The sequence below is a fragment of the Carassius auratus genome, unplaced genomic scaffold (genome assembly GCF_003368295.1).
Source record: "Carassius auratus strain Wakin unplaced genomic scaffold, ASM336829v1 scaf_tig00214664, whole genome shotgun sequence".
NCBI classification, from domain to species: Eukaryota; Metazoa; Chordata; class Actinopteri; order Cypriniformes; family Cyprinidae; genus Carassius; species Carassius auratus.
The window spans coordinates 6,878-151,056 of NW_020527757.1; the positions used below are offsets into that span (position 1 = coordinate 6,878).

Sequence of the window (144,179 nt, forward strand, 5' to 3'; positions counted from 1 at the left end):
ATTTTTACATGAATATGTATTATTTGCTTATAGACTACCATTTGAAGGTTTAGAGTCAGGAAGTTTTTTCTTTTTTTACTTTTATTCAACAAGGACACATTAAAAACTGATCAAAAGTAAAGACATTTATAATGTTACAAAATATTTCGAGTTAAAATAAATATTTATCTTTTAAATTTGAAAAAAGAAAAATCCACAAATCAGACAGTATGTTTGTTTTTAGGCTGGAGTAATGGCTGCTAAAACTCATCAATGTCATCAACAGGAAGTAATGACATTAAATATAGAAATATACTAATATAGAAATATATTAAATATATATATTAAATATAGGAATATACTAAAGCAGAAAATTGTTATTTCAAATTGTAATAATATTTCACAATATTGTTTTTACTATATTTTAGATCAAATAAATGCTGCCCTGGTGAGCATTAAGAGACATAATTCGAAAACATCCAAAAAAAATCTTTGCAACAGTAGTGTATACTAATTATTTTAAATATAAATATACTAATACTTTATATCTACAATTTATTTAATTTCATTATTCTTTATGCTGTATTTAGTGGAATTGTACAGTAATTTACATCTGACAGTTACATGACAAAAAATATGTTTGGAAAATGAAACATTTTCAAGCAGAACCAGTATTTTTGCATGCCATTTATGGGATCACTAAAATTAGTGTCAAATTATGCAACACATTATTTTATAAAGAGTATGTAATGTACTAGTTGCTGTAAAAGGATAGTTCACACACGCATTTAAATTCTGTCATTATTTGCTCTCCCTCATCTTGCTTAAAACGTGTGGGGTTTTCTTTCATCTGTGGAAGACAAAAGAAGATATTTTGATAAATGTCTCTTTGTCAAACGTCTCATATGTCTCTTTCATTTGTCCATACAATTAAAAATCTAAGTTATTTTAAACAAAAACAATTGAAACATCCTTAAAATATAAATACTTTTGACAAAGTTCATTTCTGAGTGAGCTGTCCCTTAATAATCTAATTCTGTAACCAAAGGAAATACAATCCCTCCCCTAGTACCGACATCCAAAACCCAGCCTGTGCTAGTGATCATTCATGGTGCTATTTTCAGTCACACTGTTCACCTGTCACAGGTGTAGAGGACCAAATCCCAGGTGATCCTAAACCTAAAGTAATGTTCATTTCATGAAGTCTTACCACTAGCAGGAAATCAAATGAAGCACTGTCTTTTCTTCCATCTGCTGGCTTGTGACTGAACTCCAGGGATCAGATTTGCTCACCCAAAATCAATCCATTACCTCACACGTCCAGAATTTTTTCAGATATGACATGACATGCAGGAAAATGAACGACGTGTGTTAGCTTAGACCTAAAAATGGCACCTTTCTGACTGATGGATGATCTCCATTCCCCCCATCTCTAAGATTACCTCAATAATACTTGGGCACAGGAATCATTTAGCTTCCTTCAGAACTGTCAGCTGACACAACCCTGGATAAATCACTCCATTCACCCATTAACCTTTTGAGTTATTTAGAAAATGGGTTTAGCCCTTGTAGTTTTTGTTTCTGTTTCTTTTATGAACAGTAACACTTTTTTTATTCTTATTTTTTTTTTTCTTCTTTGCACACTTTTTGTTCACTTCCCTGGCACTCATTGCAGAAGTGTTTGAGCTGTGATCAACTTCATTTAAATCTCCAGATTTGCAGTTTTTTAAAGCATGTGCTACTTCAGTCGATCACCTTGAGTGAACTTCACTAGTGCTTCACCAGTCCTTTCCAGATGTAATGAAGCTAATTTAACTAGTGACATCAAAGGTATTTTTCATATTATTGGCAGTTGTGAAGATTGTGTATGTCGTTGTCTTCTCTCCATCTCTCTCTCATCTCATCTCTCTTTTGTATTTGACACAAAAGAACTCTCACCTTCACACGTTGACTGTATCGTGTGGTTAGTTAAATCATATTTTCAGAACTTTCATGCACACAACTCTCCAAAATCTAGCTTTGCCCCTGACCGCTCCAAACAGATGTGACATTAACCTGACTATTAATAATCCGCCATCAAAAGTTAATAATCCTGAGCAAACACTCCTGATATTTCACTCCAGGCACCTCGAGAGAATCACGGCTGTGTTTTCAGAAAGCAAGTAAGCAAGTAAATGAGGTTTGGGGTTTTTGTTTTTTTTCTAAACTTGTGACACCAGTAAGTTCTTCAATTGATATTATTGTAAATCCTTAATATGTATATGTATACAATTCATATATTTATATGCAAATATACTAATATACTTTTCATTTTATTATTACTATAACATTCCAAAATCCTATATAATCAAATATAACCAAAATCCAACTTCACCCCTGACCACTCCAAACAGCCGTGACATTAACCTGACTATTAATATCTGTCATAAAAAAGTCCATAATCCTGGACAAACACATTTAATAATTGAAATATACACATTTATATTTCACATCAAGTACCTGGAGAGAGTCTTAGTCGTGTTTTCTGAGGACTTGAGGGCCTTGAGAAAGCATGTCAATGAATTTTGTGCTTTCCCATCCTCTGTGTATTGAAAGATTACCCATAGTCCAAAGCTTTCCCATTCAAGTGCTTGACTGACATGTGGAGAGACTGTTCAGCACCACGGCTGGCCCCTCTTTGACACTACATTTAGTCCATTTAAAAAACACTTGAGAGCTAATGTGATATCATAACCCTTCTGATTCCTGCGTGTGTTTTCAGTATTGTCAGGGCAGGCCAGGGTGAAGTGGCCACAGTTTTCTTTTTGGCATTTAGGGTGAAAAAGACCTAGGAGAGAAAGCTTATATTGCCACAATTGTGAGTGTTCTGTTTAGTATGTGTGCATATTCACTTGCATTAGTAAGGGCCTTTGCAGAAGATTTAGAGCCATGTTTCATTTAGAAGTCTTTTGTGGACAGAGTCTGTTGTTGCAATGACTTAAAGAGGTTGTTTACTCATTGAAAATGAGCATTGTTATTTTTTTTTCATCTTCATGTAAGTCTAAACTGACTTTATTGTGAAGCACAAAATAACAAGTCTAGCAGATTGTCTCAGGGTTTTCTTTTCCCTTCATGGTAGAGAATGGGGAGAGATGCTGTTAAGCTTGACAAATGACAAAGAGAAAGATTGAAAATGAAAGGAATCATTATAGTCATTCATATAGAATATAAAGTATTTTAAGGTCATATAGCACTGCATGAAGAATAAGACAGAAATTTAAGTTGTTTATTTTATTGATAATTGTCACCTTAGCTTACACTTTCATGTATTCAAACATGATTGGTCTTGTAAAAGTTTTTGGCATGATAGGTGTCGAACATAAACATTTTTTGAATAAACACATACAGTATGCTACCATTTGGAGTCTTTCACCTAGGCTATATTTATTTAACAGAAAATACAGTCAAATTGTGAAATATTATTACAATTCAATATAACTCTGTTCTATATTAATATATTTTGTGGAAACAGTAATACTTTTTTCAGGATTCTTAGAATTAGAAAGTTCCCAAGAACATTATTGTGTAACATTATAAATGTCTTTACTGTCACTTTTGATCAGTTAATGTGTCCTTGCTGAATTTTTGATGCTATTTTATTTTATTAAGAGCTTTCGGTTTATGGAAAAAAACCTTTGGTTTCCTTTTGTTTTTCACAGCAGAAGGATATTAATACTTAAGTAGGAGCTGATGCAATTACAGAGATTTAATGGCGATTTGGTTGGGCTCTGTGGATGGTAGCAGTATACATAAAATATGTACTGATGTATGTACAAATGTGCTACCTCTACCAGAAATGAAATGTATCTTGCAATTTCACAGCAATTTCACAGGGTTCATGTATAAAAGTGCCAGTTAAATTTTAGCATACAGTCTGTGTGGATTTGATATGGCGTGAGCCTGAAAAGTCATTAAACGCATTGCAAAGACATAATATTTTAACAACACAATTAGTTAATAACACACATGCAGCAAACAGTTGTCTGGCTTTTAATCTGTCACATCTGATTCCTCTCCTCCTGCCAGTTAGTCCATTACTTCGATCCAAGTTTTTTTTTTTTTTTTTTCTCCTTCGTGTTTGTAAATCTTGGAACGACTCCAGTCAAATCTTCCAGCAGATTTCTGAATGGGTAAAGCCAAAAACAGCCTCAGTAACACATCATATGTGGAGCTGGACTAGCATTAACTAAGACTACAATGACAGATCGTGACATATGTTCAGCTACTACATGCCAAGAGCTGATCTATGTCTTCAAAAATCATCCAGCAGCTATAGGGCTACAGAAAACCTGCTGCTCAACATCCCATGAGCCTTGCAAGGCGAATGTTTGACATTGAGAAATGAAACCGGCTGAAAAAAAAAGAAAAAACCTTTGCCCCCACTTTTTTTTGCCAAGTTATTTCCAACTCAATATAAAGAAAAAGTGGAAGTGTCTTGTGCAGGATGTGCGTAGTCTGCTGTGATTAGCAGCCTTTCTTTAACCTGAGAGTGGAAGAGATTGTGCGTCTGACAGGATTCACTATGACATGATTGCTGGCCCATTGAGCTCCAACTAATCACAGAAATGTGTGTTTCTAATTGCTGACTTACAAAGTCCCTGATGGCAATCGGAGGCTGAGCTATAATTTCTGTGCCGTCTCTTTTTCTTTCTCTCTGAATCATCCACTATCATTCCACACACATTAGACACATACAGAATATGTACAAACACACACATAGTTAAATATTCACAAAAAAAGACACACACAAACCTGCACAAACAACACTTAAATTCCACAGACACCTGCATAACCTAAAATCAGGGATCTGTTGGGCTGCATTGACTTTTTTTGGCATGGGAGCTCTACTCACAGTCTAACTGAACATGAAGCATTGAGTGCATTGAATGATATTTACCAAACATATCATCAAAACTGACCCAGTTTTATTTAATTAATAAATGCTCCTTGTTTTTTGATGGTCTGCACAGCTACTCCAGCCACTTTCTATAATTTTGTACCAAAGGAGCTGCTTTGTCTATATAAGTGGTTATTTAAAAATGACATGCAGCTTTGAATCTTCCAGTGTAGACTGACACAAGCAGCACAACCATGTTTCATATATTCTAAAGTAAGCTTAAAGGCCCGTTCACACCAAGAACGATAACTATAAAGATAACTATAAAGATAACGATATTATCGTCCACACCAGCGAACGATATTGTCTGTGTATTCTAAGCGGACGTGCGTCTGCTGCTTTAAATTCTCGAGCTCATTACAGCAGGATTGATTCTGATTGGTTGGCAATGTTTTTATCGTTCATCAGAAAAGAAAAAAATCGCTCTGAAAGTGATTCCAATGATATTGTTTCTCTTTGCCTTTATCGTTATAGTTGTGGTGTGGACTCCGCTATTCTTTAATATTGAGAACGATTTTTAGAACTATATCTTTATCGTTATCTTTATAGTTATCGTGCTTGGTGTGAACGGGCCTTAACATTAACATATTTCACCCCTTCTCTTTTATCACTTGCAGATGATCAAAAATGCAGTCTAGCCCTGCATTACTTGCCACTGAATACTATGTTTTACACTGTGAATGCTTTTTTCTTTTTGTTTTTAGCTATATGTGTTGCTGAAAGATTTCACCAGACAAGTGAGAGCTTGTAAACAGAAATGTTTCTCCGAATCTCATTCTGAATTCCAGCAGCAGAAAGCTACCTCTCCGTATCTGTCCGCGGGGAACACTGCTCCATCGGTGGATGCGCGTCTTGAAGTTTATTCCCTAACAGCATTTGTAAGCATGCTTTGATTGTGACCCACTCAGACGCTGTTGTATTAATTCTTTCTCTCTGAGCCGTTTGCTGTAGCAGGAAGCTGACAGGGCACCTGAGCCCGGTTTCAGAAACAGAAGCTATTTTGAGTCGCGAGATAAAGCTAGGCCCTATCCCACGTTGTTTTTCGCGGCGGGTGGTCTCTGTTCTCACATTGTCGGGGGTTGTTTATTGAAGGAGAAGGCAGGGCCGCTGCCAAGCGCGGTCTGTCAGAGACGAGAGCGGTCTGGTTATGACACAGCCTGTCGCATGTGCATGTGCCTTGGGAGGGGCGCGTGACTGCAGCTCAAACACTACTTCTGACATTTCCATTATACACAGGGTTATGGATCTTCCTGGGCCAGGTTGGTACAGGAGAGCCATGGCAGTGTCACAGCCTGTCTGTTTTTGCTGCGAGGGACACATTACTTAACCTGCCACAGCAGCCCCGCTGACATTTGAGCCGAGACTCACAAAACAGAGCACTGAAAGAGTCCGTTTCACCACTAATGCTTTAATTGCCCTTTTCCTTTATGGATAACGAAGATACAGCATTGCCTGCATGGAGGTTTGTAGGTGTATGTTTATGTGCAATATTTACCATGGATAGGATTTCCCAAACAGGTGTTTGTGAACCCCTGAAGGTTTGTAAGGAAACTGCAGGGGATTTGTGAATTGCTGAAGAGCTCATTAAATAGTATGTATTGGACATGAGAAGCGGACAAGAATACAGAGTTCTGGCATGAAACTCTAGATGGTGCAGTCCGATAGGTCCAACTCAATCTCACCTAATTACATCACTATCACATGACACAGCTGATTGGTTTTCTCCTGTATCAGTAGCCAATGAGCTCGCTGCTCAGCATTCAAATATATGAGTAGGGCTTACCGTAGCAGTTGCAGTGTGATTCAGAAACCCTCCAGCTTCCCCAGCTCCACCTGAATAGATCTGCTATGAGGTGATTCATGGATGCTATATGTGCAGCAGTATTTCTTACATGCTCACAGCAGTATGTTGTGGATGTATTGGCAGTAGCAAGTCTCTGTACTTGCTTTGCCGCAACAGCAGCAGCAGCGTAGCAGATTTTATTCCGCCAACGCCAAATACATTAACCATGTCATGTACATTACCATGCCAATAGTTGTCATGACAGAAATGTATTTATTATTTATGTACAATCATGAATTTGTTGCCTTGATTTAGTAAGTTCTGGACATGTTGTACTAAATCATTCCCTCATTTTAATAAGACATTGCCAGAAATGTAGAATTTGTTCCCTCGTTTTAGTTAAGTGTGGACACATTGTACAAATTTGTTTCCTTAATTCAGTTATATCATGGCAGTAAATTAAGAATTGATTCCTCATTTTAGTAAACTGTGGACACACAATGTAACATCTTAATAATTCCTTCCCTCGTTTTAATAAATCTTGGCCAATTGTTACAAATTTGTTCCCTCGTTTTAGTTAAACCTTGCCCACAATCTATAAATTTGTTCTTTTGTTTTAGAATATTGGCCATGCTGTTCTAATTCATTCCTTTGTTTTATTTAAATCACGTTCACGTATTAAGAATGTGTTCCTTTTAGTAAATTGTGGACATTTTGTACTGGATTGTTTCCAAAAATTAAATCATGAGGGAACAAATTAGTACAATGTGGCAACAATTTGTTGAGCACCTCTGTCCATGCACACAATCAAGTGGACTATAATTTAAAAGGCTGTGCACATACGCTAAAAATATGTTTAAAAACTGAAGCATTATCTGGACTTAAGGGGTTCGACTGACAAAAAATGGGTTCCCTAGCAGGAAGTCACACATTCTGGTATAAATACTTCAAACATTTCTACCAGGATAGCACTCAGGTATAAGCATGCTGTTCCAGCCAGGTGTTGATAGGCACAGGAGCATTAGTCATGATAAGGTCAGACTGTCAGTTCACGACTACACTGTAATCTTCCCCGACTCGACCTTTAGACCAAAGATTAGCTCCATTAGTTCTGCTGGAGTGACGTAGTGGTGAGCAAAACTGACGGTGTGGTAATTCACCCCGATCCCGAGCTGGAGTAGAAATCCTTCTCTAGGCAGCGGTGCTTTACAGAGCTGAAGTAATTCACTGCGACTCGCCCTTCCTAAGTGGCAGGCCGGCAGGTGGGTACGTCAGAAACGTCGCAACACGATTCACATGGTACAGCGCGCGCGCGTGGGTTCCCGAGGCAAAAACATGCACCTGAGTTCATACATATCGAATCGGAGTGCAGCCCAGCATGATGAGTTGAGGCTGCACTGCGCCTTTCTGTTTTCCCCAGAGCTGCACAGCATACAAAGCCATGTGCTAATGCAACATGAGGGCCAAGATGTCAGACGGTGAGTAATTGCGGACATAAAGGTGCTTTGAGAAATTGCTTGTCAAACAATTTGGTGTTTTATTAGGAGTAGGTGCCATGCCATACAAGGGACATCTACTGGAAATGCACAAGTTTCCACGGGTGCTTAGAGGTGAGGCGGTTCCTCAGAGTTTGTGGTCCCAGGTTCCCTCAGTAATTAGCCGTGTTGGAGCTCGGTCTGCCCTGCCTGCGCGGGACTTGGGCCCAAACGACGGCGCTAATGAGTGGAGTGTTTTGCCTCTTCAACTTATTTATTTTTTTTCTGTCGGAATTGGCTTTACGGCAGTGTTTAAACTGCAATTATCGCTTGTCATCACAGTGTGTGACAATTGCCAGCCTTTGCTCTGCCCTAAAAAGTCATTTGCGAGCGAAAGTCTAACAAACTCCTTTAGGATTCCAACACGTCCTTGTCTCGCCTCCCCTCTTTATAATTTAAGGACAATTATCAACTATGTAAAGAATAAATCCGTTTTCGAGGCTGTGTGGTACATTTGTTCTCTGTGTGTGCCCTTACATGTGTGTGGATGTGTCCTTGTGGCTGTTCTGTGAGTGAATGTGGAGCCGGTGGTGAAGGGAGCAGAAACCCGTGAAGCTCTTTGAGTGTGAGGCAGCAGGATTATGGCCCCGGGCAGCTCCTCAGGCCAGAGGGGGTGGCTGAATCAGGCAGGAATGCAGGAGGCCTTGAGTTTACATTCATCCATGCCCTCGCTGTACACAGGAGCAGCTGGAGCTGGTTCTTAGCATTTCTGGAAGTCTGTATAAACACATATGCTAAACCTCTCAGTGGAAAAAACGAACAAAAAACGCTGTATTTGAAAATAAAAATGTAATAAACTGCTTGAGTGGAACGACTAATTTGCCTAGCGGTTTGCTTTATGATTTGCATATGTGGACGCTTCACAAATTACCATAATGTTGACAATTACAATTAGTAATTTAACCCTGGTCTAGTTTTGTACCCTTTTATGTTCAGATGCACCTGTTTTGATCTTATTTGTCAGAAGAGCAGTTTAATTCAGAATTCAGCGGAATTTAACTCTCAACAGAATTTGGTTTCCAGTGAAGCCTCAACGTCTGTATTTAACATAAATTGGGTACAAAATAGTGCATAAAATATGTGAATTTATTCATGTAATTATTTAATGGTGAGTGAAAGGTGGTTAATCTCAAGGGGTCGAATTAAATTTCGAGTGAATTTTAAATTCAATCTATTTTTTTGTTATTATTGTATATATTGTTATTGTGTCTGTTTTCTGTGGGGTTTTCAAACATACAGTTAACATGAAAATTAATACAATTTAAAAAGAAAATTAGGTACATTTTTGTACATTTTGCAGTTTTTGATAAAACTATTTATTTATGTATTTATTTAATAGTCGGTGCAAGATGGTGTTAATCTAAAAATAAAGATCATGTTCCATGAGGATATTTTGTAAATGTCCTACTGTAAATATATTATATATATCGATCCTTATTTATTCAGCTTTCAGAAGATGTATGAATCTCAATTTAAAAAAAAATTACTTAAATTCACTTAAAACTGGTTTTGTGGTCCAGGGTCACATATGGGATGAGGAATTTTTCTAAACAAATAAACTTCAATTAATAACAAATGGATATGGATGTATATTTCCCCTTAACATATATTTAATTTTTTTTCCTTGTACAAAAGTGAGATTGTTTACTTAGCTTTCCACCATCGTGTAAACGGTCAAAATTATGTTTCAAATTTTCAAGGAATTTGTGTTCAATACAAAATGTGGCACACATGTAAATATTGCAATCCTTGTATGATTTTAATTAAATTATTGTATGGTTTTATTTTTTAGACACTAGAAGTCTCGAAATTCATGATCTCTGAGGTGAGACAGGCAGAAATCACAATTTTAGGGGAAAATGTGAAGTGTATAAAACTAGCTATTTTTCAAATGTCCGGTTTCAAATGTACCACATTCATGGAAATTGCCTTTGTTCTTTAAAACAGTGTTTTATGTTCGTATACATGGAGCTTTTCTCAGAACGACTGGGCTTTAGATTGGTCTTTAATGGCCTCTGTGTGAATTTTTGAGAGAAGGGAATTAAGCAGTGTGACAGTATTGATAATCTTTACGACACAATCTGGTTCCCCAAAATAAGATTTCATCTTCCCTCAAATGTGACTCCAATCCAGATTGTCAATCCTTAAAGCATTTTTATTTTTCTCGGAAGAATGTGTGTGCATTGTAGATTTCTGTATTGATGGACACTTTTTGAAGCCTTCCCGTACATTGGTGCATATTTTCACTATGTAAATTGACCTAATTTAATTCAATAACAATACAAAACTTTAAAAAAAAAACATTTTCCCGGCTATGTTTGCTGATTATTGTGAACTTTCACTGAATATCCGTCTTCCTCCCAACAAGGCCACGATCAGTCTGAGCCAAACAAAAAAGATCAAGCATCTTTGGCTTCATCATTATTTTTGTCCTTTTGCGTCTCAAGGTTTTGCTATAGGGTTTGTAATCACTTTGAAGTATAGGTTAGTTAAGAAAGAAGCTTCTTTAGCAATCATAAATACTGTGCAAATTCAGGTTTATTTCACTGGGCAAATCCAAGCCATGCAACAGACAGAACAGCGATTTCTGCAGTTTCAGACCTAGGGAGTTTAACTTCTCACGTGTTTTATGGCAGAAAGATTCGGACCATGTCCATCTTTTGAAGAGCAGAGAGGTCTAGGTGGAATTTGAGGCCCTCTGATTTCTCTTGGCCAGCACTTCGGTTTTGAATTTATGAGTTTTGAAGACTCAGTTGAGAAATCAATCCTGAAATCAAAGTGATTCATGTTCCACTTCCACTTCCATTCATGTTGTACACTATGTATTTTGCTTGTAGTTGTGAGGACCAGGCCAGCCGAACCTATTTTCTGATATGGGAGAGGGTATGGGCTCCTCGAAAGCAAGTGCAATTTTGCACAGCATTTTCCAAAACTACTCCCAATCTTTAAAGGCCTTCTTAGCGGAACAAGTTGAAGTCTGATTTTTGACTGTGGTCCTGAGGACAACATATCAGCTGTGTGAAAGTGATGCTTTAGTATGATGCTTTCATGGTTTTTATGGTTTGTTGATATTTTTCACTACAGGATTAGAACAATGTGTATATGTAAAGGCTTATATATATATAGACACAAACACACACACACACACCACTGCCCTTAAAAAGTTTGGGATCTATATATATATATATATATATATATATATATATATATATATATAAGCCTCATCAAAACTACAAAAAAAACTTTGTGGAATATTTTTACAGTTTAAAATAATGGTTTTCTATTTTAATATGCTTGAAGATATTATGTATTCCTGTGATCTATAAGAATTTTCAGAATCATTACTCTGGTATTCGGCGTCACCGTTAATTTTTAATATTAATGTTATTTTGTATAAATAACGAAGCGTATTCTATATGAAATTATGAGTTCAATCCCATTGATTCAAAACTTGCTATCAAATGCCACTCTACTGGTCATTTTCTCGCACGCAGCTCAAAACAGAAATGCAGAACATTAACTGCTAACGTTTTAGGCTAACGTTATAATAAGAGCACTATTGTAAAAATAAATAAAATTGTTAATTGTTATGGTTTCGCCAACGTTAAGTGTTAGCTATCTGTTCATCAAAACATAAAACATTATTTACCCCGTTTATATCTGCAAGGTGCTCATTACACATTTTCCTTGTGTGTTAACATCAGTAATTATGTTAGTCGAATGTCTGACTTGACTCTTGTTAATGTATTTTCCCCCGCCCCCAAACATATGATTCGACAATCAGTCAAATATCGGCAAGATTCGAAAATTCTGATTCGACTATGAAAATTATTAGTCAGGGACACCCCTATAATTACTACCATACAATTAAAATACATTTCTTTAAAATGTATAGCACAGTAATGAGGCAGCAGCATATGATAGATAACGCAACAAGAAAGGCTATTCATAATCTTTCATTGCACAAAAGTATTATAACATGATGAAAAGCTCCTATGGGGAGCAGCACAAAGCGCTTATGTGCTTATGTGCATTCAGTGCACAGAATGATGCTCTTAAAGCAAAACGGAATCACAGCACATAGCGCTCTGTATAGAAAAATTCGAAGCACATAGGGAAGATAATTTTGATGTATAGTGAATTATATGTGTGATAGTTTATTGAGCCTTTTCTTTTAACAGTTTTACATTTCAGTTACTGTGCGCATGAAGAGCAATTCATAATGCTCTCTACTCCATGATCTAACAGACACCCAGTAGAATGTAGCATTTTTTGCAAAACCGCTTATCTTTATAAAGATCAAGTATTATAATATTAACATTAAATCATCTTGGTGAGAGTTTTATCGTCTTGACTGTTGTAAACGAATGCGACACGCAGATTAAATACTGAATGGAAGATAACAGAAAGCCACAGTGGAGAGAAGAGTTTACTTGTGAACTAACGGCTTAAATGTTCATCTGTACTTCACATTGAACTATAGAATGCTCTCAGAACACCTGAAATATAGTGCAAGGAAATTTTATGTTGCTTTATAATGATTTTGTGCATTTCATGGCGCTTAACAATAACACAGAATAGAATATATACGCACAATATTGGATTTAGATCGGTCTCGTCTGAACGATGCACTGATTCAACAGAAAATGCAAGTATCGGAGCGATACCGATAGTGAATATCGGATCGGCGCACTCCTAATTAAAACATTTCAAATAATCCTTCCTTTGAACCTTCTATTATTCAGTCCTGGGGGAAATGTATCATGGTTTCCAAAAAAAATAAATAATAATAATATTAAGCTGCAACAACTGTTTTCTTCATGGATATTAAGAACCAATATTATCAATTGAGCAACAACAATAGAATAAATGATAATAATTGAGCACCAATCGGCATATTAGAATGCTTTCTGGAGGATCATGCGACACTGAAAACCGGATTAATGGCTGCTGAAAATTCAGCTTTGCATAACAGAAATAAATTGCATTTTTAAATATATTCAAATAGAAAACAGTTATTTCGAATTGTAATGTTACTTTACAATATTCTTGCTTCTACTTTATTTTCGATCAAATTACGGCAGTATTGGTGAGCACTTTTTTTTTTCAAAATCATTAAAAAAGTCTTAATTATCCCCACGTAATGAGCCATTTTATCATCACACATTTTTGTGGGCCAAGAAGAAAAGCGTTTGTAATATTTCTGTTGCATGCTACATTAATCTGCCACCTGTTTCTGTACCTGGAGTAGCTGCTCACTTCGCTCATCTCACATTGATCTAAGGTACGGGAATGTTGGAAGAATAACAATAAAGTAATCTTGTTTCCTTCGGCTTTTGACCAATTTCACCATACCGTTGGAGGCTTATGACACGCAATTTCTAAACACCTCTGAAGCGCAGTGGTAAAGTAGTCCTTTGACAACAAGACAACAGAGCTGATTGCCTCTCTCACAAAAGGCTCCTCCATTTCTCCCTCTGTCTGACAATATTCTTGCTTCTACTTTATTTTCGATCAAATTACGGCAGTATTGGTGAGCACTTTTTTTTTTTCAAAATCATTAAAAAAGTCTTAATTATCCCCACGTAATGAGCCATTTTATCATCACACATTTTTTTGTGGCCAAGAAGAAAAGTTTGTAATATTTCTGTTGCATGCTACATTAATCTGCCACCTGTTTCTGTACCTGGAGTAGCTGCTCACTTCGCTCATCTCACATTGATCTAAGGCACGGGAATGTTGGAAGAATAACAATAAAGTAATCTTGTTTCCTTCGGCTTTTGACCAATTTCACCATACCGTTGGAGGCTTATGACACGCAATTTCTAAACACCTCTGAAGCGCAGTGGTAAAGTAGTCCTTTGACAACAAGACAACAGAGCTGATTGCCTCTCGCACAAAAGGCTCCTCCATTTCTCCCTCTGTCTGTCTCTCTCTCTCTCTCTCTCTCTCTCTCTCTCTGTCTTTCTCTCTGGAGGTGGTAAGGATGCTAGAGGGCCGTTTTTTTAATGAGCTGTAGCATCAGCAGCACTCAGGCATAAATTGCTGACACTGTTTACTGCAGGCGTTTTGCTCCTCTCAGCTGACCCTTTAGCTTCCACAGCCACAGTTAAATAAAGCTGCTTCTGCTCCTCCACAGGTAAGATATTCAGAAAGCACCTAAATCCACCTCATAAAATCCAGATTAGTTCACAGAGATGATTCGTCTAGGATGAGCATTAAACACAAGTGGAAATTGACTATATTTTAAAGCTGACCATGTTTACTTTTACGGTAAATGTTTCTCGTTTTATTGTGTCGAATTCATAACCACTCATTATTATTATTCATATATATGTATTTTATTGTGTGTTAATATATGTAGGCATACATATGGTATCCCCCCTCTGGTTTGTTCATATATAAATATATATAAATATATACATAACACTTCAGAGGTTTGGGTTCGGTAGGATTTTTTTTATTGTTATTATTTTTCATCTTTTTGAACAGGGTTTCTTTTGCTGACGAAATGTGTATTTATTTTATGAAAAATAATTTACAAATACAGATATCATGAAATACCATTAGAATTTAAAATAACTGTTTTCCATTTTAGTATTTTATTCCTGTGATCGCAAAAATTATTTTTTTTAGCAGCCATTACTCCTGTCTTCAGTGTCACATGATTGAGAAAATATTTTTATCATAAAAACACATCTTACTGATCCTGATGAAACTTATCAGCAGATTTACGTTTATTGCATATAATTAATTAATAGTTCATATATAAAATAACTCTGCTCTTACTGCGCATAATTCATCGTCGCCGATTATTCTAGTTATTAATATGATTCTGTTTTTTTTTATTAATTAACTTGTAAAAATATAATCGATTCATTTTTTTTTCACTATTTAGCCCAAAAAATAATAATAATAAAAGAGAAGAAAGTTGATTGGCTGTGCTCTATGGGAACAGAGCCATTTCACTTTTACAAGGCTTCTTGAAATGATTCCCAGGCAAATCAATTTCATGCAAACTAGATGTTGCATTATTACTCTGAGCTCGAGTCCTTACCAGATAAACAGTTGTTGTTGTTTTTTTTTAGGTAGCTTTTATGGTAGGTTTCAAAAGGGCAGTAATACAATAAACCCGATCAATCTTACATGTTGATCTTGTAAATAACTTCCCCGTCATCTTGCTCTCGCTTTCATTCTCGCTTGGTTTCTTTTCTCTGAGAGCATTCAATGCCCTGCCTCCATGCTGTTTTTCTCTCCCTTTGTTACGCTCAGAATTGACGTCTTCTGGGAGTGATATTTAAATCTGTGTCCAGGAAACAGAACCGCAGGAATCCAATAACAAAATTCATTTGTCTAGATTTGACTTGGGGTGCTTTGCCCACTGTGAGGGGATGCGCCAAGCCTCTGAATGTAATGATTGGATTTATTTATCTATTTGTGGCTCTCATTAGAGGTGTCCATGGATCCTAGAGCCCCTGCTGTGGATATTGGTCTGCTTTCATGAAGCACAACTGCTGGGTCTCATAAACAAAAGATGCTGTGATGCCTTGGATGGAGATGGTGAAGTGTATTTATAATTTTGCATCTGTTTGTCCAATGAAGATGATTTTCAGAATGTGCATAAAACGCCCTTAGATTCGGCCAGTCAAAAGTCACAGTCAAAAAGCAATGAATATCTTGCAAGTGACAGACCGTTGACAATGTATGTAGACTTGCCTTTCAAACAGTTAAAGAATGATGTGAATAACCACACATCTTTACAAATATCCTTAAGACAAACTTTCCCTAACTTTTTGATTAGTCTGAGTCCAACACAAAAGCTCTGAAGGCAGCGCCGTTCATTAGTTGTGATTTTCTTTGCACTATGTGGGAGAGTCTGGGCAACATCTTTGTAAAATGTTCGCATATTCAGACAGGTTGGCGGTGAAAGAGCTTTCTAAACACTGCCACTTTTGGAAGTTATTGCAGATGCATAATATTTACGTTCCCACTCCTCCCTTATGTAAACTTTTAATGAAGTTTGCTAGTTTTCATAAACTTTGCATGTATTTATTACTTTGACGCTGGAGGACTGTCTGTGACATTTCATCATTGTGCACTGTCAGTTTTCATAACTATTTGAAATGCCATGTCAACCCTGAAGATCACTCTGAATGTGTGAATTGCAGGCTGCATTCTTCTTTTGGCTCTCACTTCCATCGTTCATTGAAGTGATAGTTCATATAAATGCAGACTTTACCTACTCTCCATCATTTACACTATGTTTTACTGTTTCTGTGGAACAGAACAGGACATTTTTAGCAGAATGTTTACACTGCTCTTTCAATACAGTGAAAGTGAATGAGACAGACCATGAAAGCAGTCAATACGAGCTTCAGATAAACACAAATGAGGTTTGACAGCTTGTGGTAGAAGAAATAAGTTTTGAATGATGACTTTTGATGAAATTTCTGTTTGACTTTAGAAGCCTTGTCATTTCTGGAGTTTGAAAAAAAGGGGAGATTTTAGTAGAAATTAGAAATTGGTAGAAATTTATTAAGGGCAGATGTGTAGGTTGGAGGGAGTGAATGAACAGCGCTCTCTTCCTCTCTCAATACCCGTGGCTGACCTGCCTTGAGCAAGGCACTGAACCCCCAGTTGCTCCCTGGGCTCTGGATATATAGCTGCCCACTGCTCCAGGTGTGTGTTCACGGTGTGTTCACATCTCACTGCTGTGTGTGTGCGCACTTGGATGGGTTAAATGCAGAGCACCAATTCTGAGTATGGGTTACCGTACTTGGTAAATGTCACAACTTTAAAAAAAGGTAAAAAAAAAAAAAGTTGCCGGCTATTGGTTAGAGAGTTTGACTCCTAACCCTAAGGTTATGGGTTCGAGTCTCGGGCCGGCAATACCACGACTGAGGTGCCCTGCTCCCTGGGTGCCGCAGCATAAAAGGCTGCCCACTGCTCCGGGTGTGTGTTCACTGCTGTGTGTGTGCACTTTGGATGAGTTAAATGCAGGGCACGAATTCTGAGTATGGGTCACAATACTTGGCTGTATGTCACGTCACTGAAAGATCATATGATTCAAAGAATTCCTCATACGTATATTCAATAAGTGGAAAAAAAATATATATATATTGGTTTCACTCACAAACTATAGTGAGTATTATGTCAAAACCTTCAACAGATGAAAAAATTAAGCACAAATGCTAAAAATAATAGCAATTATTTTGCCTTTCATAAGTGCCATTAAACTACAATTGTTGAAAGAAGTCATCTAGGACGACATTTTTGTGATCAAAAATAAAGTAAAAAGAGTAATGTTGCAAAATGTTATTACACTTTAAATATATATATTTTTTTAATTCATATATTTAAAATGCTTTTTATTTCTGTGACGACAAAGCTGGATTTTCTTTAGTCTTCAGTGTCACAAGATCCTTCAGAAATCATTCTAATATGCTGATTTGCTGTTCAAGAAACACTCATCATAATCAATGTTGAAAACGGTTGTGCTTAATTAATATATATATATATATATATATATATATATATATATATATATATATATATATATATATATTAGAAACTTTGTTGAATAGAAAGTTCTGCAGAAGAGGATTAGGTCCAAGGAATAATGAAAATGTTGAGAATAAACTCATTCAATTTAGAGAATTAAGTGATAGTTTCTTGACAAAAACACATACAATTTTGAGAAGAAAAAAAGTTGAAATAAAATGTTGAGAATAAACTCATTATATTTTGAGAATAAAGTCCTGTTTTGAGAAAAAAAAATTTAGATTTTGAGAAAAAAAGTCTAAATAAAATAAGAATAAACTCATTACTCAAACTCGAGCACTGATCTTGCATTATAATGACTTTAAGATTATTTTATTTATTTTCAAATGACACGTAACTGAGAACTCCATTAAGTCTGCTGCGCTATAAACACCATTTGATAGCTTCAACATGGGTAGGCAAACAAAAGAAGTAAGTTTTAATGCTGAGCCTTAATGTTTTTTCTTTCTTTAACAGAACTTAGATCAAGCGTGCGAATTGGTGTTATCCTTAAACAGCAAAATTAAACAGCAGCGTACAGAGAGAAAAAATATGCTTGGCGCCATCCCGCAGAAATCCTGCCACATCTGTGGAAGGCCAAGCGCTATTTATGAAAGATGCACCCCGCAGAGCTGCACTTTATTGAATTTAAGACAAAAATCGACCAAAGTGGTCTCGGGAGATGCGCAGGGCTCCTCCGTTTCTCTGATGTGTCAACTGTTTTCACATTAAAAGACCAAGAAAGGTGACTGTTGAAAGGACGAGATGTTTATTTCTCTGAGAATCTTCTGTGAATATATTCTCAGAGAAATACATATTCGCGTTCTATTGACGCTCTTATCCGCTTCCCCCCCGAATGGGAAAAAATAACTCAGTCTGTCTCACTCTGCAATTTAATGAGAAAGGTAACACGTTCTTTTCACCTCCCGTATTGAAGACTGCTTACCTTCAGGGCACTTTTTCATTTGCACCTCATTCTATTAGACACCGGAGCACCACTGAGCCTGTCATCCACCACTGGTGCGGTTCGTCGCAGGGAACGTTATTTGGCCTGCTAAGCTGAGTTTCCGCGAGTGAGAGCAGAGTTTGAGGAGCTTCGAGCTGATTTATGCTGCAGATGCTGCAGTCTTGTGGATCTCAGCAGTGTCATGTTCAGCTTTCCAAACTGTGAGGCACCTAGTCGTACTTCTGTGTGTCGCTGAACTTTATTAAGGATTCCAGTGTCATAAAGTTGAAATTTATAGATTTATTCTTCAAAGTGAGTTTTGGGAGTTGGAGTAGATTTACTAGAGTCATAATAACGATCCTCAAGTAAAAGGCAGTTTTTTTGTACATCCTCTGGCAGGGGCAGCCAGCTCTGACAAATTGTATTTGATGATTTATAATTGTGACCTCCCTTGTTCATTCTTTCTCCCTCTCTTTCTCTGTTTTAGGAAGCTCTGTTGTGTTTATCCAGCAGCCTCATGACCTGGTGGTGGTGGCCGGGCAGCCTGTGACCCTGCCATGCTCCATTACTGGATATCATGGCATGGTGCTGTGGGTCAAAGATGGTCTTGCTCTGGGGGTCAACCGAGACATGTCAGGTAAGAGCTTTTGCTGCACTTGGTTTCGTATCCTAACCTGTGGTGAAATAACTCGGCCTCTCGTGGCTTGTTGCTGTTTATCAGTTGCTTACATATATGCTTGATCACGTGAAAAGTTGGTTGATTGCATAATTGCAGTTGATTTATAATGGAACATAATTACATAATTGCAATTTATGTGTACAAGTATAAGAAAGTATAATCAATGTAAACCGTTACAAATCTTTTCTCATGCTCTCTCATTGAAGAACAAAACCTTGGCCTTCAGATTTTACAAGAGATGACTTGAATCATTTAGAGCTTGATATGAAAACAATGTCTGTAATGAAGTAAAATATAAAACTCTGTTTAACTTTAAATAATTAATTTGCACTACAATTCCAAACGTTTTTTTTTTATTTATTTTTTTAAGTCTCTTATATTCTCGTCAAGATTTTCATTTATGTAACATTAAAGTATGGAGCCCCGCACATGACATGCAAGAAAAAGTAAATAAATCATGCGCATAATTTACTAATTCATTCCCTCGATGTACTAAAACGTGCACACGATTACTATTTCATTCCCTTGATTTGCTAAATCATGCGCACAATTTACTAATTAATTATATTGATTTATAAATCATGTACACAATTTAGAAAATCGAGGAAACAAATTAGTAAATCATGTGCACAATTTATGAATCCAGGGAACGAAATAGTAAATTGTTCACATGATTGAACCTACTATTTTTTTTTCTGCATGCCTTATGTGAGGCTCCGAACTAAAGCTATAAAAAACTAAAATGTATAAAAATAACCAAAACACAGCACATTTGCTAAAACTTAAACGATATAATAATAAAAACTAATTCAAAATATTAATAAAAAATATAATAGTGTCTCAGTTCTAAAAATAATATTGGCTTGCATTTATGTGATCAAAAATGCAATGAAAAAGGTAATATTGTAGTTTTTAGGACATAGCAAGAAAATAATCTAATAAAATCTGTCATGACACGGAAAGCTGGGATACTGGTTATATTTGCTACTTACCAAAATTTTATACTTGGAAAAATAGGAAAATGGTTCCTGTATATCAATAACCTAATATTCTTTTTTTAATAAATAATTTTTACATAATTTTTAGTTACTCAAAAGCCACATGCACAGAAGAATGTACCTTTTATTTGACTGGAACAACTGCAAGGTTGCAAGGGAAGCACAAGAGTCAGTTGGTTACACAGTACTCATTTTAAGTGTGTTAAATAGTAATACAGTGAACCCATCGGACATAGGGTGACCGCGCGTGTGCGCACAGCGTTTGAAGCCCAATTCATGCGTCCCACTAATTGAGACTGTGTCATGCATAATCAATGCTTGCTCTAAAAAAGTTGGCGCTCTATATCCTCGATCCCCAGGCAGCCAAACAAACATTACTAGACAGTTCAGCACGCTACTGTTGCCACACCCCTCAGTTGAACTGCTGACTAGGTTGTTATCAAATGTTTCCATTGTTGTCAAGTTCACCATCCTTTCTCCCCCTTCTCGTTCCGTGAACCTCTGGAGTTGTGAGTTTAGTCTTTTTTTAACTGTTCCTGTGGTGTTGAGCAACTACAATTCATTTTAATCCTATAATTTTATATTATAATTGATTTAAAGTGAATAAATTGTAAAGATAAATAAATAAAATTAAATAGCTAAAGTAAATCGTAAGCGGAAGTGCATCTGCCAATTCTGTCGTGAGCATACATCAGCAATTACACATGTTTAGGGGAATAGGGCATTATTAATATACCATGTATGGTGGTACAGTATGTGCTAGTAATGGGTAAACCACTATCAGTGAGTCTGCCAATGGGGTGGGGGCACCACCGCGCAAGGCATTGTCCCACAGTGTCCCTCAGAAACATACCCCTTGTCCCCCCTTGGGCTTATTAGCAGGTTGTCGCCCTAATCGAACATGAAAGTATCAAAATGTGTGCATAATAAACTTTTGTATTAAAAAATTAGCTTACGACCACGTTTATTTCCAGCATGATTTTTGAAATTGGCATTCATACGTAAAGCACTTGCTCTGCTTTGCAGTGTAAATTACAGTCAGGCTGAAACCAAAGTCAAGACATTTGCTGCTCAAAACACCTGCGTGTCTCTGCCAGATCTGTTTGTATCATTACAGAGACGCTGAATGCCTAAGACATTTCTTTTCTCCAGTAAGACACTATAATACAAGGACAACAGCCCATTCTGTCAGTTTGTGAATGCTTCCCCTGACATTTTCTTACCTAGCAGCCTTGCAGCTTTTTTTTTTCCCACCACTAACTTTTCCTGATTGTTGTGAAGGTTTTTCTGTTTGTTTCAGAAAGTGCCTGTCAAAAGTTCTGTCAGACTCAGCAAAGCAACAGTCGAGAATTAATTGCATTTCTATCATTAATTAAGGCAAGCACTTCATCATCCGCAGAACCCCAGAGAGACGTGCCGCAAGTGCAGCTGTTTTACATTCACACAACGAGGTTTACAAATTAATTTCTGGGAATGGATTGAAATGTTTTTTGAAAGCTCCTCATTTATGCAAGGACAACCTTTAGGTTTAGGTTTGCTAAATCAGTTTAGTAAATCACAAACAAATCAGATATGATTACCCGACTCGCTTTCTTCACTACGCCACATTTATTGACTGTTTTATTTGCAATGGACTGTCAGATTAAAATGCAAAATGTCGAACAAACTTTGGTCTCAATCAAATTCACTGCACATTCGTCCCTTAAGCTTCAATTTGCTGAAAGTCGCTTCCAAATTTGCTTCAGCTTGCTTGAAGTTGAACTTATTAGCCCTTTGAAATATTTATTGTGCAACGAAGCATAATTTGTTTGATTTATTTCCAAATCTAACCTAAAGGATAGCATTGAGATCCTATTTAGCTAACGTTACACATACTTGCTGGATCAAGAGGTCATTATTGCTAACAATAGTTGCTGATTGCGTTCACTTACGCACTTCAAGAAACGACCAATTAATATCTGAAGATGAGGCCTCATATAGTTCTCTCGTGAAGTGCGATTCTAAACTACAAACCAAGAAAGGATTTCCATTTTGGGCGTTGGTTTCTCCAGAAGTTAGTGATTTTTAGCCATGGCCCCAGGCAGCGTTTAGTCATGGACGGAGCTCTTTAATTGAGCCTCTCAGGGCTTGAATTTCCTTTCCACTGCGTCTTTTCTTTCTCTGAGCGTTTAGAAGTGTCCAGGGACTCCTGGATATCATTGTACCATAGTATAATCGACTTAACCGACACATGCAACTGGACAAAGTCTCGCTTCAAATTGGATGTGAAAATGTCACTTGCTAAAGTGAAAACTTATCTAGAGCGCCGACATAAACGGATATCAGTGTGTTCAAAGCTGCCCTGAGCCTACTGATTGTTCCAAATGTGAACAATTTGTGTATTTTTACAAGTTGCATCAGGTTTTTCTAAAAATCCATCTCGTGTTTTATCACCTGCAGTTTCACACCGATGAAATGACGGACCCTACGATCGATATGACATAGATATCTATATCTTTTCAGGCCTCGTGTCCTCAAAGCTTGAGAAGTTACAGATTTTGTGTCAGCGAGGCTGAAGCTAGCATAACGCTTGATTAGGATGCCCGTCCGTGTATCTCTCCCCCTTCAGCTTTCACATTCGCTCGCTCCGAGCTTTGATCTGCCTCCTTCCAGCCAAGTTTCAAGCGTGCTTCCATCCATTGGAGTGTCAGTGAGATGCCCACAGTGTGATAAATTCATGTCCCAGCTCTCTATCGCAGCTGCTATTGATCCGACATGAAGTCGAATCCATTTCGTAGGATTCATTACCTTTAATAGGGTCATTTCACATTGTTTCTTCTAATTGACAGCCATTGTCTGAAGCCGTCCAGTCAAGCATATTGGGGAATTCATCAGAGTTTATTGAGGTGCCTGTATGCCTCAATAATCCCTAATGAAAACAGCTCTTAAATAAAAGGCAAAAGAAGATCCAGTGGCAGGAAACCTGAAGGCAGTAATGACACTATCGATTCCTAATACGGGGCTTATTACCAGATAGCAGAGGACAGCCAAACACTCTTTAATATAAAGGATCACCAGGGTTTCAGAGACATGCCATGATAACTCTTTAGAAGATCATGTTCAGATTTAAACGTGCTCCAGGCTGCGATTTGTTTTGTGATATGAGTAGATTAACTAAAAATGAGACATCTGTCTTGAGTAGAGCATCATGTAGCAATTTTGCTGTTCCAAGTTTTTTTTCAAGCTACAAAGGATTCCGTTCATCATTTATTAAAGACATCATATTTTATATTTTACCTTGAAGGCCACATTTTGTATTCTTTTTATTTCAGCAATTTTATATGCATTTATTTTTCATAATTGCCATTTAAGCTTTTGGGGACAGTACAGTTTTTTATTTTTTTCTTACGAAGGCTGATCAAAAAAATCCAGTAATACTGTGACATTTTATTACAATTTAACCAACCCAGGCTCATTGGAAATACGTGCCTCTAAATACATTTCTGCAACACTATTATTACGTACTGTACCTTATTGCACGTTTTGAATCAGTTTTAAAATGAAGTCCAGTGAGTGGTGCTAAAACATGGGTTCAATACATTTTTTTTCCATTGATATGCATGTATTGCTGCGTTTTTATTAACGTTGCTTCAGGTATGTATTGCGGTGGTTCATAATTCAAATATACGGAGAATGTCACTAAAAGAAAATGCTTTATCATGTTGGAAATATCCCCTAAACTAAGCCCAACAAGAAACCCACCCGATAGTATTAACAAATGCAAATGGTATAAAAACTGATATGTTTGAACTGTTTTGTGGAACTGTAGTTTCACAGGATTCGTACCTGAGCTCTTCACCTCTCAAGTTGAACTTCATACTGCGTGAGCTATTATACTATATATTTAAACCTAACATATGAAGCTGGATCTGTGACACTGCTGTTTAAAAGTATCAGTTTTCAAATGTCAGCAGTGATTTGTATGTTTTGCAGAAATGTATTTAGAGGTTCTTATTTCCAATTAGCCCATGTTGTTTTTTGCTGATTTGCTGCTCAAAAAATATTTCTTATTATTATCAATGTTGAAAAGTTGTGCTCCTATTAATTTTTTTTATTCAGAATTTTTAAATGAATAGAATGTTCAAATGAACAGAATTTATTCGGAATAGACATTTTTGGTCATTTTTGGTCTATTTAAATCATCCCTTATAAAAAAAATTAATAATAAACAAAAAAATAAATAAATAATTGCTTAATAATTGCTAGACTTTGGGTTGGTAGTGTGTGTATATATATATATATATATATATATATATATATATATATATATATATATAAGAGGGCTGGGCAAGTTAGCGCATTAGCATGCTAATTCATTAATTAATGCATTCAACTATTTTATAATGTATTAACACAGTTTTTTATTATTATTACAGATAAAAATGTCGTTGCCCTGGCAGTGACAAATAGCTTTGGTTTTATATTTCATTTGTTTACATTAATGTTTAAGTTGAGATTCACAAGAAATATTTTAACTGCTAATATGTAAAAGGAATACTTCGTTTAAAAAAAAAAAAAAACGCCTTAGTGTTTGCAAACCAAATATTATTGCACTTTTTTTTTTTTTTTTTTTTTTTTATGAAAAAGTGCGCAATACATTCGTTTTGAATTCAATTCAAATTTTTTTGCAAAGCAATGCGATTAAATCGTTGCCCAGCTCTAAATAATAATAATAATATTTAATCATACATAGTACTCTGGAAAGACTTATGAATCTTTGTACAAAGTAATTTTATGCTTACTATGTCATGTAAGTATTTATCTTATATGTAGGTAGTGCTGACAGTATTTGTTTCTTATTTATGTTTTGTTCCGCTCGGGTTTATTTAATTATTTGTGTGTTGTTCTTTTGAAAATCTAATAAAAAGAAAATAAAAAGAATGTAATTATGCTGAATCAATAAGCAGATATGCTCTTGCTTTCAATCAAGTACCTTCTTTAAATGAACGCTTAACTATTAATCAGTCTTTTCAAATATGAATAAAGCATATTTATGATATGGTATTGTGAAGCAGTTTGATCTGAGAACATTTTATGTCAGAAGTCAAGATTCATGTTTGTGTTGTGAGATTTAAATCGAGTAATACCACAGAGTGATTAAATTCTTTCTTTCTTTCTTTCTTTCTTTCTTTCTTTCTTTCTTTCTTTCTTGTCTACAGTAAATGTGACTTGAGTTCATTCAAGACCAACTCCAAAAAGGACTTGTTCCTTATTGTGCAGTGAAATATTGTTTCAGATTTTTGCATGCAGCTTCCATAGAATTTAATAGTACTACAGCACAAAGTGTAAAATGCAACAAAACATCGCAACAACAAACATAACGATTAAACTGGATCTTTAAGATAACAAATATGACTGGGGTAACTTATTGGCTTGAGGGCAGACATTTTATTGCTTGGAAAGCAGTTTTTTTCATGGTAATATTCTGTTTATGTTTCATTTCAACCTTGTGTTTCAGGTTACCCACGCTATGATGTGATTGGGGACCACAGCAAAGGAGAATATCACCTACTGATCCAGAGGACCGAACTGATCGATGACGGCAGCTTTGAGTGTCAAGCCATCCAGGCTGGTTCCAGATCTCGACCCGCTCGGCTCACTGTTCTGGGTCAGTGTCACCTACCAGAACCTTCCATAAAAGAGATGACAAACAGACACAAATAGATGGATAGATCTGCATTTCACTGTTTCGAGTTCTATGGTTCACTTTTTGCTTCTCTTTTTTAATTGAAGCCTTTATTGCATGAGTGCGGATAGATGGATTGATGGATGAACTGACGGACATTCAGACAAATCGATACATACTTTAACTAGAATAGCACTCGAGCAGTAAAGGAGTAAAAGAAAGCTAGGCCCAGAGAATGCGAAAGCATGAAAAAGCACTGCCTCTGCAATACTATGAATGTAGACAAGAACAAAGTCAATCTCTGAGTCAGATAAATGTGTGATATTCTGAAATCAGGGCTAATCAGCTTTAATAAGACACATTAGATATGTTTGCGATCGATAGAGGCCCTGACACAAATGCATTGCGTCAGCTTAGCTCTCAGGCAGCCCGACTCTGCCTGATTATCATTATCGATTTCTTTCTTTCCTTTGTTAAATCTATGATATATTCCAGAGGAATAAGTTCATTATGCCAGCCTTGGAGTAACAGCGTTTTAAACCAGTAATCTGAGTCTAGACGCTTAAAGCCGAGCGAAGATGCCTGCGATTCTAGGTCCATTAAAATGATTAATTATAGATGAGCGGCCGCTCATTTGTTTTTATTTTTTGCTGGTCCAGTGGCAGCAGAGACAAATCATCGTGCTCCCCAGGGCAGAGCCATTAGCCTGACATGTAATCCCACACAAACTGGCTTACTTCTGAAAAGTTGCATACAAAACCGCAAGCGGCTCCTGAGCGAGGTAATGAACCTCATGTAGGGACTCCGTCACCGTCAATCCCCTGTCACTTCTCTCCCTGGGGGGACGACGGCGCGTGACCGCAATCAGATGCAACGTTTGGTTCGTTCGCTCGCTTTCTCTATCTCTCTCCTGACAGCTGAGATCCAGAGTGGTCTTTGTAACCTGATTGGATGCCTGGCCTGTGAAGTCTCAAACCTATCTTTGTCACTTTTCAGAAAAATGTCTGTGGAGGCTTTATCCCGCCTTTGACTTTAAAGCCCGGTGTTTGGGCAAGAGTTCCGGGCTCCGATGCGATGCATTAATATGCCTTGGTCTCAAATCGTGCTATGCTGGTGTGTATCAGCCACTAAATGGTGTCTCCGGTCCCCTGCAGAGCCCTCATGCAAATTCAGAGCGAGTTTACGCTTTCTTTTATTCTCTTTCAAGAGGCACGGCTTCGCAATAAGGTTCTCAAACAATCAGTCTCAGTTTCACATCTGTGCTTCTGCAATTACACAAGTGCGAACTTGGCAGCGGGAGGGCGGCTGACCTGCCAGAGTGACATTTGAACTTTGAACATCCGTAGGAGAGTTGTGGGGTAACCCAGTTTGCTTTGTGGTGGCCAGGCTGCTGAATAAGACATGAGATGGGGTTGGTACACATTGCTGAAGAAGGACCCCTGAGGCTAATTAGATCCAAGGAATTCCCCTAAAGCCAAGGCGAGGAGCTGGAGAGAGAGAGCGAGAGCCGCGGCGCAACAACTCAGTGAACCGTGGGGAGAAACCCAAGCCACTTCCAAAGGTCACCATTGTTTAAAAAGAGCTACTGCAGTGTTTCTGTTAGCTCTCAGCATTTGTTCGGCTCATTGTCTTCGGAGTTAAAGAGCTTGTGAGATTTGGCTGCTTTCAGACTTAATTAGAGGCTTTCTTTCCTTCTTGATGCGATTTGATGCGAATGAAAACATGGCTTTGTGGAATAAAAGTGCAGTTTGTTCGATGTGTCAAACTGTCTTAAAGTCAACATACAAGAAAAGTTGACCCACTCACATTTCCTAGTCTTATTAGAAACAGTCTGTTGGTTATTTCAAAGAGAAAAGTTTGAAAATGACTTGCTCTCTTTCTCTGAATTGACTTGTCGCTCTTGGGTTTCAACACCTTCTTTCCAAACACCTCCTGTCTGGTATGTAGTACAAATTTCTCACTATACAAACAATTCACGTGGATAAACATGTGACAAGACACTTTTTTTAAAAAAACACCAACCCAAACCACGTCTTTCAACAACAGTGCAGATGTGCTAAAAGCCACAATACTCTCATTTTGAATCTAACGGTGCAGTCATGCCACATTAATTAGATCTACATGTGAACTTCTCAGACTAGAAGTAGGAAAAGCTAGTGGATTAAAGCTTTGTACAAAATTATATCCTTTGCCTTAAAGGGGTTAGTTCACCCAAAAATGAAAATTAGCTTGCGTTTTACTCACCCTTGAAGCGTCCTAGGTATATATGATTTTCTTCTCTCAGATTAATCCAGGTGGAGTTAATAATAAAAATTGTTCTGGTTGTTCAAAGCTCTAGCACTGCAGTCAGCCGGTGTTACGGTTGAACAGTACGTCAAATAAAGTCGTCAAATAAAGCATGTGCATTCACAATAAACAGGTTATGTAGTGAATGCATATGTTTTTGTAAGAAAAATATCCATATTTCAAACCTAATATACACTTTTCTCTCATACGCGGAAACCGTTCCATCAGATGTCTTCGTACGTCGGCTTTGCGTTGATTAGAGACGAATGAGTAGAGAGAACAAAACAAAACGGCGGCCACGAATTAGAAGGACAAACCAAGGATTTGGAAAGAAAAATTCTGGTATAAGAATACTGGTTTTCCTTCGCTAAAGTGAGCTTATAAGTAAAATAAGTTTGCTTCTATAAATAAACTCATAAACATAAAGAAAGTCATATACACATAGGATGTTCTGAGGGTGAGTAAAACACGAACAAATTTTCATTTTTGGGTGTACTAACCCTTTAGGAGCATGTTGAACAAGTCATGTTAACCTGTCCAAGAGGGAGACAAACATCAGTCCTAATGAGAGGAGCCGCCAATTACTTGTAGTCTTTCAAAACAAAGAGGCTGTTCAGTTCCTCCTCTTGTGGATAGGGCACCAGTCAGGGATCGTAACCCGATTCTCAGAAAACTAGAATGGAAAGATGCAGGTTGTCTTTTCCTCTTTTATTATAGGTTTCTCACCCATTCACAGCAAGCTAACTCACCCAGCCCTGTCCAAATACGTTCCCCGTCTCCTCATGTTAATGTCAGCACCAGCTTTGGCCGCAAAAAGGCACATCGCAGCCAGACTGGGAACAGAGAAAGCAAACAACACTGGGATGAAATTGAAAAAGTTCACGGATACCGGTCTTGACCCAAAAAACAACCAAATGCCATTGTTCCCATTTTTTTTTTAGCTGTCTCGGTTTTAAATGCAAGAATTATCATCTCAGTCTGCAAGTGCAGTTAGTGTTATGAATTTTTAAAAATGGATTGAAGTTTGCAACAGCTGGTCCTCATTTCAAATGTTGCACTTTGTTGAATAGGCATCAGGCATGCAGCAACATCTGCATATCTGAGAAATGTGAATTCACAGACAGGTACATCATGCCATTGTGTCACAGCAGAATAAAAATTCTCACTATTGTGACATAGGTGCAAATCTTCAGCTGAGATATACTGTATGCAGTGTCTAAGATTAACTTGCATGATGCCAAGTGTGATATACAATATGCTTTGGTAAGTAAATTCATTTGCCCATTTTAAATTTACATATTTGAAAGCGACATATATTTATTTAGGGTTCACATTTGATAATTTCTAGCTTTCCCTGGATAAAACACATGACATTGGTGTTGCTAGTGCCATGTTCTACTTTTTAGTAGACAGTTAGCTTTGGTCTGTGTATTTGAGTGGTTGAGCGGTGTTTCACAATGAGACATTTCACTATTTTTATTACTTACATCACACTTTCGTCTTCTTTCTGCAAATTGAATTATTACACTTATAGGTGGAGACAGGTGACTCTACTATGAGTGATTCATTTGAATCATTCACTCAACTGATTCATTCAAAACAAATGACGGTCTTTGTGAATGAATCATACACTTATCCAATTTGTTCATGAGCACAGAACACTTCAAGTCTTTATGATTGATTAATTGATTCAGCAAATTGCTCATGAATGGTGATGAACAAGTTATTGATTAATTGCCTTTTTGAGCGTTACTGATTTAATATTAAGATGTAATTATTCCTGTGATCAAAGCTGAATTTTCAGCAACATTACTCCAGTTTTAGTGTCACGTGATCCTTCAGAAATCATTCTAATATGCTGATTTGCTGCTCAAGAAACATTTCTTATTATCATCATCAGTACTGCTTAATATTTTTGTCGAACTGTGCAGTGCACTTTGCTTTTCGGGATTCTCTGATGTATAGAAAGTTCAAAAGAACACAATTCATATCAAACACAAATATTTCTGAATGCCTTTGCTGTCACGTTTGATAATTTTTTAATGCATTTTTGCTGAATATAAATATTACTTTCTTTCCCCTGAACAGTAGCGTATTTTACATCTAGATAGTACACGCAATATCAAACATACATACTATGTCTCTGAAAAGACATATTCAACGATTAATGTTTTAAAAGTTGTCCATTCATAGATATTGTCTATCCAGATGTAAACAACTGCACAATACATATACAAAGTCAATTAAGATCACATTGATATATCATAGAGAGTAACATGAAAAGAAAAAACTGCACTGCTCCTCCTGTACTGTAGATCTCCCATGGGATGTGGAGCGAGAGACACAGTTCTGATTAGACCAGAGCGCTGTTGATCGCTGGCCTGTTCAGGCCAAAGGGCTCTCTGGTGTGGGCCACCTGTCCATGCGTGTCATCTCTGTACATGCTGTACTGTTGTTTTGGGGAATCCTCCCAAGATTACTCCTGTTTCTGAGCATCAGACATCTCAGTGACATGCCTTCCCTCCCAGAGAAGCTTTTAAGGGAACTCGAGCAGAAGGAGTTGGATAAACCGTGCACTCTCAATACAGCTCGTGTGTCAATAATGGCACCCTGTAGTTAAAGCTCATCAAGCTGACATCTATTTATTTATTTATACTCTCTATTCATGTCATAACCAAAAAGCAAACATGCTGAACCTAAAGCGTAATTGAACTTTTAATATTCATCGCCTCCTCAATAGATCGAACTCAATACATGACAGCCTGTCTTTATTTAATAATTAAGACACATTCATGTGAAATGACAATACTAGTGTTAACTGAAATTGAGAAAATCTTAATGATAGTCAATTATCTGATGGATTGGCCAGCGCTTATGGTATCAAAAGAAACAGATCAGCATCTGTGGAGACCTGGAGAGATTTTTTTTTCTACAAAAGTTTGTGTATAAACGAAACAGTGCATCTTTAAAGTCTCACTTGAGGCTGTTTCAGTCAAACAAAGTGAACTATTCGCAGTTGAAAAACAGGCCCAAGGTCGGTCAGATGCTCTCGCATTGATAAGCTGACGGGAGAATGTAAGACAATGATTTCTATTACAAAACAAACAGATAGTTCAGTGCTGTAAGGCCGTTTGGGCACTGTGCTGTGTAGTCAACATTATTCCACAAAACTGACAAAAAAAAGTGCAGCGATAATGTTGTTGATAATGTGCAATTCAAGGTTGGTTAGTGCTTTATGTAATGCAGTTTCCATTAACTGTGTTAAAAAATATAGTCCTGGATTTAACATTTCCTGCCCTTGTGTTAACATTTAAACTTTTAAAAAATGCTATTTCACCTCGTTTATTCGATTCTAATTTGTTTTCTACAGTTCATTTGAAACTAAGTGCCCCCTTTGTTAACAAACTGGCCTTCAGCAGGAACTTTCAAAAGGTGAAACAGCACGCCGTCATTATCTGATCAACACGAGCGCGGTTTCAAACAACACCGAGGAATATTTCACTTCAAATGCTTTTATTCAAATAAATGTTTGTGTCCTGGTAACAAGATCACATCTGCTCCTGTTTAAAGGGCTTTTATGGCGAACCTCCGTGAGTATTTTTAGTTAATACACCTGAAAAAATAAAAACAAAAAAGGAGGGATAATTGCTAAAGGCTGTGTGCTGCTGTGTGGTACAACAACTGAACTCAGGATGAAAGTGATTAATCCACCGTGCTACCAATTCCTGTGAGAGAAAGATGGAGAGAGGGAATGAGAAAAGGGAGAGAGAGGGACATCTCCAGATGTAAGACCAAATCCAGGTTCATTATAAAATAGGTCACATTTCCCAGAATGCCCCTTCTCTCTTGTTTCCAAAATGAAATTGCTCCATTTTTCTCCTTCCACATGCTGAATGACTCGAGGTGTCTCAAGGGCCTGGTGTATCAAGAGGGCAGAGACAGAAGTAATTCCATCCTGGCTGTTCGTTAGGCTCCGTGTGAGAGTTTCTCCCCACTCTGAACAGCAATTACGGCGGGACGATAAATCCATCGTGTTGACCGGCTCAAGGCTTGAAAGTGCCGCACCAGGGCATATTTGCAAACATGGCGGTCGCGAGAAGGTTTAACATGGTTACGCCAGTCTCTGGCACTCGCAAGGAGAACATGAACCATCTGGGATCTGTGCCACACGGAGAGTCACAGGATGCCATCCAAAGCTGCTTAGAAATGGCAGTGTGTGAATTCACACCATTATATATTGGCACTTAGCTTTCTGGAATTCTGGGACTTGAACGTTGGACTGCAGTGCCAGCTCTCTCTCTCTCTAATTCAACCCCATCAATAACTGAAACTTGAGCAGACAGACTGATTGACTTAACTGTTGTGCTCATTTGCATACACTTAGCCTCTGGTCTATCAGTCCCGGAAAACAATCCCAGCATGCAATTGTAAGCTATGTTTGTATCACTTGAAAAAAAAAAAAACGAATGAGTTTGCTCTAAACAGGCAAAGCACTTAGGCGTTAAAACAAGCCGTTAAGAATGGCTTTGATGTCCAGATGGGGAAAGGAGTATGACACTGACTTTAATTGCTCCTGGAAATGAGAGTGGATTCTGAGTGGAAGTACTTTGAATTATCTGACGCTAATTTAAATGCAGCAAAGGGGTTTCATTCCAGTTTTCTATGACTGTTTTAGTGGTAAAACAAGAACCACTATAACTTTTACTCCTTTGCAGATCTATCTATCTCAACTTGTTCATCTAGGCTGCATTTATTGGACTAAATATAGTACAAATTGAATTATTGTTACATATTATTAAACTTAAAAAAAAAACTTCAGTACATGAATATATTTGAAAATATTATTTATTTTTGTGATGGAAAACATTTATAACATTATAATTTTAAATGATACTTTCATTTTTACGTTTACTTTTTTGCATCCTTGCTGAATAAAATATTTATATTCTTAAAAAAAAAAAAATCTTACTGACCCCAAACTTTTAAACATAATTGTGTATCTATTATATACTGTATTTATTTTTTGTTTACATAATTTTGATAACCTATTTATTATATCAGAGCTGCCTGTGTGGCTGCACACAGTTAAACAGATTTACTTTTCCATCACGACAAACCAAATCAGTTTTCTACTTTTCATTTTTCCTCGTTCCTTCTTTATCTCTCTCTTTCTCAAATCTCTCCCAATCTCTCTATTTTTCTCTCTCTCCAAAACCGTGCTGACAACTAGACATGGCTGTGGCCTTTATACACAGACGCAGAAGGGAAAAACTGTTCAGTCGTTCTGAAAACCGTATGATTTTTTTCAAGCCGGAGGGAGACTTGATTGGTTCCAGGGAAGAAACACCAGCTAACAAATCGCACAGGACTACGTGCTCTGAGATCGTCGCGTAGCGCCAGGGACAAGTCTCCACGGTCTGATGTGCTACACAGAAAGATCTGAAGAGAAGATATCCGGCGTCCTCCTTCAGAGACTTTACTTTCATGAAGAAACATGGTCAAAACCTCCCCTTTGCACCTTAAACTTCGCTGTTACCAAGGCATCTTGAAGTCCCCAGTTGCTCAAACTTGTGAGTGCCATCTGATTGGCTAGAAATCTCAGCGAGAGTATAAGCTGGCAGAAGTCTAATCAGAAAGATATGAGTAATGGGGTCTCAGCTTCCCTCTTAATGAAGCCAGCATCTCTGGGACGTCCCCCAACAACAACCACCCCCCAGTTGGCCCATTCTGGCACCTTCAAATAGTCCCTCCTCTTCTCACGTCTTACTGCCCTCTCTCTTTTTCCAGTGCTCTCTCTGGAGCGCTCAGGATGTAGCAGCTGCTTGTTGCCTTTGATTTAGACTTGCCCCAGATATGCTCCCTAATGAGCTGAGTGCCCAATCAATAATTTACCTGAGTCTGAGTGAGAAGCAGGCTGATCAGAGCTGTTTTTAAAAGAGAAGTGCAATCAGTGCTATTCAAAAAAAAACTGTTTTTTTGACTCATCCTTCCATTTCTCCCTTTCCCTCTCCTTCACTATGTGCCATTGTTTGTGAAACAAGAGGATAAACTTCTCTCTGATTTTATTTCCAGTTCCTCCCGATGACCCCGTGATAATCGGAGCACCTGTGGTGAGCTTGCGTGCAGGGAACTCGCTAAACCTCACCTGCCACGCCAACAACGCCAAACCAGCTGCCTCCATAATCTGGATCCGTAACGGAGAGGTACTAAACGGTGCGGCTTACACCAAGGTACGACAGATCCATGCTGCTGGCGATTATTGTAACAACAGGACAGAATACTGAAACATGATGGAACCAGGGAGTGTGTCTCAAAATCGTTTTTAGGCATCAGAAATGTGTTGTTAAATTTTCAATTGAATGCATCTGTAATGCCCGAAATAATTTTTGTTTCAAATTATACGTTCAAATCCATCTATAATGCCCCAGAAATGCTGTTTTGAACATTTTAGATTGTTTAAAAGAATATCTGATGCCCAAAAAATGCCGCATTGAAGTGTTTGGTTTCAAACGGAATAATCAGAAGTTCCATTTGCAACAGCTGAACGCTGTAATGCCCCCCCCCCAAAAAAATATTTTCCAACATTTTGATTTAGTTCAGATATACGTGTGACATCCAAAAGATGCCTGCAACATGCAAAAAGCTTTCCTCAAATGTTTCGACTCGGTTCAAAATGTACATGTGATGCCCAAAAAAGCTGTTTTAAAAGTTTAATGCGATTCAAACAGGCACTGATGCCCGAAACACGGTTTCATTTCAAATTGAATGATCAAGTAATCAAAAGATTTGTGAGTTCAAACATTTCCCAAGAACTGTCTTGAGTGTTTCATTTCAAATTGAATCATCTATCAAGCCCAAGATGTTGTTTTGAATGATTTAGATTCAGCTTGTGCATCTAATGCTCAAAAACGTCTGGAATTGTTTTTGATTCATTTCAAACTTTAATATAACGACGAAAAATGCTGTACCGAATATATATATATATATATATATATATATATATATATATATATATATATATATATATGAAAGTGAATGATCAAGTCTGTGATGCCCAAAAAATGTGTATAAATTGTCTTATATTTAGTTTGAACATTTAGATGCTCCTATTCTAAATTTACAGTTCATTTTTCCTTCAAACATGATGATTGAACCATGACTTGAATGTGCCTATGACCAAGAATTCACATTTTAGTGTTTAAACATACATACATTCCCCAAGAATAGTGTTTAAAAATATTTCAATTCTATTTGAACATTCAACTGCCTCTACGACACCCAAAAATGCTGTCTAGGTGAATAACTGTGTAGGTTTTGAGACACAGCCTGTAATTTTTTTTTTTTTTTTTGCCTACAGTTGATATTTTCAACATTACCCCTCTTTCACGTGTCAAAAAAAAGAGTCTCTCATGAAATTCTGCACTCCCGCCTGACTGCGTGTCCTCGAAACGCTCAGCTCTGTCAAATTAATGACAAGTGAGGACTAATTTTTAATTTAATCCTTGGGGCAAAGTGAAGCTGTAATGCAGTGCTTTAAATATGTCATAATGGAAAGACATTCCAGCACTCCATTATAAATGTGTTCCTCAGCAATTTGCTCAGTTTGTCAGTTTTAGGGAGAAAATTGAGAGAGCAGGAAATGTGTTTAAAGGGCCGCTCGTACTATGATTGGAGAGCATAATCTGCTCATTTTGAGTACGCTGAACCCCTCAGTAGCCACCGGAGAGAGTCCCTTCATTAATTAACCAGATCTAATTTAGACACAAGCAAACTAGACAGGTTACCGCTTTTTTTTTTTTTTTTCCAACAGAAGTACAGCTCTCAAATCTGTTCTACACTTGGGAGACTCTTTTAATCCTTCTGAAATCAAGTGCCTTCATGAGACGGATAAAACAAAGCTATACACATCTCAAAAGTCATGCCAGTGTAAACTGGATATTTGATGTTGTTTTAATGAAAACAGGAGTCTTATAAACCACTGATTCTGTGCTGGGACAGAACATCCTGCAGAACTGAGCAGAGGAATGTACAGAGGAATTACTTTGGATTAATCTGTTAAACATGTTCAGAGGTGCTGGTTCAACCTCCTGCTTCTTCCGTTTTCACAGTAAATGTGGGTTTTTCCTTGCCGCAACTTAGTGTGTCAACACGATTAAGGATGAATTTAGATCACAGGATGGTTTCCCACTGACTTTCAGTTTTATGTATTGAATCGTCACCACAGACAGACAGAAAATCAACAGTGCTGACAAAATATCCATAATGCATTTAATCACACACTCATTCAATGAGCTGATTTGTTATTTTAGTATCACTATAGGATAATAATCAGAAATTCCATTTATTTACTTACATCTGTTAATTTGAAAAATATTTTTAGAAAAAGTCTCTTATTTGATCAAAAATCTAGTAAAATCAGTAATATTGTGAAATTTTACTACAATTTAATATAACGGTTTTATGTTTTAGTATATTACTAAAATGTAATTTCTACCTTTGGTGACAAAACTAAATTTTCTGTAGCCATTATTCCAGTTTTCAGTGTCACCATGATCCTTAAAATAAAAATTTTATATGTTAATATAGTGTTCAAGGAGCATTTATTAATATTATCACAATCAGCAATGTTCATATTTATGTATATATTTATATTTGAATATATATTTCGATCTACATGAGCATTGATTGACAGGTGGTCCGTGTCATTTTATAATACTGATAAAATGAACAGCAGTTGAAATTTGAAGAAAGTGTAAAAACACTGAAGCTTCCAACTCTAATCTGTTTCAGAGTGGAAATGTTGTTGTTTTCCCAACAAATGGCAGGTGAAAGTGTGGGAATGCTCTGTCTCATCTCTCACAAATCAGTGAACAATTCTAATGTCTGTATTTTTTGGATCAAGTTTAACTCAATTTTGTGCCCAAAACTTTGATTTATAACTGAACACAGTGAATGTCTAATGACTCAAGAGCCTCGTCTCATCATAACACAATTACCTTTTAGAAAAAATGTCAGATGATAAAAGCGCAAGAGATTAGAATTTTTCATTTTTCTCCAGGAATCGAGCTCCACTCTGAACACTCTTTATTGTGTTATTTGATTAATTCTGTGAGAGAATCTGTTATAGCTGCGAGGCTGACGGTTGTTTTAGATGAAGTCAATATCCTTCAAATATCTGTACCAATTTTTTAATAATCTTTCCTCAATAAACACCGTTCCAAACACAGAGCGCAAAAGTGCAGGTAATATCGCCGTGAATAAGCTGCTTTGTGACTGACATATGAAGTGTGTCACTTCCAATGAAAGATTGCTCAATACAGAGCTAGTCTGATAACAAAGCAAACGTTTCATGTTCATTTGGTACTCGAGACTCAAGAGTTGTTGGGTAAATGGTTTGTTCTGAGACTTCCAACAGAGAGGAGCTGATTGCATGTCCGCAATCTGTTTTTGACCTACACTTAAGAGGAATCCCAAGGATAGATAGCTTGTTTTTTATACTTCTTTTCTGTGAATATCATTAACCATCTGCAAAATGCTGCCCCATGACACTTTAAATCCTCCCAATGTTTGTGTTTTCACGCAGACACTGTTGCGCGACGGCAGACGAGAAAGCACGGTCAGCACGCTCCACATTTCTGCCTCGAACATCGAGAATGGCCAACAGATCACCTGCCGTGCTTCCAACAAAGTGGCACCCAACGGCAAGGAGGCCACGGTCACCATCGACATCCAACGTGAGTGAATCTTCCAACAACTGCACTTCTGTTCAAACACAATTAGCGCCAGACATGCTCAAGCTCACGTTCCTCTTCCAAATCCTGTGACCTGCATTCTGTTCTGAGCCTTTCTTGTGTTTTCCTGTCTGTGTGGATAAATTATTCACATGTGAGAATCCGCTATGTGCTGTCCTATTTTTCTTTATCCAAACAGCCGTTGTGTATGCTATGCATGCAATCTGATGTCTGAGCACATGTCGTACTCCGCTCCACAGACACACAAGACTTGACACAATTTTAGTTGTTCCTTGTTTTTTTGTCTTGGAGATGCAGTTGTGAAAGTGACAGTTTGTCTGTATGCTGCATACAGGGACGTTTCTAATCTTTAAGCCGGTTGTTGTGGACATAAGTGCTAATTGTTAGTTTTAAATGTCAGAAGAATTGAACAAGACCATATCCTTCTTTTGTATACAGGCGTTTCATTTATGTTTATTTATAGCAGTCATAAGCTTCGCTGTCAAAAGTGTATCTTAAAGCGCTAAAATGAAAAGCCTTAACTAATTCAGCGCGAAGATTAGCTTTTGATGAAATATTTCTGACAATGTATGCATAGGGAACAAAGGCGTTCTTTCAGCTCTCTCAAGTGTTGAAAGATATTAAGTCTGACTAATAAAGCATAAAATATATCATATTGAAAGTTCCACAAGTTCTGACAGCTCCTTTCTTCACGTCCGTAAACTCTGTTTTATTGCCCAGAAGGAATGCACCTCAGCACAATGGAGCTCAAATTCTGAATTGAAAGCATAAAACGGTAAACGTTTGTGGTTTTTTTGCTCCTCCAGACTCGGCCTAAATCGTTTTGTCATGCAAAACAATAGAAGAGTTTTACTGTAAGCTTCTTTCCTCCCTGGATTGCACATGCGCCCCTGATTGGTCGGTTTTGATGATGTTGCCACTGTGAGGGCCAGTGAAATCCTTTGTTTAATTAATCAGGATTGGAGAATGTCAAACCAGCCAGGGCTGAGTTTCCCAAAAGCTTCGTAAGCCTAAGACGTTTGTAAAAACGATCGTATGACTGATCTTAATATTAAGGTCTGTTTCCCAAAAGCATCATAACTTAAGTAGCACTTGAAAATCATCGTAGATCTACGGGTGCTCTGGAGTAATCGTGAATCCCTAAGTGCATTGTAAGAAGACAGATTTATGCAGTCCCCTGCAGAACAATCAGCAGATTACACCTTTAACTTGATTCAAGTGTAATGTGATTATAATATAAGGATTTGATTATGCTTCATTGTACACTTTATGACTCGTTTTCTTTACTTTTGTATTAATCTATAAATGAAATAATTAAAAAGGGCAGAAAAAATAGAAATACACATTTAAATGAAATGAAATAAACGAATAAAAGAAGTAATGTAGGAAAGGCTTCAAAAAATGAGGGAAAAATATAATGTAAATAAAATGTCAATGACTTGCTGAAATGAACGAAAACCAGCTTTGTATTGGACCTGGAAATAACGTCTCTCTCTCTTTCTGTCTCTCTCCCTATACTGTATATAAATAAATAAATTTAAATAAATGTATGCATTTAGCAGACACTTTTATCCAAAGGGAATCACAGTGCATTCAGGCTAACATTTTTTTTCTACCTAACATGATATATATGAATGAAGTATATAAAGTATATTTTATATTATTATGTAAAGTATAAAATTATACACTATAATATAATATAATATAATATTGTATTGTATTATAGTTATTATATCCAAGTTGTCTATCTGGAAAGCAGCATTAGGTTAATATGTCAATAAATGATCGTGTATTACAATTAAGAGCCATTCTATAACATGATATTTCAGCACTTGACAAGCGGATAGCGACTCCTAAGTAGCACTTAAAGCACAGCTACATGCAATTGATTTAAGTGCATTGTTGGGAAATGCATGAACAAACGACGATCGCAAAATTACTCGTAGAAAACGTTCTTCAGTGCTAACATCAATCGTTAGCAGGAAACTCGGCCCAGGTTGGCATTTTTATCCATTCTCCTACACTACCAGTCAAAAGTTTGGAATAATTCATATTTCTTAATGTTTTGTCTCTTCAAAAAATGGAAACAGTACAATTACAATTTAAAACATACATTTTCTGTTTTAATATATTTAAAAAATTAATTAATACAGATGATTACTCCAGTCTTCAGTGTCACATGATCCATCATAAATAATTTTAATATGCAGATTTTTTGCTCAAGAAACATTCATTATTATAAAAAAAATTGAAAACATTCATTTAAAAGTTTTGGGTAAGTATGAAAAAAATACATAAAAACAAGAAATTATTACCAAACACTAAATCAGCATATTAGAATGATTTCTGATCATGTGTCGTTCATATGACACTGAAGAATGGCTGCTGAAAATGCAGCTTTGTCATCACGGGAATAAATTTCAATTTAAAATATATTCAGATAAAAGATTACAGTTCCCCTTCTAGGGAAATCCACACTGTGCCCCCTAGGCATATTGGGGAATGCAGGCTGTATGACCAGTGTCTGAAGCACATGTGAAACAATGTCAATCTATTGGTCCACCTGGCCCATGACATCATAGACAGGGTTGCTGAATACGTCATCCTCTTAGCTGTCTTCAGGAGCCGTCTGTTGTGAGCAGTGTGTGACTATGTCTATCAACCCAGGTGAGCATTTCAAGAAGTGTGTGCCTCCATGTCCTAGGTATTTCACACCTGAGGACACACGACTTGTGCGTTTTGTGCCTGGGGGAGGAGCATGTGCATTCGGAGCTTGAGAAGCTTTTTATATGTGAAAGCTCTGATTACGTTTGTCCCTTTTTTCAGTGGAAAAGTGGCAATCCTCTGTGCCTCATGGGTCAGGTCCCGAGGCTGCCAAGGCATGATGGAAACTCGTGGAAAAGTTCAAGAAAAGTATGAATCTTTTAAAAACTTCTGCTGCGAGCTCTAGCGTGCTACAGTATCTAGACACTGTTTTATCAGGGTCATCTGATCCTGATAACACGCTGCTGGGCTCTTCTAGTCATAATGACAAAGATGAAGAGATTGATGTGGTTGGTGATGATGATGAAAATGCGAGCACTGAGTTATCATCAACCACTCCCAGCCATACATATGGTGATGTGCTTGATGTGAAGGATCGCATCATTAAGCGGCTTGATCTGGCTTGGTTGCATGAGAAGCCTAAACCGGCTCGCAGCTGACTAGATGAGCATTTTTTTGTCGGTTCTTGTTCATCCCTCCCCCAGGAGTCTTCTGTTTCTCCCAGATCTCCACTGTGAGATATCTAAATCCTGGGGGAAACCGTATTCCTTTATACTGCATCCCTTTCAACATTCTGACTATGCTAAATTTGAGGGTGTGGTCGAGTGTGGAAACGCAAGGATGCTGTTGAAGAGACGTTTGCGAGCGATCTCCCGCAGGGTAAGTCATCTTCTTTATAGACTTCTGCCTTGCCGCCAGTAGCACTTCAGACCATTTTGTGCCTGAATGGCAGTGCATATGTGGCAGCCAGTCAGGCTGGTGGTGCTTCGCACACCATGGCGGTGTTACAAGACTATCAGGCAGACTTCCTGAAGGATTTGGATTAGGGCGGAGGTTTTTCACCTGAGGCGATCGAAGAGCTGTGCCGCACCACAGATTTGGCTCTCCGTGCCACAAGCAAACTGCTGCTGCCATTGGGCATTCAATGGCGGTGATGGAGGCTACGGAGAGACATTTGTGGATCAACCTTGTGGCCATCAGGAAAAAAGAAAAATACTTTCTCCTCAATGCTCCGCTTTTGCCAACAAGGCTGTTGTGGAGAAGTTCATGGAGGCAATAGCACAATAGGCTGCTTTCCAGGAAATGTATTCCTCTGTACTCAAAATCCTCTTTTAAGGAGGATGAACATTCTAAAGTTGAGGCTTATAGACAAGATCAAAAGTTTAGTGTTGCTAACTGTGCCCAGTCTCAGGTATGTGCTATGCTGCGTTTCCACCAAAATTACCCGGAACATTTGTACCAGGAACTTTTTTTCCCTCCGGACTTGTTGCTTTCTGCGTTTCCACCACGGTGTAAAGTACCAGGAAGATTAGGCAAATAGTCTGGTGACGTAGGTCTGCGCGTGTTTCTCAATACGAAGTATGCTGATTTTGGATGTGCATCCTCAATAGAGTTCAGACTTTATGCTTTCGACTCGGGAGTGTGATGTCCATGAAGATGCAAATCCGGTAATTCTGCAAACAGCAGCGTACTTGATAACATCAGTCAGCTGACCATGGCTACTGCAATTTTCCTCTCTGTATATTTACAATAAAACAAAATAGGATATCAAATACCACTGCCTCCTTTCGTTTTCATTTAAACATAATAACAGCTGCAGAACTGTACTTAGTTCAGGGATATTTACCCTAGTTCCTGGGTAAAGTTCCTGCGGTGGAAAGGAGGCACTAGATAAGAGGGCACAGACATCTTTCGGACCCACTTTATATTAAGTGGCCTTAACTACTATGTACTTACATTTTAATTAATAATTTAGTACAACGTACTTATTGTGTACATACATGTTTTTACATTGTACTTATGTATATAAAAAAACTACATGTAATTACATCTGTATTTAATTTATGTAATTACATTTATAATTACACTGTTGACCCATACTTTACACCTTAACCCACCCTTAAACTTACCCATACCTCCAACCCTCTCCCTAACCTTACCCCTATCCCACCTCAATAGCAGCAAAAGTGTTTTACAATACAATATGAACACAATAAGTACATTGTACTTATTTATTTATGTAAATACATAGTAGTTAAGGCCACCTAATATAAAGTGGATAACAGTTATAAAGTCTTTCTCATTCCAAGGCTGGTGATTCCTGATCTTCTTTATCCCACAAACCACCCCCTTCCCCCCAAGACCATATGTTTCTGGCCACTGCTAACATCAGGCTCTGATTCCGGACTAATGATGTTTTATGTGTTCACTCTAAGCAAATAATTTACTGCAAGTCTGAGTGTCCTTCTTGTGAGTTTCCGGCCAATAACAAAATGGTTTGATAGCGTATGGGTATGACCCGGTTTGGGGAACCATGTATTATAGCCATCTGAGGATAGTTTTATTCAAGCCCTGTTGTAGCAGGATTGGTTAACATAAAATACAGCCATTCAAGGCTGGCTTTGTTTTTACCTGCAATTTACCCCTTTCCCAACCATAGCTATCTGTGGATAGCTGAAGCAGTTCAGCTTTGACATCCACTACTTGTGGCAATTGCAGTGGTCCCTTTTCCTGGAGTAAAGATAGTTAGCTAGCTCGGACCCTGCTTAGAGTTTAAGTAGCGGTCTCTTTAGTCTTTACCTCGACAGTGCTGTCTCCCCTCTTGGGTTTAAGAAGATAGCCCACTCTCTGTGTTCTGGGTAATTCGGTCGGTCCTGCTTCTGGTAGCCCCTTCCTGAGTAGCTATCTGAGGATTTCTGTTTCACACGTGCTTCAGACACTGGTCATTCAGGCTGCATTCCCCAATGTGCCTCATAGGGGGTACAGCATCTCGTTCTTTGTCGGGGGAACCATGGTTACATGCATGACCCAAGATGTATTGTACTGTATTGAAAAAAAATTAGCCTTAAGCATAAGAAACATTTTAAAAACATTGTAAAATCTAAATTATTCCACAGTTTTGATTGGTAGTGCTTGTGTAAGTCAGTGAAGTTGCCACAAATAAGCTAACTGCTACTGTCAAGATTCATTTAGTTCACGATCCATTGAGACTCACTTAAATTTCCCTTTAGCCATCTTTATCAGAATAATTTACGCTGTGTCTAACCTGAGCCTGTGCGCTCTGGCGTTTGAGATGAGATGTGGCAGGTCTAACGCAAGGAAGCAGTTCAGTGAAGTGGAGACCCCGCTGTAGGCCACACACTGGAAGAACATGTGCTGGGTAAATAAGTGATGACAGAGCAGAGAGGTGCTAGAACCTTTGGGCCACAGCGACCCAGAGGAGCTCCATCCGGCACCAGGAGCGCTTTTCTGATGCTTCAAGTCATCAATATTTATAAAAGACAGCTGTTAAGTGAGGTGCCATGAAGAAAATGCATTTTGTGGCAGAATCTGAAGAGCTGACAGAAGATATTTTCCACTGTTCACAGAGATTATTTAGTGAAAACGCTTTCATTATATCTTGCATGCTGTTTTTTTCCCATTTATCTGTGTCTGTAGGTAATTGCCCAACAACAACAGATATAAATTGCACTGTCCTGATCTAATACAGCGATGTGAAAGAGTTGCAAGAGTTCATCAGTGGAATGGGAGAATGTTTAGATTTCATTTAGTCTGAAGTTTTTGCTTTCCGCTTAAAATGTACCACTAATAAACAGCGCTAATATGTGGGTACATGAGTCACCAGTGACCTAAATAAGCGTGTTGCTTTTCACATTTCTGCTATTCTCTGGCCCTTCTCTTCATACCAAACAGAAAACATTTTCTCCTAATCATATATAAGCTCTTGGCTGTGAAAGCACTGCCCTATTTATCGGGGTTCATGCAGGAACCGCTTCATATACTGACCCTGCTGTGAAGCACAACCATTGCTCTATGACCACTTGGGTTGTTCTTATGAACAACAATGATATGGATCATAGTATCAAATAGTAAGAGTAAAAAAATAAATAAATTTGAGACGTAATTTAATATGTTAATGGTAGTAATATGATGGACAGTGCACATACAGTAATACAGTAATTATGTTTGGATTTTTATTCATTCACTGAAAACTAAAAGTTCTTTCAGGCACCAGAAATGCTCTCAGGTATTAGGTGGACTAAAAGTGCAGAAGAAATTCTTCAAGAAATCAGCTGCTCCAGCGTCAAACCAGAATAAACCAACCAGGTCCACTTTGTAAATTCAGAGTGGTTTTAGCCGATCCGTTCAGCGGGGAGCCCATTTCTTTCTCTGTGCATTTCTTTAATCAGTTTGATTCTGAGCAGATGGTCTTCCAGAGTTAAGGGCTCGTATCATTCCTCATTGATATGGGTGCTACTTTTTAATTAGTCTGACACCCTTCGAGAATTCTACTCTAGATTCCATTGATTATTTCCATGAAAGCGGATGTTTAAAAAAATGACTTGATGATGGTGAGTAATGGAAATTTTGAGAAGTTTCTTGGTGGTTCCTCTTGTCACTACACCATTCAATAGGGATCTCTGGACTCAACCAATCTTAATAGGCTAGATGCACAAATTAATCTGCAACGTGTTGACATTCACATCTCCAACACTCTCCTTTTTCCATTCACATGTTCTCTCTTTAAAGGTCATCAATGCCTCTGAACCACATTAAGTAATTAAAACTTCCCCATTAAACAACACATTTCATATTTCATAAAAGCGTTCTCAAAGCTAGCAACCCACATCAATCCGCGTCTACACTTCACTTTGTCGCATTTCGTTTTTTCTCCCTCTTACAACTCAAAAGAGATTTAATTTTATCGTAAAACTGGCTAATATTCTTCACAGCAAGTGCCGCCGATAATGTCGTCTGACCCTTTGCTCGAACGTGGTGTGAAGATCTTTTACGCCGTTAGCTCGTGGGCCTCGGCACACTGGTTCGTTTACGAATTAGCACCCAGGAGGGCGGCTCTCTGCTTCTCAAGGTAATTGCCTTGTAAATAAGAGTGGGTTTGAAACAATGCTGTTTGTTAGGAATAATTAATGACCACATGTGCACATGGAGCCGTGTCTGGGGGCCTCTCGTGAGCTTCTGTCGGGTGAACGCACTCACTCCACACAAAGGAATCTGACAAGAGGTGCTTTATCAAGCTCAAGGAAACACTCACTTGCTTCCCCCCTTGAGTCTTCCAAAATAGATGCAGGACTCTACGTTTAGAGGACGTGGAGGTTTTGAATGCATATTTGCATGTGATTCTTTTTTAGATTTACAGAAATCTGGTAAACCGATTCCTCAGTCCAGTGCAAACTTCATTTAAAATGAATAACCAGAAATAGGGTTGTAATCATATAACGGCATGACGTTTTATCACGGTTTGAACGTGCATGGTTATCATACTGTTATCAACATTTGCACATGGGCTGCTTTGGCTGCCTCACTCTGCATTCACTTGGCTGCTTACATGCACGTTCAGTTGAGAAAACTTTTCTTGCAGAAAAAAAGTTAAAATCTGCAGTATGGCAATAACGTTACTTCGTTATAATTCCAAAAATGAACGTGGGGATCCAATTTGCAAAAAATGTGGATGCAAAGGGGCTACAAAAGCAGGCAATACATCCAACATGCTCGTTCATATTCGCGGACACCATCCTTGCATGCAAATAAAGGGGGGTTAAAGTTAAGGTCGTATGATTTCCATGATGCAGAGCAAATCCCGGTGCAGTCGCGAACATGGAATTTACAGTATAATGAGGATGTCATGTAAAACACGCTGATGGATCCACATCTGATGGATGGATAAATCAAAAGTAGGTATGATAACATTGTGTCTGTAAATATTAAAGTGCAAAGAGACAGCTTTATAAATAATCTGCTTGTTTCTGCATGTCTCTGAGTGGCAGCGTTTTATCTACTAACGTTACACACTGAAGAACGCATACATAAATGATGTTTTCAGCGTCTAAGTTGAGCTGCTCTGAGAGAACAATTATATAAATATTTCCTAGTTTTATTTGAGAAAAACTATTGTCAAATACACAGGTCCGTTACAGCCCTTCATAATAAAAGTTTTTAAACAACTGACCATTACACACTATGCCAGACTTCCAAGTCATTCTGAACACAACAAATTCATGCAAAAGGCGCAGTAAGTAGAACGTGGAAGAAGTTTGTGCAAGTAGTCCATTTCTCATTTGCTAACCACTCGCACTGTATCGCTGTTATTGTTTCCCTAATACGTTCGAATGAGCTGCTTCTTCCTTTCAGTGTTTTGCAGAAAAGCTGCAGGTTAGTTTTAAATGACTAGTCCCGCGCCATAAGGCATTATGAATGAAACATCTGTCCCAGGTACAAATACGTTGGGCGAGTGACGGGAGCAGACTGCTAATGAGAAATCAGACCCAGTGTTGTGTCTGGGCTTTCCAGAGGCCTCTAATCACATTCAGGCCTGTGGGAGGTGACAGATCTGTCCACTGTGCTTTGACAGGACTGGGCCAGATTGTAGAAGCTTTTCCCATATTAAAGTTTCAGGGTTTTGGGGGGAAAAAACAGCAGGAGGAACCGCTGCTGTCTGGAATCGCTGTGATTTGTCGGCATGTCGCTGATGTTTCTACCGCTGGCCTAGTTAATGTCCAACATGCCCTGTGTCCAAACAAACACACGGCACAATCATGCTTCACAGACAGTTCCTTCGGCTCTGAAAGTGTCAGCGCCTGTCTGTCCACTGTCACTTCCTGTCTATCTGCTGTCAGTCCTGTCTGTCTGTTTGGGTTTGTGTAAGGCATGGGATCGCCTTGATCCAACCTATTCATTTCAAGCATATTTCAAACTTTCTTTTGTTTTAATTGAAACTGCTGGTTTTTAACGAGAATTCCAGCACTGCATTAACCTCAACTCAATAAATTGAAATTGTCGTCTGAAATGGCTCGATAAAAACTCAATATCGCTTTTGCTTAATGTGAATTTGGCTGGTGTTTTTTTAATTTGTGTAATCAATCTATTTGTTCGTTTCACCAAAAACTCTCTTTAATCATGCTCATTTTAAAAGTTGTATAAATTCTAATTCAGCAATTAGAAGGCAAGTTGCAGCGCCAATTAATCTTAATGCAAAGTAGCTCCCATTACCGAGAAAAACAGTAATCAAGCCGTTCCCACTTTTTAGAGTATTTTTAGTTCATTCTTTACCAATTAATCCGCAATTAATCTTTCTGGCGAGTGTTTTTTAATGAGCATTTTGCTGGAAAGATGAAGTTGACCGGCCCTCTCTGCTCCTCCAGATTTCCCACTGGTGAACCTCTCTGTGGAACCGCAGCCTGTTCTGGAAGGCAATCTGGTCAAGTTCCACTGTGCTGCTAAAGCGAATCCCCCCGTCACTCATTACAGGTGAGAGCTCTCACACGCACATAGACCTGAAACTGGTTTTCTTTCTCAGAATCTTCCAATGTTTTTCTCCTGATGCCTTCTCGGAAAAACCACATGAATTTCACATGCGAACACATGTTCATCACGTATGCATGCAAAGCAGCATGATAAATTCATGTGTTTTTGCTTAAATCGTGATCATATGGAAATAGCAACAGAGGCACGTTGTGACACATTGAGAGCTTGTGATCCAAAATCAAATGCAAATGGAGACATTTAAAATTCATGCATATTTTTACTTTTACATTGTTAAAAAACAAAAAAGGTGCTTATGAATTTTATGAATTTCTTATGATTAGCTTATTAATAATTAAATTGTGATCCAGGATTAAAATTAGCTTTTTTTATTTTATTTTGTCTATTTTTATGAAATAAATGCATGTTTTGTTACATATTCACTTGTTTCTTGAGCAAGAAATATTTGCAAATCAACAGAATCATTTGACACTGAAGACTGTAGGAATAAATACATTTTAAACTATATTAAAATAGAAAACAGTAATATTTTACAATATTACCATTTTTACTCGATAACAGACTTCTTTCAAACATAAAAAATATAATAATAATTACTGGCCACAAAGTAAAAACTTGTATAATAATTTTATATTTATATATGTATTTTAAAATAATGTAATATTATAATATATGTAATTAATATATTCAATGTAAATAATAATATTATGCATACATAAGTGCTCAATTGTTTTTGATCATTTCAGCCTGAAAACCACTATTTCAGACATAACCTGTTATTCGTTTCTTTGTTGTTGTGTTTTTACATTTTGTTTTGTGATTTCACTCAAAAGTCTTCAACACGTAGAGAGAGACAGTGTCACAAATAACATCTTTTTAATCAGCGTAGAGCGAGAGATGATCTCACCTGCCACCCCATCAGAGTTTCATACATTATTCATGGCAGAGAGGTCTAAAGAAGCACACACCAGACTCTTGCGTCTGTGCCCTCAGCCAGCTGGACAAAGAATCTCCAAAGCTCAGAGGACACTGTGTGTCTCCTGTCCCTTGACCCACTCCAGCAGTGTTCAGATGCACGCTGTGCCACAGACCGAACCCTCGGCCAAATGTAATGTCATGAAATCATCAATCAAGCATGAGGAAGCGCTCCACACGGAGACTGGCTTCTCGGAGAAACACAGCATTTGAAATCACACTGCAGGAACACAGAAGCCCAACTAATTACGAAGAAAGTCATTACTGATTGCGGGAGATTTCCTGTGGGCATTACACCGTTCCTCTGAGAGGATTAGAGCTGCCTCACTAGAAAGAGGCAGGATTATTTTCACTAGCCAATATTTTATTCATGTTCGTTTTGTTTACATAAATATGGAAATGAATTTAACTTTGTTTTGTTTTGTTTGTTTGTACTTTAGACAAAATGTAACATTTCTTATTGGATGCGTCCGGTCCAGCCGCTCGCAGAAATAAAAGCCATCACTGTTCTCCAGTGGCATTTGAAATGAGATTAGTGAAGCTGTAAATTAATTAGCAGAAATAAAGCCTTTATGTTCGGCGGTCATGATGGCCATTTAAGACCCTGAGTATTTTTCATTCATGGCTTTTCATAATTTTGCAGAGCAGTTTTTATGTCTAATGGAATCTGGCATGACGTGATCTCATACTGTAGCTCCACTAGAGATCGGCTCGTGTGGATTTTTCAGTGGCTGATGCCAATACAGTGGGGTGCAAAAGTAGCATTTTTACCAATTTTTGTTCATTAAAAATTATTTATTATATATTATTAGCTTAGTTTGAGTAGAATGGACATTAATTAGTATGTTGTATTTGAATGACTGAATTTAATTGTTGGTTGAACCTGATGATTCGAATCTTGTTAAGAAAATCTCTGACTATTTGTAAATGTCATATATTTCTTGATTTGATTGGTGACCTACAAATAGGGTAGAATAATATTTAAAAATAGTGTAAGTCACTACTTCTCCCACATTTAAATTCAGTGTTTTGAATCATATTTTCAGTGTAGATTCATACTTTTGAACTCCACTTTAAACAAGAATTTAAAAGTGATGGATATAACATTTATCCATACCCCACATATCACCACAAATTATATGGATATAAATATCCTGACATTGTAGTATTTACTATTTAAATACTATTTAATATTTATATAAATGCTATTTATTAGAAAAATTATCATAAAAAAATTGTGTTGAGTGATAATCTTAATGAGTGAGTCATTTAACCATTGAGTAAGTTAACTGTCACTCTCATTTTTGAACAATGACTTGAAAGTGCATGATCCAAACTTACATTTTAATAATTCATGACTGAAAACATTTTGTAACATGATTTTGATTTTAAAATGGGTTTCAAAGGTTGAATTTTGAGATTTTAAGTTTTCAAGTGATATATAATTTCTGATTATTTCTAAAGTTTGATAAAGAAAAAGGCTGTTATGATTTAGGTTTTTGAGGTGCACTCTTGCCATAAATTAATCTATTACTTTTCCTACATAATTTTTAACAAAAAAGATTGGTAAAATATTTATTTAAGAGTCTTAGACCTTTCCAAAGATATATAGTTTTCCATGATTTGATTAGGATTTAATTGTAATACAGTGAAGTAAACGTAGGTGTCCCGTATACTGGACTGGGTGACAGTTAACAGGTTAATAATTCAGTCCGATTCCTTCAAACACTGATTCATTCAGGATTTAAACACCTTTATAAGTGAGTGGTTAAAACATTTAATCAAACGATTCGTCCAAACAAAGAATGAAACAAGTGAATTAATCATTGAATCATTTTGAAACAATGTGTTGATCACAACGGTCAATTCGGTTGTGGCTTTGATTGGAACTAGTTTCATTTGTGCAACAAAAAATGGAAAAAGTAATGAACCTTTTGTAAATAATGTCATTATCATTTTGAAATAAATCATAATTGTCTTGCTCATATCATATGATATTGCTTAAGCATCACTATATACAATTGCTGAGAGTACTGTAACTGCCATTTGTGACACCAGTGATCTGGACTCAGTAGAGAAACTCCACATTGTCGCAGGGATGCAGTGTATATGTATGTGATTAAGAGTCTTAGACCTTTCCAAAGATATATAGTTTTCCATGATTTGATTAGGATTTAATTGTAATACAGTGAAGTAAACGTAGGTGTCCCGTATACTGGACTGGGTGACAGTTAACAGGTTAATAATTCAGTCCGATTCCTTCAAACACTGATTCATTCAGGATTTAAACATCTTTATAAGTGAGTGGTTAAAACATTTAATCAAACGATTCGTCCAAACAAAGAATGAAACAAGTGAATTAATCATTGAATCATTTTGAAACAATGTGTTGATCACAACGGTCAATTCGGTTGTGGCTTTGATTGGAACTAGTTTCATTTGTGCAACAAAAAATGGAAAAAGTAATGAACCTTTTGTAAATAATGTCATTATCATTTTGAAATAAATCATAATTGTCTTGCTCATATCATATGATATTGCTTAAGCATCACTACTAATATACAATTGCTGAGAGTACTGTAACTGCCATTTGTGACACCAGTGATCTGGACTCAGTAGAGAAAACTCCACATTGTCGCAGGGATGCAGTGTATATGTATGTGATGTAGTGCATTTGAAATCCACAGTGAAAGTGAAAACGCATAAAGACTTCCACTCTTCCTTTTCAAAGGATGTGGCCTTTCGTTCATCTTAAACCTAGACTTCTCTTCACCAAATAACACCTTGAAATGTGAAGCCGTTCAATAAAGAGTTCAATAAAAGCCACCGCGCTCCAAAATGTAGCCACAGCCTTGCTAGAGAAAAGAGCAAAAGTCTTTTAATTCGGGCCACGATTGTTTGTTTTCTTCTTGAACTCTGAGGACGGAAAAGTGGGGCGTGAATGGATGGAGTCAGGCACGTCACTTTCCTGCCTGTGAATAAAGGATGTGCTTCGTGTCCCTTCAGGGGCTTCCTGTCAGCGCTGGTGTTGGCGGCTTTGTTCTGGCGTGGGTGATTTGTCTTGTCTCATCCTCATTTGTCACCTCTGAAGTGTCTAATGGAAGACGCTCTGTTGGGCGTGTCGAACGTTTGATGTGAACATGTGGCTTTGCAGCCTAGCATCGGTGGGAATCAGCGTCCACGTGGCTGATTGCTTGTTTTGGCGGAGACGGTTCTTACCGCCCAGTGTTTTAATTCGAAATGCGGCCGATCACAGACAGCCCTCCTGTGGCATCTTAAAAAACAAACAATTGCTTTTTCCACGGGTGTTGTATCGGCTTACACCTTTAGAGGATTCTTTTTTTAGTCTAGGGTTTGTCCATATACTGCTGCTGTTGAATTATGTAAAGAAAGCAGTAAACACATGGATTTAATCTGTGTATAGTAAAGGCTTGGGAGCCAGGTTTGTCTTTCTGGCTGAGGTTTGGACAGCTTTTTCTGATGTTTTATTTGTGGTTACTTTACTGTTTTATTCTCATGTCCCTTTCCGAGATAAAGTTGTCACAGCTCTGCGTAGAATACAATGTTTTTTATCTTCGAATATGTCAAGATACAGCCCTAGTCTGAGCCAAAGAAAGTGTCTCCCTGGCAGGAGGATGCTGTAATTTCTCCTACTGCTCTGGGTCTTGATTAAATGAAAGTAAGACAGCTAATCACTTAAATGTCGAAGATCCATGGAAATTGTTCACAGTACTTTTCCTATTTTAGCACCAAATACAGGATTAAAATAATTTCATAAACAGCTTACGCTGACTACTGGCACTATTGGAATTGATGAAATTGAATTTTTCTAACAGGATGTAATAAGTCTTTTCTGGTGTTCGTTTGAATCCGTGATGAGACCTGCTGTGATCCGGAGTAATCTCTTCACGTTAGACGCTTTTGATGGTTAATCAATTGCCGCTGGATTAGCTACACATTTACATTCCCATACATTTAAATGAAAAGCACTGTGCACTTTAACTTCACAGATGCAAACAAAAGTCCATCTGCTCAGTGCTTGATCTCGTCGTCTGAAGCTGGAGCAGCAGCATTCGCTTGCGTCGTCCATGGTTTCTCACTTTCCTCTTCACATTTCACTATAATGACCGCAACATCAAAGGGTGCCAATGATAGAGGCAGCATCTAAAAACCTCTTAATGTGTTCCTGTTATTCTTCCGCCAAACAAGACACGGCCTGCCGACAGCACGGAAATGAAAAAACCCAAATAAAAACGTGGTGTCCTGAAAATTACGTTAGACACTCTGAAAGCTGCTTTTGTTGTTTCAGTACACCATGCAAATAAGACATGATCTCGGTCATTTGCCTGTGAAAAAATACCTTTCTTGTCGCCTTTGATCTTTAGATGAGATCTGGGGAAAAAAGCCTTGGCAGCGTCCATCAGGTTTGCTCATTTTCTTGCTCTGTTTTTGTCTCTGATGGATAATTAGATGGGCGAAGGGGGGAAGCATGATCACAGATGCAACGGGAGACACTTATGAGGTGCTGGTTGATCATTCCTTCTTCACCGAGCCAATATCCTGTGAGGTCACCAATGCCCTGGGCAACACCAACATCAGCCGTAACGTGGATGTTTACTGTGAGTGTAACTGCTGCATGCATGTTTCCTTTTTTCTGATGTCTTAAAGGAATAGTTTATTAAAATATGATTAATTTAAGGATGTTTTGTCATTTCAAATTCACTCGACTTTCTTTCATGAATGTTCTTTTTCATATACCAAAACTGAATGAATTTGTGTTTGTATTTTTGTTGTAGTTGGGCCCCGTCTGGCTGCTGAACCCCAGAGCCTTCAGGTAGATCGAGGATCTGATGCCGTGTTCAGTTGTGCTTGGATTGGAAACCCTTCGCTCACCATTGTCTGGATGAAAAGAGGCCATGGAGTCGTATGTACTTTTCTCTGCACTACTGCTCATAAAACTTGCAACAGGGATGTGCAAAAATTGGCTCAAGCTCATTTATTTACAATGCAGCTAAAAACAGGCCACTTCATGTCATCTCATTAAACTATCACAGGTGCAACATTTTGAACATTTAGAATTGTTAATTTTTTTCCATCTAACATTTATATTTTATATACATATATTTTAAGCTAACACAAAAAACCTTTTTGAAAGGCTGAAATATTCTGAAATATTTAACTTTTTTCAAAACGTTTAAAACAAGGACTTAAAGTTAAAAGTTTACATACACCTTGCAAAATCTGTAAAATGTTAATTATTTTACCCAAATAAGAGGGGATCATACAAAATGCATGTTGTTTAGTTTATTTAGTACTGACCTAAAAAAACTAAATAAACATATTTAGTTTATTTAGTACTGACCTGAATAAGATATTTCATAAAAAGGTGTTTACATATAGTCCACAAGAGAAAATAACAGTAAAATGTATTAACTTCTTGAATTTGAAGATCAGGGTAACTTGTGATATATATGATATGCCAAAATAAGAAAATGTACACAAGTTTTAACCCCCTTAACGCAAATGTAATGCATCAGTTTTCCTTCTGGAGCATCAGTGAGCGTTTTATTACTTTCTGTAATAGTTGCATATGAGTACCTCAGTTGTCCTCAGTGTGAAAATATGGATCTCAAAATAATATAGTCATTGCTGGAAAGGGTTTAAATACACAAAATGCTGGAAAACCAAAGAAATTATAGGAGGGTTTTTCTGAAGAACAGCAGGCTTAAAGGGATAGTTAATCCAAAAATGAAAATTAACCCATGAATTAGTCAGCCTCAAGGCATCCTATGTGTACATGACTTTATTATTTCAGACCAATCCAATAAGAGTTATTACTAAAATTGTCTTTGATCTTCCAAGCTGTTTCATAGCATTCAGCGGGTGTTGCAGGACATCAGCCCAAATAAGGTAAAATAAAGTGTGAGCATTCATAATAAAACGTGCCTCAATATAGATTCACAATTTTTCCTCTTGTGGACTTTATGTAAACATCTTTTGTGTGAAAAAGATTCGGATTCTGCAAGGTGTATGTAAACTTTTGACTTCAACGGTGTGTGTGTGTGTGTATATATATATATATATAACTTTTTTTAAACAAATACTTACCTATTTTAGTTTTGAGTTTTGAGTTTAAATTAATACAATCTTTAATTTTACTCCCTTTTTTTTACTCCATTTTAATTCAGCCTTCAATTCTGCATTGAAGAATTTTACTGGAATTAAAACTACACTTTCACTTAAATTATGAAAGACACACAACCCTGATGTATGGAATTTTTTTCAGCTCTCCATCTGGCCTTGGTGAATGTATCAGACACACACATGACTGATCTGTTTTTGATGATGATAACAGATGTGACAGTTTAGTTTCAAGGGCTAATGGACCCTCAGTAGAGCACATTGTGTTGTTTGAGTCGTCATCTGTTAGCATCAGACAACTGATGTCGAGATGAAGTCAAAACTCATAAAGAAGCTGTATTTGTGACTACAGTGATGGTTAATTATAGATGCAGTTCTGCTTCATATATTTGCTTCAAAAAAAAAAAAAAAAGACGAGCAAAAGAATACTTTTTAATGATGTCTACAAAGTTTAGACTGTGGCATTGTTTTGTTTTTTTATCTATTACCTTCCAGGTGCTAAGCAACGAGAACACCTTGACACTGAAGGCAGTGAGACAGGAGGATGCTGGGAAATACGTGTGTCGAGCTGTGGTGCCGCGAGTGGGAGTGGGAGAGAAGGAGGTCACGCTTACTGTCAATGGTAAATATTTTTCATGTTTTGTTTATATTCCGTCTGCCGGTCTGATCAAGACCCTTCAGCGAATTCTCATTTGCTTCTGGTTTTGATTGCTTTGCCACACAAGAGCTGGAAGAGGCTCTCGAAAGCAGGATCAGGGCACATTTCACTCAGGCTAAAGGGGATGTTTTATACACTGTTTAGCTTTGCAATAACCAGAACATGCTCTATGACCCTCAGAGATATGGGAGCCGTAATCAGGAGAGATGATCTTGAATCGCTCTCATCATTTCTTCTCACTCGTCAATAGATGACAGGCTTGGGCACATGAGGCCGTGTGATTTGCTTTAAGGACTCTACCAGGTTTCTGAATCAATACGGGCATATTGATCAACCCCACACTTCAAGAAGTGGCATTCCCTAAAATGTAATAAAAAAAAATATCACAGGCCATTCTGGGCAGTTCGAATACTATACTAGCAAAGGCCATATACATATGTGTTTTGGTTGTTTTGCTTTGTCTTGCTGTAGGCATCATTTTATTGGTTATTCTCTCTCCAGAGGAGCTCATGAAAAAGTGTTATGGAGCATTGTATGCTTTAGCCATTTGTTTTGACGGAAACTTTTAAGTCCTAAGGGCTTTGCAATAACACTGGCCTGCTCCTGTGAGGCAATAAGCCTGTTCAACGCTCTATGAATTCTTAATCTTTGCTGGTTTTCCTCTTGTGATGTTACAAGGTTGAGATCTGGGTCGGCGTGTGTGACTGTGGGCCTCCTTGGGTCATTGTGTCTAATCCAGTCTTAAAGGAACAGTTCAGCCAAAAAAATTTAATTCTGTCATTAGTTACTCACTCAAAGGCTGAAACTCAAAGGAGATATAGATCTGAAGAAGATATCTGAAGGATGTTAAGCTGCGAAAATGTCATAGACATTCCAAAAATGACACTGAAGTCACCGCAATCAGTCTTTGTGGTGGTATTTCTGGTGATAATACAAGTCTTCTTTACCTTACAAGCGGTTGTCTAAAGCAAAATTGCTATGAAGTGCATTTATTTTATTTATTTTTATTTTTTTTGTGAGTCGTTGAGCAAAACAGACACTATTTTTGGAATTAGCACCCCAAATTTAGTAAGAAACAAGTATTGAATATTAGTTCGCAAATAAAATGCAGGGCAGTGTACTTTAATGGCCTTTTTTGAAACTTGAAAAGCAATCATGACTTTTTAAAATGTACTGGAAAAAGATGCATAAACATTCCAAAAATCACCTTATCACAAGGGTTTAAGGCCTCTATTGAGGTATTTATCACAATCTAGCACTGACAAATACTTTGAATTCAGATTGAACATTTAAAACCCAACTATTTTTGCACTCTTAAAAACCGCCCACAATGTAAATGAAGTTCTGTTCCTACTGCAAATCAAGAATCCTAAAAGTTAAGGTCTATATGATAATGTAGTCACCTCATTGTCAGAGATATGCATATGGTAATAATGCAGTAACACCAAGTTTTGGACACCAGTTTATCTGTGATGATCAAGCCATTTGATTGATGTGCTTGCTTTTGTGTAATCAGGTTACAAGGGTAAGTAAATGACAGAATTGTATTTGGCATTATACCGTTACAGTACAGCTCAACTTGAATATTTTGACATTATTTACTCTAAAATCCAAAGGCATTCTTCGGAATATCAAATTGTACATTCTACAAAAGAAAGAAAGTCATACATGTTTGGAATGACATGAGAGTAAGTAAATAAGAGCACTTTCAATTTTTGGGTGAACTGTCTCTTTAAGAAATGTGCAGCCATATGCTAATAAACAGGAGACAAATTAGTGCTTAAATACCAGAAATTAGATGGATTAGGCAGATGATGAACGGGAAATATGATTACTGATATTATAATAGATCATTAATGAATAACCACATTAGCGTCCATTAGGCTGCAAGAGAGTCTTTTTGACAAAAACAGATGATTTTGTATCCTTGATAACCAGACCCCTTAAAGACCTGCATGAATGAGACGCCTGATGGAAACAGATCGATATCACTGCAGTCACTATGCAGCTTGTGACCCTCATCTAAGAAAAAAAGTGCTTTTAAACTTACACTTACACTCCAATTTCTGCACCTTAAACTCCAAAAAGTCCAAAGAAACAAAACGCAATCTGCTCTAATGCATCAAGGCTTCTTTGCTTTTATAGTGAAGTTAAAAACCAAAAGATCAGATTGCTGTCTGCTAGAGGGTGAATTTAACAATGATTTTTAACCTCAGTTCGTTCTCTTTAAAATCAACAGTAAAAATAAACACTCATTAACAACTCAGAATGCAGTTTCAGAAGCCTGTTATTGAAGTGTTGTTGAATGAAGTTTGTGACCATTCGAAGATATTTTTCATGCTCATTAACAACAAATTGTGTCCCAGAACCACCCGTATCATTTTCTGAACAGCTCCCTTCCGCCCCTCTAACTTCTGCTGCTTTCTGTCCACTCATTAGATGATTCTTTTTACTTGCTAGAAGCCGAAAGTAAAGAAGGGATTAATGATAATGTTTGAAGCACCATACAAGAAAGGAAAAGTCACAAAATAGAATGCAATCAAATGTGACCCAGCTACAACTTTTATTGCAGTGGTTTTCAACTTTATTGACCCCTAAATATATGCTGTAAGTTTTTTTTTTTTTCCAGTATGTACTTGTTTTATTGCTTGTATGTTGAATTCATTATTATGATTACTAATTTTAATATATTAAATGCATTTACCCCTTGAAGGTTTGCTGAGGCCCCCTAATGGAAAAATGACTGTGAACTTAACAGTAAAAGACTGTAAAAATTCTACAGTAAAGACCTGTTAAATGGTTAGCGGTACGTTCCCCTAATATATACGGTGGAAAACTGTATTGGATATTACATGCAATTTTACGGTAGTATACCATTTCTGGAAGTGGGAAAAAATAATGTAGAATTTATGGTGAATAACCGTAAATTGCCATTTCCAAAATTCCCTGCATTACATTTCAAATTTGATGGTTTTTTATTTTTATTTTTTTAATATAACCATGTTCTTCTTCTTTTTTTCTTAACAGTTTTGTAAATTAGGGTTGTATGTTTCATCTAATGTTGTTAAATTAATGTTTATCGCATTATTTCAGTTTCATGTGTGTTCCCATGATGGTGTTTAGTGTTTTTGTGAATGACATTGTGCACCTTCTATATGTGACTTTCTCATCACCGCCTGCTTTTGGTGGTTATCAGTGTAGTTATTACACAGAAGTATTACATTGAAGTAATTAATATGTATCCTTGACCATCATTTTAATTTTTAAACAGTAATTTATTTATTTTGCATTATTATTAAATGCTATGACCCTCCATGAGATGTGAGTCGGTTGGAATAGATGATCAGGCCTCCAGTTCTCCCACCGTTCCAATAGAGCATCGCCGAGAGCCAGGCATGGAGTGAGACGTGTGACTGCACTTACCTCGTGCAGTCTGGTCTCACATCCCACTCTCTCTCCTTTCTCTGCTCGTTTCCCGTCTGAGCCTGAGAGATAAAGCTGTTTAATTACAGCCCTCATTTATGGCCATGATCCCCTGTCAGATTTGTTTGGCTCCCCCAGAGGACACGATCTGAACAGACTGCCGCTGAAGAGCACGGAAAAGGCGTCCCACCCCTCTGCCCGACTGCAGCCTTTGAGCGTGCATGTGATTAAGAGGGTGCCGAGGAAAGCGAGAGCATTGTCTCACTCTCTCTAGAGAGACGGAGCTTCGGTGTGTACAGAAGACTCCTGCACGCTGCTGGGATCTGTAATTGATGGGATAGTACTCGCGCACTGAGACACCCAAATTCCAATTAAAATGAAAATCTGTTTTCGTATAGACACACATAATGGACCTCAATCTGCTGCGGAAAAAGAAATAGAAAAAGTATGATTGTTTTTATTATGATTTAATCTCCCCCTTTTCTTTCACTTTTAATTATTTATGAAACGATGAAGTTTACTCGAAGCATGATTTCCAGTTTTGTTGTATAAAATGCAGTGGGAAGAGTTAAATGACTAGCTCATCCAAAAACGAGAATTCCGTCATTATTTACTCACCCTCGTGTCATTCCAACCTCGTATGCCTTTCTTCAGTGGAGCACAAAATTTAAATTGTTGGAGAATATCTTGCCACTTTTCAATATAATGAGCACTGGAACTGTCAAGCTCCAAAATGGCAAAAAAGCAGCATAAAAGTGGTCCCTACAATCCATGTTCAAGTCTTCTGAAGTCACATGATAGCTTTGAATGAGGAACAGACTGAAATTTAAGTTGAATAACAAATCTTAACACCCTCGTTAGCTCTCTTTGGTGCATTTGTGAAAAAAAAGAAAAAAAATTGAAAGCAAAGGTTGAAGTCAGTATGAAATGGAATTAAAATCTTTACTAAATCTATCTTTACCAAATAAATCCTATTGATCATCTTGTGAATGATTCATCCATGCATATCTTTCATTTTTAAGATTTTTTTAAACATATTTTTTAAAGAATGGTTTGTTGAAAATTAACTAAACATTAGGCAATCCAGATGTGCTTGTTTTTCTATCAGAACAGATTTTGGAGAAATTTAGCATTACATCATTTGCTGTCCAATGGAACAGGATCTAAACAGCTGATTAAAAACATCACAATAATCCACAAGCGATCCACACGACTCCAGTCCATCAATTAACATCATTTGACATAGAAAAACTTAAATCATAATCTTTCTGCGAAACATCAGACTTCTCCAATCATTTAGTCCATTTAAACCACACTTTTTTTTTCTGTTTAGATAATCCGTTTTACACAAATCACAGTACAAAACAGAAAAGTGTCAAGTGTTTGATGATGGCTGCTATATTTGGGAGTTAATTTGCACATACTCCCTCTTTTTTTTAAGTGCCTGATTCCCTGAATGAAATATGCCAATCAGGTTGTGAATGAAGCGACAAAATCTCACAATTGAGACACCTGAATCCTTTTTTTCTTGGATGTGTGCCTGGTTATAACACCCCTCTCCATCATTTAAAGAATTACGGCTGCAGTGATCAAGGGATAATGGGTAAATGTACATGAACATCTCTTTTAAAGGAAATTGCGTTTACCGTTATGATGAAAATTGTGCCAGTTAAATAGTACTGAGTTTTTTGACTAAGGCACAATCTATAATGAGCCTAATTTGCATAGAATGAAAGCATGTTTATGTCAATGACTTCAGTTCAATACTCGCTGGCCGGTTGTAAACTTGAGAGCGGTCAATGAATAAGAAGCAGTGAAATACCGCATGCAAAAGTTTGTCCTTGATTCTTTACTCTTCCGCCTCATCTTAAGATAGAAGATCGTCAAAACCAGTTTGGAGATCATGAAAACAGGAGCGTATGTCCTGTCATCTCTGTTCTCAGGAAAGATGTGTGGTGATATGGTGTGCAGGCGGTTCAGCTGTCAGACAGGAAGCTTGACAGTCTGTTGTTTGTTTCAGGGCCTCCCACCATCTCCAGCACACAGACGCAGCAGGCTCTGTACGGGGAGAAGGGCCAGATCAAGTGTTTCATCCGCAGCACCCCTCCTCCAGACCGCATTGTGAGTTCTACCCATCCATCCAGCTACCTGTATTCCCTGATCAGTTATTTTGGAATCATGTCAGTGATTTTCAAATCAATATTTCATTTCCATTTAGTTGGATATAAATATTTTATGAATCTATTATTTATATATATATATATATATATATATATATATATATATATATATATATATATATATATTTATAACAATTCTAATAATATTTATATAATAATATCCCTGTATGCATTCAGCTTTGTTTGTATTAATCCATCTATCAATATATTTAGTGGTCAGATATTTCTCAATCATGTCAGTAATATCCAAATCTAGTATTTAATGTTTATTTGCTCAATATTAATAATAATAATAATTATTATTATTATTATAATTGCATACTCTACCGTAAAGTTTGGGGTCAGTAAGATTTTAAAGAAATTAGTACTTTAGTTCAGCAAAGGTGCATTAAATTGATTAAAAGGGAATGTAGAGACATATTTCAAATAATGTTGATATTTTCTATTCATCAAAGAATCCTAAAAAACTATGATGGTTTCACCAAAAATATGAATCAAAATAACTGTTGTTAAACATTCATAATAATAATAATAATAATAATAATAATAATAATAATAATAATAATAATAATAATAATAATAATAATAAAGAAAAGAAATGTCTCTTGTGCGGCGAATCAGCATATTAGAATAATCGATTATGATTAGATTTTACAATATTACTGTTTGCACTGTATTTTTGATCAAATAAATGCAGCCTTGGTGAGCATGAGAGACTTCTGTCAAAAGCATTAAAAAAACAGAATGATGGTGTAATCATTTAATTTAATTGGTCACATGGTTCCTTTTGGTTTAAAAGGTCAGTTCTGAGCCAGATGAAGTGAACAAATCTAGTCCAGAGTATGGCTACTCAAGACTACTGTCTGTCTTTCTATTTAGGTGATGAACAACTAAGAAGTGCAAAATATGGCTCCACAAATCTGGTTTAATGCTTTTAGACTTCAATGCATTAAACAGACCTTTTAAATCATTGAAGATCTTTTAAATGTGTGGGTGTGTGTGTAATTTCTAGACGTGTGGACTGTAAAAAAAAAAAACTGTACATGAAACTTTAATAAAGATTTTTTTTTTAATTAAATATCTGGATTTAGCTTATGTCAAGTTGCCATGACTTCTGCTGTAATTTTACCTCACATAATCACAGCAAGCAGCTCAAAGAAGAGTTCAGTGGAAATTGTTTCCTTATATTTACATGGATGCAAATTGTTAATTTAATTATATGCCCAATTTCGTGTTTTCTAAGGGAAATGTGCGTCACGGAGACTAAAGTGCTCATTATCCTAAAATATTGACAACAGCACATGATCGCTCACAAGACGAAAATACCACCACACACAGACCTTCAACACTTGCTATATGAAACGATCAATCACTTTAAATAGAGGAACAAACTCCTCCTGACATCACAGGACAACGAGTGTAAATCAAATTGGCAAACCGTCAGACAGTGCAACTGTATTAATTATTCATGTCCCGATTCATGCTGGGAAGAGGCTGAATGGACTGAACCGCAAAAGCATTTTTTCAGCCTAGGCCTGTTTGAACTAAAAAGTGCATTAATCCACCTGACCTGCTGTGCTTATGGGTTCGACTTTAGAAAAACAGAGTATTTCATAATAGCAAAACAGCAGAGTTGCTTTACTTGTGTTTCGAAACTTTGCAATAGTAAGTAACACAACCCCCCTCCCCCACCCCTCATTATTTACTTATTGTTTATGCTTATAATTTATGCAGGCATGGTCATGGAAAGAGACCGTGCTAGAATCAGGAACATCGGGCCGTTATACGGTGGAGACCGTGAGCACAGAGGATGGTGTCATCTCCACCCTCACCATGAGCAACATTGTTCCTGCTGATTTCCAAACCATCTACAACTGCACTGCATGGAACAGTTTCGGCTCTGACACGGAGATCATTCGCCTTAAAGAGCAAGGTAACAGTCAAGTTACACTGCATCCTAACCAACCGCACTGCAACAGATTCAGATTCCAGCCACAAGCAATTTGTCTGTTCGGACCAGCCGTGACAGCTAAGAGACGCAACGGAATGATCTGAAAATCGATCAGAAGAGCTCTCGCCGCTCTCGGTAATCTAATTAATTCATGTTAAAGCATTTTAATATTATTAAAAGTACATACTGAGTGACTGATGCAGTCTTTGTCATGAAATACGAAGACGTTCGTTCACATTGAGTTGTTCACATCATGTTTCTTTCCTTTTAAGATCTGGCTATTTTTTTTAAGATTATGGGTTTGGAGCACTTCCATTCAAAAAGACGGAAACAAATCATTTCAAATTATAAGGTTGCCCTCCATATAAAGCGTGTCTTTTTGTTTGACTGAATGAGATATCAATTTTCCTTCATGTTTTATTTTCAGACATCACGACAATAACGTACCGCTTGGTATTTTAACATGTGACATGTTATAACAAGAATATCTATGGCAAGAGCTCTTTCAGTCACTGCATTCTTTTCCTAATGAATATTTTCTTTGTTCGCTGTAATAGTATGAAAAAAAAAACCATCATATACTGCACATTATTGGTCTGTTCTCCTGATTTAACCTGCGATATACTGTACGCCATTAATAATTCACTGGAATGCACTAAGAATCTCTCGTTTTGTTTGTCTGCACAGGTAAATACGATTTATTATCACTTTGAAATAGTATCTCACAATGAGGAAGTTAATGAGCATTTTTGATCAAGGCAACATATGTTACCTAATACACATATATATTACTATAGTAATATATCACCTGTTCTTTATTGCTGTGGAAAGAATCGTGATTTTGGGGTTAATCATGGCTATTGCAAGTACCTTGTTTATGTTTTTACACTTTTAAAGATGATTTTCATTTTCGATGGTTGAAGGGTGAGTACAATAATTTAATCTCATTGAACCCAGTTTAGAAAAAAATCGTAAAAAAAAAAACACGTATTATTGCGTTCATAGAACACAACCTATTTAAATCTGTGGATGTCCTTAATGGAATTCTGACATATTCAGAACTTCCATTTGTAATCTAATTTAAACAGTCCTTAATCCTTTTTACTTGCTTTTATGATTTCTTTGAAATATTTAAATAAAATTAGATGGTATTTTTTATTCAAATACTGGCCCATTTTCCTCTAGTAAAGCCAACTCCCAAGGTGCAGAGTTGAGTTATTCAAAGAGGTCAGCTCATTCCCAAAGGACTTAATGGGAGACTGTTGGAACATGACTTCATTATGTCTCTTCAAGTGACAAACAGGCTGCTGATCGGGACTGTGCACGTTGCTTGGCTTCAACGTTCTGTCACTGGTTGTATTGATGATCCCAGTGGTTCTGTGTTCTCCTCAGGGTCTTTGCGCTTGGCCGTCATCATCGGGGTTGCAGTGGGAGCTTTCCTGGCTCTCATCGTCCTCATTGGGACTCTGGGGGCTTTCTGCTGTGCTCGACTGCAGAGGAGTAAGTGAGCTCATTGTTTCTACAGAGACAGAAACACAGAGGCAACTCGCACCGCACGTCCACTGAGACACCCACCGTTTTTAGTCTCAACTTGTGACGCTGTGTTGCACCATGTAGCACGACTTTATCCACACATACACAAAAGTGTTGGAAAATAGCTAATTAAAAGGAGCGCCGCTTAACCACTTTTTTTTTTCTGTAGCATGACGGCAACTCAAATTAGTGCCGTTTTCCAATAATAAGTTGTTTGTTCAACAATTAGCATTGTTGCATGACAAACACGACTTAACTTTTTTTTGTATTATATTGTACAAAGCCTTAAAGGAAAGTCTGAAATAAATATAATTGAATATTAAAAAAAATAAAAAATAAAATATTTTGCCATTTATCACTGTTTTTTTTTTGTTGTCTAAATAATGTAATCTTTTAGCTTTAATAGTTGTTTAATAGTCTAATCATCACCATAACTGAGATCCTCATTGTAATTTTGCTATATAAATACTGATCTAATTTTTTTATCAATTGAAAAATTTAATTTTAATACTTTTAATTCTGCAAATTAATACTTTTATTCTGCAAGGATGTGTTAAATGGATAGTAAAGTAGTGATAGTAAAGACTTGTATTGTTAGAAAAGCTGTTCTTCTTAACTTTTTATTAATCAAAGAATCAAAGAAAAAAAACTGTCACAGTTCCAAAAATATTAAGCAGCACAACAGTTTCAACACTCATAAATCAGTAAATCAGAAATATTAGAATGATTTCTGAAGGATCATGTGACACTGAAGACTGCAGTAATGGCTGAAGAAAATTTAGCGCACAGAAATTAATTATATTTTGAAGTATATTAAAGGGTTAGTTCATACAAAAATTAAAATGAACCCATTAATTAATCCATAAAAAGCTAGATTATAGTGATTATTACATTTTGAATATGGATATTTTTCTTAAAAAACACACCAATTCACTCCAGAAGGCCTTTGTTCATAAATACAGCTTTGATGAGCATAAAATACTTCATTTAAAAAAAAACATTACAAATCTTACTGATCCCAGACTTTTAAATGGCAGTGTACATGTGTTCAAAAGGGAGACTTGACACTATTTCATGTTACCCGTAGCTCAGCAAGCCACATTTTCCAAGTAGCTTCCCCAACACTGTACCGCAGAGTGATAAGAGCACACCTGCACCTCACTCACGTCTTAGTCTATCTGAGCTCTTTATTGTCTTATCTTGCCTTTCGCAAATTGCCTCCATTAGCGGTGAGCTTCTGTTCCTTACCAGCAGCAGCCTGACTTTATCTGGCCAGGACTGTAAAGACCTCATTTTTTAACAAGTGATATTTCTTTCTTCGCATGTTGTGAACCCCGTACCACAGAGGACATGCACCTGGTGATGTCATCACTCCCAGTGTCCCTCTCCTCTCGGCAGCGAGAGCTCTCCGGCACGTTAAAAAGTGAAAGTAAGCCCTTCTATCACCTCTTAGCGGCCAGGTTATGGGAAAATATAGACATGCATGTTGTTCACGAGCGATTGCTGCATGTTCACAAGATTGTGAAGGGATATTCAGAATCATGTCAAAGCTCAGCGGAAGCTGTAGGATGTAGTGTGGTTCGCATCACCGTGGCTAATCAGAACGATTTCCGCCAGATCTCAAAGGGGTTGTATCTGCTAAAAACGACATCCGAGTGGAGATTGTCCATAAGGACCATAACGCAGCCAGAGAACCGGAAGACCACAGCAACATGAAACAAATGATGGTGAGTTGGCACTCCAAACCCCACCCTTCACTCTCCTCTCTGCCTTCCTTTATCTGGTTTAAGCATCCGTCTCGGATGATCTGATGTTAACAGCTCTGAGTGCAAGTGTAAATCGGCTCCTATAGAGTATCAAAGTCAAGCTAGACGAGTTTGAGTACATTCAAACTTTTCATCTTGAAGATGCAATATATGATAGTGTATCTTCTTGTCGTTTGACTCATTTTTTGTTGCTGTAATGCTGGTTGCTAGTAGATGTTTCCTAGATGCCCTCACATTATTAGTGGGCTATACAACTGCTCTCAAATGAGAATCATTGGCAATAAAAATAAGACTTAATTCTATTTTGAAAAGTAATGTTTGCCTACTATTTTTTCTGGTGTTGGCAAAGTGTTTGCATATAAATTCTAGCAGTGCATAATACACCAAATCACAAACAAGATGAACAATTATCAGATTTATTCAGAATGATGTCAGTTTCAACACCGTTTCTCCACATGCCTATCGACTAGATCTCAAAGAGAAAGGATCATGTCTTCACTACTGTTGGAGGTCGCTGAATCTTCTGCATGAAGAATCGTGGCTCATTTGCATAAAGCCACACTTTTCTCAGCCTGTAGTATGCTGTCACATTTGACAAATTCCAATCGCATAATTGCTGTAAAGGTAGAGTCGCATTTACCCTTGCTTGGTGAAATTTTGTGGGTGAAATTTAGTCGCTCCAATAGGAATCCGGTGAAAAACTTTCCCAAACAGATTTTGATCATTTTCAAGTTGGTCATTTGAGCTACTGCTCTGTATTAGGTGAACATAGTGTGAGCTGTTATACATTGGACCACTTTTTGCCCAAAATTACACTAATGTTATACCCTAAGTGTGAACATGAACAGTCTTCATCCGCCTTTTCCCCTGCAGCATCCTTGACCTTTGACCGGGTTCAGATCAGACCTGAGCTTTGAGGGAATTTCTGTTCTTGCTAGATGCTGTAAATCTCGTGTACATGCTTACAGGCTGAAATCAACACAGTCACTGGTGCTTCGGCACACGTCTGCTGCATCAGCTCACTTTTCTCTCTTTCGGCATTTAGATGGAGCGATCCGAGTTTCAGCAAGAGTCAGTGTTGAAACAGTTGGAGGTCCTGCAGGAGGAGGAGAGGGAGCTACAGCACATTAAGGTGATGAACAGAGGGATGGAGAGAAGGGGGGGGGGGCTCTGCAGGACTCACATCTGTCACCATTAAAGAACCCCAGAGAGTCATTTCTCCATCATACTCATAAAAAACAGATTTAATAGAACAGCCGCGTAATCTCACGGAATCTAATAAAGCAGAGTTGTGGGAACTCTCGCTCTCTGACTTTTTCAGAATTCCTTGCCATGTTCTTTTTCTTTCCAGAGTCCATTATAGAAATGTTCACAAATGGACGTGTTGTCATACTGACTGACTGCATGTCAGATCTCCAGAGCCCAAGTTTTCATTATATCCTCTGGTAATTGAGAAGTACTGGGGCATTTGGTAGAATGTGCATGCTAATTCGTTTAATGAATGCTGTTTGGCTAGACTTCAGTCTGGAACTTTTCAGCCTTTCAGATCATTTCAAAAGCTCAATATTTCAAGGACTTGTTAGGATCTTTGCAAATTGCATATTTAAGACAAAGCGTCCATCATCAGTCATATTTGCTAAGGCAAGCGAAACTAACCAGAAATTGAAACTTTGCTTTGTGAGTTGCATATACAGAGAGGAACATATTTATCAAAGATAAAATGATATTTACTTGCCTTTAGATAAGTATGACTTACAATGAAATAATATATTTTTAATGGATTGTCTTGCAACAAGGTTTGTAAAACTAACCTACATCATTTAGAAAAAAAAAATACCCAAGGGTTTTACGATTTTAGACTTTGCGCCAGAGATTTATGAACATAAAGTAATATTCTTTGCAATCAATATTAAACGTATGCATGTAACTCGTTTGATTTACATAAATGGTGAATCGTAGGCTAGCTGAACACACGGCTGCTTGTAGGAATTTTTGTAGGGCGGCATGAAATGGAATCGACATCGCGATTCGCCAGAAGCTGCGATTGTCATTGCGTATCTTTCTTTGAAACACGGTTCTGTGATCAGCAGTAGATCTCCATTCGAAGGCCAGTAGGCGATCTCTCATTATTATTATAATTTTCAAATTATTTCTTAGATTCCATAATCATTACTGCTGATTACAAAACCGGCTTTACCGAAAAAATACACATGACAATCGCATTTGTTTAATCATGCAGCCCTAAACTTTTGCAAAAATATGACAGCTTCTTAAGGAAATAAAGAACTTTTCCAAAGAGAATGCAAAGTTTCTCATGGGAATACAAAACTTTAGGAAAGATAACGCAAAGTTTCTCAGGGAAACACAAAAACTTTCCAAAGAGAACACACATTTTTGTAGGGGAACGCATAACTTTTGCAAAGGGAATGCAAAGTTACTTAGGGGAATGCAAAACTTTTGTGATCAGAATGCAACATTTATCAGGAAACAAAACATTTGCAAAGAGAACAAAGTTTCTTGAGAGAATGCAAAACTTGAACAGAGTTTCTCAGGTAAATGTAAAAACTAGAATATCATAGAGAAACTAGAATATCATAGAGACTTGGAAACAGGGTCAATCCAGTTGATTTGAGTTGAGGCACGAGTCAGATTTTCTTCAGAAAATTACAAAATTGACTTGGTCATCTTGTTTTCACCCAACAACTACACCTGCCTTAACAATCTCTCCATGGCAAAACCATCATCATCTCTCAGTCTTCAAAGATGCCTTTCCATCCTGTATGATTAAGCCATAGGCCCTCAGTCGAGATTCAGAGATACTCGGCCTTGACTCTGACAGCAGTGAAAGTGCACAGTCACACCATACTATTTTTATTTTTTTTCCAGGAATCCCTGAGTTATTTCACCTCAGCGTTCCCACAAGACCACTAGGATTAAAAAGAGAGAGCGAGAGATATATGTTATCTATATAGAAACTGGCCAAAAATAAAATGTGAGTGAATTTTATGGAGATTATTTCACATATTTAATGCCGACATGAATCGCCAAGGCCCATTTAATTAGCTGATAACAGGATTTGACTGTTTATGCTGGAGATGACTGTTTCACACCACTAAACCATGTAATCTTCTTAGCGTGGGACAGTTATCAGTCTGTTCCCTAATTTCCACGTCACGCTGCCTATAATTAGTGTGAGCTGAACTTGACCTTGGCTTTTTACAGCTTACAAATACACGATGAAAATTACAGTTTCCTTTTACTCTTTTCCCTCATTTTGCTTTTAATTCAAGCTGAAAGTGTATACTGGAAAAGTCCTGTTATATATAAATAATTGTTTGTTAAAATGAATAATTGTGCTAACAGACTTTGGATAAATAGATTAATTTGATGACAAGCTTCATGGAAACATCAAGCGAAATTCTTACAAAAACAATGAGAAAAACAAAGAGAGATTCATTTGATGTGTTAATGATTTATTGACTACTTTGGGGCGAGAATTCATTAAATGGTTTATTTAGCATGACAATTCTGTTTTGTTATTTCCCTCACATAATAAAAAAGATAACTGTGATTTCTTATCTCAAAATTCTGACTTTTTAAATTCAGATTTATAAGATTAAAAGTCGAAATTACTTTTTTTGTTGTTGTTGTTGTTGAAGATATTTATTTTCTTCTTTTCAAGCTTGTGAATTCCATGTATATATCTCACAATTCTAACTCATTTCTCGCAAATCAGATTTTCTTACTTTTCTTAAAAGTATTTTGAGGTATACATTTTTATATTTTACTTTTTTCTTGCATTTATGAGAAAAGTAAGAAGAGTTATAAACTCAGAATTTCAAGTTTGAATGTCACTGTTACCTTTTTTGTGGTTGAAAACAAGCTTTATTTAGTTAGATTATTTCTCACAATTTAGACTTCTCAGAATTGCCTTTCAAAAAAAAAAAAAAAAAAATCTCAGAATTGCAAGAAAAAAACCTGAATTGTGAGAGAAAAAGTCAATTTCCAGGCAGATAAACTCAAAAAAATGATTGATTGAATTTACAAATGTGTTAAGGAAAGTAGTTGCACTCAGCCAATCAGATTGACTTATGCAAATACCCAGGTGCAGACTCTAGCCAATCTCGACCATGCAACACCAGAAAACTAATGTGATTGGCTGTTGTCACTATGACGGTTGCGTCAGCACAAAGCTTTAAAAATGCACTCCATCAAGGGTCGACGCCCCGTGTGAATTTACAATAAGAAATGGCATAATTTACATATGCATGGTCACTCTTTTTTCCTATATTCTCATTTGCATACAATTCTTACAAAAAATGTAATGACTAATGAAATGTAATTTTTTATTTATATTAGGATCCAACCAACGGATATTACAGTGTAAATACCTTCAAAGAACAGCCGACCCCTACCATATCCCTGACAGCCAACCCGAACACAGAGGTCCGAAACCCCGCCACAGCAACCCTCGGAAAACACCGCGTTCCCACCGGCATGAGTTACACCAACATTTACAACACACTGGGCGCCGGTCCCAACCGCCTATATGACTACAGCCAACGTTTCGTTCTGGGAATGGGTAGCAGCTCAATCGAGTTGTGTGAGCGTGAGTTTCAGAGGGGATCGCTCAGCGACTCCAGCTCGTTCCAGGACACGCAGTGCGACAGCAGCGTCAGCAGCTACAGCAAGCAGGACGGATACGTGCAGTTCGACAAAGCTAGCAAAGCCTCTGTGTCGTCTTCGTCCCACTACTCACAGTCATCATCCCAGAACTCGGACCTAACTCGACCACTACAGAAACGAATGCAAACACACGTTTAACTAAAGGACTGAACGTCATACGTGCTTTTGGACGAACACTAAAGGTGAGTCACCTGTGTTTCATGCATCATTCGTGAACAGATCCAAACGTTTCAAGCTTGGAAAGACAATGCCAACATCTCAAGCTCATTTTTCTGTATATTTTGAAAAGTAACGTGTTTTTTAGATCTCATGTTCTTTGTGGAAGACTTGTGAGTTTGGAAACTGAAAACGAGGGAAACCAAACCTTGGAGGTCATTTCATAACATGACAATCAGGAGTGCATCCACACAGCCACCATGGACTATCACGGTGAGCTGATCTAATCTGTTCAATGCAGGAACTCGGAACTGTGGGAGAACCTCGAGGGTTGTGTTGGTGTTTTTTTTTTTATTTTTTTTTTTTATGAGGAGCCAAACTTGGGCCGTTTAGCAGTTTTCTTCTACTGTGGCCCAAAGCACAAGGGTGTCTGTTCAATGCCAACCCGTGTTTCTCTGCTGATAAAGAGATCTAAACGAGGATGAATTATCCTCCGGAGGTCGTCGCTCAAAATTATCATTCTGTGCTTTTCTGAGGACTCTGTAGATAGATTTCAATTGTGTGCACTAAACTGTTTTTTAATTTCATCTCTCTTCTCCTTATGTGGTCTCTCGTCTTTACCATTTCATGCTTTGTGTTTTTTTTTCCAACGCAATGTGAATGTGTAAAAACACACACGGCCAAACTGCATGTGTGGAGAGTTGCTACCGTGGACAGCATAGTGTTTACATGCGAGACCAGAATGTAAATCCCAATACTTTATTTTCACAATGCGTATTAAATGTGAGCGGATCATTTCAACACTTCATGGATAATAAATGCATTTACGTACGTACATGTCCTGTGAATTAAGACGCTCTGATGTTAGAAGCTTCTTTTATACCTCCAAACAATGTGTTGTTGTTGTTGTCGTTCTATATACATCATTGCGCATAAACTCCACATTCTGGTGGGAGTATGATTGAATTCTTTTTTGTTCTGATGTTCTGTTTATTTTAAGGCTGTCATATGTTTAAGCTCACTGTTTTAAGTAAGCTTCTCTTTCTCGCAGCCCCCTGAATGTCTGGCGTGAACGTTTACATCACTTAATTGGTTCAGGAAGTGCCTCCCGTCGACGGATGAGCCTGCGGAACATTCAGAGCGAAACTTTTAACTCGAGTTGTGCATCAGAGCAATTACACTGATCAAATAATCATGATTACAAAATAAGTGTTGAATAAAACAGTGTGTGGGAAAGCTGTGTGGTCATTAAAGCTGAGGCGGCATCTTTTTCTTCTTTTTTTACGCAAGGAGGGACTTCCTGTCAATTTGGATTATGTCAACTGCGGGGCACCTCAAATGTACCACCTGAAATATGCATGCTGTAAAATGAATAGGTTATGAAAGTTTTAACTAATGCTTCCTGCAATTAGTTAGATATCTAACTTAAATAAAGTTAACTAAACTTATAATTTAAAGTCAAGCATGAACATTTCAGGTTGATACAATGCATTATTTCTTATTTTAATGTTACATTTTAAGTTTTAATAACTAATCAGTGGGAGGAAATATCAGATTTCCTTGCTTTTTTTGAAAGAAACAATGTTCTATTTAAGAAACACAAAGTACTGACAGCCAAAGCACAGCAAGATATATCATATAATAGCCTAATAATCCGAATATATAGTTATGTGCAGCTCAACTCAAAGCTTTACTTTAGCTTACTCAGCACAATGTCACAAAAATAAAAACATGAGTGACCAAATTTATTTTCACTCTATGCAACCAAGTTTGAACAGATGGATTTTATTCACTTCATTGCATTCTGTATCTAAAGAAGTAACAGTACAAAAGCAAAAGCAACCTGCTTTATTCTAGTCATGAGTGATAGGATTGGCAATGATTATATAAATTACGAGTTTTTAAAATATCTAGCAATATATAATGTTCATTTTGTTCAAATTATGTATTATATATCAATGATGAATAACGGTTTTAAAGCCTTCATTACTCTTGGTTAAAGTACATTTCTACATACATTCTGATGTACAGTATTATGCATGAATATAAATTACTAATGAACAATATGTTTCTCGCTACCTTTCCAGGATCTGCGCTCACTGCTGAATCTTTAGGGTCACGGTTAAGGAACTTCAACAAAAGCCCTTACAACAACAACAAAAAAAAGAATGCGATGAGGAATAGGTAATAGCCTTTGACGTCTAATGTTGTTCAAATCATGAGCAAATGGCTCATGTGAGCCGGTTCTTTTTAGTAAATCAAAAACATACATAACTCTTATGACATGTTCTTTTTTAGTGAATCAACTACATAAAGCACAGCCAGGAAAATCTGATCCCCAAACAAATGGCTCCCATGCACTGGTTCTTTTTAGTGAATCAAAACACATAGCTCAGCAAGGTTAGTTTGATTTATGAATGAATGACTCATGTTAGCCATTCTATTAGAATCTAAACCATACAGCAGGGTTGTCTGATTCCCAAGCGAATGACTCTAATGAGCCGATTCTTTTACTTACATCGATATACAATAGGTCTCCTGGAGGGCCAGGACTGGCAGATTTTAGTTATAACCCTAATCAAAAACACTGCTTGTAATAGTTTGGTTATTCTGAAGATTTTCCGTGTTGTAACCGAATCCACAAATGGAACAGAAAAGCCCCGAGTTACAGCGTAGACAGTAGCCTGTATTTATAATTCAACTACCATTAACCTACATTAAAAACTCTGTACAATGGTGTTTATTGTAAGTTCATGATATGACTAATGCATACTTAAGTGTAGAAAATAACCACGTTAGAGTCTTTAAATACAACATATTAAATCCTAAGGACTGTTGAGATCTTTCTATTTACATCTGATCTGAATAGCCCTCCGTGAATAAAGCAGCAGTCAAATACAGGGTCGAGGACATACAAAGCTGATATAATCTCTCCGCGATAGCATTAGTGATATTTCATAAACCCTCCAAACACAAATGAGTTCTGCTGTGGCTTTAATCCATCATCTTGGCTTTTAAAGGTTGGCCCGACCACGACGGATCCATCTTGAAACTAAATGGACTTCAAAGGATGATCTTACTCGAGGTACAGAGCCTCGTGTTTGCACTGGATTAAATTACAGTCCTTGTTGCTTCCGGCTTTGTCATCTTAATCGAAAGTCTAGTCACACACTTGGTAAGTGCAGCTATTTGGAAAAGCCTTCATCAGCACATTCTTCAGTAGGCCGCGCTGTGTGTGTGGGAGCCCTGAGTGCTGGAGCTGAATTTGCCTATCTGTTGTGACCAGCGCTGAGTAAATTACTTCTGCAGCCACTTTCAGGATGCATCTATTGATTCTGCACACGGCCAGAAGTGATGGCAGCTTAATGCTTCAATTTACCCCAATCCACATTGGACACAACTTCTTAGCTCGCGCCTTGAACTCTATCGCCGCTGCCCACGTGAGGTTGTGCACAGGGGCGCGCGCGCGCCGAGGAGCAACTGCCTATGGGTCTGTGCGCGTGCTCGCGATGACAAAGTTTACAGCAGACGCTGGGATGTTTATGTAAATTAAGATACAAGTATGCACATTCATATCCCTCCAAACGCTCTGAAACTGATGATCACAGCATGCGGCGAGCCTCGGAAATATGACATATGAAGCCCTAAATAAACGTCGTCATTCCTCATCCTGCGCTCTGCGAAACCTGCAGGAAAATGATTCGAGCCTCTGAATATATGATGAAACATCTACACAAACCCGAGCTTCATCCGGTCGCTTATGTGCACTCCATCGTCCCGAACGACACGGTGCATCTGGGTGCTTTACCGTTCTGAAAATTCATAACAGAAACAATCTTGAGAGGAACAGGAGAAATACCCGTGAAAGAACGTGATTTATTGTCTTTCTGCTCCAAGGTTATTAAGGTTAACTAAGACGCTTTACACTTAAGACCAAATATGTTATCATTAGCCAAGCCAAGAAAGCTATTATGAAATAACAATCCTCACTTTTACAGCGCTTATTTGAAAGTTAATTTCTATGATAATAGGTTTAAAATTAACATGCAAGTTCTAAATTAACATTACTAGATTATAAACAGGCTTTAAAAACATAACTTATTTAACTTGATGAATGCAAAAAAAAAAATGCTGTGAAGGTCAGTGTTTAACTCTGTTGACTAAAATAGCCTTCCTATTAAAAAAAAAAAAGTATCTTCACCTGCACAAAGCTGTGTAAGGCAGCAGACAGAGAAAAAAATGTCTATTTCATGCTTTAAAAAAAGAAAAAAAGAAATATTAGTGATTGTTGCTTGAAAAGTTTTTTTCCTTAAAACACATGGCCAACATTTACAGAGCAAAAATAGAGCCTGTATCATGGCCACACATTTTTTTGATCAGGTTTTACTAATAAATTTCCCGTATTTTATGTAAACCGTGAGCACTTTTTACTTATTCATTCGACATTTTAACTAAATCATTAGCCATAATAGCAGCTAGATGTGTTTTTATCACTATGGATGACTGACTTATGAAATTGCGGCAGAAATTATTGGTAAAACATGCTCGATTAATTGAGAAAACATGGGGACAACTTAGTAAAACGTTCACAAATGTAAACAAAACTAAAAAAAAATGGGGGAAAATGGCTTCTAGCCATGATAACCAAAGCCGTGACTCATTGGGCTATTTCTAACTAATGTTGAATCCAGAACCATATACTACTCTTACTATTTTTGCCATTTAATTATTTAAACTACATTGAAGCACAGCCTTTAAACGCTGTAAAGACATTCCCATTTAGTCGATCCAAACTGCCTCAAAACTTCTTTTTTGATTACAGATTGACGTAATTACAACACATTTCAGTGTTCGCAATTACTGAAGCATTATTAATTCGACAAGTTAAGCGTTTAACTTAAACTTGTGAAAATACAGTTTTTGAATATACAGTTTCTGATATGTTTTAGTATATGTCATAGGCAGATGGAACAGTTTGTGGTGCTGATGATGAAAACTACAACTATTCTTATGCTACAGTAAATAAAAACATAATAAATCATTTTCCCAAAAAAAAAAAAAAAAAAGTACTAATGAAATAAGAACCGTTTATGCCCCATTAAAACTTACTCATTTGAAAAGTGAAATTTGCAAAGCGATAATAATTAACCCCGGTTTTTGACTGATTATTTTTCTTGAGAACATCTTGAAGATTAAGTAGAAAACTTTTGTGCGTGTGAGAGTGTAATGAAGCAGTGAAGTGTCATTTAGAATCAACCTGCTGCTCAACAACAGCACAAAGCAATTAGAAGCGCAACGCAAAATATTAAAAAACGAATCGATTCAAAATTGCTCATCTACTGGCATTGTGTTGTTGTTTTTGTTTATTCCACCGCTGCACATTCGGCAAGAGGAAGTCGCCAAATGGATAGAAATCACTATGCAACCTTTATATAAGATGAGTTCAGGAACAGAGCATCTCATGACAGCAGAATAAGGTGATTTCTTCAAGATCATCTCTCCGTAAACTGCTCTGAACGAGGTTAAGGGACCTCTGAGCTGCTGGTGGTGTCAAACGAGAATGCTTGACTTTCCTGCTTAACCTTTTAGAGAGCAGGCCAAACAGAAACATTGTGGAGCACTCGGAAATCAGGGGGAAAAAGAGACGGATCAGGTGACAGAGGAACTCGCACGGTTCATTTATCATTTCCTTTCAAAGAAAACTCAAGGATGAACAAATAAGTTGGGCCTTTCTGAAGATTCACACACAGTTACAAAAATTGCCTACAACTATCACTACATACAAGGTATAGTCTTTTTATGTCAAACAAAGAGTGTTTTATGGAAAAAGTGAATGGATATGTTCTGTTATGCTGTATATACTATGCACAGTACGCACTTTTTCTGGATGCTTACAAATACCTGGATGACTGTGGAATACTGTGTCCCACAATCAGGATTTACAATATCTGAAAACTATCATTTTCACTCCTGTGAAAGCCATGGAAATTTCTGAAATGTTAAAAGGTTGAGAGAAAATATGGGACATTTGTGTGGTCAATGTGTTTTGTTTTTTTCTAGTTATGCTTGCAGTGTTCTGCGATCTATAAAATCATTAAAACAAAAAAATGTAAAGATAAAAAAAAACAACGAAAGGTTCTATTTCTGTCACATGCAGAGTGCTTGCGCTTGTCGGGTTCTTTTGGGACCTGTCGAATGTCCTAGATGTCCTTAGATGTCCTATAAAAAAATATATATATATTATTAAAAGCAAAAAAACTATTACAAAAATGTCCATGACTTTTCAATGACCTTTTAAGGTTTTATTCATTTCCATGTCTTTTCCCATATCTAATAAGAAGGCAAAATGTCAGTATATTAAAAAAGTGTGGTGCAGTGCATATGACTTTTTTATTATTATTTAAATACAAAATAGAATGCAAATAACAATATGATCATGGTACGCTGTTCATATTCATCTTGCTGAAATACAAACTGAAATTAAATTAAATATAAAAACAAATGTACTTTAAGCTAATTGCTAAGACAACATTAGCTACTTAGTTCTATTTAAAGTATTAAAATAACTAAAACCAAAGAATTAATATGTAATAAACATTTAAATTTAGGAAAAACAACTTTTACTTAACACAGAATTACTAAAACTATTTATATTTACAAATACTATAACCGTATATAAAATGATAAATGAATAAAATCACTAGTCATGTGATGACAGTGTACTGCTTTGTTTATCATGCTGGCTTTTCGGTGATTGGCTTCCTGTTCGTTATTTTCGAAAAAACGAAATGTATTTTGCATTTCTTATCTATTCTTGTGTGCTGTATTGGGCCTATTTTGGAAACACATAACATGGGCTATTGATTTGACCCCTATTCAAGGGAGACATTTAGGATGATGGACAGGCTCAGTATTGCTTAATTATTTGCCCTTGTGTAATTAATATCATATGCAGTTGAACTGGTCGATGGCAAACTAACTTCTGACATTTAGTCTCTCAGGTCTCCAAAGGATCCTGACAAGTCAATATGCATGTCAATTTTTCTTTTTTAGCTCCTATTGTTCTCTCTGTTGACCTGAAGAATCACAAATATCCCCCATCCAGCCTTTTTCCACCGCTAAAATTACTCATAAACGAATCATTCGTTCCGGCTGAAAGAGGATTGATCATTATTCACAGATAATGACCATAATGGTCTACACACAGATGTTTTTGTAGAACTTCAGTTTTAATTGGCTCGGTCTGCTTTAGAATTTGATTGCTTTTTGAATGAGTCTGTCCTTCTGTAACGTCTATTGGGGAATCGGGAACAGGTTTCATTTCTGTTCGGGAAACAAACACCTTTGCATGAACTGCTCCGTTGATGATCAATAAAACGTCTCTCAATCTCAGACCTGCATTGTTGATGCTGGTATAATGATTTATTTAAAGATGGATGTTTAAGGTTATCCACTCTTTCAGATGTGGTGAATTGATCTTGAAAAATTAAAGAGTGTTCTTTAAATGAAACGTCTTTTTGCGGCCCTATTTGCAGAGCATAAATCTTTTAAACCTTTATTTGACTGTATAATTCATATTATGAGATTTAAACTCAAGTGTTCTCTCCCTCAGGACAAACCTAATACTAGCATACGAGTAAAATAGGTGCAGTATGATAAAGTATTATTAAATAGCACCACAGAATGACAACAGAGAGGAAAATAAAAACACAACAAAAACAAACTTTACCCAGCTCAAGCAGCCAAACACCCACTTCCCCCGATGGACAGCTTGATCACGCGTGATGAAAACCGATGAGCTGCAAATCCCCGTCTCCGTCTCCTGATGCGGTCTGACATACCTCACGGCATGATACCTGCTCGCTAACCAAACGCTGACAATTACCATCTGTAATTAATTGTCATTTGTATTATGCACATGAGGACGGTCCAATAATTGTTCATGATTGCACAATCACAGACTAATTAGGTTGACTTTATCAGCATTTAAAAATGAAGAGACGGAAAGAGAGAATAAGTGGGTGTTTTTTCTTCACCTTCTGGAAGTTTTTGGACTTAGCAACTTAGCGGCAGTTTAGCCAACTAGATTTTAATATTTTTGCATGCCAACACATTGCTATTTTGCTATAGCACGTTGCTAAGGTGTTGTGAAGTCTCTATGATATTAATGTAAGTTATTGCACAGGTTGCTGGGGTGTTCTGAGCCAGGCTGCCAAAAGTAACGAAAATAGTGTATGCATCAACGCTATCTCACGGCCAATTCGTACGTATTTTACGAGGTGGCTTATTCGTACGAATTTGTACGACCTCGCTCCTAAGATTTTATACGATTTGTCTAAACCCCAGTGACGGTTAGGTTTAGGGGCGGGGTTAGGTGTAGGTCATTTGTACAAATCCATACGAATTGTGCAACTCGTAAAATACGTACGATTTTGCAACATTCGTATGAATTTGTACGAGTGTGGTTGTACGAATTCGGACGAATAAGCCAACTTGTGAAAAATTGATGAATTGCCGTGAGATCGGGTTGGTATGCATTCATAGTTCTCAAATTATACGTGTGCCCCTAAGTGGCGCTGTTGCTCACAGAAGTAAACACTTGTTTATGTGGCTAAATATAAATAAATAACACACAGACACACACACACACACACACACACACACTGATATTGAACATACTTGTTTCTCTGAAAAGTTTAATTTGAACACTTATTTTGATTTTAAATGTGTGTTCCATGTCGGAATGCCTGTTTTTGTTTTTGGTATGTGTCGGAATCACTTTGCCAATTTACCCAATAGTATTTCATCACCCTGGGTTGCCAGATGCCAGAAACACAGCATGCTGCGTCCATGGAAGACAGCATATGAACTGGGTGAGAGATCGTAGATTCTACCTGACCTAAAAAGGCATCCAGAGCCATTTTTAAATGTGGATAAATCTACTCATCAACTTACAGTGTAAGGTTAAAATTCATATCGCTAGGTTCATTTATAGGGAAAAGCAATCTCATTTTGTTTTGAATCGGTGGTTTGGAAATTTAATTAAAGTCATGTGATCTCAGCGAACTCTGTTACATCATAGTGACTGTCGAACCTTAGCTTGTTTCGAACCTTAAATGATGTAGATGGAACCCATCTGAAGGTTGTAAGTGATCTCAGTTTTCTAATGTAAGTTCATATTTAATTAATGTAAAAAGGGATTCATTGATGTAAAAATATATTTAATTGCTTCTAATCGACCTATTTACTACAGTGTCCCATAGTGCACAACACAATGAAATTGCCACACTATAACGCATAGGACTAATTTCATTGTGTTGTGCTAATTTTGTTGTGTTGCAACTTGTATCCGTTGTGCTGTGCAAATGTTTTTGTATTGCAACTTATTTCTGTTGGTTTGTGATCATTTCGCTGTGTTGTGCCTTGTTTCTGTTGCGTTGTGGATATTTTGTTGTGGAGATTTCATTAACATAAAACAATCACTACACATTAATAAAAGAATACTAATTTGACAGAACCTTCATAATAAGCAGTATTTAATTATTTGAGAAAATATTTGTGTAATACACATAGACTTTCTGTTCTTGTTGCGTTGTTTAGACCAGCATGTGTTGGTAGCCTGCAGAGTTTTGAGCAGTTTGATACAGAGAATCATTTGGTGAATCAGAGTTTCGAAAAGCTTAGTTTCTCCATCATTAGTAATCAACTTCACCACTTTCTATGAAGCCCGATTTTATAAGGGTATTCTTAATGCATTATAATGAATGGATAATGCATTATAAAAAACCTTATAATATGTAATATCAAGTCATGAATAATCATAACAACAATTATAATACACCATAATACTCACATATATGGGGTTATGAGTTTAAGAGTATGATTGTTTATAACACAATGAACACCATATTCAATCTACTTCATTTACAGTATAATGGACTTTTAATACATTATAACTATGAGAAATGTAATCCATTGTAAAAGTGAATGCAATGTTTTCATTGTGTTATAAATCATCATACTCTTAAAAGCTATAACCATAAATAATTTAAACATGTATTAATATATTAAAACTGTTATTATGAATATTCATGAGATGATACAACATATTATAATTTTTTTTTTTATAATGCATTATGTATTCATTATAATGTCTTAAGAATACCCTTATACTGTATTATAAATATGGGCTTCCTAGAAAGTGAGTCGTATGTCAGAGTCGGACTATGACATAGGTCCTTTGCAGACATGTAAAAATACGATCAATCGTTCCAGCTGGATGAAATAATAAAATTACAATCAATGCATATGCAGAGAAATATGGTGGCTTATAAAATTCACTGGCCTTATATGTGGAGAAATATATGAGACATCAATCTCAAAGGTCTCAATTACATCTTTGACACGGCCTGCGGTTCTGCTGACCAACAGATTAGCGGTGGTCTGTTTGTGTGGATTTTATGTTCTACATAAATTATCAGCCATTGAGAAAGCACACGAGCAGATGCTCCATCAACAGCTGTTATTGACACGGGGCACTTTGCAACTAGACTTTAAGATAAATCACTGTGTGCTTATTGACATTTGCAAAATGCCTTCACGGGTCGACCCGTACGCTGGCAGCATACAAAGCTGTGTTCTTCCTAATCCAGTTCCTTACGAGCGTGTTTCACAGTTTCATTTCAGCTGAGGGATTTACATGGATTGGTTTGGAAATCGTCAGACTGAAACAGAGATGTCAGTGTCTGTGCAGATAAAAGAGTGGCATTTCCCCGACATGATGAAAACAGAGCACCGAATCTCAGAAAGATCCTCTATCACGCTGACTTTTAAAAATCTTCTAAATAAAAAGGTTCAACCTTTTAAATTCCCCATTGATTTAGGTGCTGTTCTTCTGTGCCTTTGGGTTTTTGTTAATTAAAGTAAAGGGTACGAGGCCTTTTAAAATGAAGGTTTAGCTTTTAAAATCCGGGGCGAAAGCAGTGCTTCTAGGAAAGAGTGCTGTGTTCATGGCTTATATTTTTTTAATGGACTGAGGTGAAAGAATTTCCTCATTGTCTGCACAGATGTCCTCTTGTATTAAAACCGAATTCTTTGAAAAGGAAATTACCTGGGCCCCTGGCGCTAAAGCTAAAGATTGGTTGTGCAGTGGCAAAACTGCTTTAGTATTTCTAAAACGGTGTGGAAAAGTCATAAGTTAGTTTAAAATGAATTTTAATCAGATGTCTTGAAGAGCAGAATGACTCAATTGGTTTCCAAGGCTACAAACTGGTGACTATACAGTTTGAGAAATGTTCACTTGGTTTGTTTGAATGGTTAATTTTGTTTACATGCTCATCTTTTTTTCTTACAGGAACCCCTTAAAACTGATTATATAACAAAGATTGATACATCTTGAGTTTCTGATTGTGTTCGATTCATCAGTCTCACCGTTTAAACTCTCAAATGTCATTTGAATCAGTTCAACTCAATCATTCAAAAGAACCATTTCAAAAGAATGATTCATTCACATACATGTTGTGTTTCTGTAACTTGTGTTTGTTTCTTCAAAAGCTAATCCAGATTTTGTCTCAGGTCATGTGAATGTCAGTATCTGCTCCAGGTCAGTGTGTGTGTGTGTGTGTGTGTGTGTGTGTCTTCTTGGGAGTCTGTTTGTTCAATGGGTCATGGTTGCACTGTTAGGTTAAACATGGATTTAGTTGTGAATCAAAGTGGATTATAGGACTTCTGGCCATATTTTCCACTATGATGTGGCTACAGATCAGGACTGGCAACTAGAAGGTTGTTTGTTCGAGCATCATATGGAGTGAGCCATCATGAGCCTTTGAGCAAGGCACTTTGCATAATTTCTGTGCCATATGAAAAACTGCAAATTAATGTGACCACTAGCAGCTAGCTTTCTCCATATATTATGAATCACTTTTTTTTTTCCAAGACGACTGTTCCTGCAATACATGTGCTGCATGTCAGTTTGGATAAATGTGTCTGCTAGATGGCTGCTTAATTTGCAGAGCATTATTAGTCATTTTTGTGCTGATTTGGGGGAAATTTTGTGGAATTATGTTGAATTAAATATGATTAAATAAATAGAGCTAAGAGCAATATAGTGTTATTGGTAGCTGAAAAGGTGTATGGTGTGTGTGTGTGTGTGTGTGTGCGTATCTTTCCATTTCACAAAAGGTTTTTTAAAGTGAAAAAAACATCTTTAGATCTTTATACAAAAATGTGGCTCTTTTAAGAACTATTACTACATATATATCGCATAATAAATGCGAATGCGAGAGGTTTGTAGAATTTAATGAATTTCAAACGTTTCTCTGGAAATGATCTGTGGAGTTCTGCAAACCCAGATTCCGTATTTATTTTTATTTTTTCAAAGCTATAAGGAAGCTGAAGGCAACATATCTTAGGCAAGCAACATTTTTATAGTTCTTCCCCAGGTTCTCTAATGGAAAATGTTGCAGATGCTGGAGTAGTTAAAGCTAAAGATCAAAAAGATCAGGTTGTTTGGTCAATGGTATCATTGATTTCTACTGACTTAAACACCCTAGAATATGATGTTTGGGGTATTAAGCAATGCTCAGAATGGCCCTAGACCATGTTATGGTATGAAATAATCACGAGTCGTGTAGCAAAGCTGTCTTTAAAGCACCTTCTTTCAGTATTTCTGCAGTGACAGGTTTCACATAGGCCACTGAGCAATTTATCAGATTGGATTTCCACGTTTCCCAGGAAACCCCAGACTCTCGCGCAGGGGAAGATGAGCAACATAAACCTGCATCTACCTGCCATCTATCAACCTACTGTTTTCTTGATGACTGTTACACCCACACGGCTGTGAGGAAAAGTTTATTCTCCAAAACAACACAGATGTCTCATCAGTGTCAGAAACACTTCTCTAACATGTAAATATGCATATCGCAGTGCAGGTTTATGAAAGTGTGGTTTCTGAGTTAAGTGCATTTGGTTTTCCCTTCGAGCAATTTTCCCCCAATCAGAAGTGCTCATTTTCATTCAGGTAGCATAACGAAACAAATAATTCTGCTCTGGTATTTGGGATTTCGTGAAAGGCCCTGCCCTCACCTCGGGGGCACCAATCACAGCAGACGGCCAACGGATGAGTGATTAGACGCTAAGCTTGATTTGACCTTCAGGCTTTGAGTTGGCAAGCTTTAAAAAACATGATCTCTCGATCTCTCTCCCTGTCTCAGCTTAGACAACAACACTTTTTCTTTTTCTTTTTTGATTGCCTGCACATAAAAGATTCACTCCCTCTGAATAGAAAGCAGCTTTGAATGATTATTTTCAGAGGGTTTAAAAAGTCTTTTTACTTTAAGCACTTGATATAGTTTTATTTTTGCTCTAAGATGGTGAAGTGATTGATTCAGTTTGTCACACGATGATGAGTTGCTTGTGAGTAACTGTACTAAATGATCATCACAGGTTATTGTGTTCAATACAAACAGCATTTAAAGTTCCACTTTCCAGTTCCACGGCTGTGGGTTCACCTGAAACGTGTCCATGGCATATATATATATATATATATATATATATATATTAAAAAGTGAAACATTAACACAGTTACTGTTTACCAGCTGCAAACTGTATGCCTATGATAATAATACAAATACACAAACACACACACAACACACACACACACACACACACATACATATACATACACATATATATATATATATATATATATATACACACAACACACACACACACACTATGAAATAATAAGTCAATACTGAGTAATTTGTTCTTGAATTGGACTACACTGGTCACTTTGTATTTTTGTCCACTTGTACAGCCTGCAAATGGAACCCATTACAAAATATGCTTCTAGACATTATTTTGCAGTTGAAGTCTTATTATTGCATCACATTCGATGCAGACAGCTCAGGTAAAACATGATTTTTAGGCACTGAAGCTCCAGTGGGGGGGCACTGAACTCAAGAAAAGCCGTGAAAGAAACAATGGCCCACAGTTTGAACACAGACAGCTTGACAACGGACCAGAACAATTACATATGCCATTAATGCACTGAGAAAATCACGATTTTAGGGACCAGAGGTTTTAGGGAGGACAGGACTGATCCAAAAATCCTCATTTAAGGGTTAGTTCACCTAAAAATGAAAATTCTGTCGTCATCCTTTACTCACATCATTGCAAAACTGTATGACCGTATGTTGGTTTTTATTGTTGAACTATCCCTTCAAGTGTCAGCAAAGAGCTGAACTAGCATTTCAAGCACCATAAACAGCCTTCCTGTAAAAATCCTTTAAAGATAAAAGATCAACAAATCACCTTAAAAACATTACATGACACATCCACCCTCCATGTAGCACTCGGCTCTGAACATGAACGCACCGCAATTACACCTTACAGTAAGGTGCACACAGCCGACTCTCTGAAAATCAATCATTTGGGATTGTTTTTTACAGTTTTAATGGGTTCCTGTGACCTTGCGCCTTGTATTCTTTGGAGTGGAAAGCACTTCAGACTTCAGCCTGTCGATTTTCCGATTTTAGAAATAAGTTGTGGCCAAATCATCCGGGTCAACAGAGACCCAGCCAAAAAGTTTAGAACTGGGAACTTCAGGCATTTATCCAGAAGGAAAGATATGCTTTTGAAATAAATGTCTCCATCGTTTTGATAAATGCGGTGGCTGTTCGTGACAGTGGCAGTTTGTGGGTGAGCTGTTCTGTGCCGTGGATGATATCAGACGCCCGGCCTGCATTAGTCTGTCCACTTTATGGCTGCAGCCAGCGCTTTCCTTCCTCTTATCTGGCGAGAGTTCAGAAGTGACGGATGCATTAGGACATGCACTAGTAGCTTTCAAGAGCTTAAATCCATTTGCTGGATTATCACTTTGAGCCCCTGTGTAATGACATGGCTCAACCCCAAACATCTTCCAGGATGTCGGACACAAAGGGTTGATTTTTAACACGACCTGTGTGGCCCTTTTTTAAAACGCCAACGCTGCTAACATTTGCATTTTTCATCAAGCATACAGAATCTAACTAATCTAATGTACATCTAACTCCTTCCTGTATCATCAAACAGAAAAGCATGGCGCTAACAATGCCAAGGTCATGGATTTGAATTCCCAGGGAAAGCAAGAACTGATTAAATGTATACCTTGAATGCAATGTACTGTAATTGGCTTTGGATAAAAGCATCTGCCGAGTGCAAATTCTTGTATCAGGTTCAAATTCTGGGTACAATTTTTATGGAAGTCTAATTAGATTTAGTACAATTCGCCAAAAATCACATTATGCAAACACACAAACAGGAAAAACAATAGATTTTTAACACTGATACACATTCACACATTGGAAAAAAAAATGAATATGAGAATAATTTTTTTCACGAATATTAAACTCTCTCTCTCTCTCTCTCTCTCTCTCTCTCTCTCTCTCTCTCTCTATATATATATATATATATATATATATATATATATATATGAAAATGGAAAATATAAAACCTTTTTTATTAAATATTAATATAAGTATCTCAATTAGGCTATACCACTGAACAGGAGAGAATGGCACTCACAACATCAAGATCAATGATTCAATTCCCAATTAAATGCACTTTCGTTTGGTTTAAAGGTGTCTGACAAATGCATGTACATAGCCTACTGTAAATATCATTAGTGGGTAGTTGAGATACTGACATGACATAAAATACATCCGGTTTTTATTGGGGTCTTGCGAATGCATTTAAACGGACCCACAATTCAACGCGAGCGCTAATCCAACAAAACTAGATGGAGGTTTCAAGAAATTGACTCACAAAATAAACTTCCAGAAGTGCGCAAAAGCCTCGTATAGCCTTCAGAATCACTTGTGTTTTGTCGGCCAAAAATATTCCTCCCACTTATAAGAGGCTCCATAATACTGCAAATCTCTTTAACATCTATTTGGGGTATTCAAAGAGGTGTTTGACCGTTGAAATGTGAGTGCCTTACTTCCAGGACATTAATGCTCTGCAATTGAATAACAGAAGAAGTCAATATTAAGGGGGTGGAGGGGCGATCTTACCCTGAACTCAGGTTACCTTCTGTTTCATCATTTTTTTTTCTTCAGTTCGCTTGTTTGAATTCGTGCGTGTGCGTTTGCGCGAGAAAGAAACTGAGGGAGAGGAATAATGAAGCCTGTCTTCGCATCATGAGGCCTTTCCCATGCCGCATTACTCTAGTGCCATCAGACGGCGAGGGAGGCCATCAGCAGCGGTGCATCTGTACGACTCTGCTAATTATTCTCCTGCCTTTATTAGACTACAGCCATCAGAGAGAAAGAAGGGGAAAGACATCATCTCCAGCCTAATTCTCTCCCTCGCTATATCTATCTATTTCCCGTCAGACTCTGGTCTGAATGAGGCGCTCGCTTTTATCACACAGATTACTTCACAGGGTGACTCCAAGCCATTAAATTCTTATCTGTGTCAGAGCTGAAATATGATGTTTACGGGGCTGTCTGGCTATTAGTGTTAGAATTGAGATCTCATATCCACGACAGGCTCGGGTAGACACTGCAGAATTGATCAGGTGAGCATGTCGCTTGAACTGAACGTGAAACACACGCCAAATGATGCCCACCTGACATTGAGACCAACATTAAGTCTAATTATTAGAGACTGTTTGGCTGTCCGCAAATATCCTGGCAACATTTTGTTATAGAAATGCTCATTAAACACTAAAGTAGACCATTCAAACCTAAACTTTGGACTTTTGGATTCAGGATATTGAACGAAATACATATCTGTGTGGGATGTGCCATGTTTTCCATATTTCTGTATGTATTCAGCTCCAGTGATGGTCCATCTGCGCCATCTCATGGCCGACGTGCGTTACTGCATCTATACTAATAATAATAGTTTTTGTCCATGTGGAATCATATAAAGATTTTTTTTTAAGTGTACTTTTACATACAGGTTATATGTAACATATGTTTAAACAGTTCATATAGAATGTATGTTTTATATTTATTTAAAGACCTGAATGGATAAAAACAACACATTACTATTACTACTATAATTTCTACAAAATGTAAATGAATCAATACATACATACAGTACAACTTTTTCAACGTTTCCCTTAAATGTGCAAGACTTCTGGTTCATGAGCTGATGTAGGGAATAGCGAGAAGAATAGTAAAACGTAGTAAACGGTAAAACTACAAACCACTGTGTTCACAATTAAGATAATACATCAATATACTATAGTAAGACACTCCAGTTTGCAATTCCAAGCCACAAAATGAACTGTTTTGTACAGCTAAAAATAGCTGGAAGCATCATACATAAAATTTAGAAATGGCCACGCCCACTCTTACTGGAAAATTTGAATGAAAACACATATTGTGGTTTACACAGCAATGATAGATTTTCCAAAATGTATCAATGAGATAAATAAATGTATATATTAATTATAATTTACTTTTGAAAAATAAACATCATTATTTGAATAAAAAATACTTTGTAATCCACTTAATCAAGGTGGGCTAAATGTAGCCTACTTGATTTTGAAATATAGTTTTAAAATTAAGTTTGTCCAAAATGATATCCGTTCAAAAGATAAGATATGGGATTTCATCCCTAATGTTAATTTTGAAAAAGTAGGTGGCATTGAATTTCTTCTTAATTGTAATTTTAATAGTTGTTTTCATAAATAGGCATTGTTATATCATGGATGATTATATACAAACACAATTTGGCATTACACACAGGGTTTGAAATTAACACCTGCCAAATGCAGGTAAAAATCAGCGGTGGCGGGTAATGCTGTCAAATCACTAGCCAGTTTGGCGGGTTTTTCGTAAGGTATGTTCACTCATTAATTTATTGGGGAAGTTCATGCAAGCCAAATATGCGAAAGTAAAGTGCAAATACTTAAAGGGATACTCCACCCCAAAATAAAAAAAATTGTCATTAATCACTCACCCCCATGTCTTTCCAAACCGTAAAAGCTTTGTTCCTCATCGGAACACAATGTAAGATATTTAGGATAAAAACTGGGAGGCTTTGGACCGTCCCATAGACTGCCAAGTAAATAACAGTGTTAAAGTCCAGAAAAGTATGAAAGACATCGTCAAAATAGTCCCTCTGCCATCAGTGGTTCAATCGAAACGTTATGAAATGACGAGAATACTTTTTATACACGCAAGAAAACAAAAAAGAATTACTTTATTCAACAATTCGACTCCTCTGTTTTCTTCACATCACTGAAACTTTTCTGGACTTTGACAGTGTAACTTACTTGGCAGTCAGTGCCACGGGACAGTGACAATTGATATGCATTAAGAATAATCACATAATTCAAGATAAGGTGGCAGAAAATGTATATATTTATATCAATTCATATAGTTAATATCACGTGAAGAGTGCAAATGTGATATTGATATTATAAAACAGTTCAATAAACGATAAGATAATATCAAGAGCATTCGTTTTAGACACCATGTCTGCTTTTGCTTTATTTCGCCAACAAAAATCCTTCCAAACACAGCCACAGCACTGTTTTGTGAATCTGAGCGACATGACGATGTTTCGTTCCTGAGTGAATCAATCGTTTAAATGATTCGGTTCAGTCGCAATGACTCCTTTATTAACACTGACTTGCTGCCACCTACTGGCAGTTTAAATTGTTTTAATTTGGCATTCAATGTATCTTTTCATAATTTCAATCAGTATTCAACATTTTATGTTTTAAAATATCAAATCATTATTTATGCATTTGTAACTGCAGGTTAAAACAATTCCATGTCCTCTAAGCTACAACATGTGTAAAAGCCTACATCTAAATGCCACTTCATATGCAACTTCTGTCAATTAATTTAAACTTATTGAAAAATATACATTTCTATCACTGCTGTGAACTGATCACACAGAATATGAAATATATAAAAAAAACTTTAGGAGCTGTCCATGGTCTTAAGATATCAGCACAATAACACACTTAGCAAAATATTATCTAATTATATTTAGCGATAAAATTCCAGAAAATATTTAGATATTATTTTTTGTCTATATCAGATACCTCTAGTTCTGACACAAAAATGATTTGTAACGATCGCTTTGTCACATTCAGTGTAGACAGCCTCAAGGTGTTGGTTTATTTCTGGGTGTTTTTTTTTTACTTTTTTAAAGTTGGTTTCACAACTTTTGAATAGTAGTAATGGTCATGTGCTTACATATTCAGAGTTTTAAGAAGAAAAAAAAATCATTTCATATACCTGTTAAGGAGTATATGATGGTGATTAATGCCATTCCTTCAGAACTTAATTCATTAAGCAAATTGGCAATCATTAGGAAATTATATAGTCAAAAAACTAATTTAGTCTTAAAATAGTCTTATACTGGATGGTAAAAATATGAAAGATAAAAATAAATAATAATTTGCTATCTTAGACGATTTGCCAAATTTCCAGTGTTCCTTGAGCCATTGGGTTTTAGAGATCATAATTTCAAGATGTTAACTAGAAAGAAACCATAAATCTCCATACGCTTTGTATCACAAATAAAATCAAGTAACGGCAAAGTTTTGAAAAGACATTGACTTGAAATGTGTTTTCTGTAAAGAGGAAAATGAGAGTGTTGTCAGTTTATTGTATGATTGTATTTCTACCAAAAATGTTGGTGTGTTTTCCTTTCGTTTTTGAGAAATTACTAATTTTGAATTGCAACTCAAAGAAAATTAAATTAATTTTTTTTAACATTTGGTATATTGTGAATTGAAAATTCTTCATTCACAAATGTAAATGTGTAGTGGAAAATAACAAATTTCACTCATTTTAAAATAGAAATAGGTCACTACCTGTATACAGTATGTTAAAATAAACAAGAAATAACAAAGTAAAATTGAATTGATTTTTTATTGCTTTTCATATTTTTTTAAGTGTTTGTTTTTATTTAATTTAAATGTTATTGCCCTTATATGTTCTTAGTTCTCAAAACTGCAATTAAAAAGAAAAAGTATTCGGTTGTTTCCATGGTGTTCACTAAACAACATGTGCCGCCGACCTGCCTTCACTGTTGCGCCGCGCTTGTATTTACGATACTTTCGTTCGGAAGACGGCAGTATGCAGGCATACACGTGGATGGCAGCGAGAGTTTCTGCATTCAGAGTCCTGACTCTAGTCTGTGTGTCATCGCAGCGGGTTAAAGCACCCCTACCGGTGTTTACAGCCCACAACTTATCTCTCTTCAGTCCATGTACCTCTCTGCTCGCCAAGGTTTTGATGTCAAGACGAGCTTACAGTAGGAGGATGTCACAGTCCTTGGCGCAGCGGATGGTCTGGGTAGATCTGGAGGTAAACAGCAGCAGATAAACACAATAAACATTATTTATCACTCAGTCGCTTTTAAGTCATGATCAAGATGTTTTAGCCTGTATGATCGAGTTTGACAGCTGGCTTTATGCTGAATGAATTTGCATGGGTTTTTATAATATACATTATGTATAAGATTAAAAATAAAAAAAATTCAAGTCCAGTACAATCTGTTCATGCCAAAAGGTCTTTGCACAAGATTTAGAACCGTCACTGCAGCTGCTGACCTGCTTGTTTACCAGTTTTTGCATAGTTTTGGTTTCTGGTTCCACCCTACGCAGGGATTTTTATCCAGGAACTTTTAACAGTTAAATATTGGCTGAAGTCCTCACAGTGATTGTGCAGTTTTAGGATGGACATGTTTTCAGTGTTGCAAACTAATGCCACTCCACTTCGTGTTCAGATGACAGGGCTGGATATAGAGAAGGACCAGATTATTGAGATGGCTTGCATCATCACAGATTCGGATCTGAACATCATTGCAGAGGTGGGGTTTTTTTCCCATTGCATAAAAGCATAAACCGCATTAAGTCCCATGCAGTTTGAATTAGAGTTTGTGGCTTGTCTTGGAGTTTTAAGAGTGATCTATGTACTAGCGTACACGTATTGACATAATTGGCTTTTTAGTAAAGTTTATTTATAAAGCATATTTAAAACAACAAATACTATACAAAAGTAAATCTGAGCAATTATGTAAAAAAGACGGCAATTATTTACAGCTAGAAAATTGTTGGTTGTTGTTGTTGTTAGGGGCCAAATCTGATAATCAACCAACCAGACGAGCTGCTCGATGGCATGTCAGACTGGTGCAAAGAGCATCATGGGAAGGTGAGTAGTACAGATTGATGCACCTGCAGAGTGTTTCCTGTTTGTGTGAATGAGCTTGTCTGTGCTTGATGAGCGTTGTGTGATGGTGTTTCTGTTTGATGTGCCAGTCAGGGTTGACTCAGGCTGTCAGGGACAGTCACATCAGTCTCCAGCAGGCGGAGTATGAATTCCTGTCTTTCATCCGACAGCACACACCACCCGGACAGTGTCCTCTCGCAGGTAACCAACCACACACGCTGAAGTTGTTTCTTTTACATGGTGCAGGGGTAAAATATTATGGAAGCTTATGTCTTCCATGAAATAAAAATACTTAAAAGGGTAATGTGACTTTTGGTCTCGGGATTCCTGACTTTTTTCCCCCTCATAAATTCAAGTTTACTTCTTATTTTCCTTAATAATTACGAGTTATAAACTTACATTAACATCTTACTATTCTGATGTTTTCTTCTGTTGTGGAATAAACTTTTTTCCATTCAGAATTAATTGCAAGTTATAAATTCAAATTAAGTTTGAGTTATTACAAGTTATGATAATTTCACACTTTTATTATTCAGATTTCATATAATTGCATATCATTTCAGACTTCTACACAATTCTGAAGTTCTTGAAATAAGTCTGAATTGTGATGTATGAACTGCTTCTTTATGCTACAGAGATTTTGTGTGGTTCTTCCTCCACAGGGAACTCCGTTCACGCTGATAAGAAGTTTCTGGATAAGTTCATGCCACAGTTCATGCGACATCTGCACTATCGTATCATAGACGTGAGCACCATTAAAGAGCTGTGCAGGTATGTTCCCCATTTAGGTTTAATCAGATGACCGGATGACCGCTGTTGCCACATTAATGCATGCAGACGTGCTTCAGCATGAGCTAGAGAGACCATTTTCAAAAGTACAGGAAGAAGGTGGGCATGTCAAAATACTTTCTCCTTTTTCCCCCATTCTGTTGCTTAGACGATGGTATCCAGAGGAGTACAGTATCGCACCGCAGAAAAAGTCTTCGCACAGGTCTGTGTACATCACACAGGTGTTCCACAGCTGTATTATTGAATGGCGCATTTAGCATAGCAAAGGATCCTTTGATGTACTCCTTAAATATTTAAGCCTAAAGAAGAGCTGTTTTGTCTAATCTCAGAATAATGTTGTGTCTGTTTGAATTTTCAGAGCGCTGGAAGACATCCAGGAGAGCATCAAAGAACTGAAGTTTTACAGAGTGAACCTTTTTAAAGTGAAGGGGAAGAGAAAAATAGTCCAAAATGGTGATAAGACATCTGCGAGCTAATCTGCAAGCTGATCTGAGGGGTTTTAGGATCTTGTGCCGAATTCTCACATTTGGATGAAAGCCTGTGCGAATATTTGAGAGAATGAGCGTGCAAAGCTTCACGTTGACGTCACCAGTGTTTGTTTCCTGTTTTATGTGTTGGCTCTGCAAACGACTTAGTTTAAACAGATAGAGAGAGTGAGAGAGAAGTAAAAAAAAATTATGCAATTATGCAAATAACTGTTTTGAACCAAGTACCATTTTATCTCTTATATTTTCCACGTTAGAAATATCATTTGTTGCTGGATCATGTCAGTGTGTAGTAAAGAAACAAAAGTGTGATTGTGTTCTTCAGTCTGAGAGTGTTTTCATTACACCCCTTGTGTATTTTTGTGTGTGTGTTTGTTTTAAATAAAAATCATTTGTTGCTGTTTTTGGAGAGTGTTCAATGTGATTTTGCTGAAAATTTGTTGCTGTCCTAAAACTACAGTAACCTCTATCATACGGCAGATGGCAGTATACTTTCAGGTAATATCCGGAGCACGTTTGCACGAGTGAGTTAGTGGGGTTGTCCTGTGAAAATATAAAGTTTTTGAGATCTTAAATCCAGGTTCAGTATGCGCGTAACATAATATTAAAAGAAAAAAAAAAGAGTGAGGATATTTTATTATCTGGAATCAAATGGAAAAGTTGGCTGAATGCAACTAGCATATTGTAGTTTCACCAATTCAGTTTCCGAATTCAGGCCTTGTTTTTTTTTTATGGCAGGTGGATGGACGGGAGGACTTAGTGACGTCACCATACACGGAAAGTTGTTTTAGGGAGTTCGTTACAAAGACTAAACTGAAGAGCAATGTGCGTTTGCGAATCTTGAAACAAATGTGTATTAAGAAAGTAAATGGAACCAAACCGCTCAGTGATTCAAGTTTTTGTTGTAACGAGAGTTTGACAGTTTTCTAATCCAGTATTGTGAACTTGACATGGTCTGTTATTTGCTCAACTAGTTAAACAAAGCATGCAGGGATGTCATTGCCTCTTCAACGCTCTGTAGAGGTTGGTAAATGTTGCTCTCAAAAGTCACTTTGTGTTTTATGCTGTTTTAATGTGGCAGGGACTGCTGGGACTTCAAATCCTGTTTGATTGGATCAGCCCAAGGTAACATGAGCCCTCTGTCTGTCACTGCTGCCACTGGAGGATCGCAGGTTTGATTCTACAAGGGAAACTTTAAATAGAAAGACACTAGGCCAATGCATAAACCATGTTCTGTAGCTTCTCTCATCTCTCCCCCTCAGATTCCTTCTCCCAGAGGATGAAGAATATCTTCATTTGTGTTCAGGATACACAGCACTCATCTGGACATCTCTGTGTGATGAGTGTTTGCTCTGGTCTGGTCAGATGATTTAGAAACATTTAATTATTTAGCAGGTGCGTTTATCCAAAGTGGCTCACAAATTAATAAATATCGCCAGAAATTTCTCAAAAGACCCAATCATATTAGGAGCACAAATTTTCAAGTTTAAGATAAAGAAGTTGATACTTATATGTAATTTTATTGTTTATGGTTGTGGATTAAGTAAGTCTGATGTTCTGATGATCTCAAGGGAATATACAAAGTCAAGGTTCTGTAAAGCAACTTTGTACTATGTTGTGAGGAAGCAAACGAAAACCTTTTTAAGTTTCCACAAAATGCTTTTTGTTATTTGATGAGTGTTGATGAGTCTATGTACTTGTCCTCTTAAAAATCAAGAACTCTATTACCTGCAATGCAACGGTAACAATTATTTATCATTTCAAAGATCCATGTGCAGAGAGCTCTTTAGCGCATCTAATGTAAAATAGAAAGCAACCTTCATTTTTAAAGACTCTACAGTCTCTGACATGGTAAATGTCAGCTGCAGAAGAAATAGGTTCAATCTGCAGGTATACCAAGGCCACCCAAAACCCACTGGACCAGATGATTCTGAGGAGCCAAAACTTCTACCAGCTTTTTTAAGTCCAGGTAGATACCTTTTGTTAAGTGCTCATTCACCTAATTACGATTGTTTATGATGCAACAAATTTCTTCTATAAAATCTTCTAACCTGTTTAGCATGTTCTATAGTGTGTGCTAGAAAATGGTAGCCTAGTTAAAGTACAGTAATATATAATGATGTGTGATTGTTAGTCATTGTTTCTTTTGAAATGGCTTCGTATACTCAGGTGGGTGTGTGTTCAGGCCACATTGGGTTGGAGCTCTGATTATTTCTGAATGGCCTAGCATACGAGGAATTTCCTGAGGGTGCCTGATGACTCCAATTAAAAGAGATAATTATGACTTTTGGAGTGGATGAATGCAGTGTATCAGCTTTTCATACACCAGAGTAAAAACATTCTCCATGCTCACACACCAACCATAAAGTTGATTCTCTGGACCAAAAAGATAGTTTTCCAACCAGTTGAAACTGTAATTTATCTATTTATGCTCTTTTTAATTGCTTACTCTTGTATTTCTCCTATTTGCATCCATTCAAGAGCAGAAACAAGAAAGTCTGGATCGTGATGATGGCCTAAGAGCAGATCAATCCATCACGAATTCATAACCCTGAAACAACAGGAGCTCACGTAATTACTGACGAAGCCTTGTAATTTATCACTTTTATTCTGACAGGCTCTTTACACTCATTAAAGGTTCATTAAATTTATGCTCTGAAAAATAGCTCACATCTACGCTAATTTTATTACCTGCCAATTTTTAGCGCTTGAATTGAGTTGGTTTTAGGTAGACCTTATTATCACTGAATGCTCCTTGTGTTTTTATTCATATTTTTGAAATAGCCAAAAATAATACAGCTCATGTGAGTTGTGTTATTTGTTATTTTTCATTATTTGTTGTGAGACATTTTACATCTCCTGGAGCCCTGACACAGGTGAGATACGGATCAGATCGGCTTTGATCAGACCTCTAAATCAAAGGTGAACTCTGAACACGAATCTCACAGACGTTTGTGAAACATGCCAGGTGAGATAAGGTGTGTTTTTATAACTTTCATCTATGTAAGTATTAAAATTTCACCTGATTTTTATCGTAAGTAATCTTAATTTGAGTTGTTGTTTGGCAGTATATATGGGATGACATTTAGCTGGAAAATGAGTCTTAAGCACCATGAATTTCTGCATCCATCATTTGTCATTGTAAACCCAATCCAGTGGAAGCACGTTGGTGTTAAAGCATTTAGCTCTATTATGCTGTCAGTCAGCGCTGATGTCAGCGTTGTTCTCTAGTCCTGCCTGCCAGTCCAGACCTTTATGAGGAGAGTTTGTCCAGCCAGGCCAAAGTGACAGACGCCACTCAGATACTTCCACCTGCAGAACCGCACAGTGACTGACAGAAATGTTCTGTACTTGACAATATAGACACATATTGTAAGTATTACTGTAGCAGTATTAGCTGTTCTTTTATAAATGTAAACAATTTATTAACTATGTGTTTGTGTAATGACATTCATATTGATTGTGCATATATATATATATATATATATAAATATAAATAATTTGGGAATAAACATTATTTTCCTAATTTTATCTACAGGAGTGGGTGGGAGCCGAGCCGAGCCGAGCATCTGTCACTTGGCACAGATCTGTTCGCAATACTCAAAACCTTCCTTTGAAATATGACCTGAAGTTTCATCATTGCAGTTGATTTAAGTTGAAGCATCATAAATAACAGGTATGTTTGGAGTGAAAAAATAGAAGAAAAAGGTGTGGGGTAAAACAGGAGCACTGCAAAAAAATCAAAACGGCGGCAGCCTGAGGGAATTGTCCTTTAATGAAAGGAAAAATAGGCCACGTTACATGCTAAGTGAGAACAGGATTAGATGTGCAGAGAACAAGAGAAGTTGAAAGGAACAGGTCATGTGGTTATTCAAGGTTGTTCTGCTTGGAAACTTTTGCAGAAGTCTGGCAGAGCACATTCAAACCACAAAATTCAGCTTTATACTTTCAGGCCATTTTAAATTTAATGAGGTGAACCAGGTCAGAAAATGTCTGTTAAATCTCGTCTGTATTCAGCAGTGTCTGTCTGGATGTTTTCTTAGCAGAATAGAATAGAATAGAAGTTAACTGAAAATTAAAAAAAATAAAAAAAACTTAAACTTGTTTTATTTCAGCAACATTCTAATTTAATTTTCATTTAGTTTATCTTACTAAAACTAAAACTGAACGAAAAATTAAAACTTACTGTATAGATATATGTAAAAAAAAAAATGACAACACAATTATTGAAAAATTAAAATTTTTTTTTATATAAAATTAAAAACTAATTTAAAATATTAATAATATAAAAAGAGAATCTTGATTTACTGATTCTCAAATATTGCCATTTGTGGTTGGATAAATGTAGTATTTTTGTTTAATGATATGATAAATTTAAATAGGAAATGCATAACTCATTTTTAGAAAAAAAGCATAATACATTACTTTTTTTTTATAGTTTGTTAAAATGTTTTAAAGCTAAATTTGAGTGTAATTCAGGTTGATTTGTTTAACCGATTACAATGGAATGGTGATGAATGGCAATCTGGCTGAAATTGATGAAAGCTAAAATATTTAAAATTTAATTTGACTATTTATATATGTATGTACAGTTGAAACCAGATATTTACAATTACATACACTTCTTTACTCTCATACATTAAATCAGAGTAAACTTTTTCTGTTTTTAATCAATAAATATTAATTTTTATTTTTTTGCATTTGTTATATGTCAGAATTGAGCGAGGGATAATTTTCTATGTATTTTCTTTTATCACTTTCATCAAAGTCAGAAGTATACATATACCTCCTTAGTATTTGGTAGAATTGCCCCGAAACTGTTTCACCTGGGCCAAAGGTTTTTGGTATCCTTCTACAAGCTTTCTACAATAGTTTGCTGGAATTTTGGCCCACTCCTCTTGACAGAACGGGTGCAACTGGGTCAGGTTTGTAGGCCTTCTTGCTCGCACTTGCCTTTTCAGTGCCGCCCACAAATTTTCTATGGGATTGAGATCAGGGCTTTGTGATGGCCACTTCAATACCTTGACTTTGTTGTCCTTAAACCACTTTGTAACATATTTGGAAGTATGCTTGGGGTCATTGTCCATTTGGAAGACCCATTTGTGCCCAAGCTTTAACTTCCTGGCTGATGTCTTCAGATGTTGCATCAATATATCCACAACATTTTCTTTTCTCATGATGCCATCTATTTTGTGAAGTGCACCACTCCTTTCTGCAGCAAAGCATCCCCGCAACATTATACTACCACCCCCATACTTCACGGTTGGGGTGTTCTGAGGCTTCAAACTTCACCCTTTTCCTCCAAATATACCGTTTATCATTATGGCCGAACAGTTCAATTTTTTTGTTTCGTCAGACCACAGGACACGTCTCCAGAAATTAAGATTTTTGTCCCCATGTGCAGCTGCAAACTGTAGTCTGGCTTTTTTATGGTTGTTTTGAAGTAATGGTTTTCTCCTCCCTGAGTAGCCTTTTAGCTCATGGTGGTACAGGACTCATTTTACTGTGGATAATGACACGGTCTTACCAGTTTCAGCTATCATCTTTACAAGGTCTTTTGCTGTTGTCCTGGGGTTAATAAACACAGTTCGCACCAAAAACCGTTCCTCTCTGGGACTCAGAATCCGTCTGTACATCCGAGCTGTATGATGGTTGTACATTCCCATGTTTTTTATACTTGCCTATTATTGTCTGAACAGATGAACGTGGGACCTTCAGGCATCTGGAAATTGCACCTAAGGATGAGCCACACTTGTGGAGGTCCACAATTCTTTTCCTGATGTCTTGGTTGATTTCTCTTGATTTTCCCATGATGTCAAAGTGATTGGTTCTGTGTTTAAGGTGTGCCTTTATATGCATCTACAGGTATGCCACCAATTAACTCAAATGGAATCAATTAACCTATCAGAAGGATCTTAAGCTCAGAATGGTATCATCTGGAGTTTTCTTTTCGTTTAAAGACACATTAAACTTAGTGTATGTATTCTTCTGATTTTGATGAAAAGTGATAAAAAATACATATAAGTTCTCCCTCGCTCAATTCTGACATTTAACAAATGCAAAAAATGTTAATATTTATTGATCTAAAACAGAAAACGATTACTCTGTTTTAATGTATGACAGTAAAGAAATAAAAGTTTTTGTGTTTTTTTTTTTCTTAAGTGTATTTAAATATCTGGTTTCAACTGTATATAATTTGGTCACAGATGCCACTGTTTCCTGAGGATGCGCCTCACTATAGGAACATTCATTTTTCCATGGAAGAGCAGTAATTTGAAGCCATGGCAGGTTACAAAGGCAGGTGTCATTCTGATCAGGTTAAGGTAGAGAGACATTTAGAAAATTAAAGTCACACTGATCTTGTCCTAGACATCTCACAAAGGCCTGGCAGGCTCTTTATGTCTTTTTTCTTTTCTTTTATTAGAATGGCCTCTGAAGGTCATCTCAAGCATTAGAGAAGCACTGCTCTGTTCCATGTGTCTTTGGGGGCTTTGGGACCGGAGGAATAAAACATCTCATCTGGAGCCTTTGAAGCGCTTTGCAGCTGGTACATCTGACTCATGCCTTTTCTGCCGCAAATCGACAGATCTTGTTTGGGTTTATCCAAAAATCCTAAATCATACTGCTGTAGTCCCTAACCTAATGCTATGCCCGTCAGGTAGATGGTTAGATGTGAGCTGGATTTTAATTAGACTAATCTCTTAGATTGCATCAGGCAAGAAGAAAAGCACAAATTCATTCTGACTGGTTGCAAAACACTGCAACTGTTTTTTTTAAGCAGTGTTTTTCAGTAAAGATAAGAGAAGTTGTTCTTGCAACTGTACTTGAAGCAAAGGTATATTTAATAATCAAACATATTTCAGAATATTGTTTATTGTTACCAAATGCTGTGTTTTAGCATGTCTAATCATTTGAATGCATAAAAACAACTTAATTCAATCAAATATGTTCTTAAACTAACCTTATGAATGTTTTTTCCTTCAGATATTCTGTGTTGCGTTCTTACATTTTTCTGGTTATCAAAACAGGCATAAAACTTTATTTTTAGCAAACAAGTGGGATTTACTATTAATATTTAAAAAGGAATAAATGTCGTGTGATTGTTCCCTAAAAAATATAGTTTTTATACATTTTGAAGTAGTAGTAGTATGTCTGTACATTCTACTGAACAATAGTAAAATATTTCTGGCACGATTTCTTCAAGTTAAACCAAACTTTTATTTTGACGGGTTGTTGTGTATACCTTTCCATTTCTAAAATGCTGATTAAGTGACTCTCAGAGCAGTTCTGGAGATGTTGTTCATGTATTTGAGTCTTCGTTTAGTGAGACGACAGACACTAAAATCACCGCAAGCGTCACACACTTCAGTATGTGTGTAGTAAATGAAACCGCTCATCTGTGCCATTCATTACATAGACACACTAACAAGCAGGATATTTACAGATACTAGCCAATATTGCAATTTAATTTAAGAATAATGACCAACTTTTGATTAATTCATTAAAAGTTTGGCAAATTCGCTTTATACAATAAATACTGTTTTTATGACTGGATGTGATTTCGTCTGCATTTTCCAAAATATATACTAATTGGCATCTTTACTAATTTACTAACACACACACACACACACACACACACACATATATATATATATATATATATGTGTGTGTGTGTGTGTGTGTGTGTATATATATATATATATATATATATATATATATGTGTGTGTGTGTGTGTGTGTGTGTTTGTGTGTGATTGTGAATCTATATATGTATGTATGTGTGTGTGTGTAAACATACTGTATTATACTAATTGCATTTTTGATTCAATTAAATTAAATTAATAAATCCATTATTTACAGAAAATATTCATTTTGAATATTCATCTGTTTATTATTTACTGGAAAACAAAAACAAAATACTGATTAGGCAAAAAGGACACTCCACCCCACCAACCCACGTGCACACAATTTATTCTCAACCTCTTTAAAGCTTCTGAAAAATTACGTCCCATTGATTTTGTAGGCGAAGAGCAGTGGATGAAAGTTCAGGCAGAGTAATGGACATACAGAAAGCTGCATGCCAACAAGAGAGGGAGGGCGAAGGAAAGATGCTGACGTGATTTTCTGTTCTATGTGATTGTCTCATCTTGTAAGTGACGTTATGGATTGACTATTGACATGCACTTGAAAAGTCCAGCGCAACAAGGACGCAGGCATTAGCACAGAAATGCTCAATTGAGAGCAGCGTTTTGAAACAAAGCAGTCATGAGGAGAGACGAGCATTGAAGGAAGGTTGCAGAATGTCTGTAAAGGTTCTCGCAGGGGAACAGGAGGTTTTAAATTATGCAGGGCCAGCCAAATAGAGTCAGGATGTCACTCTGCAGTATGTCTGTACGGGACAGGAAACATGGATAGACGGACCGCTCGGGGGGAAAAAAACAGAAGGACCAATCCTGTCAGTGGCTTTGACACATTAGTGCCGTTTATAAAAGAAGTCCACTCTCAATACGGACACTGCTGAGGTCAGCGCTCCACCTCAGCTGCCCTGCAGGAGGGATTGTGCCAGGTCTGATGTCCACTATTTGTAGTGCTATTAATCTCTTTATACGGACTTGTTCAATGCAACAGATCTGTTTAGTGTAAGCAGAACACATTTAGCGGTCTGTTTACTTCAGGTCTATGCGCTCCAACTAATGGCAATCATTATAAGACTACAAAATTGACTAGATTTACTTCATTATACATATTTGTTTTTTATTATACAAGATTCATCACTCAACATCCAAAGAAAGAAGTGTTCAATTGCTCAGTCTCTAACACCACATTGTCCTTATCGAGTCAATTCCAGGTGCATAAAGCCACCAAAATCATTAAATATGTTCTTTGGTTCTGTTTCTATCACATTACATAGTAAAATGGTTTGCAGATGCCAATTCATGTTGAGTTTAAAGACTGTTCAGACCAAGAATGAAGCAAACCATGGACGAACCACTTCCCACAACAGAGTGATACTCTTTTCTAGTTTTCCATTTTTATATAATTTAAAATTTCATTTATTTCTGTGTTGACAAATGTGAATTGTCAGCATAATTAACCAAGAATTCAGTGTATCATAGTCTTTTTAGAAATTAGAAGGTTCTCTCTGTGTGTGTGTGTGTGTGTGTGTGTGTGTGTGTGTAACTCATATAGGGATTGACTATATTTTTTTATAGTAATGGGGACTTTGACTTTATTAATTTATTAATGCATCCTTTCTCAATATATGAAGAAAAAATCTTACTGATATGAGCCAATCTCATATTTTTAAGTGTGTCTCTTCTTCTTTAGTAAGTTTCCTCTGTAATGATTTGCAGGAACTTGAGCCTTGAGGTATTTGTCCTAGAGTGATCTCCACACTGCTGCTCTGCTGTTGTTGTTTTTATGGGACGCTCTGAAATGGCTTTTTGATTGACAGCACTGGTTTGCCTCCAGGTCTGCTGAATTGAATATATCCCTGCGTACTCAGCATTCCGCTGTCTCTCTATCACCATGACAACTGCCATTGTCTGCTGTCACTCACAGTCGCTTTAAACATCTCATAGTTGGGTGACCTGTGACCTATTTGAATCTTTGCAGTGTGATTTTAAAGAAAAAAATAATTCTTCATTCACTGGAGCTAAAGGCACTACAGAGTGAAACCATTTGAAAGACTCTCGTTGATAGTTAAAGTATCGTGCGCCCATCCCATCTGGTCCTGTGGCTGCTGACTGATCAATAACTGATCTTGTGTCTCACTGACTCCAGATTGCTTTGCAGTCCCACGGCTTTAATTGAGCATCTAACTTTCTGTGCTTTTCTCACTGGTTGATCTGGCAGATGGTTTTCTATACTTGCTCGTTCTGAGTATTTCTCACACACTATGAGATTCGCATCCATTCAATACACACATGGAATTCAGGTCCGATTCATCTCCGGACTAAGTGTTTTGAGCTTATTTATCTTTTTCTGTCTCTTCCAGTCTCCTGGTACAAAATTTGTTACTTCTAGGGTAGTACCTTTGCAAAAAGTACAATTATGTACCAAATGTACTTTTTAGTCACACTCTTAAGGGTTAAATAAAATATAAAAAGAGTAGGTTGAGCACACATGAATGTTACTGCCCAGAGTTGTCTAATGACTTTTTAAGTTGTCTTGGATCAAGATTTTATTTTATTTTTTTCTTATTCAATGTGCAACAAACATGAAAAATTCCACAGATTGCTTCCACAATATATAAGACATATTTAAACTCCTAATGCACATCACTTGCTCTTCATTCTATAGTACTAAAGGGATGTCTTGTTGGGATTTGTTATTTATTTACAAAAAGAAAAAAGTGAGAAACAAAAAAATGACATTCTCCAAGTGTCTAGTTTCTGACCAAAATCTATTGAACATACATAATTGTATTAGTTACCACTTCTGCACTTGTGAGTAGGAACTTCCCAACAGCCCCTTTCTCTTTGTCTCACTGTGATTGGTTCGGGTGCTTGTGCTGGTGTTTTTGTAGCATTGCCTCACACCAGCTGTGTGTGTGTGTGTGTATCACACCAGTTTGCTGCATTTTTGCTGACCGTCCGCTTTATGGTGTGTCCTTCAGGGACAGCTCCTCTAAGTAAGAGTCAATTCAACAAGCCATACACGATTCAATATCTACCCTCACACTCTAAAAACACCTACAATGCTCTTTTAAAAATGCAATGCTCTCTGAGGTACACAAACATCCGGGATATCAGACAATCTAATTGCACCTATTGATCAGGATTCTTATTGAAAGTTACAGCACAACTGTTGTTGACTGATTCTAATGTCTTTATTCTCTATTGTGTACAGTAGTCACGACTGTCATAGTGCAGGTAAATTGCCTCTGCATTGTTTTCATGTGAATTTCAGTGCAGCTGTGCAGGAAACCGAGCTTCAAGGTGACTTCTATAGCTGCGCTGGAGCCAGAGCCACAGAATGTGTCTGAGACGGATCAGTTACAGGGTGACAAATTCAGCACTGAATCACAGCAAGTCTGGACCTCTCACTGTCGCTTCCTCTCTCGCTTTCCCATTACTTAGACCACAAATCATTGCTCATGTCAACATCTATATCGCATGATATTTATGTGATATAAAATAATTGATGCACGCAGAATTGGTTGACAACAAAAGAGACTGATAGCAATGAATAATGAAGTCAACATGAATTCAAAATGTACTTATAATAGATCCTTTGAATAGATATTCTATTAAGGAAATGCATTCAATTGTTCAAAAGTAAATCCATCCATCCATTTGTCTGACAAATTGAAGTCAAAACTATTTTGAACTTGTGCGCTTTGTTACATTGCTCTTTTCAAGTGTAGACATGGTGTTCATGGACATTTCTGCACATGTTGGATCAGTAGGTAAAGGTGACATCCATTAGTATCTTGGTTCTTGGAAAAATCAATCGCGTTCTATCAGAGCAGAAGTAAAATCAGACTGGTGTAGCATGTCTTTGGTCTGTCTGTCAATGCTTTTAGAGCAGTATGCAGCTACTGCTGAGTGTTCTGGTCAGAGCAGAGCTGTAATCAGGGATCTCCTCTGTTTAGAAAGACCACTGGTGTCAGCGGAGTGGATGTGAGAGCTGATATTACAGTACTGAAGCAAACTGAATCTCTGTTTAAAGTGAACTGTGGCCAGCAGGCGTGTGCCTCATGAAGGGGGTGAAAAGTTCATTCTGAAACTTTGTGGATTTTTCTCTCAAAAGACTTTTTAATGGTGAACTAGAGACAAAAACGGAGTTCAGAAGTTCAGTGTTATTTTTTTCTCCCCCTCAATTTTCAGTCTTAAAATCTATTATTTTAGATGCTTCATAACCAAATTGGACGTGCAAAGTTTTACATATTTAAATAGTCTGTTAGATATTATTACTCTGTGGTTTTTGTCGATTTCAAAGCAGTGTTTTCCATTCTTTTTTTTTTTCATTTCCGTTTTCACATCACAGTTGGAGTGTCTTGGAACACTTTTATTCCGTTAAACAGCAGGGTATTGGAAATGAACAGCACGTTTAAGTGCACAAAGCCTGACAGTGTGGCTCTCTGTTGTACCGAGTCATTTGATAACTGTAACATGTCTCAGACTCTGCAGCGATCCAGGGGTCCCATGCGTGGCTTCACAGGAGATTCAGAGCTATTTTTGCAGGAAATTTGGGTCAGCGGTTTATTGTCCTCTTTTACCAGTGTCTTACAACCCCCGAAACTCAGAATATAAATTCTTTGAACAGCACAAAAGGTCAGGAAATAATGTGATTTCTTTTTACCGAACCCCAACAGACAGTTTCTCCCTTGATTGAACAGCTATATCAAAGAATGTTTACGTCTTTTATTTTTGTGTACATTCAAAGGTTTTATAAGAAAATACAATTTCGGCCTTTCTACTAGAAAATGTCATATATAGTTCATTGAGTAACTTGCTTCTTTTTTCTTTTTTTCTCCTAAGTAAAAATTGTTTCTACACCAATTTTTGGTTATATTTTATAGGAACCAATTCTCACTATTAACTGTTTTGCTTATTAGCATGCCTATTATTAACATACCGGCTGTTTATTAGTAATTATAAAGCACATATTCTGCGTGACCATATTCTGCATCCATAATCCTACCCAATACCTAAATTAAACTTTTAATAGGCGGCAAATTAGGATTTTAAGGCAAAAGTTGTGTACAGTCTATATGTATGGTCTCTGAGGAATGAAAGAAAATCCTCTATGCAGGACAAAAAATGAATTGCTGGGTCTAAAACTGATTGCTGTTCAAAGATTTTGAAGTGAACATTTTTCATTTCACATTAGCCAAAGTTAAACATTCCAGCTTTGTCTAACGTGTTCAGGACACACACTTTCTGATTCATATTAGCCAACTGTTTGCTTGAACATAATTAAGGGCCAGGTTTGTTTGGAAAGAAATGACAGCAGAAGCCGTCCCAATGGGCTAATGCCAAACTAATTCTCCTTAAATATTATTCTCATCTGATTCACAAGTAACTCATCACCAATCAGCTAGTGCAAACAATGTGAGCAGAATATTCCAACACTGCTTTGAGAGACGTAAAATCCATGGCTATTAGGACCGGGCCACTGCAGCAACATCATCTGCAAGTCAAATGATGTTGGCAGTTTCATGCCTTTGCAGTATTTAATGAATTTAAATAACCCAATTTAAACAATGACATGCAGGCACGGGGAGATTGATGTGCCTGTCAGTTAAGGAAGGTTTGTCTGATGATGTGGGATCCCATCTCACTGTAGTTCCCATAATGCACTGCTGGAAATGGTGTGTGAGGTTTGGCTGTTAATCATCTAACATAAAAACACCATGAATGCTGAAGCTCACACATACAATGCACACCTACTGTTGAAGAAAATTGCCAAGATAATCGCTCAGGGGTTAATTAGTGCAATAACTAGTCTGCCATTTGGAAATAATCCAGTCAGATCTTTGATTGTTTCCATAGACTTTTACCACAAGTTAGACATCATTCAACATTCCTGTCTTTCAGTTTATAAATACAAAATTCATACAAAGACATTCTCTAAACTGCAAGTTACGCCATATTCAATGAAGCTTAGTGTTTCCCAATACTCGCTATTGTCATGTATTGTTTATATCTTGTGTTTGGATCATTTTCATGCTTAGTTTCCTGTCTGTTGTGTTTAGGCTTCCTTTTTTTCCTAAATAAAATGATTGACTTTCCTAATACTCACTCTCATGTTAAGCATCTGTTTCCACTCAGTTTGATGAGCTCAGGTTTGGCACAAACACTAAATTTTTCTGATATAACGCACATCAGTTGCAGGGGAAGTAAAAAAAAAAAAAAACTCCAGACAACTCTGAAAGCAATCACTTAAACTCACTGGGGTTTTGGAACAAGACTCTAATGTTTCTTGTTTTTTCTCTGAGGCCTTGAAAATGGCCTTTGAGAAAATAGACCTCATCTTTGAAGGGAATTGAATTGCAGGGCCTTGGATTTTTTGGTTTTTCTTTCATTTAGTTGGTGTTCCCGGGGATATTAAGGGTGCACTGTCCCCAAGCAGACTTTTAAGAATTATTCCGTTTCAGAAGTGGTCCATAAAAGCTTTGATTCACTCTGATCATCCGGGCAGCCACCTCATAGCCGTGTCCTGATTGTGCTTTCAGACTGAATCAAGGGAAAATACAGAGATGAACCACTACCATCAGAGCTCAAGACTGTGGTGCAGACCTCCCGTTTTTCATCACCACAAATTCTAGCAACACCACATGCCAGAAAGATTGAGTACATGGGAAAATCTGCCGGAAAAAGAATCACATTCCCACTTTCAGGTTAGGATATCTTTCAAATTCCTCCAATGTCGTACTGGAGAAGGATCTTGATTAATCCCTCCTATGCTCTCAGGGAAGGTTATTAATTGAGTGGTTTGATGAATGAACACTTGCCTCTGAATTATGGGTCTTCTGCAGCAGTAGAGGGCTTGCAGATTTACAACGCTCTCCCTGGTGATGAGGGGTTTAACTTCTCAGTCTGAAAAGCTAAAACAAGAGGAGGTTTTGGTAGAGTGTTGTTGTCTGTCCTCCCTTTAATGTGTCTGTCAGAAGACCGCTGGCTAACAATTCAGAAAGAAAGCTCATTTCAATCTAAATCTGAGGCTTAAGTCTCATTGGACGCTCAACGAACCATCACCAGTTTTGCCCCTGACATTTTTCGAGTCTTGGAAATGAATGAATGAATGGATTGTTTTAAAGATTTAAGGCCTTCGTGAATAATGCAATGACCTCTTTGTGTTCTAAAGATGCTTCGGAATATCTTAAGGGACACGTGGACATTTCGTTTTTAGACATTTTCTTTCTGTCTGACCTAAATTTAGTTGCTTAACTTGAGTGCCTTGTAACTGAGGCCGTGATGAATTAATAATCATGACAGAGAACTTTGTCCTCGATCTTCAGAACTCAAAATAGTCAATTGATAGTGGAGTGAAACATTGTCGTTTTTGTGGTTGGCTCCAGTACAAGAAACCCAACCAGCCTGGAAACTCTTGCGCTTGTTTTTCAAGCTGTCAGATGCTTTAAGATGCGGCTTCTGCCTGGTCCAAAATATGAACATTCTGTAAAATCGGCATCTGCAGCAAACTGTAATCAGGTCATGGCAATAAGTCCTGTCCTCCTTCGCTGCTCCTTTTCAAGAAACCTTCATGAATAATCAGAGGGGGGAAAAAACAGGCCACTGTTGCTCTTTGAAGTTTTCCATGCAACTAAAAATAATCCCATAATGCATTATAATGAAAAACTATTTGTTGGTTCCATCACTGCAGAAGTAGTCATAAAGCTTCAGCAGTACACAAACCAAAATCCAGCCGCCTTGGAGAGAAACTGAGGACATTGAAAGCGTAAGAGGTTATTTGCTTTTTGATTGACATGTAAGGTCAGGGTTAGCCATCAGATGATCACATATAAGTTATGAATTTGGACACACATCCCACAGTTTTTTGCTAACTTGTACATTTTTCGCGATTTCAGTCCAATAACAGCTGTTGAATAGCAAGTGTTCCATTGTGAAATCTTAGTCAATTTAGACACCGAATAACCTTACTTTAATCATCCATAAAAGTTATCTTCACCGCTGGGACGAAAAACATACATTTCCATTGTACAGTAAATAATTTAGTGATTCCTGAAGCACAAACAAAGCAGCTTTCTGTCAGTCAAAGTGGTTAATTAGCTTAACCAACTTGAACCCTGAGGCAAAAATCTTCCTCAAATAATCAGATGAAAGAATACAATAGAAAAGTTTTTTTTGTTGTTGTTGTTTTTGTTTTTTGAGAGAAAAATTGACAAAGAATGGTAAATGTTACTACACCACCTATACTCTCTTTAATTTGAGCAACAGATGTGACATATTAAATATGTGAATTTATCTGGTGGGTTTGTTTGTTTACTTTTTTATCTAAAACAAATATCTGTCCACCACTTTTCACATTTTACTAACAGAAACCTAAAAAGAAAAACTCATTATATACTGTACTATCCTGTACTATCGTGTTATTCTTAAGGGTTTTTTTTTCTGTGGAATATTCAATATTTAATTTTAACCTAAGTTTTCTTTTCTATATCTGATCCATTTCTAACTGTTGATCACGTGACATTGCGAAAATGGCTTTGCCGCCAAAAAATCATTAGTCTTAAGATTCAGACTGCAAAGAAATATTGACTACATTTATGGTGTTTTTATACTGTTTAGAACTCAAATTTAAATTTTCGGGAGGAGAAGGTTATTTTAATTGCCATATTAGTCGCCTTAAACTATCGATATGAGTATGACCAGCCAAATTAATTAGACTACTCTTTTTTTTTTTTTTTTTTTTTTTTTTTTTTGAGTCCATTCGTCTCTTTATGTATCAACATTTAGACTAAAATTTTTAATTAGGCTAGGCTACTATGGTAGCAGTAGGATAGTAGATTAGATGTAGTCGATATAGTAGATTAATATCATTCATTAATTCACAATGTCATTAAATTTAGCTTCACGATTTCGTTTACTTAGGCTATTAATTTAAATATGCTTTGATTACTGCTCTGCTAAGTGCAATGTTTGTCAATGTCTTTTGATACATTTTTGGTTATTATAAAGTTTTCTTATTTTAAAGTAGTCATTTACTTGCAGGTGCAGTAAAGAGCGCTCATCTGTCTACACGTGTCCCGTACGGAAATCTGCAAAGGAAAGTGTTCTCCTTTAACTGCAGAGGTCTCCCCATCCCCTCACACACCTTTACCAGCCCGTGGTTCCTTCCTTCACAGAGCAAGAGGCGGAGGAGAGGACAGAGATCGTAGATACGCATCCTAGTTAAAGTCAAAGAGAACTTCTCCTCGGAGGAAACGGGCGTTTGTGAAGGAGCTTCGTGACGTTTGGAGATGCTTTTGATGGTCTCAGCCGGTGATATAGCTCCGTTCATGATCAGAACAAAACCGAGAGACTATTTCAATGACTCAATGTGCTCGTTTTGAGGAGCAAAGGAGACGTTTCTGTAGGATTCTCAGTCCGGAGACGTGATGTCTGCCAGCGCGCGTGCCCTGCTCTTAGGTAAGTTTCCTCCTCTTGCTTGAGATGATGTTTTTGCAGCTCTTGTCAAATATGATCAGTTGTAGAGATTTAGTAGAGTTGTAGACTCTTTAGTAGTTGATTTGGCCGGCGATAGCGATAGTTTCTACTAATGTGACTTTTAGATCACAATTAGCAACAATAAGCAATCAGATTATGGCAAGCCGTTTTAACATTTTTAACGAACTAATATCTATTTTTATGGACTACTTAATTTAATTATTCCAATATCTAATTTTTTTTAATCATTTACTAATGTGCATTTTTAGTGATTTGAATCATTTTAATTATTCAGTAATAGTATTTCTTTCTATCCTGGTAACAATTGCATAGTATTGCCATTTAATGTTATGGGGGTTTGTGGTTAAGATGTGAACTGTTCTCTTCTGATTATATTTCAGTTGTTACTGATTTCTTTTTAAGTTTTGCAAGGTACATCTAATTGTTTACTTACTTACCATGTGTAATGAAGTAGTCAGGATAACTATTTTAACTAGCTTAATCTTATTAGGTAAGACTTCAGTCTTCCTTTGTGTGCTGTATTATTCAGCATCCGCATATGCATTAATTTATTAATGTCCATGAATTAAGTTATGCTTTTATGTGTTTGTGTCTGCAAGTGGTCTTAGATGTCTGCTTTTCAGCCTTTTCATAAACTCTCTGCGTTGCAATATATTAAAAGATACAGTACTGAAAGCGAACTCATTTTTTTTTCCTCCATATTTCTGCAGTAGAGATGCAGATATTTAGTGTTTGATCCTGACCACACGGAGTGAATTACACTTTTTTTGGTTTGGATCAGCATTAAAATGTTTCTGCATATATTTCAGATTGCACTTTTTATGTTAAGCCAGGTCCCTTCTATAATTTTATGACAATATATGAAAAAAAAACTACTGTTTAAGCCCAAAACCTGTTTAAATGTCAAAAGTCTTTTACTGTGCCTGTCAGCGCCACTATGTTTGGTTAAAGTAAAATAAGCAAAGAAATGAATAATAGGATGTGAAATCTTACGTTTTCCTTTCAGTCCTCTGTAAAATGATTTGTCTTGCACACCTTTGCAAACACAGAGCAATCAAATCATTTGATGAATTTCTAATACTATTGTGGCAACTGTTTAGAATAGATTTGTTTGCAGTGACTAAATATTGAATCTTAAAGAACTGTGACTCACCAACCTTTATTGGCACATTTTACCTCATGGCCTATTTTACTTGTTATCATCCTAGATATACCTAGATTTTCATGTCCTTAAGGAAATGGCAGTTATTAGTTGCATGTCAGCAAAGTAATACTGGTAAAGTTTTAGGAAAGCTTAGGTTGTAGGCTTCATTTCTGTGTAAATGAAATGTCGCATCAGCCCTAAACTTTTCTGTTGTTATGACATTTATGTGTGTCTTATTTCCAGCTGTGGGAGAATCAATACATGAGCTTGAAGTTGTGTGTAAAGTATTTTACTGGTAATGTGATATACTTTACAGTGATTCTAGATGATCAGTGAGAAAAAATATAAGGTGAGACTTATATCCAATTTTATCCATTGGGAATCGATTGTGAAAGCTGTTGAGAGGTGTTTGGACCAGAGTGGTTGAAAATGAAAAGGGCTTGATGATATTAGGCAAAAAAAAAAAAAAAAAAACAGTTCAGAGGTAGATCAAGTTATTGTATTTTGATGAGAAATTGCATTTACACTGTAAATTGCATGCATAAACAGAACTCCATGTGCTTTAAACCACAACCTGTGTGCATACTTTCAATGAAGTGTTGTGACTAGACAATAAGCGACACAGAGAGATGCCAGGCACTCAGAGTACTCAGACTCACACATACAGGAGCAAACGCCACTGCAATTATCATGATGAGCGCTTTCATTAGTTACATTAAAACAACTGTGCTAGACAAGTCGTACAAACAACTCAACATATCACAACACCATCATCCACACCCCGCAGATACGCCAACACAACACACGAGAAGTTATCTGACTGCCTATCTGTCTATCTAATGGCATTATGTTTTCATTCGGTTTGGGCTTTCTTCTGGAAATAATTGATCATTGTCTAATTGTAAAGAACATCTTATTCCCTGTAGCAGCAATTATCACTCCTGCAGTCCTAAATAGTTGTTTTGTCTGTTTGATTGTTTCTTTCCTCCCTGTTGCTCTAGTGGAAATACGCTCGTGAAGATACAGCAATGGCAAATTGATGCCATGCCAAAACTACAGTAGTTGCTCTTTAGATTATATTCTATAAGGGAAGAGATTTTATATTATATTATCAAAACTACAGTAGTTGCTCTTTAGATTATATTCTTTAAGGGAAGATATTTTATATTATATTATCCAGTTTTAAGGTTTGTGCAACAAAATATTAGAGGTATACAAATTAGACATGCACATTATATTGGTACCATGTCAATTATGTGCCGTTTTCTTTCTTTTTTTTAAATTTGTATAAATTTGCATTGTTTGATGTTGTGTTTGCTCATTTCCAATGTATTTGTATTTACATTTGGTGCTTTATCCAATGCGACGTACAAATAAGACAATAAAAGCAATCAAAACTAACAAAAGAGCAGCAATATATAAGTGCAAATGAAAAAAAAGAGAACTTTTAGATGTTAAAATTTATATAAATATTGCCATTATGTAGTGATGACTTAAATCAATAAATATATATATATATATATAAATAACTCTAATAATATAACAACATTGTTAAATGTTATTATTGGTCATTCACAAAATGTAGCCTATATCCATTTTTTATTACACACACACACACAGACACACACACACACACACAGAAACAAAAAACAATTGTTAACATTTAAATTGATTGGTTTTAAAATTTTATTTTTATATATTTTTTTGTTGTTGACAAAATAGTATAAAATATTAACATCAGCCTGTTACATACAATAATTATTGCCTCATCAGTATCAGCATCAGTATATTAATATTGGTGCTTCCCTAATAAAGAAAAAGCCTTTTGCATTGCTTAAAGTCCATATTTGTTGCAGCATCTCAAATAAAGGGTGCGTTATAAAGCAGATCTTAGATCAGTCTATTTTTAGACGGATCTCTAGGGGCAGCAAAGTATCTGTCAAGAATAAAGATGACATGGGCATCTAGAACCAGAGGTCAGGAAGTGACATCCTGCTGTGAGCTGCCTCCGCCCCCCACACGCGCTTGCTCATTCTTGCTCTTTCGTTTTCTCTCTGCCCTGTGAATGTTGCTGTCAAACAGACTTTAATAACAAAAGCTGCGTCTAGCATTCTGAAATATGGAGTTCCTTACTTGACCTCAGTGTCTCTAACCCTACCCTTGATGAGACCATGTCCCATTCACCGCCAGCATCTGCCTTTTCTTAAACAAAAACATGGCATCATTTGTGTGCTGTAAAAAAAATAAAAGTAAAAAAAGTCTCCATGTCATAGTAAATGTTTTCTTCCTAATATTTCATGGCAAAATAACATGAATATTTAATAGTTTGTTTATAATTTATGAATTTATGCTTGCTAAATGGATGTTCCCGCATTACTTTTTCAGATTCCATAAATACTATATAGTGCCTTCCTTAATGAATCCATTTGTACAAAGAAACTCAATACACTTCCCACAGGAATGTGAACCCTACCAAAGCGCCGCCATCAAAAAGCTGGGAGTGACTAGCCTGTGTGAGCGTGTTTTTGGACGGCTCTGGTAATTTAGTAACTTCAGTCAGGAACTGTAGTCTGTTTTTTTCAGCACCTAACTCTAATTTAGCTCCTGATGAGCCCGGCTTCACATGGACCATGTCAGCTATGTGTGTGTGTGTGTGTGTGTGTGTGTGTGTGTGTGTGTGTGTGTGTGGGTGTCCCCACAGGGCCCCAGCGCTGTCTTTAATTAGTAGAGCACATCACAGCAGGGCCGGTCCACACTGAGAGTTGTGTCATTCCGTTCAGAGAAATCACAGTGACATCCTTTCTCCCACCACACGCACAGCAGCCGCTTACCTCCTCTATACACACACACACACACACACAAACACACAGTTTAACATGCACAGACTCGTACACATGCTGGTATCAATCACACCGCTGTACATGTGCACAACACTTCCAGAAAACAGTCCAGCAGTGTTGCTACTGTATATGTGTGAGTGTGTGATGGACCGTTTTGATGGATGTTATGAAAGTGTGACATTGTACCTTGTCTTATTTACCGTATGACATTTTATCCTTGAAGAACAACATGTGAATGATAGAAGATAAAGTCATCAAAAAAAAAGCATTTTTTTAGCATTGATAATAATAAGAAATGTTCCTCAAGCACCCAGAGTAATGATGCTGAAAATAGGAATAAATGGTATATTATAAATGGAAAATAGTTACTTTATTTTTTTTACACAGTATTACTGTTTTTATGGCATTTTTTAATCAAATAAATGCAGCTTTCTTAAAAAAAATATAATTATATTTATTATTTATTATAATTTATATTTAGCTAGCTAACTAGATAGATTGATAGCATAGAGAGATCTTGTAAAGGATGTTTTACCGCCCCTCTGCCTGTCCCTGTGCTTTTAGTGCATGTTGGTCATCATTGCTTTGAAGCGTCTCATGGCACAGGCCACTCTGACCTACAAATCTCACAGCACTCTGAGACACGAGTGAAGAAAGCGGCCAGCAGATTGCAGAGGAGTGTTTCAGGCCCAGAGCTGGAATGATCTCCTTTACTCCTGGTTTTCCTGAGACACCGTGAAATGGTTTAGATTCACTGTAATCCAAACCACATGCTCTCACCTCACGCTTTCATTGTGGAAAAACCAAAGAATTTCTTTCAAAAATATTTGGGGGAGGTTTGCATTTCAGCGTTAACTCTGGATTTATAGGCGGCACGATGGGATGATGTTACCTGAGGAGCTGGCAGTGATTTTCAGGGTGTTTTTTGAGAAAACACTTGTGATATTCTTTTAAGTTGATATGTATCTCTTTTTTTTTTCTTTTACTTTTGACCACCCTGAAGATTAATTTGTCCACTTGAATATTTCTATAAGAGTTGTGTTTCTTTAAAAACGGGGGAGGAAAAACAAAGACTAGTATGGAATATTATTTCTCTGAGCTTTTAGTGCCAAGAATGAAAACTGCAATCACACCCCTCCTCCAGGATTACAAACGATTCACTCTACACATTTATTAACTCTGCTGTCCATCAAAACGTGTTGTCCCTTTCATAAATGAGCAAAACCTTTTAATATGAGAAGCCAGGCAAACAAAAAGTGATGTATATGTTAAAAAGTATTTATTAATCTTGTGCATTACTTACTTGCAATCTAGTGTTTATGAATAACATCTGATGTCAGTTAACACGTGTTTTTTTTTTAAATTGCAGTGATGTAAAGTGTGAGTAGAAGTCGCTGGAGAGTAGAAAAGCAGAAATCTGAAGCTTCATGATTTTTTTTTTTTTTTTTAAAGCACTTTTAATAATTTTCTTCCATGGATGAACTTTTGGTTATGCATTTCTGACGCATAACATTATAGATGGCACACATGCTGGAAGAAGCTAATGAGGTTTTCGCTTTCTCTCCCTATTTCTTTTTCTTTTCTTTTTTCTTTTTTGCTGCAGAACATATGGCACCAGCACTTCTGTTTTTTTACAAGTCATTAGACATAACTTCTTAATGAAATTGAGCTGTTCCACTGCACTGCACGTGTGTATATTTTTTTTGCTCTAATTGCTCCTGTTGCATCAATGCATTCTGCTCACCTACAGAAACAAGAGCAGCAGCACTTTTTGCCATCTCACATCGCTCATTCCTTCACGGCTAATACCCCCAGAAGGAACACCCACAGATTGCATTTGGCAACTTTCTGATTATGGTGCGGGATTCAAGATGTATTTAATTTTAGGCATCCCTTGAATATAATACAGCACAGAAAGCCCTGGGAAAATCCTAGTTCATTTGATATATTGTTTTTGGGCTTTTGCCACTCTTTAATGATATATAACATGCAACTGAAGGGAAACTTTAGTGTATAGACAGATGGAATAGGTTTAGAATGTGGCGCAGATGAAATCAAACCCATTGCTGCATCCCATTTGACGTCCTGAATAGTATGCAAGATTAGAATGAGTGCATCTTAAATCACTGCATGCTAAGAGATTAGGGCTGGGTGAATAAAATAAAATGTTTAACACCCAATTGAATATGTTTGATTTTTTCTCAAATTCAGTTTTATTTTTTACCAAATTCAGTTTTTCATAAATTTTCTGTCATTAAATATTAATAATCAAAACCATCTCTAAATAATATAATATATGTATTTCTGGAATAACATAAATAAATGATTTATATATACACATACATACTATATATATATATATATATATATATATATATATATATATATATATATATATATATATATATATATATATATATATATATATATATATATATATATACACATACACATACAAATTCATACTATATATTATATATATAATATATAGTATGTAAAACCTAATTTATTTAGGTTTTTCCTGAAATGCTCTGTTATGTATTAAAAATTTTCTGCAAAATAAATTCTGGTCAATCATTTTTCAGGTAAATATTCCTTTAAAAATTAAGATGTAATAATAATTTTATTAGCAGTAGTAGTACTATCATTATTACATTAAGTAATATTTCTCTCATGGTCTCTTCAAGTTAAACCAAACTTTTATTATGTTTCTGTTTGTATACATGATGACAGTTTAACTCAAACTGTAAAATCCTGATGAAGCGACTCTCAGAGCAGTTCTAAAGATTATGTTCATTTGTTCATACACTTGTATTGAGACCGCAGAAGCTGAAAACACTGCATGTATTCATGCAGAAAATAAAACAACAAATCTAGATTATTCAGTCAGACACACAGAACATGCAGGATTCATATTTAAATGGCAATCTTTTGCATATAATATTCACACACTCTTATACATATTGCGTTTTGATTTAAGTGTACTGGCCTACTTTGATGTATCCATCCAAAATTTGGCAAATGCCATGACATTCCACGTAAAACAGTATATTCTGCGATTCCTTCCACATTTTCCACATCACGGAAATCACAGGGCTCAAATAACCATATCTATATATCAGCAATAGTATTCTAAAAAAACAAAACCGGTTGAATTCACACAGTTTCCACTTCTAAACTGCAGTATTAGCATGTAAGTGGACCGCTGAAGGGCCTGCCTGAAATAACCTGAGTCTCCTGTCAGTAAAATTGGGTTCAGCCGCCCCAGCCCTTAGGAGCTGACACCTTCCTCCTATTGTTCGTTAAATACTGAGGGCTTTGTGTGTGTGATGTGTATGAAAAGCTGTATTTTAAAGGACTGTCTGGTGTTATTTGCGGTACGGAGGAGGACGAGTCAATACAGGTGCTTCTGCGGCTGCGTGTCGGGCTGCTGTTTCCTGCTGCATCTATTCTGAGCAGCTTTACCTTGGTGTTCATGCGGTGTGACAGCTTAACTGCAGTGCGTGTCCCTGCTGGAACAGACGAAAGGCGAAGGTCTTGCTTAGATGCCCGGTCTTCCTCAGCGTGAGACCAAATCTGGCATTTAAAAAGAGGCATGCCATTTACTGCGTCCAGCAGCAGAGGAAAAACAAGATCCTGGGAGAAATCTGGCATGGGATAAAGGTTATGTTGATAATGCCATTTTTGTTAGATTTTATTATTTATAGACTCCTTTTTGAATTCTAATAGAAATACATCAAGTTTTTCTGGCCCTGAGGAATAAGTGATTTTTCACTTGAAAAAAGGAGACAGAGAGAAATCTGTCATCATTTACTCACTTTCATGTTGTTCCAAACCTGTAGGATGTTAATTCCTCTGGAGAGAAAAAAATAGAAGTTTAGTAATATGTTGATGTCCTCTAAAAACACCACTCAAGTAATTGTAAGTAAATGTAGTCATTGTGTGTTTATTTTAAGTCATATGATAGCTTTCATACCTGTAATAGTAATTATAGTAATTATTAACTAAAACGAAAACATTTTTGTTCCTTAAAATAAATGTTAATTAATAGTTGTTAAACTGAAATAAAATAAAATTTATGAAAAAAAAAATATTTTATTTCAGTTTCCAAGGAGACGTTGCTTATTTTTTATTTAGTTTAACCTTATGTACTAGAATGACATCAAATAATAAAGGTGAAAATATAAAAATAAAAATTAGTTAAACTTTAAATAAAAACTATTCCTACTAGTATTGCACTGATACTAAAATAAAAGAAAGAAATTATAGCTGTTTTACTGATAATCATTCTAAACCCTCATTCACGTTTTTATTCACATTTATGAATATTCAAATCCTGCGAATGAAAAAAATGTGCTATGGCAAAGGGTGGAATTATTATTTATTATTGTTTTTTGTTTTTTTTATTTCCTCACACAAATCTGTTGTGTGATTTGAAATACTGCACACACATATTAGTTTTATGGCATTTTATGGTGCATTTTTTTCTTGATACTCTCTGGTAAGTATTCAGTTTCATTGTATGCAAAAGACGAGCTGGAACATACAGTATGAACCTACTGCCAAACATCTCCTTTTATATTCAGCAAAAAAGAACGACATGAGAGTGAGCAAATAATGACTAATGCTTTAATCACTGGAAAACATCATAGCTGAAGTCTTTCCTGATGTCAAAATAAAGAGAAATCCATCGAAGCGAGCAGGGCGGTATGGAATAACAAGGGTCTTCCATCGGCTGAACGTCTCTCGATTAAACAAACATTACTCATGTCAACAGCGTATGTCTCTTTCTCTCTCTCCATTGACCTCTCCTCTGTACTGCTCCTGTGACGTTGACTAATGCTGAAACCAGGGCAGAGTTTCCACTGCCTCCCCTTAATGAGCTAATTAAGTCTGTGGCTTGCGGTTTTAAAGTAGCTGTTGGTAGGCAAAGGAAATCTCAACAAACATGCCGACTTTAGGTTTGCATGAAAGCATCTCTGACATTACATGGGCGAGAGATTTATGTAAGAGATTTATTAAGACTCTATTACTGAATGGCTAATAATTCACCTTTGCCATCACAAGAATAAATATATATATTTTAATATATTTAAATAGAAACCAGTTATTTTAAATGTTTTACTAACAGCTAGCTTAAGCCCAAACAGTCTTTTACGTTAGAATAAGTACTCTAAGGATTTTCCAAAAATGCTTAGTTATTTTTTTTTTTTATTTGCTTCAGGAAATAAAAAAACGACTTGGAAACCTCAACTAGGAGACACGCAATTCCAGGTCTATCAAAACTTCTTGCAATTTTTTGGCCTCTGGTTTTCAACGTACTGTGGCTTCTTTTTCTTTATTTGGGACTACGCCAATTTGCGTTGCGCTTGGTATATTGCGTCGGTCGATATGTAAATGAGATGTTGTGTCTTTGTTCATTAATTTGCATGTTGTTAGTAAATCACCTGCAGAAATTTCCGTGCCCATTGGCGCAGTCTTGCTGAACAGTCCCTGTTTAGTAAAATCGACCCTTAGTGTTTTTGCAGTATTTTAAATCAAATAAATGCAGCCTTGGTATGCATAAGAGACTCTTTTAAAAATTACAGACCTTAAGAGTTTTTAACCATAGTACAAGTGGACAGACTTTATGCAAGTAGTCATGTAAGACTTGAACGAGTGAAAAAACTGCATTAGCACATCTTAGCATTTATCTGTCTATTACACAGATTATTAATGATGATTGTTTTAATCTAGTGTGTCAGCGCTGCGTCTGCAGAAAGACCTAAACAGTAACTCTAAAAATAAAAAAACGGTTGAGCTGTGTCTTCAGGGAAAGTTTGAGTCTTCTCCTCATTAACGTGGCAGGATTTACATGACACAGGAGATTTTGAGCAACTTTGACGGCGTGGTCCGATCTCGTCTGACTCATGTGAGATGAGTGATGCATGAGGGGTCTGTTGATAATGAGTCTGCATTATTTGATGTCATGGATCAGCATTAGAAAGATCCAAGATGACCTTGCGTTATGCAAACATGGGACACCTCACTCTTCATAAGGGGAATGACTTTATAGATTCTATGTGCATGGTCGAGTACGTGAGCGGAAAGCTTGCTGGAGGGAGTGACTGTGTGTGTGTGACTGCTCATCCCGTGCTGTGAATGTGTGAGAGACAGATGTCAAGGTTAGCTGACATGAAGGCACAGTGGATTCTGCCGTCAGTGTGCGTTCTTCTCCTCACCCTTATGCCGTTCCAAATGTGCAACTATTGATATAATGCTGATATTTTGAACAATTTCAATAACCAGTTTTGGTTCCCATTGGCTTCCATAGTATTTTTTGTTCATACAGTGGAAGAAAATGGGAAACGAAATTGTCTAGTTACAAACATTCTTTAAAATATCTTCTTTCGTGTTCCAGAAGTTAAAGAGGTTTGGAACTGCATACTGTAAGTGTGATGACAGAATTGTAATTTTTGGTGGACTATCTCTTTAAGAAACATGCTGAAATTCAAATAAACATTCTAAAAATTAGATTGACACCATGTATTATGTTGTAGTTCCTAATAAAGTTAATGGCTGACTGGTGAGCAACTCAAGTTATAAATATTATATTCTAAACAAAGCAAATTTTTTTCATATTCGCTGCTTGCCAAGTGTTAATTTTGGACCTCAGGTGCGTATTATGCAGTGTACTTTCCAACAACAGTTTACTACACAACATCATCATACTACATGTTTAATTCAGCAAGTTGCATCTAATTAATCTCAGTTATAGCTATAATTATTCTGCATTTAAAATCTGTAAAATCAGGCTTGTCTTTTTCTCTTCCACTTTCTTTCACCCTCCTGTCGGCCTACCTGGCTTCCTGCCTTTCTGCGGCACTCTGGCTCAGCTGGAGAGCTTCGTCTCAGAGGACATCACATCGAACCCCTCCCCTTGCTCTGTTATATTACAGCATGTCATGTTCCCCATTTAAATGTCAATTGGACTAAAGATGCCATCAGTGCAGCATGATCGTGTCCTCTGTCCATGACACTTTTATGAGAGGTAGAGCGAGACTGTAATCACAGGACACACATCCACTCTTACTGTTCTGTGTGAGCTATCTATCTATCTATCTATCTATCTATCTATCTGTCTGTCTGTCTGTCTGTCTGTCTGTCAGTCAATAACTAAAGCAAAAAATTACGATTTGATGAGAACTGTGTACAAACAACAAAATTATTATAACTTTAACTACAATTAAAATGAAGAAAAATTCAAGATATGAACTAAAATTATAATAGTATCTCAAAAATAACACACACACACACACACACATTTCTCAGACACACACACACTTACTTTAAGTTACTAGTTGTAAAATCACAAGTAAAGTTATAGCAAGCTTGAGCCTGTGTATCAATTCACCTGAAGTCAGCAGCTTTCATAATTAATGATGCTTTTTTATGTTTGTTTGTTTGTTTTACCTCTCATGTGCTCAGAGAGAGATGTGCTTGCTCAAGTCAATTAATGCTGCAAGGGTCCTCACAAAATCAATGCAGAACTGCTGCGCTGATTTAATTATTTCCTGTCTCACGCATGGGAGAGAGAGAGAGAGAGAGAGAGAGACTGCTCAGGAAGTGAACCAGAAAAAAGACACACTCAGCCTGACCCTGAATTTTCCTCAATTTTAGCAGCAATATCTTCTTTATGATTGGATTTTTGCTCAACCACAGTTGAATGCTATATTTCTGTGTTTGGTTACAGATAGGAAGTGTGCTAGAACACTAAAGCCACATGCTTTTGTATAAATTGGGTTTTGAGACACATAATCAATAATACATCAATTCTAATTGCTGAAGGTCATTTATTGAGCTCATTTCCATAGTAACAGGATTTAAGTACATCCCTAAAGCTTCTGACTAATTTTAACTTGACGATTGTGTAGAATCGATCAATTAGTGGACTATAGCATGATGCAATCGATTCAAAATGAATCAAGAAAATATCTTTATAAATATTGACTCAATTCTCTTGAGTTTACTGAATCAGCACTCTTTTTTGCGTCAGTGCTCAAATTTTATGAAATTGCCCTATAAAAGTTTAATGTAAAACTATTACATTTGTAGATGAATCAGACAATCTCTAACCATCTTTCTTGACTCATTATTTGACAAGACTGCCCAAAACAATTTTAAGACAACAGTTAATTAATAATAGTTTAAGAGTATAAATAAATAACAATATGATAACTGGACACCTCATGCGATTAAGTTATGAGGTCATGTGACATAAAGTTATTATTCACTTAAAAACATCCCTTCAGTCATTTTCTCCAAAAGCTGCTTGGACATCAAAAAGTTTTTACACCTCAAATTGAAATATGCAAATGTGAAAATGAGATGTAAAGGCTGTGGTAGATGCCATCTTAATTACCCAGCATCCCAGTGGTGAACAAAAGACAGACAGTCTGGAGATGATGACGTTGGCCAGGTGTTTGCATGCTATGAAGCTTTCCTGTTGCTAATACTCTGTGGTTAAGGTATTTCAGCTTTTTAAATGTGTTTTATGTGCATTTAAGCAGCAGTTCTTCGGTCTCTTTTCTGGTGGGTTTAGGTTTGTTGTGATGGCTCTGTAATGAGCTCACACTATTGTGCCTGCTCATAATAACTCCCAGAATGTTCATATCTTTCCACAGTCTCCGGTGGATATCAGCGCAGGCCTTTGAAGTTTTCTCGCACTATTTTGAGTTCACTCATGTGATTCATTTAGTTTCAGTTTTGGGTTCCTCTGTTTTTTTTCCCCACTCCTGAACTGATGAAAATAGGAGAGGCGTCGGAGCTCCAATTAACTCCGAAGCTCATTAGGAAAGGAAACAGAATGGAGTGGCACCTACAGTAATGGTACGGAGGGTGAACACAGAGGAGCAGATTTGTTTGCCTTTTTAAGTTCTCCACTCTTTTCCCAGAGTTCCACAGCGTTTATTAGGAGGTGGTTAGAGAAGTATTTCATATTATTTCACAATGAGCTTCCATTATCCTCCTATTAGTCCCATAAAATGATTTATGCTGCAGCTGCTGTGTTAGTTTTATCGCAGACTTTCCTTGGGCATTTTTTGGTTTCCAAATGAATATTTAACAAAAAGGAAGCTTTTCACCTCAATTAATTAACGTATAACTTTTTTTTTTTTTAGATTGATAACTGAGAATCTTTTATCTTTCTCTTTTTTTTCAAATGACCCATTCTGACAATTTTTATTAACTTAAAAAATCTTTCCTCAGTAATGGCTATCACATGCTGCTCAAAGCCACTCGGATGTCTTATCTGGTTCAAATGTTTTTATGAAAAAATTTGAACATGCAAATGCACAAAATAGAATTAGAAGATTTAGGACAAGCTTTTCAATGACAAATAACTCAAACAAAACTATAGTTGGGCTACTTGTTCATGAGGTGTTACTATTCTAGTTTTTATTAATATTTTTGATGCTTTTATTTTTATATTTGTTGTTGGTTTTGATCCTTTTTTATATCTCTATATTGTTTTCATTTTGTGTTATTATTGAAATCGTTTTTTTTTTATTAGTCTCATTTTGTATTTTTTTTTGTCTTAGTTAGTTATTATTATTTTATTTATTTATTTTTTATTATTGTTTTACATTTAATTTCAACTGTAATAACCCTGGTTCACAATGTTCTTTTTCATACGTTCTTCAAAACATCTCCCTTTGTCTGAAAGAGAGTGGCATTTAATTCATTGTGGAATAGAAGAGGAATATCATTCCTGCAGTTTTTGATTTCATATATTGTCTCTTGTGTAATGACAGCAAAAGCCGAGACCATTCAGAGAGAAACTGTAGAAATGAGCTCTTTCAGTGCCAGTCTTCGTTTCTTGAAAGCACAAGGCCGTCTGAGTAACTCTCCATCTTTGGATGTTCCTCACACATTTCCTCTGTGATATTAATGAGATGCCACAACAGAATTAATCACAGTCTTTGTGGCTCTCCACTGTGAAAAGCTCTTCATTAGAATACAGCTCCTTTATGCTGCTGTTATTCAGTGCCTTTCTTTCACAATTCTGCTTGACGATATAATTCAAGCGTTTGTCGTCCACAGACAAACGTTGGTTGTAATATTGGTGAAGTAAATCCACACTATGCAAAAGAAGGGTTAGCAAACTTTTGGGCATCAACAACAGTACCATGCATACACATTGTTGTGTATGTTTGTTTGTGCTTGCCTTTAAAATCAACACGTACTGCGCACATACCTAACATGTACAACGCACACACATGACATCACACTTGCACTTTGAAACCTGTTTTCAAAAATTTGCGTTTTCAGTCCCCAAAACCCATTGTCGTGTAAACAAACAGGTAAAATGCATAAAAAGTTTCCAGTTTTTGCCCGAAAACGCCCCCTGAGCATATAGTTAGGAAGTAGTTGGAAGTATCACTTCTCTTAGTTACTTTTAGTTCCACCGCTGAATGTTAGTGTGCAGAGAAAGTGAGAAAGAGTCGAGATGGCCTCGGTGGAGCTCAGTATGAATCCTGTAAGCCCATGATCTGTGGCCAGTGGTGTTGGCAGTGTAAATGGTTGGCGCTCAAGGCCTCTGTGAGCCCAGACATGGCACATTTACTCAAAGGGGACTGAAGGGATCAGCTGAACATGTTTCTGACGTTTGTACAAACGTGTTCCACAGCCTGAGCCTCAGAAGTCACATATGTTCATAGACACACAGGCCAGCACACATCACATGTGCCAGTTTTTGGTGCCATGCTTCTGGACCATCAGAGGGAGGAACTGTTTGTAATGGCTATAAAACCAGAGCTGATGAAAACAGGTTGTTGTGTGTATCTTGTGGGCACTGGCTGGAAAAAGTAATCATTGGATTGTAAATAGGCTTCTCATTACTAACATGATTTGATCAAGCTTGATAGCTGGAACGAATAATGACGCTGATGGGATGTTTGCTTGAAAATACTGATTTTCTAAAGCAAGATATGAAGCTCATTAGTAAAGCGTTGGGAATTAATATGTCCATTAGATATCATGAAGTTGACATGAAGTTTTAGTATTGTGGCGAATGCAAAGCATTAGCTCTTATAGATGAAGTTTGGCATTTATGGTTCCAAGAAGAACCTTCAGCATTCATGGAATCTTTTCATTGCACAAAAGTTTCTTTAGGTAATTAAAATATTCTTTACAATAAGAAAAAAAAATGGTTCACTGAAAGGTTGGTTGGGAAACACAGAATTGTTCTTCTATGACATCACTGCAGAACCCCCTTTTGGAACCTTTATTTTGAAGAGAGTGAGTTTGTCTGGCCAGAGCACTGCAGCTCCCTCAGAGATGGCCAATGACGAGAAGTTTATTAAACACATTGCACAGGCTGTTAATAACAAAAGAGAGACACACCGTAGAGGCCGTAGGGAGCTAGAAACAGCTATTCCACCAGTGTGTGTGTGTGTGTGTGTGTGTGTGTGTGTGAGAGAGAGAGAGAGAGAGAGAAAGAGAGGGCATTCTTTACACACAGCTTGAGGTGTTTCCCATCTGCCACATGGTAATTCTGACAGCTTTCTCAGTAACAGAGATGGATGAACTAGTTACATTTACAGTTTTCCATCACAATGTTTCTAGATATCCAACATCATTCTTTCCTCATCTGATGTTTTATCTCAGCCCATATTTTGTCTAGGCTCAAAACATACTTTACAGAAAAAACATACATTGATAATCAAAAATGTTTCTTCAGCAAATCAGCAGATTAGAATGATTTATGAAGGATCATGTGACACTGAAAATGATGTTAAAAATTACACTTCAGGTATTTTTTCTATAATTTTAACTTGAAAGTACATATATTGTCTTTACCATTAATTATAAGATTGTTCAGTACACCATTCTTTCATATTTATTATTTTTGCACTAAAAGTAGCAGCTTACAGCAAGACGGAAACTCTATCTCCCCCTTGAGTACTGAGGTTTGCTACCGCCACAGTAATGCACAAGAGCACGTTAGCTATGTAACTAACACCACACACTTGCATAGAATATGTTTCTGCCATTAGTTTATTCTGTGGTCTCTCTTTCTGCTCCAGTTTAAGATGGGAAGAAATACTTTTTTGTGTCTCTCCTTTTCCCTCCCTCACTCTCAGTTTCTTATTGATTCCAATATTATTCTTCACCATTCATGCACAGCTTGACCGCTCATAATTCCTTTATCGATTAATTCATTTACTCATTCGTAGTCGTGAATTGAAACCTGTCATACTGGAAAAACTCCTCTTTCCTTCAGTATAGAAAGTGTTTGTCCACATTGAGTTTCACGTTTTTCTAAACTCAATATTCCATTACAATCGTGGCTCATAATATCCTGCTTTAATTGGTTTCAGTTGTCTATTTGTGAGTAAAGTAATTGGAGTCTACTGCATCTCAGACTGGAGACCACCTCTGATCAGTTTGGAAACTGGATCAATTTCCATATCCATCAAAACCGGTTCCCTCTCGGATTAGCTGCCAGCGCCGTCGCCGCGACTGATCTATACGCGCCTCGTTGGCGGGCAGAGGCAGATTACGCTCAGGTTTGAGACTCCTAACTCACACAGGCGTTGGAGTCTTTCCGCCCACCTGACAGACACGGAATGCCCTGGGCTCTGAATGATGATCACAGTTAACATGAAAAGCTGTGACTATCAATCGCTCTGGCCTGATTAAAATACTACGTGATGAACCGTATTTACCGGCCAGAGGTACTTTTTATAGGAAGCAATGCTTGGTTCTACACGCGGGTGTGAAGATGAGGTCAGCAGCGCTCTGTCGCATTCCTCATAGATCTCCCGAGGGCTCGCTGTCATTCTGCGGTGAACGCACACTCGTGTTGTGAAAGAATAGTAGTGGAAAGCATCTTTGGTGGCAAACTGTGATTTGTCTTTGGTAAAGAGAGAGATATGGAGAAAAAAATTAAGAGCATCTATGCTTGAGTTACAGTGCTTCTCAGCGGCTTGGTGGTAAAACATAAATCTGAGAGCAGTCTGAGTCATAAACCTGGTGGGATATGAAACCCCAGCGTAGTGCATGATGGGATAGTTTACTGGGCGCTGTAAATGTGCCTCAGATCACCAAATATCCCAATTACTATCTCTTAAATACTTGGCTAGTTTATATTATTCTTTCCGTAAGCCATGGTTCCACACCAATTTCTAAAAATACCACAATCCAACAAGAAATCTTGACTAATGTACTGCTGACATAAGAAATAATAGTCAGAAAAATCACATTTTATAAAATTATACAGTTCATTGAAACCATAAAAAATAAAAATAAAACAGCAAATGTTTTTAGTTGACTATCATGATATCCAAGATTGTTATGCTTCTCATAATATGAAATATGCATAAAATAAAATAAAGTACATATAAATATCTGTTGTCTGTTACAGTTGGGGTGTATGCTAACGTAGGAATAAAGCCCTCGAGGAGGATCTTGATCAAATGAGGAGTTTACTGTACATCGAAGGAGAATAACAGACAATATACAACACATTAACATCAATACCTTAACTTACAAATAACAGCATTACATCACAATAATCACGGACGAGGAAGAACTGAACAGAGAGCGTATTTGAGAACGCAGGAGGTAATGAGGGAACTGGAGACAGGTGGGGATCAATCAATTAACTACACAAGAACAGGAAAAAGACCAAGTAAGGAAACCGAAAGTTCATAAACGTAACATTGTCACTGTATCTCCCAATAATATGGCTCTCAATAATATGGAGTAATGCATTGCAATACAATGACAATTAAACGATGAACAAATAAACATTCCTCAAACACCTGATTACATTTGATACATTGAATTTTAAAAAATTCACCCAAGAAAATGACGTAAGCATGGTCAAGTATACTTAAGTTGGTTGCTTTAGTGCACTTAAGTGTATATAGTAAATATATATTTACTATATATTTTTTTTAATTCAGTAATGATTTCACAGCAGGAAGGTCTGATAGGAGACATTTAGAATTATACTAAAAGCCCTTTTACTTGCTCAAAAGGTATGAACTATCAATTAAAAGACAGAAGGCATGAAGCAGATTGTGTACAAAAGGTTTTTTGTTGATAATTTTGAGGCCTGAGAAATATGTGAATCAAATATGATACAGTAGGCTTTTTAGGGTTAACCTTGGTCAGTCAGCAGCAATGCCAGAAATTCTGGCTGAAAATCTCATGCTCGTCGAGCCTGGTTTATGCTAAATAAACCAGCATGAAGTTTTGAGCAGAGATTTCCTCAGCGTTTCGCCTGCAATGCAGCATTCCCGTGAAGTATTTTGTTTCGTCACGTCTTTATGGAAGAAAAGACATTCAGCTTTGACAGTCTATGGCTCGCTGAACATCTCTGCCCCTTTCCCGCGTTTAATATGACCCAGGCTCGAGAGTATGTGGATATTGAATTATTGAGAGTGGATAGCTTGACCTTTGCTAGTGATATGAATCAAACATTAGCGAGAGATCCAGCTGAAGAAATTTACAGGGGCCACATCTAATAAACGGAGGCCAGCAGGGTGAAGAGAAGTGCTGAGGCTGGAAAATCCAGAGATCCATTACCCAATAATTCATCTGGAGGAAAGGCAGCCCGGGTAACCGCAAATGCAGTCGATCCCGGGTGGAGCGGCAGCAGGAATGGGTGGGAGCAGTCCTGTGGGAGTCCTGTGGCTTGCTGCGATGTGCTTTGGTAGAGTGCTGTCATGATTTGTTGTGTTAAAACTATCTCCACTGCATTAAATACTGTATACAGCGCCGTGTTTTGATTTAGCTCTAATAGCAAAGCTTCAGAGTCTTATGTTTCCTATATTGTTGTCTATAGAGGGCTATGGCTGGGCAGACAAATAAGAATTTACCCATCGTTCAGTTCATGACATGAGAATTTAAATTAATATTGGAATTTCAAATTTGAATTGGAACAATTGGATGAGAAATGTATTGAATTGCACTTTTCAAAAGCACTGCATGTTTTTGAAAGAGAAGTCTCTTCTGCTCACCAAGGCTACATAGATTTGATCAAAATTGCAATAATGTAATATATGTTTGTAATTTCTTTCCTGGGATGGCAAAGCTACATTTTGGCAAAGCAAAAACTAACCGAGTCACATGGTCCTTCAGAAATCATTCTAATATGCTGATTTGCTGCTAAAGCAACATGTCTTATTTCCTGAAAATTTGGAAAACAGTTGTGCTTCTTAATATTTTCAAAAATGTATTGTTAATATTTGAATCAATTTAATTGGTATATTAAAAACTAATGCTTAACGTATCCGTTTTGTGGGTTATAATATTAAGGAATTATTGAAAGATACAGTATTGTTAAAAAAACAGCATTTACTAGAATTTCTTCAAATCTATTTGTGTAATTCTACCCTTTGCAGTTAGAATTAAAATTCTGTTTTCTGTTTGCAATCTCAGTTCAAATTCTCAATGTAAATTTAGCTTAAAATGCATTTTTAATTGTTAAACTTCAACTCTGAAGCCTGGTAGTGAGATATAGCTTGTGTTTATCATCAAGCATGTCGAGTAATACTTATGTTATCAGTCTCACGGTTTTAATGGTCTCATTTAAAGTCAAAATGCCCTGGAAAACAAGGATCTTGATACCTCTGTAAGGGCCAGTGATGGTTCATACCACACCATTCTCTCACCTTGGGTCACATAGTCCAAACACAGCTTGAATGAGTCAGAAAAAGGCAACAAATTGGTCTCATTATTATTATTTTTCTGGCTTCCTTAGTAAATGACATGTCAAATGATATCCTCTTGTAAACTTTATTTTAAATGTATGTTATTTTGTTTTATAATAGCTTCATTATTTGTCAAGGATTGGAGGGTTGTGTTTCCTGTCTGTGTCAAGCACTAGTTATATTTTTCTGGCTCTAAAATTAGTTCTTTTTCCAGAGACAGCAGGAGCAAATCCCCATTATACTGTTGCCAGTTTCTTTAACCCACTGAACATAGCTCGAATAAGACCCGGGGATATTCCTTCTTAAAGATGGCAGTCACAAACGATGCTGCCATTTACTCCTCATCTCATTATAGTCACTGACATTCATGCTTAATTGAGTCATAATGACAACAGATCGTATAGAATGAGATGATGTTTAATTTATCACAGGAACCTCAACTTTGTGAAAATCTCACGTAACCGCAAGAAATACAAGAATATGTTGTAAATTATCTTTAATGGTGTCCTTGTCAGAGCCGTCTTCCTCCTGGCCTGACAGTTGACAGACTCCAGGGACGAGGCGCAAGTCAGCACAGATTAGAAAAGCCTGGATGATAAACGGCCTCAAGTGTATGGCAAGACTGGCTTTGGGTGGGGTCAGGCTTGCAACATTGCATCGCTGCGTTTGGTGAACAGCCCAGTCTTGGGGGTCTTCCACTGCACAAACACAGCCTGTGAAGCATATGTACAGCGGAACTTGTCCTAAGAGACCCTGCTCCTACTGGAGATCTTTATGGTCCTCGTAAAACCCATTGCAGGATTCTGCCTCCACTGTTACTGTAAGGTCAACTACACTGACTCCTCCTGCTGTGAAGAAATGCTGTGTGACATGGCTGGGTGTTTTAAGACATGCAGCCTGTATTTCTGACACTTTCACTGGAACTAATGCATCATCTGATATTAAGCTTTTATAATACTGTACATATATATATATATATATATATATATATATATATATATATATATATATATATATATATATATATATTAGTGCTGTCAAACGATTTATTTGCATCCACAATAAAGGTTTCTGTTTACATAATATCTGTTTGTATACTGTGTAAATTTATTTTGTATATATAAATACAAACACATGCATGTGTATTTTTAAGAAAAATGTTATGTTTTTATATTAAATGTATTTTTAGATAATATAAAAAATAAGAATATAAATATATAAATGTATATTCATGTACATATATCAAAATATGTACTGTATGTGTTTGTGTAATAAATATACACAGTACACATACATATATTATGTAAATAAAAACCTTTATTTCGGATGCGATTAATCATTTGACAGCACTAATATTATATATATATTTATTATTGATTCTTTCACAGTTAATGTGTCTCTTCTTCTCCAACAGGTTGTATTTTTTTTTTTTTTTTTACTATAATGACCCAACACAACGAGCATAAAAAAATCCTGCTTAATATTAATTATGCACACCTGAATATAAGGCATTTTTTTCACTTCCAGCCCTAGTTAACAAACATTTATAACTTTTAAATAATTATATGTAAAATAATAATAGTTATTAAGATTAATATGGTTTGGAATTGGTAAAACGTTCTTGGAAAAAAATAATGTGCATGCACTGTGTATGTATATGGACTGTACTTCACAGCTTCTCTGACAATGATTAAATCATTTGTTGTTGTTGAATTAAGGGAAACATGTTGTCATGGTCTTGGCATTCGGCCGGCTGCATCACAGCCCGTGAATCCTGATCAGGAACGACAGGGATTGTCAGCTCTGCGCTACACCACATTGCAGTTTAAAATAGAGTAATTGTGGCATTTATTCCCTAATGGAGAAATACAACATTTCTGTTCCTCCAAACTGTTTCTTTGGGCTTCTGTGGAGTCTCCATAGGGGATTTCAAATGTGGTCAGTGATGTAGAAATCTCTCAGTTCAAAACAAACCTGTTCACTCCTGCGGCGAGCAGCCAGGTGGACAGACGGTATCTGTGGCCATCACGCCTCTAACTGTTATTCATCTATCCATGAGTGATTGCACCGTCTTGATGTATCTGCTCACGGTTCAGTGGCCATGAACGAGAGGAGGCTGATTTAGTGCTAATGAGTTAAGTGATGACAACACAGTTAATACTGTTTGCTTCGGTGAATCTGACAATGAGTGTTTTGGTTTCCTAGATTCACGCAAGTCTAGTCCTGGACAAGAAGGTGTTTTTAGTACTCTGTTTTGGTGATCTGTCGGTCTACAGTCTTTAAAAAAAGTGTTCCTGAGAAGCAAAGATTCATATATTAGACTATCCCGAAAATTTCTTGTAATGGAAGTACATTTTGTTCCATATGCAGATTGTGCAATAGTTTCAAGCATAAAACTTGCTCCATCCATTCATTTATTTATTATTATCTAAGCCACTTTTTGTGCAGTGTAGAGAATATCTAGTGTTTGTTCCAGCACACTGAGGATGGGGTTTGCAATGATTCTGCCTCAGGGATTGTGTTTTATTTATTTGCAGGCAGTTTTAAGCAATGGGAGGCTCTTAAAGGATTGCTAAGGTTTAATTACAAGCTAAACACAGAAGTTAATTTCAAATAGTCCATCACTTTGTAGAAATTAGCAAAAATTGTGCTTAATAAAATTCTATGGTAAATTGCACACCATTTAATAATAAACAGACCGTATCACAAGTATAGATTACAACACTGTTATTGATGTTTCTATTCAGAGAATTCTGAAAAATATGTATCATGGTTTCCTCAAAAATATTAAATAGCACAATAGTTTTCAACATTGATAATAAGAAGAAATATTTCTTACCAAGTAAGCACCTGAAGGATGTAGTAATGTCTGTTGAAAATGTAGCTTTGCCATCACAGAAATTGCGTTTTAATATACCTAAATATAAAAAATAATAAAAAAATTGTCATTTCACAATATTAATGTTTTTACTGTGATTTAAAAGTAGCCTTTGTTAGTATAAAAGATATATAAATCGTTTAAATATGAGCTGCACGTTCCCTTTTCCTTGCTTTATAGACTTCCATTGTAAGTGAAATACTGTAAACTAAATGTTTGCTTGATTCAAAATAATTTTCAGTGATTTTTGGACAGCACTGTTGGCCTGATGCTGTTGATCGAGGTTGGCTTGTTTTGAAACTGGAACCCTCCTTTAATAAACCATCCAACAAGTGGCCCTGTTTTCCTCTGGAGACAAAATATATCTTCTAGACAAATGTGTCAGTTCAGCATAGTCTAGACAGTTTGGTCACTATGCTTTTTATCTTTGTTATTTTTAATATAGGGGACAACAAAAGTGCTGGGCATGTCCAAGCTGAAGTTATTTTTCTATCCTCTGTTGTGTTTGAGAGCAGCATCTCGGAGCGGAAAGAGGCTCCGGACTGATTTCATTTGATGGCTCGTGATGTTTCGAGCACTCGACCGTTGTCTTGCAGCTGTGGATTTGATGATGAATCGTGATGGAGCCGTTTGTTTTCATCATGAGGGTGAAGATGGATGGATAACAGTCACGGCGGTAATGGCATGACTGATTCTTTCCCTGCACATACTGCACTACTTAAACGTGTTGTATTCCGGAGTCTTTTCACGTGTGCCCTGTTAGCTGGAACGTACATTTACTTGAAAATAAATTGGACAAATTGGCAATGCATTTCACATCTCAATTGTAACTGGTAGGTGGAGAAGGTAAAAGGTTGTTGTTTTTTGGTCTAGTGCCCTGCAGGAACAAGAGGCTGTTGCCCACTTTCCCCACACATTGTTTTAATCTAGCTGCAGCGGCTGAAACTCTAGCCCAGCAAGGGCTTAACATGAGAGCTTCATTCATCTGCTTCCAAGCTCCTGGCGTGCTTTTGGACTCCTCGCATGTGGAGAATGGTGCAGATCATGGCCATGGGCCGCTTACCTGAGAGACAACTGAGGTCCTGGTCCCACTGGTGATAGAGTTCAAAAATGGCTTGGTTTTGGCCTGAATCCAAATCTAATGCTGTTTTATTGTTTTCAGAGACAACATCATACGCCAAAAGCATTCCAATTCCCTAAATACTATAGGTAAATAACTAGAAGGATAATTAAGTGCACAGTAAACTATTACCCATATGCAATGTCAATCTTCATAATGGACAGTTTTTGTACCGCCAAAATAAGTGCAAGCATCTGACGCTGGAAGCCATGCTCTTACATCCTGCCTCCACATTATTTGGAGGCAGGATGCAAGAACATTTTATTATTTTATTATTAAATGTCAAAATCATCATGTTGCAACACTACAAGAAACCTTGCAGAGTAATGCTACGAAACATCTACAGCAAATGTATCTTTACTTAAAACAGTTTTATTACAACATTAAGCACTTTTTGCTGTAATTAAAAGCTGTGTGAGCCAAGCACTGTGAAGGAGATGCTATAAATACATGCAGATGACAAGAATATTATATTACACTGAGAGATGCTGGATTTTTACTGGAGTTATGCTGATGTGCTCATTTTTTTCAGAACAAGTTTATTACCCTGAGATCACCGGGATTTAGATGAATCGTGATCAAGCTCTTAAAAAAAAAATTCACCCACTAAAGTGAAAAAATCAATCTTATGTCACTCTGGATTTATATAGGAACAACTTTAGATTCTGCTAAATATCTACTTTTGTTTTCATGCTTATGTGGGCGAGAAAAGATGACAGAACATTTTGCAGGAATTATCACTAATAGGTTTGGTCTTAAAGCTGGTGCTTTTGAGTGCTGCGGTGTACAAATAATAGCACTAAAAGTCTGTTTTTAATTAGCGTGGAATGTCAAACGTTCAGCAGTGAAGTTGTTTCCACATTGCTCTTTGTGAAAACCCAGAATGCTTTGGCTAACCTTGCTGCCATGCTAGTGAAAGGCACCAGACAAATTGTTCTTGTCACTAAAGTGGTTTGCCCGTACCACACAATTTTAAGAGCAGCTGTCATTCTTTGCATCGCAGACTGCGAGCTCCAACCAGATGATCCAAACCACAGTTTTTTTTATTGCATGTACCAGCAAATTTCTAACAAAACTGTTTAGACTTCAGGGCTTGCATTCCAATTAGTAAACTTTTATACGCTATTGTTCATGGTATTTATTTATTCATATTTTTATACCACTCTACATGTGGTGAAACAACCCTAGCCAAGTTGTCTAACCCCTAGCATAGTAAATTGCATTAGATGAAAAGGAAACTCAACGTGACCGCGAGGGATACAGTAATTTAGCTTTTGCACGGGCCGAGCTGTTTGTGTTGAGCAGTAAGCAATGGATTCAGGAAGACAAAGATGCATTTTCCCTCTTCCGCTCTCCCCCACAGTCAGCTAGATTTTCTACCTAATGGGCATGAAAGTTGCAAATTGCAGCAAAATGGACATGGCAGGATAAAAAGTGTATTAAAGTATCGATCGGAGCAGGTCAATGGCAAACTGTAGCCCTGCATCAAGCAAGTCTGCTCTGCTCTTTGGTTTGCACTTTGATTCAGGGTGACTGCTTGTGTCCGGTATTGATAGATATGTTTAGCTATTGATCTGAGGATTTCTGTGGGAAATGTGCTATAGTTATTGATTAAGATGCGATTGTGTTGTTTCGAGTAGAGGAAAATGTCCCAAAAGAGAGAAAGCTGTCAAAAGGATTTATGATGTTGGCTACAATATATTTATGGGAGATAAAATGGATTCAAAACTGAGGGGGGAATTCACTAAGAATGAATTGTGGTCTCTGATAGTGCGGTTTATGTGCAAGTGCTGTCTGTCTTCAGTAAAATAATTATGTGAAAATGCTCACTTTGTATGCTGTGCTATACAACATCGCTCCACCACTGTGATCCAGATACCTGAATTGGCTTTTTAAAATGCCGAAAGTGCACTTGACTACAGCGCATGTCTTGATATGTACATGATTGCTATACTACTTTTCTACCTCAGTTGATCACAAGAATTACTGCTGTCAAAAACGCTAGAAGAGAATACCAATGTGCCAATGATTAGCTGACACTGACAAGGAAAAAAGAGCATAGTTGTATTCATACCGTGGTCTGCCTGAATACTCGTTTCTGATTGGCTGGCAGGCATGCATTAAAATTGTTGAATGCACAGGTAGTTCCACAGTAGTTGCTGTGCACACACACAAACTTGTTAATGCTTCCCTGTGACTTTTATTATTAAAAAAGCCTAGATACTACATTAGCTCACTATGTTTACTTGTATTCATCAGCAACAAAAACAATAATAACATGATTTATTCAACATTTCTTCTCCATGATTACAACATTGTTTACATTCAGTAGACAGCGTACACATTCCACACGTAAACAACGCTGATTATGTTGATTACATCTCCATAATGGCGAAAGACGTAACTCTGCAAAAAGAAATGTTTAATAAATTATGTTATTATTAGGGAAATAATGATTCACTCAAGTCACAATTTGATTCGAATCACGATTTTGATTTCACGATTCGATTCAATTCAATTCACAATTTATTTATTTATTTATTTTTAACAAAATGAGATTTAAGAAAATATTATAAATGAAATGTGTCCCTCTGTTATTGCTTGGACAAAATGCTGCATGTTTCTTGGTGAAATTGAAATATAACACTATGATAATATACTAATATAGCACTTGCATATTATTGCTCTTTTCTTGGTCTTGATCGCTTCTGTTGTCCTCATTTGTGAGTCGCTTTGGATAAAACCGTCTGCTAAATAACAAAATGTTAAATATAAAGTAACTTTATGATTTATGAAAATAACAAAACTAAATAGAAATTTTAAAACAAATCAAATAAATAACACAAATCAAACAAATCTCTTTTATGCACACAAAATAAGGCTTTGTCTGTGCTCTTTCCATTTAAAATTAGGCAGGCAACCACTGCATTTGAATCATGATCCAAACAAAGATGCTGCATACTGTCAGGGACCAATCAAGCTCAGTCCCATCCACCACACAGAGATCACTCTCTCCAGAGTACTAATCACCTGCACCTGTTCTATATCAACTGCTTCATCAACCAACACATACAATTCCCTCAGTAACTCCAGTTGTTGTCAAGCCTCCAACAGGAACTGACCTTAACCCGTTGTCTCCTGAGTCTCTGAGAGATCCTGACATAGCATACTAATCTGAGTATCACTAGCCTTTGTGTTAATGTTCTGCTGTCTCCAGATCTGTTTCCTGATGTCCGTGATCCCGTGTTTTCCTGAGCTCTCTAAGGTTCCGTCCAAGTCGATTGCTGACGGTCACATCTGAGAGAAAGAGATTAAAAGATTGGAGACTGTGTGATTGCAACATTCCTGAAGTTAGTGGAGTTTCCTGCTGTTAGTTCCACACCGAGTGATCTTCCCAGCATCTACTCTTGAATTCACCAAATGCTCACCTTGCACTCTATTCACTTAGTTGTGTTTGAACTCACTTACAAACATACAACATGAGCATCTATATATATATATATATATATATATATATTGCACAAACGTGGCGCTTAATTATAAAAAGAGTCTGTTTGAAAGGACTGTAACAGTTGCAAGGTTGTTGTCAGATGCATCAGGAATCAGTTTACCCTCTGGGCCTTGATCCTCTGGCTGATCCAGAGACAGCTGAGTCCAGCTTTCAGAGTTCTCTTGTGATCATACTTTCTTTTTCATTCATTCCTTTGCTTTCATCATCAGTACTACAGGAAATCCTGAAGGGTTTGTTCGATCTGCTGAAAGGGTGTATCTGTATTCCCAAATTCTTTTTAGTCCAGGTGTGTAAAATATTTCATATGGTGGTGTCAGTATTGCAGCGTTCCACACTGGTTTTGTGCTTGATTCGCAATCTGCAGTGCTGCAGATTTCTACAACATCTCATTAAAAAAAGAACAGGACAGGACATACAGTAGTGTGTGTGTGTGTGTCTATGTGTGTCTTAATCAGCTGTCAGCTGTGTGTGTCCATCTGAAGGAGGATCTCTATAATGAATGGTGAGCCATGAGAAGACATGGCAGCTTCCTTCAGAATGACCAGCATTGGGAGACGCTCTCTGATGGACATGCACTCATTGACCACAGTTTCACTCTATTTCCTAGACTTCTTCTAGGGGCTTAAAGAAGAACTTGTAGCTGGTAAGAATGGGTCTGGGTGGTCTTGCGACAGACAAGTAGTTCACTGGATTTGTCTGCAATTTATTTTGTGTGTGTTGGTTTTGGCACATTTTTAGAGTGTTGTTTTAACTTTTATCAGCTTGCATGTTTTAAAACCTTTTTAATGTATATAGTTTCCAGCCATGATAGCACATGGGAAATCAATTTAAAGACTGTTAAAATGCAGATCACCTGCTGTGTAAATGCTTTACATTTTTATATATATAATTGTAGGTTTGTGAGCCATTTTCATTCAAGTGTATTTTGTTTTGTTTTAATAATTAATTCAGCAAGGATGCATTAAATTGATCAAAAGTGACATTAATAATGTTTAAAATAAATGTTGTTCTTTAATATTAACATTATTTATCAAAGACTTTTGAAAAAGATGTTTCACACCAATGTTGAGCACTCGTTTTCAAATAAATATTTCTTGAACAGCAAACAAGAATATTAAAATGATTTCTGAAGGATCATGTGACACTGAAGACTGGAGGAATGATGCTGAAAAATTCAGCTTTGTACCACAGGAATAAATGACTTTTTAAAATGTATTACAATAGAAAACAGTTATTTTAAATTGTAATTTTATTTCACACTTAAGCTATTGGTACTGTATTTTTGCTCAAATATTTACAGCCTTGGTGAGCAGAAGAGACTTCTTTAAAAAACATAAGAAAAAAAAACCTACCAACACCAAATGTTTGAATGGTACTGTATATATTTTGGCATTACCATATTTATTTTCATAATTTATTTAGTGAATCGCGTGCAGCGCAGCAGCGTGTGTGCAAATAAATAGTTTCATTATTCATGGCTTTGGTTTGAGGCAAGTAAACTAGATATTTTAAAGCTAGTCCACAAATTTCAGATGTACCTCTAAATATCACGTTAGTATATCAAGTATGTGCCATAGACCAAAGTTAAACAAAATTTTATGCCAATATTAAAAAGTCTTGGTACTGAATGTGATGATTTCCTAGGAAAGCCCAGGAATTATGCAGGGCACATTATTTTGGATAAAACGCGAGTACATGCCGCTTTTACAGTATAAGCTAACCTGTGGATACTGTATTTCATAAGGCAAAAGTTTGATTACAACACTCAGTTCCTTATGTTCCTTGTCACATTGTGTTAGGTGTGCACCAACAGTGAGGTAGATGATTGTTCTGTTTTCTCTGCATGTCACCTAGAGTGACTGACACATGCAGTGTTCAGCTGGAGATAATGAGCTTTTTCACATGAGTGTCATCGCCTGCTGAACACCTCCAATTCAAATGAGATGCTCGTCAGCCTCCAGAGGCCCAGCTGGAAAATGAAGGAGTCCGATCCCTGCCTCAAGAGTTATTATGTATTTTGTTGTGCCTTCTTTCTTTTCACATATCATGTACCCTGTGGTTTGGATGGCAGTGTAGCGAGGACCAGGGCATCAGGTAGCATTCATGGGTGTTGATGCCACAAGCTGGAATCTCGTCAGCAGCAGGAAGGGATTAGGGAATTCAATCAAAGTGTCACCTGCAGTTATAGGAAAGAAAGGCTTGGGATTTAATGGGAAGGAAACATTCCTCACCGAACACCAGCAGGACTGAAAGAAGGCTAAGTAGTGTTTATGAAGAATACTTGATTGGGAAATATTGGTGATGTGATTTCATAAGGTAGATGAGCTCAACAAAGAAGATAAACTCAGATCTTTAAGCAGGATATTCCTAGATCTGATATTTTCCTGAGCCAAATGTCCCTGAGGTGCCCACTGAACATCATATCAAATGAATATGTTTAAGATTTAATACTGTGTGCGAGTGTAGTGAAAGTCTACATCCATGTTGATATGGATGGATAGCCAGAAAAGCCTTGACGGCAGCGAAAGGGTTCTAATTACAATTCATTTGATTGAAGAAAAAAAAAGCTCCCAAGTTCGCTATCCTTGTTGGTATGGCCTAACAATTTGGCCAAAAAGTTATAATAATAATAATCCATTTTTAGTTCACTAGATGTGTCTAAGCTAGCAACAAAACTCTAAATTAAACATGCTCCGAGGTTGTATTTTCGTGTGGTGCTGTGTGAGTATGAGTACGCAGAACCATGAACCTGCACTTGACCTGTCAGCACTGCGGCCAAAGAGCGCTTGTATTTACTGCTGCATTTCATTTCTGGACACTTGCTGTAATGCAGCACCACTCTTTGCCTTTTTTTTATAGCTCAGTGGACTCATCTGGGCAGCCGAGACATAAAATACAGCTTTAATGTGGAGCGTTTCACTCTAGGAAGATGTTCACATGAGACGCCAGACTTTCATGTGTGATATTAAACTTTTAAACTGAGCAGAGCGTAATATTTCAAGAGGATGTCCAAACCTTGACAGATAAATGCAGTGTAAATCAGCTTAAGATGAACCATGTGCTGCACTGCACCGTAAAGCTCATTTATCTGTATACGCTCTTCCCTTTCTCCTTTCTCTCAACCCTCAAATACACTCAAGCATACATCATCAGATAATACCCACCTCCCCCTCTTCCCGTTCGTGTGCTTTTACAGTTTCCAGCAAAGCTGAGTGAGCACAACAACAGGAAAACAAAGTGCCTTCTCTCATTCTCTCAGTTTTCACCTCTGTCTTTGCTGAATCCAAAACGCAATAGACTGGCCTCATCACTCCAGAGTCTACGGTAAAGTTTCTCAGAAAACTAGAAAAGGAGGAATAACTAGATGTTTATATTTTCTGAAGAAAATGCGATTGAGGTGTAGTTCCAAACTTGTAATCTATAGTAAATAATAAAAAATAATACAATTAAAAATAATAGTCATATGTTTTTGGAACGGCAGTTTCTGCAGGTTTAAAAAAAAGTCTTAAATTCATAAAGTCCTTGCATTAAATGTTGCATGCAGTGCAACCTTTCAGTTCACCAACAACTCCACTGACCAGTAGCCACTGAACAATAAGCAAATCCCAGCCGAGTCCCATGCTTTTTTGGGTCTCCTTGAAACATTTCCGGATTGGTCAATGCAATTTGCAGTGCATTTCTTAATTTTCATGTGTTGTGAGGATTTGCAGTGCTTTTGTTAATTTGCATGTGTTGTGAGGATTTGCAGCGCTTTTGTTAATTTGCATATGTTGTGAGGATTTGCAGCGCTTTTGTTAATTTTCATGTGTTGTGAGGATTTGCAGTGCTTTTGTTAATTTGCATGTGTTGTGAGGATTTGCAGTGCTTTTGTTAATTTTCATGTGTTGTGAGGATTTGCAGTGCTTTTGTTAATTTGCATGTGTTGTGAGGATTTGCAGCGCTTTTGTTAATTTGCATATGTTGTGAGGATTTGCAGCGCTTTTGTTAATTTGCATGTGTTGTGAGGATTTGCAGCGCTTTTGTTAATTTGCATGTGTTGTGAGGATTTGCAGCGCTTTTGTTAATTTGCATGTGTTGTGAGGATTTGCAGCGCTTTTGTTAATTTGCATGTGTTGTGAGGATTTGCAGCGCTTTTGTTAATTTGCATGTGTTGTGAGGATTTGCAGCGCTTTTGTTAATTTGCATGTGTTGTGAGGATTTGCAGCGCTTTTGTTAATTTGCATGTGTTGTGAGGATTTGCAGCGCTTTTGTTAATTTGCATGTGTTGTGAGGATTTGCAGCGCTTTTGTTTATTTGCATATGTTGTGAGGATTTGCAGCGCTTTTGTTAATTTGCATGTGTTGTGAGGATTTGAAGCGCTTTTGTTAATTTGCATGTGTTGTGAGGATTTGCAGCGCGTTTCTTAATTTGCATGTGTTGTGAGGATTTGCAGTGCTTTTCTTAACATGCACGTGTTGTGAGGATTTGCAGCGGCGTGTCTGTATTTGCATGTGTTGTGAGGATCTGCAGTGCTTTTCTTAACATGCACATGTTGTGAGGATTTGCAGCGCGTGTCTGTATTTGCATGTGTTGTGAGGATCTGCAACACTTGTGTTGTCAAACTGATGAAGATGTTTTCTTCATTGGCTGGTGTTTTTCCAATTTGCATGTGTTCTCTTAAGTTGCAGTGCGTTGAGCTCTCTCGACCACTGTAAAAAATCCTTAAATCAAGATACATTTACTTGACATGCAAATGTAAAATGAAGCATTAAACACAATACGAGTTTATAACACATATTTGTCAACGGGGAAAAAAGGGTATCAAGAACTGATGTTTATTTAGTCAACTGGCGGATATTTGATATTGTTTGAATCATAAACATCATTTTTTTATTTTATTTAGTAAACTTTTTTTATTTATAACTTTATACAGCAGAGCCCGAGATCTGCCCATACACAAAAAAACAATACAATGTATTGTTACAAAACATTATTACAAAACAGTGTTAGTGGGATAATATAACATTTTAGCATTTCAATAGGAACTAATATAAATGTATCTTGATTTAAAAATCTTTTTTAAACCGTCTGAAAGAACAGACTCACTAAAATGAATCAGACTTCTCTGCCTTGTATGAGGGAGGAGGGATATTGGGGTTTGGTCTTGCTCTGTTGAGCAGTGGAAAAAAAATAGTAATGTAGCATAACAAAATGCTTTGTCATGGGTTGTATTGAGCAGCTTGTTGGGGAAAAAATAGCTGTGGCACAAATGGTGTGGAAAAGTTTACTTACCAATGTTTTGAATACATTGTGATCGTTTTAGTGATGCAAGAACCATTAATTTCCTCTTTAGTTTTCCTCTTCTTGCTGTTGGGTGGGAGATCACAGCTTTCTCCCGTAGCGAAGCTCGAGTGCCAGTGTAAAGACAGGGAAGGCTATGTACCATGACTTTGGACAGTTTGAAGGGTATGGATGTGATATGTGCTATTGGCTGCTCTATAATAAGATTGCTGAGATCTGTGGGGAGGAGAATTTACTGGAGCACAACTCCCCCTAGGGCATCTTCATAGAAATCTGCTTTTCCACCAGCTTTTGGAGCATCTCAGCCAAGCTGCTTGGTTCCTATTGTTAATGAGCCGCTCTTTCACTCTCCTTCCCCCCAGCCTGAGCCACAATGCGCCAGAAGAGGCTAGAGAAACCTCAAGCTGCAGCTGATGGCAGTCCAGGAGAGGCAGATCATGACAGATGAACACTCAGCCTTTTCGCTCTGCAGGCACTAACATGGCCATTTCATCCAA

At 36.9% G+C, this 144,179-nt stretch overlaps 3 protein-coding genes across 3 annotated transcripts in view; all 3 read left to right on the forward strand.

Annotated features, from left to right (window-relative positions):
• Positions 1 to 8,154: 8,154 nt before the first annotated feature.
• LOC113092598 (kin of IRRE-like protein 3) lies at positions 8,155 to 72,848 on the forward strand. The gene is made up of 17 exons (XM_026258260.1): positions 8,155 to 8,176; positions 8,243 to 8,308; positions 19,207 to 19,356; positions 25,894 to 26,043; positions 34,420 to 34,577; positions 37,931 to 38,081; positions 48,023 to 48,128; positions 53,589 to 53,737; positions 53,915 to 54,042; positions 55,755 to 55,881; positions 61,361 to 61,461; positions 63,255 to 63,453; positions 64,864 to 64,971; positions 66,350 to 66,433; positions 66,622 to 66,731; positions 67,816 to 67,902; positions 71,130 to 72,848. The coding sequence occupies exons 1-17, from the start codon at positions 8,155 to 8,157 to the stop codon at positions 71,592 to 71,594; spliced, it is 2,361 nt and encodes a 786-aa protein (XP_026114045.1). The 3' UTR covers positions 71,595 to 72,848.
• Positions 72,849 to 91,682: 18,834 nt separating this feature from the next.
• LOC113092599 (oligoribonuclease, mitochondrial-like) lies at positions 91,683 to 94,474 on the forward strand. The gene is made up of 7 exons (XM_026258261.1): positions 91,683 to 91,933; positions 92,355 to 92,438; positions 92,702 to 92,779; positions 92,887 to 92,998; positions 93,460 to 93,568; positions 93,735 to 93,788; positions 93,945 to 94,474. Exons 1-7 carry the CDS (start codon positions 91,703 to 91,705, stop codon positions 94,060 to 94,062), a joined length of 786 nt encoding a protein of 261 aa, XP_026114046.1. The 5' UTR covers positions 91,683 to 91,702; the 3' UTR covers positions 94,063 to 94,474.
• A 16,439-nt stretch (positions 94,475 to 110,913) lies between these two features.
• The window catches only part of clmpa (CXADR like membrane protein a), a 46,254-nt gene continuing 12,988 nt past the window's right edge, over positions 110,914 to 144,179 (forward strand). Inside the window, exon 1 of the mRNA XM_026258266.1 lies at positions 110,914 to 111,169. Within this exon, the coding sequence (XP_026114051.1) occupies positions 111,139 to 111,169 (31 nt within the window). The 5' untranslated portion in view covers positions 110,914 to 111,138. The remainder of the gene's footprint in view (positions 111,170 to 144,179) is intronic.

Excerpts from the sequence above, each read along its gene's own strand:
- LOC113092598 (XM_026258260.1), top strand. The coding sequence starts at position 8,155 with ATGAGGGCCAAGATGTCAGACG. Across the intron at positions 8,177-8,242 it reads GAGGGCCAAGATGTCAGACG|GAGTAGGTGCCATGCCATAC; the intron begins GTGAGTAATTGC and ends GTGTTTTATTAG. Across the intron at positions 54,043-55,754 it reads TGAAAAGAGGCCATGGAGTC|GTGCTAAGCAACGAGAACAC; the intron begins GTATGTACTTTT and ends ATTACCTTCCAG.
- LOC113092599 (XM_026258261.1), top strand. The coding sequence starts at position 91,703 with ATGCAGGCATACACGTGGATGGCAGCGAGAGTTTCTGCATTCAGAGTC. Across the intron at positions 91,934-92,354 it reads TGGTCTGGGTAGATCTGGAG|ATGACAGGGCTGGATATAGA; the intron begins GTAAACAGCAGC and ends CTTCGTGTTCAG. Across the intron at positions 92,999-93,459 it reads CGGACAGTGTCCTCTCGCAG|GGAACTCCGTTCACGCTGAT; the intron begins GTAACCAACCAC and ends CTTCCTCCACAG.